Source organism: Tachyglossus aculeatus, chromosome 4 (assembly GCF_015852505.1).
Source record: "Tachyglossus aculeatus isolate mTacAcu1 chromosome 4, mTacAcu1.pri, whole genome shotgun sequence".
NCBI lineage: Eukaryota > Metazoa > Chordata > Mammalia > Monotremata > Tachyglossidae > Tachyglossus > Tachyglossus aculeatus.
This window is the reverse complement of record NC_052069.1, coordinates 53728479-53872657: the sequence shown is the minus strand read 5'-3', so window position 1 is coordinate 53872657 and position 144179 is coordinate 53728479. Positions and strand designations below refer to the sequence as shown.

At 42.3% G+C, this 144179-nt stretch overlaps 1 protein-coding gene across 2 annotated transcripts; it reads left to right on the top strand.

The window, feature by feature from the left end:
* The first annotated feature begins 23804 nt into the window (after positions 1–23804).
* On the top strand, positions 23805–137156 carry PLPPR5 (phospholipid phosphatase related 5). 2 transcript variants are annotated; one of them, XM_038745260.1, is made up of 6 exons: positions 23805–24101; positions 67140–67272; positions 75998–76248; positions 102613–102789; positions 112375–112509; positions 134797–137156. In XM_038745260.1, the coding sequence occupies exons 1-6, from the start codon at positions 23805–23807 to the stop codon at positions 134827–134829; spliced, it is 1026 nt and encodes a 341-aa protein (XP_038601188.1). In that variant the 3' UTR covers positions 134830–137156. The 2 variants fall into 2 exon arrangements, with proteins under 2 accessions (XP_038601188.1, XP_038601189.1); XM_038745261.1 differs by having other exon boundaries at positions 23871–24101; positions 112375–112494.
* Positions 137157–144179: the final 7023 nt, after the last annotated feature.

Here is a 144179-nt window from a genome sequence, read left to right as displayed (position 1 = left end):
TAAAAAAGAAGCATGGTGTAGTGGATAGAGATTGGGCCTGGGAATCAGAAGGTCACGAGTTCTAATCCCAACTCTGCCACTCGTCTTCTGTGTGACCTTGAGCAAGTCATTTCTCTGTTGCCTCAGTTACCTCATCTTTAAAATGGAGATTGAAACTGTGAGCCTGATGTGGGACAGGGACTGTGTCCATCCTGATTTACTTGTATCCACCCCAGCACTTAGTACAGTGCCTGGCACACAGTAAGTGCTTTACAAATACCACAATTATTATTATTTTTATTACAAAACTGAATACCAAAACTTTGGAATTAGGGAATCTAATGACCAAGATGGAATTGTCTTCACATATTTCCTTTTAAAATTATAACGTGCCTTGGTAGTAGTAATAATAACATTTATCAAGTCCCCACTGGGTCCAATTCACTGCACTAAGCAGGCAAGCAGTATAAGACAAGCCAATGATACATTCCCTGCCTAGAAGGAACTTAAAGTTGACAAGGGAAAACAGGCATAAGGACCTTTACAAACAGAGTAATCAAAATAAATAATTGAATGTACAATTGAGAAGTTCATATACATAAATGCTGAAAGTACATAAGTACTAGATATGGCAGGCAGGCTGATATAGCTCAGGGTGCTGAGAATTTATGGGGGAAGGTTTATTGGAGGAGGTGGGTTTTCACAAGGGCTTTGAGCAGTGATGTGTCAGATTTGGGGAGGGAAGGAGTTTCAGGCCAGGAAGCATGAGTGAGCAGATGGAGGTGGAAGAGTTCAAAAGCAGGTTCAGTTAGGTTGTCTTGGGAGGAATGTAGGAAGTGGATTGGAGAGTGACAGATATATAAGGTGGGGTGAATTGGTGGAGCCTTGAACTCAACTGTAAGGAGTTTCTGCTGGATGCTGAGACATATGGTGAGCCAATGAATGATGTTGGCTTAGCCACCTTTCAGGATGATGCTCTGTACAGCAGCAGTTGTGTAGTTTGGAGAGGGGAAAGGCTGGAGGCAGGAGAAACTAGCAAAAAATAACCTCTGGAGGGACAAAGTCACCTTTGTGTGTGGTAGGTGAGTGTGTGTGCTTGGGGGTGGTCTGTTCTTAGTGGAAAGAGCACAGGCTTGGAAGTCAGAGGTCGTGGGTTCTAATCCTAGCTCCGCCACTCATCAGCTGTGTGACTTTGGGCAAGTCACTTAACTTCTCTGTGCCTCAGTTACTTCATCTGTAAAATGGGGATTAAATCTGTGAGCCCCACGTGGGACAACCTTATTACCTTGAATCTACCCCAGAGCTTAGAACTGTGCTTGGCACATAGTAAGTGCTTAACAAATACCACCATTATTATCATTAATATTATTCAGGCATCCAAGATGAGGCAACTGAAGGTGATGTGTGAGTGACAGTGTGATTGATAGAACAAATACGTTAGTGACCAACCTCACTAGGTTGTGCGCATGTAGACTTCCCCTAGCTACATTCCTTTATTTGCTCCCCATGGTACTGATACCACCAAGTGTTAAAATCGTCCTGAAGCCTCTATTCCAAAATAATCATCCCTTTTCTGATTGCTACATGCCAGCCTAATCTATCTCCTACTCTGCTCTGCCTGTTACGTTGCTGGAGGTTTTGCTTCACTGTGAATTTTGTGACCACCTGTCCACATTTTTTCTGTTTTCTCACTGCAGCTATCCATTGAGCAGCTATAGCGCATCCTCTGTTATACAACTTATTAGACAAAAAGCATTGCTACGGTGCTACTGAGATAGGTGAGGCACCAGGGTTTTTCCGAGATCTCATTTTTTCTGGTCCTGTCTGGACATTATATATTAAATATTGCTGGTGGAACTGCTCAAAACGTTGGATTTAGGGTGTGTTCAAGCCCTTCCTGTAATGGAAGGAGGACCAAATGATAGAAGTTTGGGTACTATTGTTGATCCGTGGCCCTTATGTTTGGTCTGAATCTTGATGCCATGTTGTCAGCATATTTTATCAATCTTCCAAAGGGCATACTACCCGTTTTTAAAGAAAAAACACTTTCTATAAATCAGGCAGTGTACTAATCACTGGAGCTAATCAGGTTGGTTGGACACAGCCCCTGTCCCACATGGGGCTCCCAATCTTAATTTCCATTTTACAGATGAGATAATCTGCGCATCAGGCAGAAACTCCTCACCCTGGGCTTCAAGGCTGTCCGCCACCTCGCCCCCTCCTACCTCACCTCCCTTCTCTCCTTCTACAGCCCACCCCGCACCCTCCGCTCCTCTGCTGCTAATCTCCTCACTGTACCTCGTTCATGCCTGTCCCACCATCGACCCCCGGCCCACGTCATCCCCTGGGCCTGGAATGCCCTCCCTCTGCCCATCCGCCAAGCTAGCTCTCTTCCTCCCTTCAAGGCCCTACTTGAGAGCTCACCTCCTCCAGGAGGCCTTCCCCGACTGAGCCCCTTCCTTCCTCTCCCCCTCGTCCCCCTTTCCATCCCCCCATTTTACCTCCTTCCCTTCCCCACACCACCTGTATATATGTATATATGTTTGTACATATTTATTACTCTATTTATTTTACTTGTACATATCTATTTATTTTATTTTGTTAGTATGTTTGGTTTTGTTCTCTGTCTCCCCCTTTTAGACTGTGAGCCCACTGTTGGGTAGGGACTGTCTCTATATATTGCCAACTTGTACTTCCCAAGCACTTAGTACAGTGCTCTGCACACAGTAAGTGCTCAATAAATACGATTGATGATGATGATAATTGAGGCACAGAGAATATGAGTGACTTGCCCAAGGTTATTTAGCAGACATATGGTAGAGCTGGGATTATAATCCAGTCTTCTGACTCCCAGATTCACTCTCTCTCCACTAGATCACACTGCTTCTCTACTTCTCGTTCTTGATTTTCTTTTCTTCCATTTTATCTATCCTTCAGTCATTGAACAATGAGCTACCTAATTAGCATAATTTACTGATATCTTTCAACAGTAGCAATAGTAATAACAGTACTGCTAGATATGCAACCTGGTCCCCTAGGGGCTCACAATCTAAGAATGGGGTAGGTAGTGGGTAAGAGACACATATGGAACAATGAAACAAAAATATGAACGATTAGGATGATGATAAATATGACAGGAGTGTAGGGTTTCAGGATCTCCCTGGCACCAACCAAAGTCAGAGGAGTTTCAGCTGCAGTAATGGCAACGGCCAACCTAATGTTTTCAAAGTTGAGAGAGCCACCTGCTGCCGCCATTTGAGTCTTTCCCAGGCTGGAACAGGGATTGGTGGTAGTCCTGGTGGCTTGGCAGTGGGACAGCTTCTCTCCAGTGTGGCCACCCCAGAAACTGAGTGTAAAGTGAACACAGTTCAACACAGTGCTATTTGTTTAGCAATTGGCAACAGCGTTTTTCCGATGGAGAACCATGCTTAATAATAGTAATTATAGTACGTTTTAATCACTTACTTTGTGCTAAGTACTGGAGTAGATGTGAGTTAATCGGTCCCTGTCTCAAATGAGGTTCACAGTCTTAATCCTCATTTTACGGATGAGGTACCTGAGGCCTAGAGAAGTTAAGTAATTTACCCAAGGTCACACAGAAGACATTTGGTGGGGCGGGAATTGGAACACAGTATCCTCTGCTCCCAGGCCTGTACTCTATCCACTAGGCCACAGTACACGGTTGTGTTTAGGGATGCTAGAGGGCTGGTATATAGCCTTGCTCATCATTCAAGGTGTCACCATCCAGAGTTTTTCTCTGGGATGAGCCTGAGAAAAGCTTGAAAGTCCAGCACTATGCTCTTTGGGAAGAGAGTCCAAAGAGCACCTCTGCTAAAATTCTTCATGCATTATTTGTTTACTAACACATAGGGTTCATTTGTAAGGGAAGAGTTAACTGAGTTAGTGCAGTGAATTAATCAGTTCACTAATTCATAATAATTTTATTTCATCTGTGGGGTCTGTAGAGCACCATGTTTCCTAATAGTCTCATTCACACTACACAGGCAGTTAGTTTGCACAGTATCTCATACTTATATCAATCAACCAATCAATCTGTGGCATTTACTGAATGCTTATTTTGTGCAGAGCATTGTATTAAGTACCCGGGAAAGTACAGTACAACAGAATTAGTGGAAATGTTCCCTTCCCATAATGAAATTACCGTCTAGAGGGGGATAGAGACATTAATATAAATAAGTATTTTATAATAATAATAATAATGACATTTATTAAGCACTTACTATGTGCAAAGCACTGTTCTAAGTGCTGGGGAGGTTACAAGGTGATCAGGTTGTCCCACTGGGGGCTCACAGTCTTAATCCCCTTTCATAGATGAGGTAACTGAGGCACAGAGAAGTTAAGTGGCTTACCCAAAGTCACACAGCTGACAATTGGCAGAGTTGGAATTTGAACCCATGATCTCTGACACCAAAGCCCATGCTCTTTCCACTGAGCCAAGCTGCTTCTTAAAGTTGTATACATAAGTGTTGTGGGGTTGGTGGTGAGGAAAATATCAAATGTCCTCAGGTCACAGATCAAAGTGCATAGATGACACAGAAGGGAAAGTGAACGAGGGGAAAGAAATGATTTAATCAAGAAAGCCCTTTTAGAGGAGATGTGACCTTTAGAGGATTTGAAGGTGGAGAGAGTGCTGTTCTGGTGTATAAGGAGGGTGAGGGAGTTCCAGGCTAGGGGGAGAATGTGGGAAAGGTGTTGGCAGAGAGTTAGATGACAATGGGGCACAGTACATAAACTGGCACTAGAGGAGTAGAGTGTGTGGGCTGGGCTGTAGTACGAGATTAGTGAGGTGAGGTAGGATGGGGCAAGCTGATTGAGTGCTTTAAAACTGATGGTAAGGAGTTTCCATTTGACATAGAGGTGGGTGGTCCGCTGCTGGAGGCTCTGAGGAGTGGAGAGATAGATTGAATGTTTTCTTAGAAAAATGAAAAATAATAGAAAATAGAGTAATTTACATATTTACCAAATTTTAATCAATAAAGTTCCAGCCTGGACAACCATAGAAACTGGATAATTGATTTTTCTGAACAGCGTTAGATCTTCAGAATTCTTATTCTTCCTATATGAGGCATTATCATGTTGACTTTCGGGAAAAATAAGAAAAAATTCTACTGGTCCATCATGAGACCCTTACATCGCTTATCATCACCTCCTGCCAGTTCTTTCTTGTTGTACTCTCCCAAGTGCTTAGTACATTCTCTGTACATAGCAGATAATTGTTTGGATGTTACAGGTCTAATAGGTCACTGAGTATTCAATAGTTTTGGAGAAGGAGCATGCATATCTATTGACACTGGGCTTTACTCTGCCAAATTCCAGTTTATAGTATCACTCATAGAGAATAACTAATAATTTCTTGGGGTTGGAAACTTGACATTTCGCTTTCAAAGTTTAGAAGCTTCACCTTCTAGGGCAGATCTTTCCTCGTGTGGAAAACACAGCATCTTCATAAACCTTCAACTTGATATCTCTGCTAGAGCATAAACTCCTCGAGGGCAGGAATCATAATAAATACCGATTGACTCATAAAGCTTGATATCCCATTGTTGCTATATTTCATCTGGCCACTTCCAAATGACAGATCTTGCCTCCTGAAATTTATTTCCTGTTGCTAAACTTCATCCGACCACCTCCAAATAACCAGTCTTGCCTTCTGAAATAGATTTCCTACTTATATGTTCATCCATGAGTCTTTGAATAATAGACAGAGAGTGGATTTGGTGACAGCATAATGTCAATTGCTGAGAAAAATCTTTGTTGGTGTGAAGAGTTTCCTGGAATATAACTTCATATTTCATCACACTCATTGTCAAGCAATTTCATTCTGCTCACTCTGCATAGTGATTCATAATCATTTGCACATCTTGTATATGTGCCTCAGGAGCACCAATTCAGGATCCCACCATTCCTATATGACTAACTCAAAGACTTTCACCAAAGTTTGCAGGAAAGGTTTTCTGGTAGATTGGAAGTATATCGTTACAAAGGTTCAAGTCCCGAGATACAGCTTCCAACTTGAAAGAATAGCCTTGATTGAATAAATATGAATTGAGGTAGGGTTGTCACTGAACGGAGTGAAGCTTTGTTATACTAAAGCTCCTCCTTGGTAGGGAAAGTGTCTCTTAACTCTGTGACATTGTACATTCCCAAGCACTTATTTCAGTGCTCTGCACACAGTAAATGCTCAATAAATACCATCAATTGATTGATTATAATGTTGTAAGAATGAAGTTCACAAGGTGTAGTTCTCTGGCTTATCTGTTATGAGAGAGGACACAAAACACTAGACTGTAAGCTCCTTGTGAGCAGGGAATGCATCTACCAACTCTGTTATATTGTACTCTCACAAATGCTTAGTACAATGCTCGGCACACAGTAAGCACTCAATAAATACTATTGATTTGACTGTCAATCTTGAATTAAAAATGGGTCCCACAATGCAATTGAATGATTAGCTTTAGACTGCAATTGAACAGTATGAAACTGTAAGGTCTTAAATACAGTCTTTATAGATGTTATATGTTGGAGAGTGCTGCACCAACATTTTCTGTGATCCTGTGATGTGTAGGCATTATAATGTGTAGACTTTCCTGTTAAACAGGGATGTAGTAGAGGTGGAAAGAAGGAGGACACTGAAACTCATTTGCCCCACAAGAATGGGTGGATTAACGAGCTTTCATAAAATTCTTTTGTAGAAAATTTCTAAGACTATGATTCTGTTTCATATTCGACCTTATTATCTGTCAGTGAAAGATCTGTGGTGAACATAGAGCTTCACACAGTTCTTTATCTGAAGCAATTAGATCTTGAGCACAGAGTTGGACCATCTCAGTGCTTTACATACAGTTCCCCTTATCTCAACATTTTACATCATTTCTTGGTAAATGAAAGCACATGTAAGTCATTAAGACCTGCACAGTTTCAGTTCTAAAACCTGTTAGGTTTGTGTATTAAAATTATTCATTCATTCATTCATTCAATCGTATTTATTGAGTGCTTACTGTGTGCAGAGCACTGTACTAAGCGCTTGGGAAGTACAAGTTGGCAACATATACAGATAGTCTCTACCCAACAGCGGGCTCGCAGTCTGGAAGGGGAAGACAGAGAACACAACAAAACATATTAACAAAATAAAATAAATAGAATAGTAAAATGTACAAGTAAGATAGAGTAATAAATCTGTACAAACATATATACAGGTAATATGGGGAGGGGAAGGAGGTAGGGCGGGGAGGATGAGGAGGGGGAGAGGAATGGGGGGGGCTCAGTCTGGGAAGGCCTCCTGGAGGAGGTGAGCTCTCAGTAGGGCTTTGAAGGGAGGAAGAGAGCTAGCTTGGCGGATGTGCGGAGGGAGGGCATTCCAGGCCAGGGGGAGGTCAAGGACAGGTGAGAACGAGGCCCAGTGAGGAGGTTAGTGGCAGAGGAGTGGAGGGTGCAGGGTGGGCTGGAGAAGGAAAGAAGAGAGGTGAGGTAGGAGGGGGAGAAGTGATGGAGAGCCTTGAGGCTGAGAGTTTTTGCCTGATGCGTAGGTTGACTGGTAGCCACTGGAGATTTTTGAGGAGGGGAGTAATATGCCCAGAGCGTTTCTGCACAAAGATGATACGGGCAGCAGCGTGAAGTATAGATTGAAGTGGGGAGAGACAGGAGGGTGGGAGATCAGAGAGGAGGCTGATGTAGTAATCCAGTTGGGATGGGATGAGAGATTGAACCAGCAGGGTAGCAGTTTGGATGGAGAGGAAAGGGCAGATCTTGGCGATGTTGCGGAGGTGACACCAGCAGGTTTTGGTGACAGATTAGATGTGAGGGGTGAACGAGAGAGCGGAGTCGAGGATGACACCAAGGTTGCGGGCTTGTGAGACGGGAAGGAAGGTAGTGCCATCCACAGTGATGGGAAAGTCAGGGAGAGGACAGGGTTTGGGAGGGAAGATAAGGAGTTCAGTCTTGGACATATTGAGTTTTAGATGGTGGGCAGACATCCAGATGGAGATGTCTTGAAGGCAGGAGGAGACACGAGCCTGAAGGAAGGGAGAGAGAGCAGGGGCAGAGATGTAGATTTGGGTGTCATCAGCGTAGAGATGATAGTTGAAGCCGTGGGAGTGAATGAGTTCACCAAGGGAGTGAGTGTAGATAGAGAACAGAAGGGGACCAAGAACTGACCCTTGAGGAACCCCTACAGAAAGAGGATGTGAGGGGGAGGAGCAGCCTGCAAAAGAGACCGAGAATGAACGGCCGGAGAGATAACAGGAGAACCAGGAAAGGACAGAGTCCGTGAAGCCAAGGTTGGATAGCGTGTTGAGGAGAAGGGGGTGGTTCACAGTTTCGAAGGCGGCTGAGAGGTCGAGGAGGATTAGGATAGAGCAGGGGCCGTTGGTTTTGGCAAGCAGGAGGTCATTGGTGACCTTTGAGAGGGCAGTTTCCATGGAATGTAGGGGACGGAAGCCAGATTGGAGGGGGTCGAGGAGAGAGTTGGTGTTGAGGAATTCGAGGCAGCGTGTGTAGACGACTCGTTCAAGGATTTTGGAAAGGAATGGTAGGAGGGAGATAGGGCGATAACTAGAAGGGGTGGTGGGGTCAAGAGAGGGTTTTTTTTTAAGATGGAGGAGACGTGGGCATGTTTGAAGGCAGAGGGGAAGGAACAAGCGGAGAGTGAGAGGTTGAAGATGGAAGTTAAGGAGGGGAGGAGGGACTGGGCAAGAGATTTCATGAGATGAGAGAGAATGGGGTCAGAAGCACAGTTGGCCAGAGTAGCACTTATATTACTGAATATAATAGCCATTCTATTGCAACTTAGGCTTTAGAATTGATAACTTGTAAACAATCAATTGATTTCCACTTTGATTATCAAAGTCCCATCTGAGATTAATGGGATGTTTTTACATTTTTAGGGAAATGTAAATAAAGATGGCTCTTTTATAGTACTAAACTCGCAAGTGAAAACAGGGGCAGGAACTGTGTTTAACCTAATTAACTTGGTACCTACCCCAGGGTTTACAACTGTTCCACAAGCACTAAGCACTTAGTACTAAGCACTTAGCAAATACCATAAAACAAGCAAACAAACGAACATCACCACAGCTTCATACCTGTTGCCACGCAGTGATAACTGCTGCTGCTTCAACAGCAAAGGACAATTCATTCATTCAGTCGTATTTATTGAGTGCTTACTGTGTGCAGAGCATTGTACTAAGCACTTGGGAAGTACAATATGGCAACATATAGAGACGGTCCCTACGCAACAGTGGGCTCACAGTCTAGAAGGGGGAGACAGAGATAGAGAACAAAACAAAACATATTAACAGAATAAAATAGATAGAATAAATATGTACAAGTAAAATAAATAAATAAATAGAGTAATAAATACGTACAAACATATATACATACATACAGGTGCTGTGGGGAAGGGAAGGAGGTAAGGTGGGGGGATGGAGGGGGGAGGTGGGGACAATATGTCATACACCAAAAGTAAAATTTAATTAAAATTACCTAAAATTTAATTTTTATTATTCCCTTTCCCCCGAGTTGGGCAAAAGCTGATAACCTACCGTAGTTGGGAATCATATTATTTTGAGAAAGAAGCAGGTAGTTTTGCATATTCTTTCCTTTTCTGCTTCACTTAACAAACTTCCCTTTAGGACAGCAAGTTTTTCTGATCACATGTCAATAGCTAAAATTCACATTTTATGTCATTATAGTAAATGAAAAATGTCAAATGTAATTCGTTGGACCTGAATGGATTATTCTAGTCTGTGGTGAACAATTCACATAACATTTAAACATTGAAATGGAAAAGAAAAAGCAAGTTCAAGGAGAATGAAACATCCTTTCTATCCACATGCAAGTGAATGTGCAACTTGGACTTGTCACAGTTAAAAAGTCAGCAGCTGTTTAAGTTGTTTCTTACTAGCATTCCTCCAGTACATTTAGTAACAAATAAATGCTTATTAGCATTTGCATTCTATATCCTTGACAAGGAAACAGCAGCTGTAGCCTGTTTAGTTTTGCCCATGTACTCCCTATTTCTGCTTGGGGTGCTTCCCAGGAGCATCAACAGTATTTGGGTTTAGCCCAAGTGCTCACCATTTAGCAATTGCTTAAATCATATATAATTGTATTGAACTCATTTTAGTTTAATTTTAAAAGCCCAGTTGTGAAAGTTCTGATACAAATACCATGTGTTCAATGAGAGCTTTATTTGCCTTGTTAATGCAAAGTTGGAGTATATTTATGTAAGTTCCCCCTCTAGACTGTAAGCTTCTTGTGATCAAGGAACTTGTCTACCAACTCTGTTGCATAATACTCTCTTAAGTGCTTAGTATATTGGTCTTCACACAGTAAGTGCTCAGTAAATACCTTCGATTGATTGATTGATGTGTTTTTCTCAAAGTTAAAGTCGAACTTTTCTCTTCAAAGGCCTTTTCCTCAAGACAGAAACCATGCTTATTTATTAATAATAATCATAATGATATTTGTTTAGTGCTTACTATGTGCCAAACACTGTTCTAAGCGCTGAAGTAGATACAAGGTAATCAGGTTGTCCCATGTGGGGCTCACAGTCTTAATCCCCATTTTCCAGATGAAGGAATTGAGGCACAGAGAAGTTAAGTGACTTGCCTAAAGTCTCACAGTTGATAAGTGGCAGAGGCGGGATTAGAACCCATGACCTCTGACTCCCAAGTCCAGGCTCTTTCCACTAAGCCATGCTACTTATTTGAAAAAAGATCTTGAATTCAAACGTTATTTACAGTGGAAATATTAAATCCTTCCTTTCGATCAAACAAAAGAGGGAGTGGAAACCTGTTGGCTTGTTTGAAATTAGGGGATTGGCAGGAAGCCATGTTTGAAGTTCTAAAATGCAAGGGACTTTATCTGAGTGGACAAAATTATTAAAATCACAAATCCTTCAAGAGGCCTTCCCCTTCTAAACACTCATTTCGCCTACTTCCTCTCCTTTCTGTGTCACCCTTGCTCTAGGCTTTGTATCCTTTATTCAACCCAACCTCAGCCCTACTGCACCTATTCCCATATACGTAATTTATTTGAATGTCTGTCTCCACCTCTGGATTGCAAACTCTTTGTGGACAGGGAACTTTTCTACCAACACTGTTACAGTGTACTTTCTAGAGCACTTAGTACAGTGATCTGCACACAGAAGTGCTCAATAAATATGATTGAGTGCATCCTCCTTCAGGTCCTCCTGTTAGCTCCACAATCTCGAGTCCTGGCTGCTGTACTGCCTCTGAACTCATTCATTCAATCGTATTTATTGAACTCTTACTGTGTGCTGAGTACTGTACTAAGCACTTGGGAGAGTACAGTATAACGGTGAATGGAGACATTCCCTGCCCACAACGAGATCCCTCATTCCACTGTCTGCCTGGATTCTGGAAGACTCCCAGGGTGGCCCAATGTGAGGGAAAGCCAGAAATGTCTTGTTCAGTCAGAAAGATCCTCTAAAAACATGATTCCCAGGAGCGATTCTGAGAGGAATTAGTGTACATGGGCTTGAAACCTCTACTTTTGTCTGAGCAGTTATCTTCCTCCAAGTTCACGTTCGGTGCTGGGGATAAGATTTGCTTTGTGTGGATTCGGGTCGTAAATGGATATTAAAAATGAAAAATGTTTTTACAAAAATGTACTTGCCCTGGATACAAAAGGCTAATGATTGTTCAAACCATCTCTTGGGAAATGTTAAGAAATCTTAACAAAGTACTATATGAAGTTCACAATAATAATTAGCACAGTCTGCCTTTTAGCAATAAAATTTTTTATGAAAAGTAAACAAAACTTTCAGGAATAAGGACTTAATTTTATTACTACAGTAGTTAACTCAGTTTGCTACTGGTTAACGAATATTATGGTACATGATCCAGCAGATACCTTGTGTGAAAAGAAACCCTGGCAACGCCCCCCCGCACACATAACCCCCCCCCCATACATAACACATTTTTTGATTGATTCCACCCTACAAAGTGTGCTTTTTCATGAAATGAAAATGTAATTTAGCTCTAAGATACTACACTGTTGGCAGCACCTTTCATTATTTGCAGTGAGGCTTAGTGGAAAGAATGTGAGTCAGAGGACCTAGATTTTCATCCCAGCTCCAACCCGCTTGATGTGTGGCCTTGGGTTGTCATTTAGCCTCTCTGTGCCTCAGTTTCTACATCTTTAAAATAAGGATTAAAGACCTATTTACCCTCCCCTTTAGAGTGTGAGCTCCATGTGCAAGAGGAAATGTGTCCTACCTGATTATCTTTTATCTACTTCAGTACGTAGAACAGTGGGTGCACACAATAATAATAATAATCATTATTATTATTGTTATTATGTTATTATTATGGCATTTGTTAAGCACTTACTATGGGCCAAGCACTGTTCTAAGCGCTTGGGTAGATACAGAGTAATCAGGTTGTCCCACATGGGGCTCACAGTCTTAATCCCCATTTTACAGTTGAGGTAACAGACACAGAGAAGTTGTGGCTTGCCCCAGGTCACACAGCAGATAAGTGGCAGAGCCGGGATTAGAACTCACGTCCTCTGACTCCCAAGCCCGTGCTCTTTCCACTAAGCCATGCTGCTTCTTTATAGTATGTGCTTAACAAACACCACAATCATTATTGTTATTTTTACTAATCAATCAACCAATGGTATTTATTGAGTGCTTTATTTTAGAGCACTGTACTACACTCTTGGAAGAGTGCAGTTATTAATAAACTAATTGCTCTCCATCCTTTTCACCATTATCCTTGGAATTTTAGAGGTTCTAGGGTGTTTTTGCTGCTTCTCACTTTGAATAGTCTGTGAAGTTTGAGACCCTGTAAAATATTCATTCATTCATTCAATCGTACTTATTGAGTGCTTACTGTGTGCAGAGCACTGTACTAAGCACTTGGGAAGTACAAATAGGAAACATATAGAGACGGTCCTTACCCAAAAATGGGCTCACAGTCTAGAAGGGGGAGACAGACAACAAAACAAAATGAGTAGATAGGTGTCAATACCATCAGAATAAATAGAATTATAGCTATATACACATCATTAATAAAATAAATACAGTAAATATGTACAAATAAAATAGAGTAACAAATATGTACAAATATATACAAGTGCTGGGGGAGAGGAAAGGGGTAGGCCGGGGGGGCGATGGGGAGGGGAGGAGGAGGAGAGGAAAAAGGGTGGGATTAGTCTGGGAAGGCCTCCTGGAGGAGGTGAGCTCGCAGTAGGGCTTGGAAGGGAAGAAAAGAGATAACTTGGCAGATGTGTGGAGGGAGGGCATTCCAGGCCAGAGGAAGGACGTGGGCGAGGGGTCAACGACGGGACAGGCGAGAACGAGGCCCGGTGAGGAGGTGAGTGATAGAAGAGCGGAATGTGTGGTCTGGGATGGAGAAGAAGAGAAGGGAGGTGAGGTAGGAGGGGGCGAGGTGATGGGTGTTCCCAATATACCAGTTTTGCACTGAGAATATCCTACTCTTTTGCCTATTGTCTGTGACTTTGTCAACATATCATACGTGGTCTATTTGACCAATATTGATTACCAAACTTGATCACTCAAACCCCAAAGCCCCAGACTACTTGTTGAATGACCTAGTATGGCTGTCTAGATTGATCCAAATAATCAAGCCAACTAGCTTTTCTCCATTTCAGCTGCATGGTGTAGGCACCAAATCAATCAATCAATCAATTGTATTTATTGAGCGCTTACTGTGTGCAGAGCACTGTACTAAGCGCTTGGGAAGTACAAGTTGGCAACATATAGAGACAGTCCCTACCCAACAGTGGGCTCACAGTCTAGAAGGGGGAGACAGAGAACAAAACCAAACATACTAACAAAATAAAATAGAATAGATATGTACAAGTAAAATAAATAAATAGAGTAATAAATATGTACAAACATATATACATATATACAGGTGCTGTGGGGAAGGGAAGGAGGTAAGATGGGGGGGATGGGGAGGGGGAGAGGAAGGAAGGGGCTCAGCCTGGGAAGGCCTCCTGGAGGAGGTGAGCTCTCAGTAGGGCCTTGAAGGGAGGAAGAGAGCTATCTTGGTGGATGGGCAGAGGGAGGGCATTCCAGGCCCGGGGGAGGACATGGGCCAGGGGTCGATGGCGGGACAGGCGAGAACAAGGCACTGTGAGGAGATTAGCGGCAGAGGAGCAGAGGGTGCGTGGTGGGCTTTAGAAGGAGAGAAGAGAGGTGAGGTAGGAGGGGGGCGAGGGGATGGACAGCCTTGAAGCCCAGGGTGAGGAGTTTCTGCCTGATGCGCAGATTGAGTGGTAGCCACTGGAGATTTTTGAGGAGGGGAGTAACATACCCAGAGTTTTTCTGGACAAAGACAATCCAGGCAGCAGCATGAAGTATGGATTGAAGTTGGGAGAGACACAAGGATGGGAGATCAGAGAGAAGGCTGATCAAATGTCTCTTTAGCACAGGGACGGACAGAACGCTGTCCAGACTCAACCTTCAATTCACTGACTGATTCCTCCAGCACAGCACTGTCCAGAAAATGGAAAATGCAGTCAGTTCTCCTCTGCTATGGAGGTTGCATCTGCAGAACCCCGCACTGAGGAGAAATCTTACTGTAGAATGTACGTTAACCGATGCCAAGCACATATGTATACCATTTCTTCATATCATGTTCTATCAAGACAGGGTGGGTAAAAATACAACCGGGAGTCTATACTTGCAAAACAGAATTCTATTACATAGATTGCACCCTAACCAACAATGCACTGACCCCATACAATGTACGGCCAACTGGAGAAAGCACAGGCCTAGGAGTCAGAAGGACCTGGGTTCTAATCCCAACTCTGCCAATATCTTGCTGGGTGACCTTCGGCAGGTCACTTCACTGTGCCTCAGTTTCTCAAGTGTAAAATGGGGATACCTGTTTTTCCTCCTACTTAGGCTGTGAGCCCCAAGCAGGACAGGGAATGAGTCTGATCTAACTAAGCAGTACCTACCCCAGCCCTTATAACAGTGTTTTACACAGAGTTAGCTCTTAAATACTTAACCTCTCTGCACCTCAGTTTCCTTGTCTTTAAATTGTGGATTCAATACTTATGCTCCTTTCTACTTAGTGAGCCCCTTGTGGGACAGTGACTTATATCAGAACTGCTTAGCTTTTATCTACACCAGCACTGAATATAGTGCTTGGCATATGGTAAACACCTAACAAGTATCACTTTGATTATGATTATTACATCAGGAACATCTTCTACAAGCCTAAAAGATAGCTAAAATCAGTATAGTATCCAGTATAGTGTCCATATATAAGTATCCATGAGAAGCAGCATGGCTGAGTGGAAAGAGCAAGGGCTTTGGAGTCAGAGGTCATGGGTTCCAATCCCGGCTCCGCCAACTGTCAGCTGTGTGACTCTGGGCAAGTCACTTAACTTCTCTGTGCCTCAGTTACCTAACTGTAAAATGGGGATTAAAACTGTGAGCCCCCCCGTGGGACAACCTGATCACCCTGTAACCTCCCCAGCACTTAGAACAGTGCTTTGCACATAGTAAGCGCTTAACAAATATCATCATTATTATTATTATAGTCTAATGTGAAGATCACAGGCCTGATTTTGGAGAAGCCAATTTCTAATCTCATCTTTTCCGTTTGGCTGCTATGTTAACAATGGGCTAGTGACTTAACTCTCTGTTCCATAGTTATTTCATCTGTAAAATAGGGACAAAATATCTGATCTCTCTTCCTATTAGACTGCGATCTGTGTACCTACCCAAGTGTTTAGTATATAGTAAGCACTTAATTATTATTGTTAGTATTATTTTTATTCATTATATCATCTTTATTGAGCGCTTACTGTGTGCAGAGCACTGTACTAAGCGCTTGGGAAGTACAAGTTGGCAACATATTGAGACGGTCCCTACCCAACAGCGGGCTCACAGTCTATAATGCTTTTCAATGGTGTTTCAAGTGATAATTTATTCTCACAACATTCACATTTCCACATAGAAAATGGTGGCAAACTTTAGTTTATCTGTAATGACTGCAGATTGTATTAAGCGCTGAGTAGATACAGTGTGAGCAGATGGGACACAGGCCCTTTCCCACATGGGGCTCAGTATATTGCCACATTCTTACACCTTGTAAACAAGTTTAATAATGCTCAAACTTGATGAAATTAGCAGTATGTTCCTTAAAAACAATGATGAAACTGCACAGACTAAAACACTGCGAGCCAAGCCGTAAATACAACTGAGCAAATTATATTGGCGATATAGAGATGTGATGTCACAGATACAGGCAGCACACTCACTGTTAAAGATGCAGTGAGAGATGAGGAAGTAGAAAACCTACTCAAGAAGACCAGCACACCCTTTGGGAGTGCGGCATAGGGCTCCAGGCCATTTGAAAGTTCTGCAGAGTTGTAATGCTATCTTCTCTATGGCTGTGAGAACTGGACACTACACAGATTTCCCAATTTGCCACCTTGAGCAGTTCAATCAGCTTTGTTTATGGACTCCACCAAACATCAGATGGCAGGCAGACTCACAGATAATGAAATCCTAGAACTATACTCACTGCAACCCAACTGCATCGATTGGGACTCGCAAGGAGAATAGACAAAAACATAATATTGAAACGGCTATGGGATGGTGGTGTGTGGAAATTGGACACCAAAAGCAAGGAGGGTAGAGGACATATTCTAAGGACATATTAAAATGAAGCTTCAGATAGTGTTGTATCCCAAGCAGAAAGCTGGGAGTCAGTTGCAGCATAAAGAACAGCATAGTGAACAGTGATGAAGAAAAAAGAGGCTCTTTTTGTCCAGAACTTTCATAAGGACAGTGACACAAGGAGTCAGAAGTGAAAAGCAACCATGTGTTACAAACAGACAAATATACCAACTTATCTAGGGAGAGTCTTGTGTGTGGTAAAGACAATAGGTCCCACATTGAGCTTTTCAGCTACACACATCTGTAGATGAATTTCAACATTAATGGCACTATCTTTGTGTATGTGTATATGCTTGTGTGGATATAAATGGAAAAAGGTTAGCATGGCTTGTATAGAATGTCTCTAGTTTAAATCATAGTACTATAAACATTAATATTTCTCAAAATCTGAATTTAAAGATGAACCATTCCTCAGGTGAGAATAATATTTTGATTATAACTTAGGTTATTTTTTTACATTGGTCAGTGTGGGGCACGAATTTAAGTTCAGTTCATTATGTTTTTTTCTTTGCATATTTACCTAGGGTCATGGGGATTTTTATTCCCTGGTAAAATATTTTATATGAATTAATTTATACTTTTCTGTGGATGAGCAGGGCTACCCCTTAATTTGCAAAAATGTTAATTGAAAAACTATTCAAAATGAACCTGTCGTTTTTCTTCAATTATTCACCCATTCAACTTTCTAAACCAAAGATATTAGCCGGGAAACATTATGAAATAGCTTAATTACTCGGCTGATTAAAAATAATATTTCTTTTACTGGAGTTCAGTGAAAGGCAGGAGATGGAATAAAATAACCTCCCAGTGTGCTTTCCAGACCAATGATTGTTCTCTGAATAATGAAATACTGTTGTTTCTAGGTTTTATAATTAGGCTAAGGCTGTCCTGAATTCATCAAGGTGCTGATTACTCCAGGGGAGTGAGGCTGGCTGTATTAGTATTGGGGAAATGATTTTATAAAAGACCTCTCATCAACAGTAGAATAAAGCCGGGTTTTAGAGTAGATGCAATCTTCATTCAACCTAATCCCCACAGCCACATTTAAGGACTGATGTCAGAGCAAAATTCCAATACTTTAAGAAACTCTTTCAGTTCAACAGGCTGAGAGCATCAGGCTGAGGAAAATCACTTGAACAGACCTGTTCTGGAGGCACAAACCCACGAAATCATGCATATGGTTATGAGCCCACTTCTTAGCATCAGCAAAGAACTATGAATTGCATTTAATCTGAAGATCAGTCAAACAGTGGGATTTATTGAACGCTTATTGTGGGTACTCAGTGCTTGGGAGAGTACAATAAACACAATTGATAGACAAAATCCCTGCCTATAAGGAGCTTGCAGTGTAGATGATGCAGGCTATGCCTTGTTCCAACATTTATCAAACCCTCTGTGTAAACAGGAGGGAAGCTTGGTGCCCAAAATAAAGATGGGATGGGAGTAAGCACTCAATAAATACGATTGATTGATTGATTGAGGGCAGTTGCTGGAAAAGAGTACGAAGAGAGCCCGGGCGCAGGCATAGGGGAGGACTAGAGCCTGCAGCCCTTCCAGGCCGAAGTGGTCAGGGGCACCATCTCCCCCTCCCCAGCTGAAAAAGCTAGAGTAGTGGGAATGTGGACCTGTTTTCCCCATCCGCACCCGGGAGTGGCCCGGTGTCTACCTTGCCTCGTCCAGAGCCCTGCTGACTGGCTGAGGAGCAGGCAACTCTGAGGCGTCTACACGGCACCTGGTCCACCGTAGTTCAGACCCAAACTCCAGCCTCAGGCAAGACTAGCTATGTGTCAAGGCCAAGCCCTTTCCTCCACACATGCAACGGTGCCAGTGAGGAGCGGGCTGATTGCCCAGCTCCTGCCTCTCTGTGGATTTCCCAGGCCAGAACCACCAATTATTCTTCTGAGACCCCCAAACTGGCAGATTTTTTATATTATTATTATTAATGTGCTTTTCCAAAGACTTCCAGCTTTCAGCGTTGGCTTTAACAGGCAGATTACCACCATCGGCACAACCATCTTCAAACCTGAAGGTGACTATATACATCTAGAAGTTATGTATGTAATTGTTTGTAATTATTTTCAAAGGACTGGAAGGGAAATCTTTTAGGTTACTTAATGAAACCACCCTTGGTCGAGAGATCGCAGTAAATATCTCTAAGTGACTGTGTCCAATTCCCCAGTTACATGGGACCCATGCACATTTTAAGCACCTGTCCCAGAACTTCAAAAAAGCATCCTATATGGGGTGCAAAGTCTGGCTTTTGTTCAGGATGATGGGAGCTGTTCTAATACTGTTGTGGCAGTGGGGGTAAGAGAAGAGAGAATACCTACCTAGCCAAGTGGTCACATTTTTTTTAATGGCATTTGCTAAGTGCTTACTACATACCAGGCACTGTTCCAAGTGCTGGGGTAGATAGAAGGTATTCCAGTTGGACATAGTTCCTGCCCCACATGGGGCTCACAGTCCTAATCCCCATTTTACGATGAGGTAACTGAGGCACAGAGAAGTGACTCTCCCAAGGTCACTCAGCAGACAAATGGCAGAACCAGGTTTAGACCCCAGGTCCTTCTGATTCCCGGGGCTGTGCTTTAACCTTTTATCTTTTAGACTGTGAGCCCACTGTTGGGTAGGGACTGTCTCTATATGTTGCCAACTTGTACTTCCCAAGCGCTTAGTACAGTGCTCTGCACACAGTAAGCGCTCAATAAATACGATTGATTGATTGATTTAACCACTAGGCCACACTTGCTTGTCCACTTTCCCACTGCACCTGATAGGCACTGGCCTGGTGGCCCGGCTGCTTTTGGAGTCGGGGATTTTCTTGCCCAGGAAACCAAGATCGTCAATCAATCAATCAGTATTAAGCACTTTTTTAAAAAATGGCATTCATTAAGCACTTACTATGTGCAAATCAATGTTCTAAATGCTTACCTTGTGCAGAGCACCATATTATGTGCTTGGAAGAGCAAGAGCTGGATGACAGCCCCACAGTGCTGGAAATAACCTCTGGTAGCTGAGTATAACGACTAAAGCCCCGTTCCCATCCTGCCAGAGCTGCAGCTGGGCAGGGACCACTTAGCTAGTTTTTCTCTCTGTTGGCCCATGGTAGCCACTGAACCAAAAATAATCAGGTCAGGGCGAGTTATTCGGTATTCCTCTTTGTATCTGTGTTCCTTTCCCGCCCTCCATCTCTTCTTCATCCCCACTTTCTTGGCCCTGCTCCGTGGAAGCTGCCGCTTTTCATTGTTGACAACTTTATTCATCAATCAATAATATTTCTTGAGTGCTTACTGTGTGCAGAGCACCGCACTAAGCGCTTGGGAAAGTACACTATAACAATAAGCAGTGACAGTCCCTGCCCACAATAAGCTCACAGTCTAGAGTGGGTTTGTTGGAGTGCTTACCTTGTGCAGGGCATTGCACTAAGCGCTTGGGAGAGAATAATATTCATAATTAATTATTCATATTTATTGAGTTCTTACTATGTGCAGAGCACTGTACTAAGTGCTTGGAAAGTATAATACAGCAATAGAGACAATCTGCACACAACGGGCTTGCACTTATTAGGTGCTAGACACTGTACTAAGCGCTGGGGTGAATGCAAGCATATCAGCTTGGACCTGTTCTAAATGGGGCTCACTGTCTTCATCCTCATTTTTCAGATGAGGGGACTGAGGCCCAGAGAAGTGAAGTGACTCACCCAAGGTCACACAGCACTGGGCTCTAGCCACTACAACAGAACAAGCAGACAAGTTCCCTGCCCACGACGAGCTTACTTTCATTCTTTCATTCATTCAATCATATTTACTGAGCGCTTACTGTGTGCAGAGCACTGGACTAAGTACTTGTAAAGCGCAATGCAACGATGAAGAGAAAAAGAGAAATAATCCCGGTTCATACCAGGTTTATGGCGGCGGCGAGGAGACAGACATCAAAACAAGTAAACAGAGCCCGCTGTTGGGTAGGGATTGTCTCTGTTGCCGAATTGTACTTTCCAAGCGCTTAGTACGGTGTTCTGCACAGAGTAAATGCTCAATCAATACGACTGAACAAATGAATGAATATAAATAGAGAAGCGGCATGGCTTAGTGGAAAGAGCACAGGCTTGGGAGTCAGAAGTCATGGGTTCTAATCCCAGCTCTGCCACTTATCAGCTGTGTGACTCAAGGCAAGTCACTTCACTTCTCTGTGCTTCACTTACCTCATCTGTAAACTGGGGATGAAGATTGTGAGCCCCACGGGGGACAACCTGATCACCTTGTGTCTACCTCAGGGTTGGCACATAGTAAGCGCTTAACAAATACCATTATTATTATTATAAATAAATAGAATTATAGATCTATTCACTCATTCAGTCGTATTTATTGGGCGCTTACAGTGTGCCAAGTACTAGGCTCTTGGAAAGTACAATTCGGAAACATATAGAAGCAGCGTGGCAAGAGCCCGGGCTTGGGAGTCAGAGGTCATGGGTTCTAATCCCGGCTCTGCCGCTTGTCTGCTGTGTGACCTTGGGCAATCCACTTCACTTCTCTGTGCCTCAGTTACCTCATCTGTAAAAATGGGGATGAAGATTGTGAGCCCCACGTGGGACAACATGATTACCTTGTAATAATAATAATAATGGCATTTGTTAAACGCTTACTATGTGCAGAGCACTGTTCTAAGTACTGGGGCGGGGGGAATACAAGGTGATCAAGTTGTCCCACATGGGGCTCACAGTCTTAATCCCCATTTCATAGATGAGGTAACTGAGGCTCAGAGAAGTTAAGTGACTTGCCGAAGGTCACACAGCAGACATGTTTCGGTGTTGGGATTCATTCACTTATTCATTCATTCAGTCGTATGTATTGAACGCTTACTGTGTGCAGAGCACTGTACTAAGCGCTTGGGAAGTCCAAGTTGGCAACATCTAGAGACGGTCCCTACCCAACAGTGGGCTCACAGTCTAGAAGGGGGAGACAGACAACAAAACAAAACATATTAACGAAATAAACTAAGTAGAATAAACATGTACAAATAGAGTGATAAATGCGTACAAACGTATATACAGGTGCTGTGGGGAGGGGAAGGAGGTAAGGCGGGGGGATGGGGAGGGGGAGAGCTCTGTTCATTCATTCAATCGTATGTATTGAGCGCTTACTGTATGCAGAGCACTGTACTAAGCGCTTGGGAAGTCCAAGTTGGCAACATATAGAGACGGTCCCTACCCAACAGTGGGCTCACGGTCTAGAAGGGGGAGACAGAGAACAAAACAAAACATACTAACAAAATAAAATAAATAGAATAAACATTTACAAATAGAGTAATAAATACGTACAAACATATATACAGGTGCTGTGGGGAGGGGAAGGAGGTAAGGCGGGGGGAGAGGGAGAGCTCTGTTCCTTCATTCATTCAATCGTATTTATTGAGCGCTTCCTGTGTGCAGAGCACTGGACTAAGCGCTTGGGAAGTCCAAGTTGGCAACATCTAGAGACGGTCCCTACCCAACAGTGGGCTCACAGTCTAGAATGGGGAGACAGAAAACAAAACATACTAACAAAATAAAATAAATAGAATAAACATGTACAAATAGTCATAAATACGTACAAACACATACAGGTGCTGTGGGGAGGGGAAGGAGGTAAGGCGGGGGGAGGGGGAGAGGGAGAGCTCTGTTCATTCATTCAATCATTTATTGAGCGTTTACTGTGTGCAGAGCACTGTACTAAGCGCTTGGGAAGTCCAAGTTGGCAGCATCTAGAGACGGTCCCTACCCAACAGCGGGCTCACGGTCTAGAAGGGGGAGACAGGCAACAAAACAAGACATCTTATGAGTAGAATAAATATGTACAAGCGGTGTTGGGATTCGAACCCATGAGCCCAAGACATCTTATGAGTAGAATAAATACGTACAAGCGGTGTTGGGATTCGAACCCATGAGCCCAAGACATCTTATGAGTAGAATAAATATGTACAAGCGGTGTTGGGATTCGAACCCATGAGCTCAAGACATATGAGTAGAATAAATATGTACAAGCGGTGTTGGGATTCGAACCCATGAGCTCAAGACATATGAGTAGAATAAATATGTACAAGCGGTGTTGGGATTCGAACCCATGAGCTCAAGACATATGAGTAGAATAAATATGTACAAGCGGTGTTGGGATTCGAACCCATGAGCTCAAGACATATGAGTAAATATGTACAAGCGGTGTTGGGATTCGAACCCATGAGCTCAAGACATATGAGTAGAATAAATATGTACAAGCGGTGTTGGGATTCGAACCCATGAGCCCAAGACATATGAGTAGAATAAATATGTACAAGCGGTGTTGGGATTCGAACCCATGAGCCCAAGACATCTTATGAGTAGAATAAATATGTACAAGCGGTGTTGGGATTCGAACCCATGAGCTCAAGACATATGAGTAGAATAAATATGTACAAGCGGTGTTGGGATTCGAACCCATGAGCTCAAGACATATGAGTAGAATAAATATGTACAAGCGGTGTTGGGATTCGAACCCATGAGCTCCGACTCCAAAGGCCGTGCTCTTTCCACTGAGCCACGCCAGTCCAGTGCTCTGCACACAGTAAGCGCTCTATAAATACGAATGAATGAATGAATGAATGAATGGATGGATGACTGAATGAATGGGACCGCGCGCCCCGCTGCGTCCTCCGCGGGGTCCTCGGCGGCCGCCGCCGCTCCCGCCGGACGCCGCTGGGGGGCGCCGCTTCGGCGGCGGCGGCGGCGGCGGCGCGGAGCCCCACCCCCCTCCCGGCCGCTCCCGCCGGCCGCCGCTGGGGGGCGCCGCTTCGGCGGCGGCCTCGTCCCGCCTTAGCCGGTGCGCGGCGCGGAGTCCCGGCGGGGACCTGCACCGTCCTCCTGCACCGTGCTCCTCCTCCTCCTCCTCCCGCTCCATCCTCCTGCACCGTCCTCCTCCTCCCGCTCCATCCTCCTGCACCGTCCTCCTCCTCCCCCTCCTGCTGCTGCTGCCGCCGCCGCTCCCCCGCAGCAGCCCCCCGGCGCATGCAGCCGCCGAGCGAGGGGTCCGCCGGGGAGGGGGTCCCGCAGCGCCGGCCGGCGGCGGCGGCGGCGGCGGCGGCGGCGGCCGAGCCCCGGCAGGAGTGCATGCCCCCTTGGCGGCTGCTGCGGCGGCGGCAGCAGCGGGAGCAGCGACCTCGGCGGCCCCGGCGGCCCCGGCAGCGGCCGTTGCTGAGCAGCATGCTTTACTTCCAGATGGTGATCATGGCCGGGACGGTGATGCTGGCTTACTATTTCGAGTACACGGACACGTTCGCCGTCAACGTGCAGGGCTTCTTCTGCTACGACGGGGCTTACCGCAAGCCCTACCCGGGCCCCGAGGACCGCAGCGCCGTGCCCCCGCTGCTGCTCTACTCGCTGGCCGCCGGCGTGCCCGTGCTGGGGGTAAGACCCCGACCCACCCCGGACCCCGACCCACCCTGCCCCGGCGGCCCCGACGCGGACCCTTCCCCTCCCGACGACGACGACGACGACCCCGGACCCTTCCCCTTCTCCTCCCCCAGACCTTTCTCCTCCAGGACCCTTCCCCACGTCCTCCTCCTCCTCCCCCGGACCTTTCCCCTCCTCCTCCTCCCCCGGGCCCTTCCCCTCCTCCTCCTCCCCCGGACCCTTCCCCTCCTCCTCCTCCCCCGGGCCCTTCCCCTCCTCCTCTTCTCCAGGACCCTTCCCCTCCTCCTCCCCCCCCGGGCCCTTCACCTTCTCCTCCACCAAGACCCTTCCCCTCCGACGACCCCGAACCCCTCTCCTCCTCCTCCTCCTCCTTCCCCCGGACCTATAACCGCCTCCTCTTCCTCCTCCCCCAGACCCTTCTCCTCCCGGACCCTTCCCCCCCTCCTCCTCCCCCGGACCCTTCCCCTCCTCTTCCCCCGACCCTTCCCCTTCTCCTCCTTCCCCTCCTCCTCCTCCTCCTCCGGACCCTTCCCCTCCTCCTCCTCCTCCTCCCCCGGACCTTTTGCCCTTCTCCTCCTCCTCCTCCTCCTCCCCCGGACCCTTCTCCTCCAGGACCCTTCCCTTTCTCCTCCAGACCCTTCCCCACCTCCTCCTCCCCCCTCTTCCCCCGGACCCTTCCCCTCCTCCTCCCCCGGGCCCTTCACCTTCTCCTCCTCCAAGACCCTTCCCCTCCGACGACCCCGGACCCCTCCCCTCCTCTTCCTCCCCACCGGACCCTTCCCCTCCTCCTCCTCCTCCCCCGGACCCTTCTCCTCCAGGACCCTTCCCCCCCCCCTCCTCCAGGGCCCTTCCCCTCCTCCTCCGGACCCTTCCCCTCCTCTTCCCCCTGGCCCTTCCCCTCTTCCTCCTCCTCCCCCAGACCCTTCTCCTCCAGGACCCTTCCCCTCCTCCTCCTCCCCCAGACCCTTCTCCTCCAGGACCCTTCCCCTCCTCCTCCTCCCCCGGACCCTTCCCCTCCTCCTCCTCCTCCCCCGGACCCTTCCCCTTCCCCTCCTCTTCCCCCAGACCCTTCCCCCCCCCTCCTCCTCCTCCTCCCCAGACCTTTCCCCTCTTCCTCCTCCCCAGACCATTCCCCTTCTCCTCCTCCTCCCCCGGACCCTTCCGCTCCTCCTCCTCCCCCGGACCCTTCCCCTTCCCCTCCTCTTCCCCCAGACCCTTCCCCCCCCTCCTCCTCCTCCTCCCCAGACCTTTCCCCTCTTCCTCCTCCCCAGACCATTCCCCTTCTCCTCCTCCTCCCCCAGACCCTTCCCCTCCTCCCCCTCCTCCCCCGGACCCTTCTCCTCCAGGACCGTCCCCCTCCTCTTCCCCCGGACCCTTCCCCTCCCCCGGACCCTTCTTCCCCCGGACCTTTCCCCTCCGACGACCCCGGACTCTTCCCCTCCTCTTCCTCCAGACCCTTCTCCTCCTCCTCCTCCCCAGGACCCTTCCCCTTCTCTTTTCCATTCACTCATTCCTCCAGTCGTATTTATTGAGCAGTTACTGTGTGCAGAGCGCTGTACTAAGCGCTTGGAAGTATAAATCGGTAACAGATAGAGACGATCCCTACCCAACAACGGGTTCACAGTCTAGAACCCAGGACCTTTCCCCTTCTCTTCCCCAGACCCTTCTCCTCCTTCACCATCCTCCTCCCCCGGCTGTCCTGGACCCTTTCCCTTCTCCTCCCTGAGCTCATAGAACAGCACTTGGCACATAGTAAGCGCTTGGCACATAGTAAGCGCTTAACCAATGCCATCATTATGGTCCCTTCTCCTCCACCTCCTCTGCCTTGTCCTCCTCCTCCTCCCCGGTGTGCCCGGACCCCTCCACCGTCACCCCCAAACTTGCAGATCCCGTACCCCGCAGGGCCCTCTCCTCCCACTTGTTGGTCTCCCCCCTTGCCCCTCGCCCCGGGCAGCGATGCCCGGCCCTCGGGGGTGGGCACTGGGTGATGCCCAAGTGTGAGGGGCTGGTGGGGACTAAATCCTGCCCCTTCTTTTCGGTCCCTTGCCTCATTTAGGTTTCCTTCCTAACCCTGGTCCAGGTCAGAGCCACCTGGGCCCAGGAGCATCTCCCCCGGTACCAGAGAAGGGCAACCCTGGGCCCAGTGTTCAGCCTTCCATCGGGAAAATGGTTCATTAATAATAATATTACCAACAATGATGGTATTTGTTAAGGGCCCACTATGTGCCAAGGCTGTTCTAAGCACTAGGGTAGAAATTCGTGACGTGTTCCATATTTTTCCCAGACTGAGCCCCCCTTTTCCTCTCCTCCTCCCCATCACTCCCCCTGCCCCTGCGCTACCCCCTCCCCACCCCACACCACTTGTGTATATTTGTACATATTTATTACTCTACTTTTTTATTAATGATGTGCATATCGCTATAATTCCATTTGTTCTGACAATTTTGACACCTGTTTACATGTTTTGTTTTAGACTGTTACCCCGTTGTTGGGTAGGAACCGTCCCTATATGTTGCCGACTTGTACTCCCCAAGCGCTTAGTACAGTGCTCTGCACACAGTAAGCGCTCAAAAAATATGATTGAATGAATGAATACAAGGTGATGATGATAATAATAATAATAATGGTATCTGTTAAGTGCTTACTATATGCCAAGCACTGTTCTCACATTGTCCCACGTGGGGCTCACAGTCTTCATCCCCATTTTGCCAATGAGGTAACTGAGGCCCAGAGAAGTGAAGTGACTTGCCCAAGGCCACAAAGCAGACGAGTGGCGAAGCCGGGATTAGAACCCACGACCTCTGACTCCCGAGACTGTGCTCTTTCCACTAAGCCACGCTGCTTCCTCTTTGGAAGAGGGGAATGTGTTTCTTAAGGGGCTTGTCCTTGGCTTTGGTTTCTTGGGGGGATCGGTTTTCCAGGGGCTGGGGAGGGTGGAGATGAGCAAGGTGGAAAATCTGTCACCGATTCAGTGAGCGAAGGGATGCCAGGATCCAAGGATCACTTGCAGGAGGAGCTCAGAATCCGCGAAAGACCTTCAGGTTCAGTTGTTAGGGCTTAGTACACGGGCATGCCTCAAGTTTATGTAATAGTAATAATAATAATTAAGGTATTTGTTAAAGTGCTTACTATGTGCCAAGCACTGTTATAAGCGCTGGGGTAGATACAGGGTAATCAGGCTGTCCCACATGGGGCTCACAGTCCTAATCCCCATTTTACAGATGAGGTAACTGAGTTACAGAGAAGTGAAGTGACTTGCCCAAGGTCACAGAGCAGACAAATGGCAGACCCGGGATTAGAACCCTTGTCCCCTGACTCCCATGCCCGCGCTCTTTCCACTAAGCCACGCTGCTTCTACTTTCAGTGTAGCTTACTCTACTGGACACTTTCTGTGTTTTTATTTAGAAAGGCTCCTTTAGATTGGCTTTTCATATTGTAACAACTTAACTTTGACTCACTGTGTTCTGGTGGATCATGCGTTCGGACCTATAACCCGACAGTATTTGCTGATCTCCATACAGTGATGTGCAAGAAGCTGCAACATATAAGTGTGATGTGGGCATATGCAAGATTGTTGAATCACAAACCAGAATAGGCAGTATTCCATTTTCATGAGTACATCTGGTGGCACTTTTTTTTTTTTAATCCTTCAAAAGGTAGGTGTCTTTTCTTGTCATTTTTCTCAATATAGGAGTTTACCAAATAAGGACTGACTGACTTTCAGTGACTGAATACTCCTGTTAGAACATCAGTGCTAATGTAGCGATCCCGGAACGCACTGGTGTATGTGAAGAAGAGGGAGAAAAAGAGAAAACATTGTAACTTTGGCTTCAGGCTTCATTTTAATTTTACAAGTTTCAAAAGCATCAGTTCAGCCATTTTAAGTTCCAGGGAAGAGGAAAAAAAGTAAATCTTTTCATCTCTGAGATATATTTGTCTTTTTCAGATGCTTAAAGGCATCTCTTTTTATGCACATATTTTCCAGTGGACTGAATAGCTCAGGGCATTTGTCAGGGGAATTCAAAAGCCTGTCGCTTCCAGGTCACTGATTTGGTTATAGTCAGATCGATGGAGACCTTAATTCTTGACTCCATGTATTTTGAATAAATAATCATTTCAGCCCCACTCAGCTATCCGAATCACAAAACTCGATCTTAATGAGAGGTCACATATGACACTAAATACTATGTTGGTCCCAAAAGTGGGTGGCTGTCATCCACTTTCTGAGAGCTGGGCTATTGAAGTAGATCAGTTGATGGGTTGCAGGGTCACTGTTGCGTTATACAACATACACATGCATTTGTGTAATGTATATCTTGAGAGCAAAACCTCTTGGGGGATTAGCGAAGAGAAATTATCCCAGACGTGGGCACTTACAGTATGCACAGCACTGTACTAAGGTTTTGGGAGAGTACAATACACTAGAGTTGGTAGACACAATCCCTGCTCACAAGGAATTTATAGTCTACAAGGGGGAGACCTGTGGAAATAAATTACAGATGAATATGCAAGTATCTAAGTACCTGAAGGGGTTCAGACCTAAGTACATAGGCAGTGCAGAAGGGAGAGGGAGTAGAGGACATAAGAACTTAATTGGGGAAGGCCTGTTGGAATATATGTGATTTTAGTAGGTCTTTGGAAGTGCAGAGACTGGTAGTTTGTCATATAAGATGGGGAGGGAATCCCAGGCGAGAAGGAGGATGTGGGCAGGGGTCAGGAGGGAGGTCGAAGAGGTCAAGGTACAGTAAGTAGGTTGGTATTAGAGGAGCAAAGCTTGTAGTAGGGAATCAGTGAGATAAGATAGGGGTGGGCAGTAGGGACTGAGGGTGGGGGGACAAGCTGATTGAGTGCCTTAGGAAACTGTTGGAGGCTTTTGAAAAGTCGGGAGACATGAACTGGACATGTTTTGAGAAAAATGAAACATACAGCAGAGTGGAATAAATACAGAAGGTAGGGAGGTGAGCAAAGAGTGAGAAGCCGTATGGCCTAGTGGATTGCGCATAGGCCCGGAAGTCAGAAGGACCCGGAATCTAATCCCGGCTCTGCAACTTGTCTGCTCTGTGACCTTGGGCAAGTCGCTTCACTTCTCTGTGCTTCAGTTACCTCATTGGTAAGATTCATTCATTCAATCGTATTTATTGAGCGCTTACTGTGTGCAGAGCACTGTACTAAGCGCTTGGGAAGTACAAGTTGGCAACATATAGAGACGGTCCCTACCCAACAGCGGGCTCACAGTCTAGAAGGGGGAGACAGACAACAAAACAAAACATATTAACAAAATAAAATAAATAGAATAGTAAATATGTCCAAGTAAAATAGAGTAATAAATCTGTACAAACATATATACATACAGGTGCTGTGGGGAGGGGAAGGAGGTAGGGCGGGGGGTTGGGGAGGGGGAAAGGAATGTGGAGGCTCAGCCTGGGATTGGGGGTTAAGATAATAATGATGGTATTTGTTAAGCGCTTACTATGTGCATAGCACTGTTCTAAGCGCTGGGGAGGTTACAAGGTGATCAGGTTGTCCCACGGGGGGCTCACAGTCTTAATCCCCATTTTACAGAAGAGGGAACTGAGGCCCAGAGAAGTGAAGTGACTTGCCCAAAGTAACACATCTGACAGTTGGCAGAGCCAGGATTTGAACCCATGACCTCTGACTCCAAAGCCCGGGCTCTTTCCACTGAGCCACGCTGCTTCTCCTGCACGCTGCTTAAAGATGGGGATTAAGACTGTGAGCCCCATGTGGGACAGGGACTGTGTCCAATCTGATTAGCTTGTATCTATCCTATCACTTAGTACAGTGCATGGCACATAGTAAGCACTTAACAAATGCCACTAAAAAAGGAAGATGCAACAATTAAGATAGGATACGATAAGTGTTGGGATCAACGTGTTAGCAGTTTGGATGGAGAGGAAAGGGTGGATTTCAGCAATATAGTGAAGGCAGAACCCACAGGATTTGATGAAAGATGAAATATGTGGATTGAATGGGAGTCATGGGTTCAAATCCCGGCTCTGCCAATTGTCAGCTGTGTGACTTTGGGCAAGTCACTTCACTTCTCTGTGCCTCAGTTACCTCATCTGTAAAATGGGGTTTAAGACTGTGAGCCCCCCGTGGGACAGCCTGATCACTTTGTAACCTCCCCAGCGCTTAGAACAGTGCTTTGCACATAGTAAGTGCTTAATAAATGCTATCATTATTATTATTATTATGCTTAACCGTTGCATAAAATTTGCTTTGTAAGCAATTTAATGCTAATGCTAGGAAGTGTGCTAACACAATCTCTTCTTTTATTTCAAAGAATCGGAAGTCATATTTTTGTCCTATAAGAGTACAAACTTGATGTCTCTTGATTGGTTCCCTCTGATTGATGTATTGGTTGGCAGAGGGCTGATGTATTTTAACTACTTTTCCTGCTGGCTTCTAGGACTCTAGAGGGTAGACTCTTGGACTCTGGAAGCCCCTCAGGGGTTTATTTACAAGGACTGAAGAAGGACAAAAAGTCCAAAGTGCCATGGCATTCAGGGAGATAAGCCGATTCCAGAATCCAGCTTTAGACACACAAAAAATAATTTTCTAATATAAAATTCCTTCAAATGTATTTCCTAGAATTTTTTGGCATTTTGTAGATACAGACAGTAATTGTCAATTGCCATCAACAGCAAGGAAAGATAAATGGAAGGAAACACAATTTAAAAAAAGTAATCTCATTTCTGCCACCACCAAACATTGTTCAATTTCCAAAACAAAAAATTTTAAGGAATCTTGTCCCTTACTTGTCCCTTCCCCAGCCTGAAAGTCAGGCTAGGCTCTAGAAGGTCTAAGAGTTCTGGGATCATTTTGTAGAAACGAAGCTGTTGTTAGCAGCAGTGGTCTAGAGGAAACTCCTCTGTGGGAAACCTATTACAACAATTAGTTCCCTCTGTCTGTTAAAGACAGCCCTCAGATTGTGAGGGTTTGAATTACCATGAATGTCATTTAAATTGTTTCTAAATTTACACCCTCTTTCAGCTTTACAATTTTTCAATTTTGACTCTATAACACTAGTCTGGTTTATAGCACTAGTTATGATGACACAAGTGAGTGGCTGCACGGGCAGGAAATGGGGAAATATTTTAATAGCTGCTGATGGGAAGGGGAAAAGGGGGCAAAGTTTAAAGAGGATGAAGGAGAGGGGTTAGGTGGGGTTTGGTCACCAGAGCAAAACCTTCAGGGAAAGTCACTGTTACATTTTATTTACTGTGAAGTAAAATTTGGCCACCCAGTGGAAACTCTGACTCAATATGAATGAGCCTGTTATATTATTACCCATTCATAATTGATTGGGTAGAGGAGCCAATCCCCAGTTTCTAACAGTGTCCTATGAGAAAACTGGCTCCAAATTATCTTTCAACTTGAAGCAGTTTTCAGAAACTTATTGTGTCATAAATCCAAGGCCTGTCTGCAATTAGTAGTACATTCTGATTTTGTATCAGGAAAGAAGATAAATTTAGACAGTGAAATTTAGCTCAATCAATTCATTGCATTTATTGAGCACTTACTGCATGCAGGGCAATTACTAAGAGCTTAGGAGAGTACAATATAGCAGTGTAACAGAGTTGGTAGACCTGTTCTCTGCCCACAATAATCTGCTCCTTTCCTTCCACCCATTCTTCCTCATCTTTGAAGAATTAAAGTTATTTCCTTGCATGGTTTGTGCTCAGGGTTTGAGGTAGGAAAAGGCATTAAAATCTCATTCAGGTCTCTCACCCTTTCAGTTTCAATCCAGTGAAGCATAGGTTTAGTGTGTATTGAAGGAAATGGCTTTGAAATCTGATAAATTGCAAATGTAGAGGCAGAAGGATGATGAAGGGATTTGAAGAAATTTGTGAACCTCAAGCAGTGCTTTATGACTTTACTGTAGCCTCCCCGGGTGGCAGCCACCGCAGCCTAGACTGTTCCTTCCTGAATTAGTGAAGAAACATGCCCTAGTGGAAAGAGCAGGGGATTGAGAGTCAGGAGACCAGCGTTCTAAATATGGCTCCGCTATTTTCCTCCCAAGTGACATTGGGCAAGCCCCTCAACTTCTCTGTGCCTCAGTTTCCTGATCTTTAGAATGGAAATAAGGAATGGAGATGGGAAGCAGCTTGGTATAGTGGATAGAGCACGGGCTTGGGTTCTAATCCCATCTCCGCTGCTTGTCTGCTGCGGGCCTCAGTAAGTCACTTCACTTCTCTATGCCTCAGTTACTTCATCTGTAAAATGGGGATTGAGTCAGTGAGCCCCATGTAGGACAGGGACCGTATCCAACCTGATTTGCTTGTATCCAGCCCATCACTTAGTACAATGCCTGGCACATAGTAAGTGCTTAACAAACACAAAAATTATTATTATTATTATGTGTTCTGCACCCGTTTTAGACAATTGTCCTATGGGACAAGGATTGTGTCTGATTCGATTATGCTTGTATGTACCCCACAACTTAGCACAGTGCTCAGCACTTAGTAAGTGCTTAATAAATATCATCATCGTTATCCAAGAGCCTCCCAATATTAGGAAAAGTTCACTCCCTTGTCCTTGAGTGAGACAAGTTGCTCAAGGAGTTTGGAAAGGAATGGTAGGAGGGAGATGGGGTGATACCTAGAGGGAGCATAGGGATTTTTTAGGACAGGGGATAGATGGGTGTGCTTGAAAGTGCTGTGGGGAAGGAGCCATGGAAAGTGAAGGGTTGAAGATGGCAGTCAAAGATGGAAGAGGAAAGTGGGCAATTGCTTTAATCAAGTGAGAAGTGATAGTCAGGAACACAGGTGGAGGAGGAGAACCTGCTGAGAAGAATGGCAGAGTTGAAGAGGAGATTGGAGGAGGGGAAGACTGTAGAGGAGCATTTTAGGGAGACTGTGCCTAATGGTTCCAATTTTATCGATGAGATATGTGGCCAGGTCATTAGGGTCAGGAGATGCGGGGGAGGCAGAGTTGGCTGCAACTCTACTCTTCTGCTGAGAAAGTATGTCTTACTCGATTACCATCAATTTTCTTTGTAACTCAAGAAAAATCCCCTCTGATTTGGACTAAATTTATGGGTAGACCATTTGGAATTAGTGAAGTCTGGATTATACATTTTTTTCTTAAAGTTCCTTTTTTAACTGTTCCTCCCTTATACTGAACTTCGTGGGTCATTCAAAGCAAAACAAAGGAACCTAGTAGATTTCCTGATTAGGTAATAACCATTGATCAGTTGCGGAAGGAAAGAAAAACTGAGAAAATATTAGTAATTGGGTCTCTTTGTGATCTCTGGCCTGTCAGTTGTAATCCATTCCAAGCAGCTACTGCACTTATAATTTTACCAATCATCCTGGGAAGAAAAAAAGGAAGTCATATATGTGATTGAACAAAGTTTTCCACACTTAAACAAAAGTCATTCCTGGTGTAGACTACAGGGGAATTTAATTCAATCAGTCATATTTATTGAACACTTACCATGTGCAGGGCACTATACTGAGTGTTTGGGAGAGTACAACACAACAATATAACAGACATATTTCCTATCCACAATGAACTTATAGTCTAGAGGGGGAGATAGACACTAATATACATAAATAAATTACAGATATGGACACAAGTGCTGAAGGGCTGAGAGTGGGGATGGTGAATAAAGGGAGCAAGTCAAAGCAACGCAGAAGGGAGTGAGAAATTAGGGCTTATTCAGGGAAGGCTTTAAAGGGTGGGGAGTGTAATTGTCTGTTGGATATGAAAAGGGAGGGCATTCCAGGCCAGAGGCAAGACGTGGGCAAGAGGTCAGTGGCGAGATAGACAAGATCGGGGTACAGTGTGCAGGTTGGCATGAGAAAAGTGAATTGTGCAGGCTGGATTATAGGAGGAGAGTAGCTAGGTGAGGTAGGAGGGGACAAGTGCTTTAAAGCCTATGGTAAGGAGTTTGATGCGGAAGTGGATGGGGAGCTTCTAGAGATTCTTAAGGAGTAGGGAAACATGGACTTCAATTTTTATAAAAAAAGTGATCTGGGCAGCAGAGGAAGTGGAGTGGAGAGGGGAGTGACAGGAGGCAGGGTGATCAGCAGGGAGGCTGACACAGAAGTCAAGGCACGGTAGAATAAGTGCATAGACATGTTAAGTTTGAGGTGTTGGTAGGCCATCCAAGAAGAAATGTTTTGAAGGTAGGAGAAAATGTGACACTGTAGAGAGGATAAGAATTCAGGACTGAAAATGTAGATTTGGTCATCAACTCCATAGAGGTGGTAGTTGAAGCCATGGGAGCAAATGAGTTCTCCAAGGGAAAAGGTGTAAATGGAGAATAGGATACCCAGAGGGAGGCAGAGGAGGAGTCTGCGAAAGAGAATAAGAATGTGCGACAAGAGAGATAGGAGGAGAATCAGGAGAGGACAATGTCAGTAAATAATCAACTTATGCTATTTATTAATTGCTTACTATGTGCAGAGCACTTTTCTAAGTGTTTGGGAGAGTAAAATGCAGCCTAATTAGCGGATACAGTCACTTCCCAAATGAGCTTGCCGTCTAGAGGAGCTGAGAGCACGGGCTTGGGAGTCAGAAGGTCATGGGTTCTAGTTCCAGCTCCACCACTGGTCTTCTATGTGACCTAGGGCAAGTCACTCAACTTCTCCGGGTCTCAGTTACTTCATCTCTAAAATGGAGATAAAGAATGGAAGTCCCATGTGGGACAGGGACTGTGTCCAATCCGATTTAGTTGTATCCACCCCAGTGCTTAGTACAGTGTCTGGCACATAGTAAGTGCTTATCAAATACCGTAATAATGATATTTGCAGGAAAAGGAGTTGGTTGACAGTGTTGAAGACAGCTAAGAGGTTGAGGAGGATTAGGTTGGAGTAGAGGCTGTTAGATATAAAATGAATTCTATTGAATTACTTCTAACTGAATTAAGAAGGCCATCACATCCTTTGGGAGTTCATCAGTGATAATGTGCTATTAGGCTCCAGATTTTGTAAAGTTCTTCAGAGCGGTAACTTTGTCTAAGCTTCTTTTTGACTGTTGAGATCTGGACTCCACACAAACACTGTAGTTTACTCCTTTAGCAGTTCCATCAGCAACATTTAGAGGTCATATTCAATATCAAATCACAAATCCAGATCACTGACAATAAAGCTCTGGGGCAAAGTCAGTCTGCTAATATTGAAGCTAACCTTCCCTCAGTGTGGGTTGTGTGAGGAGAATCAATGGCAGCAGGATACCAAAACAACTGCCTTAGGGTGAGCTGAAATTGGGAAATAAGGAGGGCAGAGAAAACATTTTAAATCAGTCAGTGGTATTCTTTGAACATTTACTGTATGCCCAGAATTGTAGTAACTTAGAGTGTGTAGACACCTCCAGAGACCCAGCTTTATTTTACTGACAATCCTGCATCCCAGCTGAAAACTGAGAGTCAGTAGCTGAAGATAGACCAACATGGTGTACTTCATCAAGGATGGAGAGGCTGTTCTTAAGCAGAAGTTTTGTGAGGACAGAGGGTTGGAGGCAAAAGCAAAAATAGCACTAGGTGCTACAAGCATCAGACGTGACAATACAAGAAGTGCATAGCATGTCAGGGACTGTAGATCCCATGTTTTGGCTTTTCAGTTATAACCGCACCCAGAGGGGATTTTCACTGACAGTGGTGTCTTTTCCAGATATGAAGGACAACTATATTATTACTGTGAGTCTTCAAAATGGCACAATTTAATATAAAAAATTAGAATGAAATTTTAATTGGCTCTCAAGGAATAAAAACGTTTTGTACTTATAGCTTTGTGCTTTAAATTCTTCCCACAGTGGAACCTGTTACAGTCGGAAATGGAGAGCAAAAAATATTAGAGATTTCAAGACATAAGTAAATGGATCAATCAATAGTGTTTATTGAGCTGTTACTTTGTGCAGAGCACTGTCCTTTGCATTTGGGAAAGTACAGTAAACTATAACAGATTTAGTAGTTATGGTCCCTGTCCATAAGTGCCTTATAATCAATGATCAAGATCATTCATAACAGCTTATTGATTGCCTAATGTGTGCCTAGCTCTGGACTGAGCACTTGGGAGATTGTAATGGACAGAATAAGAACCTGAAGTTCTGTTCTTGTAGCCAGAGTGCCCCACAGATATTTGTTTTTGTCTTTATACTGCCTCAGTGTTTTGTTTAATCTCTCCCTATATCTGTCACCAGGCCCCTCTTTCCCTTTTTATTTTTAACAATGGGTGGTAGTGGTTTTTATTAAGCACTTACCATTTGCAGAGCACTGCAGTAAATGCTTGAAGATAAAACACAGTTAGGAATTAGACACAGTCCCTGTCATTTTGGGTGGTCACAATCTAAAAGTGGGGAGAAGGGATTGGAGACAGATTTACCACGATGAATGATTAATTGAAACACAACATAAAGAAATACATCATCATCATCATCAATCGTATTTATTGAGCGCTTACTATGTGCAGAGCACTGTACTAAGCGCTTGGGAAGTACAAATTGGCAACACATAGAGACAGTCCCTACCCAACAGTGGGCTCACAGTCTAAAAGGGGGAGACAGAGAACAAAACCAAACATACCAACAAAATAAATAAATAGAATAGATATGTACAAGTAAAATAAATAAATAAATAAATAGAGTAATAAATATGTAATGTATGTGTATATATGTATGTAAATGTGTGTATGTATGTAAATATGTATGCAGAGTAATAAATAAATACATAAAATAAGCTCAAATTCTTCATGGGTTGGATAAGTCCAAGACCACATGGGAGCAGCTTTTCTTCCTGGCCCAGTGGGCACAGAACATGCTGGGGAAAGCAACCCGCAGTGGTGGGAGAGAAGATGGTAGTTACCATGGGGGATTTTCGCGATGGGGATGGAGGGGTTGTGAACCCCCTCAGGGCCAGGGACCATATCTAATCCCTCCCCGTGTACTCTTTCCCAGCATCTAGGACAGTGCTATACACACAGTAAGCACTCAATAAATACTGTTACTACTAGGAGTGAATCCTGGTCCATTAGGATGGTGATGTGGCCTGGACCACTGTTATTATTATACAAGGCTCTTGGGAGAGTACAGTGCAATAGAGTTTGTAGATAAGATCAGTGCCCTCAAGGAGTTTACAGTCTAGCATCAAGTGCAGAAGAAGCATGGCGTAGTGGATAAAGCATGTAACTGGGAGTCAGAAGGTCCTGGGTTCAAATCCTGACTCCACCGCTTGTCTGCTGTGTGATTTTGGGCAAGTCAATTCACTTCTTTGGGCCTCAGTTACCTAATTGTAAAATGGGGATTGAGACTGTGATCCCCACGTGGGACAGGGACAGGGACAGGGACTGTGCCTTGCACAATCTAGTCTTCTAGACTGTGAGCCCGCTGTTGTGTAGGGACCATCTCTATATGTTGCCAACTTGGACTTCCCAAGCGCTTAGTACAGTGCTCTGCGCACAGTAAGCGCTCAATGAATACGATTGAATTGAATGAATAGTAAGCACAGTGCTTGGCACGTTAGTAATCACTTAACAAATACCATTATTATCATTATTGTTATTATTCTTGGAAAACTCCTGGACCTGGTTGTTTAACCAAGCACAGCAAAATTGTGTTTGTTACCCACTGGTGGTGGTACATAAGGAGGGTTTAACTGTGATTCTAAATAGTCGATCAATTAGTGGTATTTATCCAGTGCTTAGAACAGTGCTTGGCACATAGTAAGCACTTAACAAATACCATCATTATTATTGAGTGCTTACTATGTGCCAAGCACTGTTCTAAGCACTTGAGAGAGGACAGGCTCTCTCACTAAATTCAGTCACAAAACCAGTGTGTGGATGCAAAACAGCAACTGAATGTGTTCCAGTGCCCCTTCTTCACAAATGCACTTTCAAAATTTGTGTGCTATTTAAATGACTTGCAATTGGAAGGAGGCAGGGATATTTTGCTAGCTAGCCCAGAAGCATCATCAGTGATAGTGGAGTAATAAAAGTTCTGATGATGGCTAGTAGGGTAATCACCACAAACCTGTAAACATTTTTGTGTCTGTCATGACAACACCATCATCGTCATCATCCACATTTTTTACCAAGCATCTACAGAACTCAATGCACCATGAGAAGATAAACATGACAGTCACTGCCCTTGAGGAGTTTATAGCCTATACAGGAAGATGTGCAAATATAAATTGATGCATTTACAACCAGATGTGAATTAATCAGTAATGGGTTGCTTCAACCCGTTAATGGCATTTCTTGTGTTATAATGTTGCTGATGAGACTCATTGTCTAGAAGTGCATCAAAGCTCTTGAATAAGCAAAATCATGCTGTACTTAGCATTCGTTGATAAACTATCTTCATTTCAAGACCTTGGATATGATGTCTGCAGTAGTTTCAAGTCTGACAATTATGTAGGAGATTGGATAGAACCCAGCACTTAGAGCAGTGCTTTGCACATAGTAAGTGCTTAACAAATGCCATCATTATTATTATTATTATTACATAGAACTGCACTGCATAGAACTTTAGTTTGGCCTGAAGTTCAAATAATAATAATAATTTTGGTATTTGTTTAGCGCTTACTATGTGCCAAGCACTGTTCTAAACGCTGGGGAGGATACAAGGTGATCAGGTTGTCCCATATCGGGCTCACAATCTTAATCCCCATTTTACAGATGAGGTAACTAAGGCACAGAGAAGTTAAGTGACTTGTCCAAAGTCACACAGCTGACAAGCGGCGGGGGTGGGATTTGAACCCATTACCTCTGACTCCCAAACCCATGCTCCTTCCACTGAGCCATGCTGTTTCTCACAATATGACTTTGCATATTGCCTGAAATCTCCCAAAGGCATCGGCCTTCATTTAGTTTCCAGTTTCTTTGCCAATAAAAGTGTTTGATGGGCCGACAGGGTAACCGGTTTCAGTGAAGGCTTTTAGTCAGCTTCGCCCGTCAAAATCCTATTTGTGTGTAGGATTTTTCTGACGCAGGCTGGTACATAGCCTTCAGGTTTGTCATCTGACAAAATTCTCTGCTGACCTTGTGGAATGTTTTTACCATTATTGTATGTCTCAGGTTTGCTCCAGAGCAGTTATCATTATGTGGTGACCCTAGAATTGCTGTCCCCAGGACTTTCAGTGATGCTCATAGCCTGTTGAGTTGGAATAGTTTCCTGGAGAATGGGAAATGTATTTTTATCCCAGTTTGTAGGCCCTGGGATGCATCCTCAATCATGGATGAATATAATAGACAAGCAGTACTTGTAACTATTGAACAGACCTGCTTCATTCGGTTATAATGGGGAATGGGTCTGGGCAGAGACTTTCACTCCTGATAGTCATTCATTCAATAGTATTTATTGAGTGCTTACTGTGTGCAGAGCTCTGTACTAAGCACTTGATATGACAGCCATGTGATCATGGAGTTCCCTTAGGCTATCAATTTGCTTCCTGCCTAATGTCTGTCACAGCTCGGGTCTGCCGATTGGGTAGGAATTTTTGTAATGTCTATAAGGAGAATATAGAGGTCTTGATATTCCCTCCACTTCTCAAGCATTCAGAGTGCAGGGAGATCATGAGTATTGGGCTTCATTGTGGCTATAAGCTCCCTCTAGACTAAGCTCTGGTTGGCAGGGAACATTGTACTTTCCCAAGTGCTCTGCACACTGTAAGAACTTAATAAATGTCATTGATTGATTGATTCCAGGGATAAGTGATGGATTATGTTCTCCTTTAGCACTTGCCAAGAGACAGCGGATAGGGTCTTGCTAAGAGTGGAGAGCCGTCCTGATTTTCAGAGTCAACATTTCCAATTTTCACCTTAAAGATTGGATGTGGTTACAACTTTGAAACCCAGGAGTAATTTCTCAGTTTTTCATAATAAATGATTACATTAGCATAATGCCTTGTACAGTGGCGCTATAAATCAGAACAGTCAATGGAACCCTTTTCACATTTGGCCTTCTGTATCCTGCAGTCAATTTTTCTTGGGAGTTCAAGGTGTCAGCACTGGTGAGGATTTTTTGTTCTTCTGAATGCCAGAGCCGTAATCTTTCCTTGTGTAAAAAGGAAGAAAATTATACTTTGAAAAATGAAAAGAAACATACTTTTGATTGATGGAATTTAAACATATGTGAATTGAAATTTTCTGTTCAGTGCTATTTAAGCTCTTTCCAAAAATGCCAGGTTTCACTCAGCAGGCTGGATGCTTTTTTTGGTCTTGTTATGACAGCTGCAGTTTGAGAAAGTTAGTCTAATCCTTAAATCTTTAGGATGAATAATTTGAATATTTTTTCAATATAATTTCTCAGGTGGCTGAATCCAAAAAGCAATATCCTCTTTAGCATGGCTCATTAAAAGTATTTGGTATCTTTTAAAAACATTGAAATTCTCTTGGCCTGGCGTCCTAAACTTGAATTTATTTAGTCTATATAATGTAACTGTGAATTCGCAAAAACAGTCTTGTAAAGCAAATTACCATCTTACATTAGTGATGTGTTTAGTATCATTTCATAAATCTTCCTATGGTTTAATACTTTTACTTTCAATTATCAAGTTTATAGTTTTAAACCATTTACGTTGCAATTATCATTTTTGTCAGACTCATAACATATTTTACAGAGAATCAACCAGAAACTTAAAACATTTATTTTCATATTGACTGTCAAAATTGTTGAACTCAATATGTATTCTTTGCGGACACATCTCCGTGCAGGAATAGAATTTAAAGAACTTAATTTCAGTCGTTAGACATCAATCAGTGGTATTTAAATGCTCATTTGTGTGAAGAACGCTGTATTAAGTGCTTAGGGGATAGTAATTGATAATAATAAAAATGATAATTACAGTATTTGTTAAGCTATTACTATTTGCCAGGCACTTTACTAAACACTGGGATGGATACAAGCAAATGGGGTTTTTGCACAGTCCCTGCCTCACATAGGGCTCACAGTCTTAATCCCATTTTTACAGATGAGGTAACTGAGGCACAGAGAAGTGAAGTGACTTGCCCAAGGCCACACAGCAAACAACAGATCAGGGATTAGAACCCATGACCTTCTGATTCCCAGGCCTGTGCTCTATCCATTACACCATGCTACTTCTAGAGTAAGTAGATATGACCCCTGCTCTCAAGGAAGTTTCAACCTCTTCAGCAGTACAAGAACCATTCCATGACTGCAGTGCACCATATATAGAGAACATAATAATAATAATAATGGCATTCAGTAAGCGCGTATTATGTGCAAAGCACTGTTCTAAGTGCTGGGGAGGTTACAAGATGATCAGGTTGTCCCACAGGGGGCTCACAGTCTTCATCCCCATTTTACAGATGAGGTAACTGAGGCACAGAGAAGTTAAGTGACTTGCCCAAAGTCACACAGCTGACAATTGTCAGAGCCAGGATTTGAACCCATGACCTCTGACTCCAAAGCCCATGCTCTTTCCACTGAGCCACGCTGCTTCTCGATCATCTTTTGTAGTTGGCTCTTCCCTGCGTAATGTGGAGGATTGAGATAACTGGATGCATCAATTCAAGTTAAGAAAATAAAAAACTTTGCCTATATTATCCTCGTAAATCTATTTCTCAGTATTAGAAGGAAGAGTTATTTTGATTAAGGGAACAATGATGTAAACCATTTTCTACAGGATGCAGTCTTTCCAAATATAGAGGTAAATATCCTTAAATCAAAAGCTGAGAAGCAGGGTGGCGTAGTGGATAGAGCATGGGCCTGGGATTCAAAAGGACCGGGGTTCAAATCCCAGGTCCACCATTTGCCTGCTGTGTGACTTAGGGCAAGTCACTTCACTTCCCTGTGCCTCAGTTATCTATCTGTAAAATGGGAATTAAGACTGTTAGCCCCACATGAGACAGGGACTGTGACCAAACTTATTACCTTGTGTCTACCCAGGAGCTTATAAAAGTGCCTGGCCCATAGTAAGTGCTTAACAAATGTCATAAAAAACAGAAAAAATTAGCATGATGATAATAATAATAATTATTATGATATTTGCAAAGTGCTTACTATGTGCCAAACACTTTACTAAGTGCTGGAGTAGATACAGGGTAATCAGCTTGGACACAGTCCATGATCCACATGAGGCTCACACTCTTATTCCCCATTTTACAGTTGAGGTAACTGAGGTACAGAGAAGTTAAATGACTTGCCCTAGGTCACACAGCAGACAAGTGGCAGAGCCGGGATAGAACCCATGAGCTCTGACTCCCAAGGCCTTGCTCTTGCCACTAGACCATGCTGCTTCCCGTTGATGAATTGTTCAAATTAAAGGAAAGGAGGTCAAGCTTATAACGACAGTGGCCCAACTTCCCAGGATGCGACATGTGAGGAGAATGGCTAACAGTAGGATTCCCAGCCTGCTGCTCTTTGATCAACTGAAATGGGGCAGACCCAAGCCCGCCCAATCCTCGAAAGTTGTTTAAAAGATGGCAAAACAGTCTATGGTTGGGAGACAACTGCTGTAGACACAGGCGCCTAGCAGTCACAAGAGGCCTTTGAACAGAGTTTGGGAAGAATGGAAGACTACGAAGCAGTATTGTGTAGTATAAAGAGCATGGTCTGGGAAATCAGTGGACCTGGGCTCTGCCATTTCCCTGGTATTTGGTCATGGGCAAGTGACTTAGCTTCTCAGTCTCAGTTCCATGTCTGTAAAATGGGGATTCCTTACCTGTTCTCCCTCCTGCTTAGACTGTGAGCCCCATGTGGGATATGAACTGTTTCCGACCTCATTAACCTGTATCTATCCCAGTGCTTAATACAGTGCTTTGACACATAGCAAGCTCTTAACAAATACTTCTGTTGATATACAAAAACAGCTTCATGTTAAAAGAGACAACCATATCAGCCCAACAGTGGAGGGTCTTTATGGGCACACAGTATGCAATCGATATTTGACACTGCATACTCTTCAGTTACATCACAGGTACAGATGAAGTCTTACCATTGGTAGATCCTCGATACGGTTTATATTATTGTCTGTCTCCATTATCCCCACAGTAAATTGTAAGCTCCTTTTAGTAGGAAGCAATTTTATTAACTCTATTATACTCTCCCAAGTGTGTAGTACAGTTCTCTGTACACAGTAAGTGCTCAATTAATACCATATTTTTTTTTTCTGAAAAACAGCACTCATTTTCTTATGGGCTTTCTCTCCTTCATTCTCTCTTTATTGGTCTACCTGTCTCTCGGGTCGCTGGTCTCTGGGCCTGTCTCTGGGGCTGTCTGTCCTTTGAGTCTGTCTGTCTCTGGGTCCTGCGCATCTTTCCATCTGTTTCTGGCTCTGGCCATCTGTCTCTGGGTCTGCCTGCCTGTCTGTGTCTCTGTGGCTGTCTCTGGGTCTGCCCATGTGTCTGCTTCTCTGCCACTGACGGTCTGTGTCGTTGTCCATCAGTCTTCCTGTCCTTGGCTGTTGCTGTCATTGGTTGTCTCTCTATTTCTCTTTTTTCCTCTTGATATAGAACAACTGTGTGTGTGTGTGTGTGTGTGTGTGTGCTTGTATATATATTTGTATATTTATACTTATATATGCATTTTGCAAATAGAGTGTATACTTTGCTTTAAATTTCTTGCGCCTATTTCTACTGATAAAGTTCCGTGAAATGACCACAGTCAGGGATTCTAATGTGATTTTCATTCCTTTCAGTGGACTAACTACACTCCAAGGGGAGTTGTCGTAAAAAAAAAACAAACTCGGAAGGGCTTTCTTTGTCATCATACTCATTGATGTAGTAACCATCCACATGTGCTGTGCACTGAACGAAACTCTGAAGAAGTTGTATAGAAGATGTAAAACACAGTTCCTTTCCTCTAAAGGTTATAACCTGGGGGGATAAGCCTCACTCCACTCCAGCAATGAATGGGATTTCTAGCCATGGCGGAGTGGGTGCAATGGAATGATGTTGGTTATGGGCTCTTAGAGGTGTTGAGTGTCCAGGAGCAAAGAGGACACTGCCACTGACTTCTGTCCTCAATTGAGAAGCAGCATGGCGTAGCAGATGGAGCACAGACCTAGGAGACAAAAGGTCATGGGTTCTAACCCCAGCTTGGCCACTTGTCTGCTCTGTGACCCTGGGCAAGTCACTTCACTTCTCTGGGCCTCAGTTACCTCATCTGTAAAATGAGGATTGAGACTGTGAGACCCATGTGGGACAGGGACTGTGTTGAAACCTATTTGCTTGTATCCACCCCAGTGCTTAGTACAGTGCCTGGCACACAGTAAATGCTTAACAAATGCCACAATTATTATTATAATTATTATTCTAATCCTGGTTCCACCACTTCTCTGCTGTGTGATCTCGGGCAAGTAAATTCACTTACCTCCTCTGTAAAATGGGGTTTGAGACTTTGAGCCCCACATGGAACAAGGACTGTGTCCAACTCGATTTGCTTGTATCCACTCCAGTGCTTAGTACAGTGCCTGGCACATAGAAAGCATTTAACAAATACCATCATTGTTATTGTTGTTACTATTCAGTCCTTGATGCGGTGGAGCAGGATGTTTCTATAGTGGTAATGCAGAACGGAAGGGAACCCCTCATCCTAGGACAGTCATCCTTTCCCTTCCCACCTCATTTCTGTCATTTTTTTCTCACTGAAATTTGGAATTGCTTGAATTTTAAACCCTTTGAAACACCCGATCTCCACTCTCAAGGGGGAGACAGAGCAGGATAAGTTACCAGTGGAAAGAAAAAGAAAATAGAAAGATAGGAAAACTTCACAGCTCTCTCCATCTTCAAAGCCATTTTGAAATCATATCTCCTTCAGGAGGCTTGCCCTGATTAATTTTTTATTTTCTCACCTTGTATTCCGCCAACTGCCTTTCAAGAACCTATGTTGCAAAGTCCCCCATAGCATTTATGTGCACATCTTTCTACTACATTGCTTTCTCGTATTTCTAATTTATCTCAGTGTCTGTCTCCGTTGCATGACTGTAAACTCCTTGAAGGCAGGGCTCATGTCTGGTAATTATATTTTACTCCTCCAAGCGCTTAATAGAGTTCTCTGCACCTAAGTACTAATGAATGGAGATAAAAATGCATAATTTGTTACGATGATACAGAAGGGAGTAGGAGATGAGGAAAAGTAGGCCTTAGTCTGGGAAGGCCTCTTGGAGGAGTTGTGCCCTCAGTAAGGCTTTGAAGGTAGGAAGAGTGATTGTCTGGCGGATTTGAGGAGGGAGGGTGTTCCAGGCCAGAGGCAGGATGTGGGCCAGGAGTTCGAAGTGAGACAGGTGAGATCGAGGCACAAGAAGGTTAGCACCAGAGAAGTGAGGTGTGCGGGCTAGGTTGTAAAAGGAGAGAAGCAAGATGAGGTAAGAGGGGCATGATGATGGAGTTCTTTAAAACCAATGATGAGGAGTTTTTGTTTTATACAGGGGTGGATAGGCAACCACTAGAGATTTTTGAGGAGGGGTGTGACATGTCTTGAATGTTTCTATAGGAAGATAATCCAGGCAGTGGAGTGAAGTATGGACTGGAGTGGGGGAGGTTGGGAGGTCAGCAAGGAGGCTGATGCAGTAATGTAGATGGGATGCCACATTATCTCTGCCTTGACATTTATGGGGAAGGAGTTTTATGCAACTGGAAAATACAGGTCTTGAGTTTTTGGAAGACCTATATTGAATATCATCAGTCAGGAGTTTGGACCAGCCTGGATTTAAATCTTTGCAGACTCCTTTAAAGAAGAGATTATAGATGAAGAATCCACAATGATTATGAGTTAGGAACTGCATTAGATACTAATGGACAGGATTGGCCACCTCATGGGGCTTTACCTCTCATATTCAAAGTGGTCTTTGGAAAGTCAAATGACTCAACTTAGATTAGCATATTTTGGACACAAAATCAGGAGGACTAATTTTCTGGAGAAGATACTAATGCTAGGAAAAGTCCAGGGGAAACGTGGAAAGGCAGATCGGCAGTTAGACGGATAGAGACCATTCATTCATTCAATCGTATTTATTGAGTTGTTACTATATGCAGAGCACTGTACTAACTAACAACGATAACAGAAGAACTATTAGAAGGGTTGTGGATTATGGCAGAGGACAGGATGTTCTGTAGGAAGTATGTCCATGGAGTCGCTGTGAATCAGAAACAACTCGACGGCACTTAATGATAATAAATTTTATTCCTCAACATTTACATATGTATGTATATTTATCAGTTTATTCAGTTATTTCCTAAGCTCCTTCATCCTGACATTTGTTTACTGCTACTCTCCCGCTTCCCACTATTTGTAAATAATTTGTGTGTTTTTCCTACGAGGTTGTAAGATGTTTAAGGGCAGGAATTGTGTGCCTTGCTTTTGTGCTATAGTCATGAGAGCTTGTCACAACTCTTTGCCCTCAGGAGGTGCGTAGTACCATTGATTGATGTATGGTATGGGCCAGGATAGGTCTTTCACATTTTGTTGTCCAGAATCCAGTCATTCCTCAGAGTCAGTTCAGTAGAGGGCCATGAGACATAAGTACTTTCTTGTTCAGTCCATCTTGCTTGATGAGGAGGATGAGGCTATATCTGATCCAGTTGAATTTACCACAGTGGTTGACACAAAACAAGTGATTTACAAATGCTGTTATTATTATTATTATTATTATTGCTATTATTATTATTATCATCATCACTATTGTTATTATGTAGGTAAATAAACTTGGTCATGAGAGTTCCTTGAATCTGTTATTTTTAACAATGACAACTTTAAACGTTGGCTTTGCAAAATGTGATTTTCACTTTAAACCCTCAATTCTGAGAAAATGAATCACTCAGCACTAAATCATCCTTTATTCATTCTCTTGATTGGAATAAGAATAAATACATCATAACAAAATTTTGTGGAATGATAGTTTATTTTCCAGTGTCTTTCTTTCAGTTTTTCTCCCATGTTGTCATGATTTATACAGGGAGAAACCACTCACCTCCAGTTAAGTGTTTCCTTATTTCTGTATTTACATTCAGAGAATAGCATCCCCTGAGCCTACTAGTCTTGATACAAAATGCCCGTGGTGCTTAAGCATGCTAAGGTTGAGGTTAGGAGAAGGGACCAAATATTTGGTATGTAGATTTCAAATATTTCCATTGTAATTAGAATTCCCGAAATGAAAACAATTTTCAGCCGCTTATAATGTTTGCATATTGATGGTGATGGATGATCTCTCATCTGGTGTCTCATCAGGAATGACCAATGAGTCCTGCCAAATATTAACCTGCTTCCCAGGTTAAACTCCTAAGAAAAGACATGTTAATTCTTTTAAATCACCAGTGTTCCTTTCTGTTCTGCCAGGAAATGAAAGATCAGGGTGTCATCCCATGCACATTCTACCTATGATTTAGAGCACAGTATGTCAGTGCAACGGAGGCGGGTAAGGGGAAAATGGAGTGAACTGAAGGATTGGAAAGTAAGAGAAAGATGTTGATTCCCCTATCTGCATCTCCAGCCCTGATATCTCTTCTTCCCTGCAATCTTGCTTTTCCTCCTGCTTTTACAACATATCTACTTGAATTTCCCGCTGACACCTCGAATTGAACATATCACAAACTGAACTCCTTATTTTCTCACTCAAACCCCATCCTCCCCTTGTCTTTCCTATCACTGTAGAAAACACCACTATCCTCCCGACCTCACAAGCCCATAACCTTGGTATTGTCTTTGACTCATCTCTGTCACCCCACGCACATATTCAGTCTGTTACCAAATCCTGTCAGTTCTACCTTCACAGCATTGGTAGAATCTTCCCTTTCTTCTCTGTCTGAACTGCCAACACGCTAAATCCAAGCACTTACCCTATCCCACCTTAACTACTGCATCTGCCTCTTCATTGACCTCCCAGCCTTCTATCTCTCCCCACTTCAACCTTCAGTTCATACTTTGCTGCACAAATCATTTATCAGCAAAAATGTTCAGTTCATGTCTGCCCAAAGGCTGCCCATCCACTTCCGCCTCAAACAGAAACTCCTTACCATTGGCTTCAAAGCACTCAATTAGCTTTCCTCATCCTACCTCACCTCACCTCACTAATCTCCTTCTACACCCCAGCCCACACATTCCACTTCTCTAGTGCCAGTTTACTCTCTGAGCCCTGATCTCATCTCTTTTGACGATGATACCTTTCCCATATCCACCTCCTAGCCTGGAATTCCCTCTCCCTCCACGTGCATCAGATCACCACTCTCTGCACCTTCAAATCATTACTAATGCACATCTCCTCCAAGAGGCCTTCCCTGGTTAAACCTTCTTTCCCTTTCTCCCAGCTCAGTCTCCCTTCTGCGACATCTATGGACTTCAGTCTGTGACCTTTGGAAATTCGATATTCATCCTACCCCCAACCCCTCAGCACTTAATCATTTATCTTTAAATTATATATTATAAATTACTTATTTATTCATATTAATGTCTGTCTCCCCCTGTTGGTTGTAAGCTCGTTGTGGGTAGGAAATCTGTCTGCTAATTGTGTTATATTGTATACTCTCAAGCTCTTAGTGCAGTGCTGTGCACATAGTAAGTGCTCAGTAAATATGATTGAAGGGCAGTGTAAGTAGAGAGGGAGAAAGTAAGATGCAGAAATCTAGTACTGTGTTCATGACATGATGTGAAGGTGTGAGAGTCTTCCAGTTAATTGTATCTATGAAGACAGGTCAATTAGATATTTCAAGTGACACAATCTATTTGGAACCCTGAATTACCAATAATATTTTGACTATAATTCGATAGATAATTGTCAAGTGCCCATTTCTCTAGGGCAGGATAGATCCAGAAACGGGGCAGGAGAGCAAGGTACTGGAAGATGAAGTTAAAATATTCCAGACTCATTATCTGGCTTTTCTAAAATGCTCTGTGATTTCCTTTTGAACCAGTGGTTGTGGGCAAGTTATTGTACATATGAATAGGATTTTGATTTCTAGTCTGCAAACTCATTGTGGGCAGGGAATGTGTCTACACACTCTGTAATAGTGTACTCTCCCAAGTGCTTAGCATTGTACTCTGCACACAGTAAGCACTCAATAAATACCATTGATTGATTAATATAGGATTCTTGAGGGCAGGGTCTCTGTTCTTTCCCAAGTGCGTACAATAGTGTTCTGCATTTAGTGATTGCTCAGAAAATACTGTTGAATGAGTTAAATTTTGTAAGCTCGTCCTTTAAACTGTCAGCTTGTAGAGGGCAGGGAAAATGTCTACCAACTATGTTGTACTCTCCCAAGTATACAGTCCTTTACACATAGTAAGCATTCAATAAATACCACTGATTGATATGCAAATAAGATTTTGATGTATTTGACTATCACTTAAATGTGATTTATATGTGTGCATATATATGTATGTATGTGTATGTATGTCTGTATGTCTGTGTGTGTGCATGTGTATGCCACGAAAATTTTGCTGTAAATTTGGAGTACAGTAATTTGGAATAGGATTTGGAATAGGATTCCAAATTACTTTGCCCAAACCCATCATTTGTTATCTTCTTTTCAGTCTCTGCCAATTAATTTGAAATTCATTTGTAAATTTAATTTTATACAAATTAAGGAATGCATTTCTAATTGCAATCAGCTCATTCATATGTGAAAGAAACTAGGCATCACAATAATTTTTGCTTCTTAAATTTGCAAAATTATCATATTTTGATTGGAAATTTTCAATTTGATTTTTGTTTCCCGTTTAATTGTCCCCATCAGAGAATAGTGCAACTTTAAATCAAATCTCTATTTAATGCATATTTATCTCCTAAGATATTTTATCTTCAGCCACTGCACTTTTTGTTTGAATATTTCTAATGTTTTTATTTGATTGAGCCCAAGGATGATGAATAAGACTATTTTCTTTTTTTCTAATTGGGAAGGTTTACAGACAGATGGGCTTCAAGAATGAAAAACATTCTATTGTTACATTTACAAATTTTAGCAAGCAGTTTTGTAGATCCAGATAGCTGTGCAGTTTTAAATGGGTTGAGTCATGGCTTTTCACCAAGCATGGTTCCTCTCTGAAAAGAATGCTATACATTTTTATTAAAATTTTAAAATCAGAGGTGAACACATTTGATTCAATCAATCCCATCTATTGCTTTCTTTGAGCAGTTTCTTGATGTAGGGTAAGGATGATTATGGTGCTTGCTAAGCGCTTACTATGTACCATGCACTGTTCTAAGCGCTGGGATAGATACAAGTTAATCAGGTTGTCCCTTGTGGGGCTCACAGTCTTAAGCCCCATTTCACAGATGAGGTAACTGAGGCCCAGATAAGTGACTTGCCCAAGGTCACGTAGCAGACAAGTGGAGGAGTCAGGATTAGAGCCCCATGACCTTCTGGCTCCCAGGTTCATGCTGTATCCACTAAGCCATGCTGCTTCTGATTGCATTCCATTGTTAGAGGACTCTAATCAGTGCAGGTGGGGCAGGAAAGCAATTTGTAACTTAAATCAACATCAAAAATAGTTTTGTCCATGCAGAGAATAAGGGATTAGGCATTTAATTGAAATTTCCGATTTCCAAATCTTTAAACCACAAACCACTTACAACTTTGCTGGATGGATGCAAATGGAAAGAACAATAGTTCATATAAACGTTGAAAACCCGAACTAGAGGATCTTTTTCTGTCCTGGACTGGTTGGGATAAAGTCCTGCCCCTGGGGCTGGGTATGGTTGGCGGGGTCCCAAGGAACCAATCTGGGCTTTAACGAAGCTGAACTCAGGATTCAGGAAGGCCAGAGCACCAATCTTTTCTTCCCAGCTCCCATCGTTGTTTGTCTCTATACAGAAATAATGATGAGTAATAATAATAATAATTTTGGTATTTGTTAAGTGCTTACTTTGTGCCAGGCACTGTACTAAGTGCTGGGGTGAGTAGTAGTAAATCAGGTTGGACAGAACAGAGTCCCAATCCCACACAGGGCTCACAGTCTTAATCCCCATTTTACAGGTGACAGAGAAGTGGAGCAACTTACTTGAGGTCACACACAGCAGCCACGTGGCAGAGCAAGGATTTGAATCATAATAATAATAATTATTATGGTATTTGTTAGGCGCTTACTATGTGCCAGGCACTGTTCTAAACTCTGGGATAGATACAAGGTATTTGGGTTGGTTGCAGTCCCTGTATCACACAGGGCTCACAGTCTTAATCCCCATTTTACAGATGAGGGAACTGAGGCACAGAGAATTTAAGTAATTTGCACAAGGTCACACAGCAGACAAGTGAAAGATAACGGGATTAGAACCTCAGTCCTTCTGACTCCCAGGCCCTTAATCTATCCACTAGGTTATTATGCTTCTCTAACTTGTTCATGGAATATTTAGGGTCAAGAAAAATACCTACAAAACTAATTGTCTTGATACACTACTCAAGCAGATCATAGTTTATAGGAAGTAAGGCATGGACAAGGGAACTCTACACAGCAAGTGAGGCAATTAAGTGAAGGAGAGAAGAGAGGGTAAGAGGGAGATAAGGGCCTAGTTTTATATTGAAAGTACATGAGTAAGATATAGATTATGGTGGTTTAAAAAACCCTATTTCTTCCCTGATTTTCTTGTTTTAAATTCAGGATAAATCCCCCAAACCCAGATTGTATGAGTGCTTAGGTCATGGATGAAGAGGATTTGCAGAGGACAAAGAGCAATGGTGACTTGTCCTAGTGGCAGTTGTTTTTTTTTAATTATATTTTGTAAAGTACTTTCTATGTGCTAGGTACTCTACTAAGCACTGTGGGAAATACAAGATAATCATGTTAGACACAGTCCATGCCCCACATATGGCTCACAGTTCTAATCCCCATTTTACAGTTGACATAACAGAAGTACAGAGAAGTCAAGTGATTTGCCTAAGGTCACACAGCAGACTAGTGGCAGAGCCGGGATTAAACCGCAGGTCCTCCGACTCCTAGGCCTGGGCTCTTTCCACTAGGCCACACTACTTCTTTATGTTGTGCTGGAGGTGTTGGAAAACTCTGAATAATCCTCAAGATCCAGGATCTAGCACCTTGCCCTAGGTACCCACTCCATGGGTGATGCCCTCCACAATTCTTTGAGCTAGATTTCCACACATGGTCTTCCCTGCTCTTGGAAAACATCTTCATTCATTTAGTCATAGTTATTGAGTGCTTACTGTTGCAGAGCACTGTACTAAGCACTTGGGAGAGTACAATGTAACAGTAAACAGATACATTCTCTACCCACAATGAGCGAGAGTTTTCAATCCATGGTTGATTTTGGGCTGATTCACTCTGTGAAGCCTTTTCCCTCCCACTCTTCATCCCCACTAAAATTCCTGTCCTCTCTTGGCCCCCAAGCTCAAAATTAGAAATTGACACATGTGCTCTGCCACTTTTTCCAGTCCCACTAAATAGTGTCATTTCTCTACATTTTACAATCAGTCATTAACTATAATGTGAATGTTCATTTTGTTTATAAATGCAATAGAATAAATAATCTATAAATAATCTAATAGAAATTATTCTATTAGATTATTTATAGATTATTTATTTTATTGCATTCTATTGCATTCTATGCATTCTATTGCATTTATTCTATTGCATATCACAGTCAAATGCAATTGTGACATCTGTACTCATCAAGATGCCTATTAAAATATATAATAATAATAATGGCATTTGTTAAGCATTTACTATGTGCCAAGCACTGTTCTAAGCACTGGGGGGATACAAGGTAATCAGGTTGTCCCACGTGGGGCTCACAGTCTTAATCATCATTTAGACTGATGAGGTAACTGAGGCACAGAGAAGTTAAGTGACTTGCCCAAAGTCACACAGCTGACTAATGGTGGAGCTGGGATTAGAATCCATGACCTCTGACTCCCAATCCCGGGCTCTTTCCACTGAGCCACATTATGACTATATATTTGTTCATATATGAATATAGATCTGTAATTACAAATGTTTATATAATACTTACCTAAATTTATGTACATATAGAGTTATACCTAATTAAATACCATATCATAAAAAATAAAAATAGAGCATCTGAGTTACCACCCATTTCTCTTACGACCCCTGTGTTTACATCTCAGCAATCAAAGTAGCTTGTCAGCCACATTCTAGAGGATAATTTGGACTGTTCAAACAAGAGAATTTAGAGCAAACTCTTCTCCTGAAGTGGTGTACTCAACAGTCCAAATGTATGGCTACTTAGGCTTTATCTGAGTTTCCTCTGTGGCTTCCAGATGCCCAGGTATTTCCTGATCTATTTTACCCCTAAAATATTTACTACTGTAAAATAACTATTTACTTAGATGTTTAGTTTGTAATCAAATTATATTCTTGCAACACTTTTTTCCATTTTTTTAAATCATTATTTGCAATATTGACAGGCTTAAAGGATTTCATTCATGACTTCAGAACTTGATTATATGCAATTAGAGGGAAGTTTGTTACCGTTGGAATGCATAATTAAAAATAAAGAAGCAAAGATTTTTTTGATCCTTGTTGCAATGTTTTGCCGATGTAATTAGATGATATTGAAGTTTTGCATTTTCTAAATTATCTATGTTATAACCTGTCAGATAAATTTCTTTAATCAAACCTCCAAAAACCTTCTATAAATATGATAGAAGCTATTTATATGCTTCTCTAGAACTTTTATGATTTTTGAAACTACTAAATACCATCTCAATGTAATGATATATTTATTAATTATAGTGTTGAGCAGGAAGATCCCACATTTTCCCAATTGGATTTTCCATAAGGATTAAATATATATTTTTTTCTTTTTGAAATGCACCATCTCTCTTAATTTGCCATTCAATTTATATTTACATTCATGGAATAAGTCTTTGAATATGATATCAAACAAATCTTTATGCAAAGAGGTTTTGATTAGATCAATTGGATTTGTATAAATTTCATGCTAGTAATATATTTTTATTTATACCCTTACATATGGATCTCAAGGGAATTGAAAAGATTATTGAAAATTATTTTTAAAAAATAGGTTACTGACATGGAGAAGCAGCGTGGCTCAGTGGAAAGAGTACGGGCTGGAGAGCCAGAGGTTGTGGGTTCTAATCCCGGCTCCGCCACTTGTCAGCTGTGTGACTTTGGGCAAGTCACTTAACTTCTCTGGGCCTCAGTTCCCTCATCTGTAAAATGGGGATGAAGACTGTGAGCAGTCTTGTATCTACCCCAGCACTTAGAGCAGTGCTTGGCACATAGTAAGCACTTATCAAATACCAACATTATTATTATTATGGCATTGAAAGTATAAATATGAGAATTGTTGGAGTAGTAATAGTATTTATGAAGTGCTTACTGTGTGCATATTACTGTACTAATTGCTGGGAGAGAGTGTACATGTAGGATTTAGACATGGTCCCTGGCCCTTGTGGGCTCACAATATAAGAGTGTAAGTGGGAAGAAGGGATTGGAGAAAGAAACATCAGGGATTATGGACATTAAAATTCAAGACTGATATATGCACAAAATAAAAGCAAAATAATAATCGTGTTGGTATTTGTTAAGCACTTACTGTGTGTCATGCACTGTTCTAAGCGCTGGGGGGAGGATACAGGATAATTATATGTGTGAGTCCCACAAGGGGCTCACAGTCTTAATCCCTATTTTACAGATGAGGGAACTGAGCACAGAGAAGTTAAGTGGCTTGCCCAAAATCACACAGCTGACAAGTGGCAGAGGTGGGATTAGAACCCATGACCTCTGACTCCCAAGCCCGGGCACTTCCCACTGAGCCATGCTGCTTCTCTAGGGAGCTATGTCTAGAGGAGCAGAATTTCAGATTACCTGGGGTTCAGAGTTCAGGGCACATCCACTAGCATCCATTTACCTGGGATTCTGTCGAAGCCTCATGCCATGGGTAGGTGCAGTGGGCACCAAGCATGTTGTAAGCAGGGGCCCTGGGAGGGAGAGAAGACAATGGTGGACCCATGGTGCTAATCTCGGGGATTGTGTCAGGGTTTGAGAGCCCGTGGAAGCAGCCTTTTAGGAATGTGGACTTAGAAGGGAATTGTAAGAGAAAATGTTGTGAAATCAAACAACTTTTCCCTTTTCTCATTGTTAGAAAGCCCGTTGTTGGGTAGGGACCGTCTCTATATGTTGCAGACTTGTACTTCCCAAGTGCTTAGTACAGTGCTCTGCTCACAGTAAGTACTCAGTAAGTACCACTGAGTGATTGATTGAATGATCACACCAAAAAGAAAAAAAAATAATAGTCCCACAGGAGTAAAAACCAAGCAGGTTTTCAGCTATTCACTAAACCTATAAGAGAGGGGAGAGACTGACCACAAAAGCCCATTGTGTGCAGGAAATGTGTCTGTTTATTGTTGTATTGCACTCTCCCCAGCACTTACTATAGTGCTGTGCACACAGTAAGCACTCGATAAATATGGTTGAATGAAAACAAGGTAGTAGTAATTCCATTTTTTGAACACCTACTTGGTGCAGTCAATTATACTAGGTAGTTGGAAAATGCAGAACAATGAAGCGATACATTTCCTGCAGTCAAGGAGCTCACATTCTAACTGGGGAGACAGTCTCACTTAATAAGTTAATCAGTCCATGATATTTAACATTTACAGTATGCAGAGCACTTTACTAAGCTCTTGGAAGAGTGCAATACGACAGAGTTGGTAGAAACATTCCCCGCACACAGTGAGCTTAACCAACAAGAGCTTTTCTTGTTCCCATGAGAGGTAATGATAATTTAGTAACCTGCCACCTTACCAAACACATTGTAAAATTCTGTTCCCCAAAAATTTTCTCTGATGATGAGCATATTAAATGCATAAATGTTGTGGAGCGAGGGAAGCACATTTTGCTGCTGAACTCAGTGAGATCTGACCGAAGAATCCCAGCTGGGCCTACTGGCGCCAGCATCATCAGTAACTCACTTGAATTTCATTTGGTTCCATTCTCAGGCTCGGTGATTGATGCGAATTGGAGTGTACATTCCTGATGTAGAAAATGGACAGGGGTGGTGTGTCTGCTGGGATTGGTTGTGGAAATGTTTAGGTTCCACTCTCCCGTTTTGGGGCTGAGGACCAGGAAACTTCTCTGCTGGGGCTCACTGGGAATTTGTGCAAAAAAAGCCAAAAACATGGAAATATATTGGGTGAGGAAGAGGAGTCAGACTGTGAGCCTGTTGTTGGGTAGGGACCATCTCTATATGTTGCCAATTTGTACTTTCCAAGTGCTTAGTAGTGCCCTGCACACAGTAAGCACTCAAAAAATTTGATTGAGTGAAAGTCAGGGGAGTGTGTGCAGAGCACTGAACCAAGCACTGTGGAGAGTACACTACAACAGACTTGGTGGACACAATTCCTGCCCATAATGAGAAGTTAAACTGGCTAAGAAAATCCCAAAATAGCCTTTGAAGATCAGCAGGGATAGCAGGGAAGTAGTAGAGAGAGAATCACTTTGATGCACACCCCAGCCCTAATAATAATAATAATAATAATAATGATAATGGCATTTATTAAGCGCTTACTATGTGCAAAGCACTGTTCTGGTGCTGGGGAGGTTACAAGGTGATCCGGTTGTCCCATGGGCGGCTCACAGTCTTAATCCCCATTTTACAGATGAGGTAACTGAGGCACAGAGAAGTTAAGTGACCTGCCCAAAGTCACACAGCTGACAATTGGTGGAGCCTGGATTTGAACCCATGACCACTGACTCCAAAGCCCATGTTCTTTCCACTGAGCCAAGCTGCTTCTCTACTGCACTTATACACATATCCTTATACTCTGCTTGCTTCACCTAGTTGTAATTTATTTTAATGTCTGTCTCCCCACTGTGTTGTAAGATCCTTGAGGGCTGGGGTCATATATAGCAATCTTTTGCATCATACTCCCAATAATTATAATAATAATAGTGATAATAATAATTGTGATATTTCTTCAGGGTGTATCATGTGCCAAGCATTATATTAATCGCTGGGGTAGATACAAGTTAATCAGGTTGGATGCAGTCCCTGTCCCACCTGGGGATCACAGTCTGGAGGAGAGGAAGAGCAGATGAGGAAATTGAGGCACAGATAAGTTAAGTGAATTACCCAAGGTCACACAGCAGACTAGTGGTAGATTAGGGATTGGGTCCTCTGACTCATGGGCCTGAGCTCTTTCTACTAAGCCAGTCTGCTTCCCAAATGCTTAATACAGTACTCTGAATAGAGTAAGTGGTTAATAAATACCATTAATTGATAGGTTCATTTGAGAGTTTAAAATAATGAAAACATATGGAAATCAAATCGGAAATAGGAATGGAAATAATGGACTGTGAAATCTTATTCAAAAAGAAAATAAGTAAAAAAATGAGGGATATTGTGCTCCTAGAAAAAAAAAGAAACAACAAGGGAGGAAAAAACTCCAGAGAAAAATGAAATGAATTGTTAAGTGAAATTGGAGGCAAAGCGATGGTGCAGTATGAAACAGCACTTTATTGAAAAAGATACTCAAAAATGTAAGGAAAGAGGATGGGATCCAGCAGTAATCAAATAACAGTGAAATGGAAATGGCAGGCCAAGGAAATAGAAGGAATCAGTAGAACATTACAGTGGAAAATCTGTATCAGTTGTGTCTTCATAGCTACCTCTTCACCACTGCCATAACCAGAGTGAGGCTCTCACGGATGGGAGAGTATGTCACTGTGCAAAACACAATCACCATAACAAATCTTGTTCATTTTTTCTTAACAACTTCAGAATTTGTGTCATCATTTCTGCCACCATACTGCCAGGAGTGGCAACCAAGCTGCCACCCTGAGCCAAACACTTTTATCCTATCATAACTACTACCTGAGTAATCAACCGCCTCACTGATCTCCCCACACACTTCACTCTACCTCCCAGATCAACTTTCAAACATCTCCCTATTCATTAGTAATCTCCAATGGCTATCTATTCCTCTCTGCATCAAGCTGAATCTCCTGATCATCCATTTTCTTCCCTCTACTTAAACTTGCTTCTCTCTCACTACACCTTCACATTTCACTTATTTCATTCCAACTTCCTCACTGTACCTCAATGTAGTCCCTCACCGCTAGCTTGTCACTCACATTCTCCTTTCTGCTAGAACTCCTTTCCCCATCATAGAACTCTTCCCCCATCATATCTGGCAGACAGTGCTCTCTCCATCTTCAACACCTTTTGGCAATAGCAGCCCCTCCAGGAGACCATATCTGATTAATCTTTCATTTTCCGACCTCATTTCCCCTTCTACTGGCCCTTCAGCTCTTCCAAATCACCTGAAAACTTGGGCCCGCCTTTTTCCCCCAGTATCCTCCCACCACATACACAAACACCAGCACTTACATGCACAGGCTTAAACTCTGTTGCATCCCACTACCTGTCTCCCCAGTTAGATTGTAAACTCCTTGTGGGCAGGGATTGTGTCCACTACCTCGTATTCTTCCATGAGCTTACTACAGTGCTTTCACAGAGTAAATGTTCAATAAATTCCACTGATTGATGGCATAGATTCATGGACCCAAATTATTTGTGAAAGGACTGGGGCTCATCTGTTGTTTCCGAGTGTAGGCTCCACATACCTATCCACATCTACCTATGTGATTGCAATGATCAAATTTTTAAAGTATGGCTGACTAGAGAAAATGCAGCTGAAGTTGTCTGAAGCATTGTGATAAATGCATCCATCTGAAAGATTCAGCAGAATACAATTTCGTATAAAACAATAATAATAATGATGGTGTTTATTAAGCACTTACTATGTGCCAAGCACTGTTCTAAGTGCTTGGGTAGATACAAGGTAATCAGGTTCTCCCACGTGGGGCTCACAGTCTTAATCCCTATTTTACAGATGAGGGAACCGAGGCACAGAAAAGCTAAGTGACTTCCCCAAAGTCACACAGCTGGTAAGTGGCAGAACCGGGGTTAGAACCCATGACCTCTGACTTCCAAGCCCGGGCTCTTTCCACTAAGCCAAGCTTCATAGGAATCAGTGTTAGGTTTATTATTTATTGCATCTGTTCAGGACCCTATGCTAAATTCCTGCCAAAATAATGGTTTTTATTGAGCTTCTACTGTGTGCAAAGCACTGTACTAAGCCCTGGGAAAAAGAACTCAAATGAGGATATCATGTACTAATCTAAGCAGTGAGGAAAGGCGCAAGGATACTGAATTATACTCACAGAGAGCCCGCCACCTGAAAATGTGGCGAGGAAAGATATACTGGGAAAGAAACAGCAGATAATTTTCAATGAGAAATAACACTAAATAAGAATAGCAAGAAGAAAAGTGCAGTTCAGCCCTGCTGGAAGAAAAATGGTCCTCAGGCATCTCTGTCACTCCAGTTGGGGCCTCTCTTCATCTAAACTCTCACATCCTGTCCACGTGTTCCAGTAATCAGTCAATCATATTTATTGAGTGCCTACTGTTTGCAGAGCACTGCATTGAGGGCTTGGGAGAGTACAATAGAACAGAGTTGTTAGACATGTTTCCTGCCCACAAGAAGCTTACACTCTAGAGGGGAAATAGGCATTAATATAAATTTAAAAAATTACAGATATGTATGAAAGTGCTCTGGAGCTGAGGGTGGGGTGAATAAAGGGTACAAATCCAAGTTCAAGGGAGATGTGGAGGGGAGAGAGAGTAGGGAAATTAAGGTTTTTGCCAGGGAAGGCTGCTTGGAGGAAATATGATTTTAGTAAGGCTTTGAATGTGAGGAGAGTGGTGGTCATCTGTCGGATACAAAGTCCAGGTCAGAGGCAAGAGATTGGAGAGCATAGGGTTTGTGGTGAGAGTCAATCGTAGTTATTGAATGCTTACTGTTTGCAGAGCACTGTACTAAGCGCTTGGGAAGTACAAGTTGGCAACCTATAGAGACAGTCCCTACCCAACAGCGGGCTCACAGTCTAGAAGGGGAAGATAGATGGGATTGAGGTACAGTGAGTACATTGGCCTTAGAGGAGCGAAGTAAGTGTGTTAGGTTGTGGTAGGAAATCAGGGAGGTAAGGTAGGAGGGGGTAAAGTGATTGAGTGCTTTAAAGCCAGTGCTAAGGAGTTTAATGCAGAGGCGGATGGACAACCACTGGAGGTTCTTGAGGAGTGGGGAAAGACCTTGGCATTGACTTTAATTTCAAAGAGATCAAAACCGACAACGAGCTCATAACACCCTTACAAAGAATTTAGACATATTTTACAAAAGTTTTGACAATTTCCCAAAACTCCATGGACCAGCAACATAAAGAGGGATCGGAGATCGTGCATACTTTGGACATTTAAAAAAAATCCTCTAAATGCATCTTTCAGTGTAATAGATCTGTTGTCACAAATGGTTAAAGACATTTAACTGCTAGTGTCAGCTGATAATCTAGAGGGGCACAAAAGAAATAATCGGCGTTTCTTTGAACCAGAATTATCCTGGTTTGCTAGAATGCTTTTTGGGCCTGTAAATTAGTTCCAAAAAATTGACAGTAACATGCAGACTATAGCAAGCAAATATAATCCGCATATTACTTTACTCCTTTTTGGAGAGACTTTCTAAAAAAGACACTTCACAACAGGAGTTGTCAGACTTGTTTTTCTTAGCAAGAGCATCGCTTTTATATTATGAATTCTTTGTGATAGCTCCATTTAAACAAAAAGACACGACTCATATCTTTGCAATATATTGCAGGTGGCTTGAAAAGAGCTAATTAAATCCCACGTTTTTCGTGTTGGCTACAGCGTACCTACAAGTTTTAAAAAAGGGGAAGCAAAATGGACACCCCCAATTAAAAGATTGCGTTCCTAAATACTCAACACAATTTTCACAATTTTCCCATTCACGCCGAGGATGCCAAGAGTAACATCCTCCCAGGGAAGATAACCCGTTCCGTGCCCACTTAACAGATGGTCTCCTGTAGCTGCTGGCAGTGCCCACGAGGCTGCTGGCAGCACAGCCTTTTTCCATTGCTCCTGGTCTCCTGAAAAGAAGCCAATCTGAAGGCAACCCGGTGTTGAAACAGCATGAAGAGCAAAATCTCTGATCAAGTGCTTAGATCGAGAAGCAGTGCGATCTAGTGGATAGTGATAGTAATGAGAGTAATAATAATTGTGATATTTATCAAGAATTTCCTAGAACTAACAGAGCTCACATTTAGTAGGAATTGAGAAGTAGGTATCTCATCCCCATTTTACAGATGAGGAAACTGTGGCTCAGAGATTTGCCCAAGGTTACCTTACCAACACGTCAGTGGCAGAGCTGGGATTAGACCTTGGGTCAGCCTGTGCTCATTCAATTGGATGGTGGCAGAAAGGGAAAAAAATACAAGGTAGTAAGTAAGAACAGATTAGCAATTTGTGGAAGTTTGATCTTTCTCATTGATAAAGAATTTGGCCTCACCGCATTTTAACTGAACATAGGAATGTAATGAGAGAAATGTTGTCTAATACCATCAGTCTATGGAGAAATTGCATTTGCAACTTGTCTTTACCTTTAGATTTGCTGAAAATGTTCATTGTTTAGAATTCCAAATCTCAACTTCTTTTTATATATATCATAAATTCAGAAAACTTTGAACCAGAATAAGCATGTGAAATTTGATAGTCATATTTGCTATTCTCTAATTGACCATGGTATATACTAACCCTACTGTTTCCATGTGATTGAGACTTAATGTAGTTTTGAATTCCCACCCCATCAGAATAATAACAATAGCATTTGTAAGCACTTCCTGAGTTCCGTAATACTGCTACACATTGGGTCAGATTACACACCTCCCTTCTCTCCTTCTCCAGCCCAGCCCGCACCCTCCGCTCCTCCGCCGCTAATCTCCTCACCGTACCTCGCTCTCGCCTGTCCTGCCATCGACCCCCGGCCCACGTCATCCCCCGGGCCTGGAATGCCCTCCCTCTGCCCATCCGCCAAGCTAGCTCTCTTCCTCCCTTCAAGGCCCTGCTGAGACCTCACCTCCTCCAGGAGGCCTACCCAGACTGAGCCCCTTCCTTCCTCTCCCCCTCATCCCCCTCTCCATCCCCCCATCTCTCTCTCTCTCTCTATATATATATGTACATATTTATTACTCTATTTATTTATTTATTTTATTTGTACATATCTATTCTATTTATTTTATTTTGCTAGTATGTTTGGTTTTGTTCTCTGTCTCCCCCTTTTAGACTGTGAGCCCACTGTTGGGTAGGGACAGTCTCTATATGTTGCCAATTTGTACTTCCCAAGCGCTTAGTACAGTGCTTTGCACATAGTAAGTGCTCAATAAATACGATTGATGATGATGATGATGATCTGATACAATTCCCATCCCATATGGGGATCACAGTCTAAGAGGAAGGGAAAACAGTTATTTTATCCCCATTTCAGTATGTAAGAGAGCATTGAGGCAGTAGTCAAATGAAAAATGCAGTGCTCAACATATGCCTCGTATAAGTTTACCAGAAGTTCCATTTGGACAAGAGAGTCATATGTTTGGAAGTTCTGTCCTGTCACCTGACTGGTTTAAGAGGGGACACATTAAGCATCCTGCTGTAGGCTAACATGCATTGCTTGGCACATATTAAGTACTTAATAAATACCATAATTATTATTATTATGCTGGGACAGAAATCCTCAGCCCATCCCTCTAGTCTTGCTTGTCAGCATGGGTGTGAGCAACAGTCACTACCACCACCATAGGTCAACTGGTCCTTCAGGCCTTGAATAGGAGCTTCTGGTGCTGCAGGACGAGGCAAATCCCCATCATCGTGAACATCCTATTCTTAGGCTAGTTTAGTTTAGTCATGGCTGCATTGCCATGATTGCCACTGCTACCTGCTGCCCAACTCAGGGTGGCAAAGCCCATGACAGGTGTGGCTGGGAGCCAAGATGCTGGGCCTATGAAATGGCCAGTGGCAGAGCCTGACAGCAGTAGAAGAGAGCAATAGTGGGGAGGAGTTATCTCCTGCTCCATCCCATCCCTAACTCTTCTATTTCCCTTGCAATTTCTGTTCTTTCCCTTATCCCATCATCCCCATTCCTCTTCCTCTTCACTTTTCTTCTTATTTCTCTTTCTTTTCCTTGGTCTCTTCTTAATTTTCCTACACTTTTAATTTTCCAATTTTCCATCTCTGTCTCCCTTCTCCTTTTTTTAACCTCTCCTTTCCCCTTTTTATCAATCCAACAATCAGTAGCCCAAAACAAAACTACTCATCTTCCCACCAAATCTCTGTACTCTTGATGACTTTCCCATCACTATAGGCAGCACCACATTCCTCCCTGTCTCATAAGCCCATAACCTTGGTGTTATTTACGTCTCATCTCTCTTATTCAACCCACATAACCAAACTGTCACCAAGCTCCTGTTGGTTCTACCTTCACAAGATCACTAAAATCTGCCCTTTCCTCTCCATCCAAACTACTACCACATTGATCCAAGCACTTATTCTATCCTGTTTTGACTTCTGCATCAGCTGACCTCCATGCCTGCTCTCTCTCCCCACTCCAGTCCATATTTCACTCTGCTGCCCAGATCAGTTTCCTAAAAAAAAATCAGTTCATGTTTCTCCACTCTTCAGGAATCTCCTTGCCCATCTACCTCCACATCAATCACTTTGGTCCCTCCAGCGTTATGTTGCTGATTTACTTCTGCAATCCATCCCAGTCAGTTTGCTCCATCTACTCACTGTACCTCGATCTCTCCACCTACCTCTCACCTGTGTCCTACCTCTGGCCTGAAATGCCCTTCCTCTTCCAATCTGGCAGACCATCACTCTCTCCTCCTTCAAAACCTTATTAAAATCACATCTCCAAGAGTCCTTCCCTGACTAAGCCTGCATTTCCCCTACTCTCTCTTCCTACTGCATCACTCTCGCACTTGGTTTTGTACCCTTTGTTCATTCCCACCCTCAGTCCCACAGAACTAGGTGGTGAGCTCCCTCTAGACTGTAAGCTCCTTGTGGGCAGGGAATGTATCTACCAATTCTGTTATATCGTACTTCTGTATATTGGGAAATGGCATGGCCTAGTGGACAGAGCGTGGGTTGGGGAATCAGAAGTGCCTGGATTGTAATCCCGGGGCCACCACTTGTCTGCTGTGTGACCTTGGGCAAACCAACTTCTCTGTGCTTCAGCTACCTCATCTGGAAAATGGGGATTAAATCTGTGAGCCCTATGTGGGACAGGGACTGTGTCCAATCCAATTACCTTGTATCTATCCCAGCGCTTAGTACAGTGCCTGGCACATCTTAAGTACTTGACAAACACCACAGTTATTACTCTCCAAAATCCTTAATACAGAGCTCAATAACTATGATTAATCTGTGAGCCCACTGTTGGGTAGGGACTGTCTCTATGTGTTGCCAACTTGTACTTCCCAAGTGCTTAGTACAGTGCTCTGCACACAGTAAGTGCTCAATAAATACGATTGATTGATTGATTCTGTTCTAGTGTTTTTCTCCCCCTCTGAACTGTAACTTCCTTGTAGGCATGGAACATGTCTACCAAATCTGTTATATAGTACTCTCCCGGGCACCTAGTACAGTGCTCTACACCCAGTAACCACCCAATAAATGTGATTGATTGATATATTTATTGACTTCTTCCTCCATGGATAGCACTTCTGTCCCTCCCCTTTCCCAGTCTCCCCTTCATTCACTCCACCTCCCCTCTCTCTGCCCCCTTTGACTTGGCCCGTTTTAGGCTGTATGAGCCTTGTCCCCAAATGGGGAAATTTTCCAGGGCAACTACTACCATGCAGTGGGCACCATGTTCCCCCAACTTGAGACTTTGCAACCATTTCAGCTGCACAGTCCTGACCCTGTGTTATCCTCTACATGTCCCCCCAACTCCTCCTCATAATTTCCAGTTCCCACTAGTTCCAGAAATTGCCTGTCAACTCCACTTTCCATTTGTGTAGGAGGTCTGAGGGTCAGTTTTCTAGCAATCCCCTTGGCCTATCTGGTTTAGAAAGGTATAACAAGATCTAGATTTTAACTCTAGAAGTTCAGTTCTCTGGAAATTTCCCTGAGAAATTCATTTAGACAGTTTTGCCTTGATAAAAATAAATAGGGAAAATATGGAAGTATTTTTTAAAAAACTTAATGTAATTTCACTTTAAATCTATAGGAAATCTTAATAAATAGCAGCTTTAGTGGGACTACTCGACATGACAGACTCAACTAGTAAAGCACGAAATGGGGTTCAATTTGCTGAATACAGTATACAGTACAGTTTTAAGTATATTGAGCTTAGGGAGGAGGTAGGAAATCCATATGGATATGCCTTGGAGGCAAGAAGAAATGAAAGATTGCAGAAGAGTTAAGAGAGATTTTGGGATCATCCATGTCGAGTTGGAAGCTGAAGTCATGGGGCGTAGTAGCTACTGAATAAATGAGTTTACTGAGTCTCAATCTCAACTTTCCTGCAGCTGATCTCTTTCTCGAGTTCAGACTTCTGTCTCGAATTCTCCCCAGTCTCTCATCAGATCACTACTCTCCCCACCTTCAAAGGCCTTCTAAAACCACGTTTCTTTCAGGAGACTTTCCCAGATTGATTTCTAATCTCCTATCTTGTATCTCCTGCCGACATTTCATTCATTCATTCAATCATATTTATTGAGTGCCTACTGTGTGCAGAGCACTGTACTAAGTGGTTGGAAAGAACAATTCAGCAACAGAGACAGTCCCTGCCCACAATGGGCTCACAGTCTAGTAGTGGGGAGACAGGCAATAAAACAAGTAAACAGGCATCAATAGCATCAATATAAATAAATAGAATTATAGATATATACCCATTGTTAATATAAATAAATAGAATTATAAATATGTATGTATATACACAAGTGCTGTGGGGACGTTAGCAAAGGGAACGAGTCGGGGTGATGGGGAGGGGAGGGGGAACAGAGGAAAAGGGGGGCTTAATCTGGGAAGGCCTCCTGGATGAGGTGAGCCTTCAGTAGGGCTTTGAAAGGGGGAAGTGTGAATGTTTCAGCACTTCTGCATCATGTAAACGCAAAATATTCACAAGGTTCCCTTGATATCTTACATCCCCCTTTATGTTTATTTTAATGTCAGTCTCCATTCCTGGACTGTAAGATCTTTGACTGTAGGAATCATGTCTACTATGGCCTAGTGGATAGAGCATGGGCCTCAATCAGAAGGTCATGGGTTCTAATCCTGACTCTGCCACTTGTCTGCTGTGTGACCCTGGGCAAGTCACTTCTCCGTGCCTCAGTTACCACATCTGTAAAATGGGGATTGAGACGGTGGGCCCCACATGGCACAGGGACAATATCCAACTCGATTTGCTTGTCTCCACCCCAGCGCTTAATAAAGTGCCTGGCACATAGTAAGCACTTAACAAATACTATCATTATTATTATACTGTACTCCTTGAGGCATTTAATAGAGTACTATTATGTGAACAGTAGATATTCAATCAATATTGTTGATTGAGAGGAGGATGGGAAACCAGAACAAAACCTCAAGGACACCCTCAGTTAGGGGATGAGAGATGAATAAAGAGGTGGAAAGAGAGACCAAAAATGAGGGGCCAGAGAGATAAGGGGGGAATGTTGAGGGAACTGACTTTGTTAAAGCAAAGTTAGGGAACATTTCCAGAAGTAAGGAAAGGTCCGTGTGGCCAAAGGCAACTGAGAGGTCCAGAAATACTAGGAGAGTGTGGAATACATTGGAGCTGGCAATGAGGGGATGTCACTGGTGACATTGGAGAGTATAATATCAGTAGCCTGTGTGATCTCAGATGGTAGAGGGTCAAGGACAAAGACAGAGGAAAGGAAGTAGAATCAGCAGGTGCATTTAACCCATTTGAGGAGTTTGCACAAGAATGAGAACAGAGAGATGGGTGAAAATAGATAATAAACACTTTTTTACAGCTTACTTCCTTACTGTTTGAAAGTCAAACTTAATCTCATATTCTATTATTGTTAGTTTATGAATTGAATAAATAAATGTATTAAGTTAACTTTTTCCCCAAAAGTTATGTTATGTCAGTTTGTTCCCTGACTAGGCAAATTGGTAAAACAAGGAATATGACAGAATTATTATTGAATCTGGCTCATTGTTTTAATGGAATAGTTATTTCTACATCATTAACATGTATGCTTTATGTATTCTAATATGCTTTTTGTATCTTTATATTTTTCCCCAAGATAATAGTTGGAGAAACTGCTGTGTTTTGTCTACAACTAGCCACAAGGGATTTTGAAAACCAAGAAAAAACTATTTTAACAGGAGACTGTTGTTATATAAATCCACTGGTGCGCAGAACTATCCGATTTCTTGGTATGTGTTCTTTTGTTGTGTTTTTGAAAGAATGATTTTTTTAGAAACTTAAATTAATGGGTAAATGATTAAGATCATAAGTGCCTTGTTTTGTCCCTGAAATTCTTATTATAGCTTAAAGCAAACTTTTTGCACTACATACCAAATTTAGAGATAACCCCTTCTCAGAATCCAGACTCTATCTGTATCTATCTATAAGAATAATGTACTATCTATAGATTCTTAATAAATCTGAAGAAATGAAATTTGATGACAACATGGTAGCCTACAGATAATAAGAATTACAGAGTTATGGAAACATATTTATATATTTAGTTTTATATATTTAGTTTTTCTGTGTTTTGTCTGAAAACACAGAAAAACTTTATTTCGCTCTAGACTGTAAGCTCATTGTAGGCAGGGAGAGTGTCTGCCAATCCTGTTGTATTGTACTCTTCCAAGTACTCCCAAGTACAGTGCTCTGCACATAGTAAGTGCTCAATAAATGTGATTGATTGATTCAAAGAAGACACCACCAAAGGTTGCATTCATCTATAGGTATGTGAAGCAGTGAAAGGACCTATATGAGACCCAAAGTCCTGATCAAAAAATGACTTCTCACATCCAGTGCCTGAAAATACCATTTCAATCTCATTTGAATTGGTAAATACATATTTATTAATTCTCCCCATCTAGACTGTAAGCTCCTTTTGGGAAGGGAACATATCTGCCAGCTCTGTTGTATTCACCAAGTGCTTAGTACAGTGCTTTGCATACAGTACGTGCTCAGTAAATTCCATTGATGGATTGATTCTGCAATTCTCCATTAATTGTGTAATAATAGTGATAGTAAGCACTTACTGTGCTAAATTCTGGTGGAGAAACTAGCTGATCAGACCAGATACAGTCCTTGTCCCACATGAGGGGCACAGTCAAAGAATACATATTTTAATCCCCATTTTACAGGTGAAGAAACCAAGGTCTAGAGAGGCTGAGTTGCCCAAGATCACACAGCAGGCAAGTAGCAGAACTGGGATTAGAACTGAGTTATCCTGAACCCCCGTGCTCTTTCCCTTAGACCACCCTCCCTCCCATTATAATGCACTTTTTAAAGCATTTTTTTGCAATAGCATTGTTGAATTTTAATGATGGTTTTATTTACAGAGAAATAGTACTTGGAAATAGTACTGCAAAATTTACCCTGCCTTTTTGTAGAATAGGATGTGAAATATCCTATTTGAAAATTGAATTCAAAATATATTGGTATGTAATATCTTGCTGTTCAGTCATGTACCTATATTGTATTTTTATCACTTTCTAAATATTTTATAGTTTAGGTAAGTGTTTTTGGATCTTGGCAATCATTCAATCAATCAATCAATCGTATTTATTGAGTGCTTACTGTATGCAGAGCACTGTACTAAGTGCTTGGGATGTACAAGTCGGCAACATCTAGAGACGGCAATGTGTTAATGCACTTTAATTTTTACTATGGGAACCAATTAAGAATACTAAATTGGGGTACGGCAATATGTTTGTTAAAAGGAAGGAACCTTACCTCTGTATGAGAATGATGAGGCTCAGATTTCATAGGTTGTATTTAATTTTCCAGTCTACAGCTGATTTCAGTATTTATCATTGTCAAATTCTTGTATCTTATAGAGATGATCTGTAGCTAATTAGTCACCCCAAAATAAGTTATCACTTTTGTGATGCTGTAAAATAAGAAAACTTCTCCCTTTCTAGAGTTTTCCATGTATGAAATGCTTAGACTCTCTCCCCACGAAGTAATGTTACCTACTATTGAGAGCCAAGGGGTACCTCACCCTTTTACCCTCTAGACTGTAAGCTCATTGTGGACAGGGAATGTGTCTACCAACTCTGAGAAGCAGCATGTTATAGTGGATAGAGCACAGGCCTGGGAGTGAGAAATTCACAGATTCTTGTCCCAACTCCGCCACTTGTCTGCTGGGTGACCCTGGGCAAGTCACTTAATTTCTGTGTGCCATAGTTCCCTCATCTGCGAAATTGGGATTGAGACTTTGAGCCCCACCTGGGACAGGGACTGTGTCCAACCTGATTTGCTTGTATCCACCCCAGCACTTAGTACAGTGCCTGGTACATAGAAAATGCTTAACGAATAATAATAATAATAATAATGATGATGGCATTTGTTAAGCACTTACTATATGCAAAGCACTTCTCTAAGTGCTGGGGGCAGATACAAGGTGATCAGGTGTCCCACGTGGGGGCTCACAGTCTTAATCCCCATTTTACAGATGAGGTAACTGAGGCTCAGAGAAGTTGAGCAACTTGCCCAAGGTAACACAGCAGACATGTGGCAGAGCTGGGATTCGAACCCATGACCTCTGACTCCAAAGCCCGTGCTCTTACCACTGAGCCATGAATACCATAATCATAATTATTATTATCCATTATTAACTCTGTTGTACTCTCCCAAGTGCTTACTACAGTGCTCTGTGCACAGTAAGTGCTCAATAGATGAGTATCATTGATCTATCAATTGAATGACTGTGAGTGTTGGCCTAGGAAGTCTGTTCTTTCAGTCATTCATTCATTCAATCGTATTTATTGAGTGCTTACTGTGTGCAGAGCACTGTACTAAGCACTTGGAAAGTACAAGTTGGCAACATATAGAGACAGTCCCTACACAACAGTGGGCTCACAGTCTAGAAGGGGGAGACAGAGAACAAAACAAAACATATTAACAAAATAAAATAAATAGAATAAATATGTACAAATAAAATAAATAAATAAATAAATAAATAGAATGATAAATATGTACAAACATATATACATATATACAGGTGCTGTGGGGAGGGGAAGGAGGTAAGGGGGGGATGGGGAGGGGGGGGGAGGGGGAGAGGAAGGAGGGGGCTCAGTCTGGGAAGGCCTCCTGGAGGAGATGAGCTCTCAGTAGGGCCTTGAAGGGAGGAAGAGAGCTAGCTTGGAGGATGTGTGGAGGGAGGGCATTCCAGGCCAGGGGGATGACGTGGGCCGGGGGTCGACAGCGGGACAGGTGAGAACGAGGCACGGTGAGGAGGTTAGCGGCAGAGGAGCGGAGGGTGCGGGCTGGGCTGTAGAAGGAGAGAAGGGAGGTGAGGTAGGAGGAGGTGACGTGATGGACAGCCTTGAAGCCGAGGGTGAGGAGATTCTGCCTGATGCGTAGGTTGATTGGTAGCCATTGGAGATTTTTGAGGAGGGGAGTAACATGCCCAGAGCGTTTCTGCACAAAGATGATCCGGGCAGTGGCGTGAAGTATGGATTGAAGTGGGGAGAGACAGGAGGATGAGAGATCAGAGAGGAGGCTGATGCAGTAATCCAGACGGGCTAGGATAAGAGCTTGAACGAGCAGGGTAGCGGTTTGGATGGAGAGGAAAGGGTGGATCTTGGCGATGTTGCGGAGGTGAGAACGGCAGCTTTCGGTGACGGCTTGGATGTGAGGGGTGAATGAGAGAGCGGAGTCGAGGATGACACCAAGTTTGCGGGCTTGTGAGACGGGAAGGATGGTAGTGCCATCAACAGTGATGGGAAAGTCAGGGAGAGGGCAGGGTTTGGGAGGGAAGACAAGGAGTTCAGTCTTGGACATGTTGAGTTTTAGGTGGCGGGCAGACATCCAGATGGAAATGTCCTGAAGGCAGGAGGAGATGTGAGCCTGGAGGGAGGGAGAGAGAGCAGGGGCAGAGATGTAGATTTGGGTGTCATCAGCGTAGAGATGATAGTTGAAGCCATGGGAGCGAATGAGGTCACCAAGGGAGTGAGTGTAGATCGAGAACAGAAGGGGACCAAGAACTGAACCTTGAGGAACCCCTACAGTAAGGGGATGGGAGGGGGAGGAGGAGCCTGCAAAAGAGACTGAGAATGAACGACTGGAGAGATAAGAGGAGAACCAGGAAAGGACGGAGTCTGTGAAGCCAAGGTTGGATAGTGTCCTGAGGAGAAGGGGGTGATCCACAATGTCGAAGGCAGCTGAGAGGTCGAGGAGGATTAGGATAGAGTATGAGCCGTTGGATTTGGCAAGCAGGAGGTCATCGGTAACCTTTGAGAGGGCAGTTTCCGTGGAATGTAGGGGACAGAAGCCAGAGTGGAGGGGGTCGAGGAGAGAGTTGGTGTTGAGGAATTCGAGGCAGCACGTGTAGACGACTCGTTCAAGGAGTTTGGAAAGGAATGGTAGAGGGAGACGGGGCGATAACTAGAAGGTGAGGTGGGGTCAAGAGAGGGTTTTTTTTAGGATGGGAGAGACATGAGCATGTTTGAAGCAGAGGGGAAGGAACCAGTGGAGAGTGAGCGGTTGAAGATGGAAGTTAAGGTGGGGAGAAGGGACGGAGCGAGAGATTTCATGAAATGAGAGGGAATGGGGTCAGAAGCACAGGTGGCCGGAGTAGCACTTGAGAGGAGGGAGGAGAGCTCCTCTGAGGATACTTCTGGGAAGGATGGGCGAGTAGCGGAGAGCGTTGAGAGCTGGGGGGTTGGAGAAGTTGGGGGAGTGACTTTGGGGAGGTCAGACCTGATGGATTTAATTTTATTAATGAATTAGGAGGCCAGATCGTTGGGGGTGAGGGAAGGAGGAGGGGGGAAGAACCGGGGGCCTGAGAAGGGAGTTGAATGTACGGAAGAGCTGACGGGGATGATGGGCATGGGTGTCAATAAGGGAGGAGAAATAGTTTTGTCTGGCAGAGGAGAGGGCTGAGTTAAGGCAGGAAAGGATAAACTTGAAGTGAACAAGGTTGGCTTGGTTTAGTTTAGACTTTCGCCAGGAGCATTCAGCAGCTCGAGCATAAGAGCGAAGGAGTCGGACAGTGGCAGTGATTCAGGGATGTGGGTTAGTGGTACGAGAGTGGCGAAGGGAAAGGGGAGCGAGCTAGTCTAGCTGAGTAGAAAGGGTAGAGTTGAGAGCAGTAATCTGATCATCAAGATTGGGTAGAGAGGAAAGGGAGGCGAGGTGGGGTGTGAGGAGCTCAGAAAGATGGATGGGGTCAAGAGAGCGGAGATCTCTGTGAGGGAGTAATATGGATTTACAGGGGAAAGGAGTGTGAGTGAGGAGGCAGGTGAGAAGATTATGATCAGAGAGAGGGATTTCAGAGTTGGTGAGGGTGGAGACAGTGCAGCGGTAGGAGATGATGAGGTCGAGGGTGTGACCAAGTTTTTGAGTGGGCGAGGTGGGGTAGAGCAAAAGGTTGGCAGCGTCAAGGAGAGATAGAAGGCGGGTGGCAGAGGAGTCACCAGGGATATCCATGTGGATGTTGAAGTCTCCGAGGATCAGTGTGGGCATGGAAAAGGAGAGAAGGAAGGTGAGGAAGGGGTCAAAATCGTTAAAGAAGTTGGAGGTGGGGCTGGGAGGGTGGTAGATGACGGCTACAAGAATCTGGAGGGGATGGTAGAGGCGAATAATGTGGGCTTCAAAGGAAGGGAAGGAAAGGGAAGGGGGAAGAGGGATATTGCAAAAGCGATGTTGGGGGCAAGGAGGAAACCGACACTTCCTCCTTTTCCGGTGAGTCTGGGGGAGTGGGAGAAGAAGAGGCCTCCACTGGAGAGAGAGCAGCAGAAGAGACCGTGTCGTCCGGAGACAGCCATGTTTCAGTTAGGGCGAGGAGGAGTAGAGAGCTGGAAAGGAATAGGTCCAGGATGAAAGGGAGCTTACTTATAACGGAGTGGGGGTTCCAGAGGCGACACTTGGCAGCAGCTGTCAAGGGAGGGGAGGGAGGGGGAAGGGTGCGAAGGGTGGATAGGGTTTGGATTGGGATGAGTTGGCGGGGGCCTAGGCAGGGAGAGTGGGAAGAGGGGTGGCGATGGGAAAGAAGAGCTGGGATGTGGTGGGGGAGAGCTGGGATGGGGTGGGGGAAGTGAGATTTTGCTGGGGGGAGGGGAGGCAAGGCTCATATTGGTTTTCTAATCCACCCTGGGGCCCTCTCAGGCTAGCCGAGGAAACACTTCAGTCTCTCAGTGGTTCCCCTAGCCTAGACCCAATTTCCCTCGAGTGTCTGGGGTCATTTGAACAATAATAATAATAATGGTATTTGTAATTGCTTACTATGTGTCAAGTGCTGTTCTAAGCATTGAAGTCAGAGCATGCCATCTGGGCCTGCTGAGTGGAACACAACCAACAAAATCCTCATCCTACAGGAATAGTAAGAGAAAGGAGGTATTCCTAAATAGCAAAAATAGCAAATGCCCCAGTGTCATTGAGATAATAGACTTCCAGAAAATAAATCACAGCAACATTTGGCCCAATAACTGTATACACACCTCTGTATCGTTGTGTCTGTATAAAGGAATGCTAAATAGTCTATCTTAATCATTGCCATGTTTAGTCAGAGATTTCTTAAGCCAGGCATACTTTCAAATCTAACACCTCCTTACTTAGGCATGAATTTGTTTACACATCCAAATAGGCTGCATTTGTTGTGTGTTTGCAATAATTCGTCATATGAAATTTTGTCAATAAAGCTAAGGTCTCCTGACTTCAATCTTTAAAACAATAGTTAATAAAATATTTAAAAGACATTTGTTTTACACACTTCAGCCTCCCCAAAATTTGGATCACTTAATAAGGTGCATGTTATATATTAATCATTAGCTTTTCCAATAATCTATAACCTGTGTTTCCTACGTATAACTTTTTTCTATTAAAATAGGAAAGCATTATGTGGGGTCTATTTTGCAGCCATTTCTGCTCACCGATTTCTCTGGAGAAACCATACCACATAATAGACCCTGAAGTTTTTCAGCACTAAATCACAAAAACTTCATCAAAGGACAGTGTTTAAAAATTCAAAGATAAGAAGCTTGAGTTTATTCTTGGAACTCTCACTCAGTGTGTGAATATCATGGGTGATAGTGGTGAGAAGAGGGATGTGAGAAGAACAGGGAAGTTAGTTGGATTAAGGAAAAAGTGTATAGATGGCATTTTAAATGCAGAGCAACTGGGTTTTGGGAATAATCTTGTAATGGGGATTTCAGTAATACCCAAATAAAGGAAAACCTTTCTATCACCAGCTCTATTGTTGACTTCTTATGACCTTGGGAAGTTGTTTAACACTGCTTCAATTCATTTATTCAAAGAGAAAAAGAGGATTTTCTCTGGATTGAAGCTTCAATAAATGAATGGCTTTAAAATGTTTGGGAGAGTATTTGAGTATTTTAGATTAGCATTATCATAATGGACTTTAACTTATGTTTTTAAATCAATTAACTTCCTAAATTACTTTTTTTCCCTCTTTGAGTAGTGATATTTACATATGTATTGATCATTGTCAGTTTGGCTGGTACAATAGTTCATTAAAGTGATTTTTAAAAATTTATTTGAGCTACTGAGATACTACTTATTAAGGTAAAATATGCCTTTTCAGAGTGGGTCAGTGAAATACCTGCATAAGCTCATTTGTACCTCACATAAGTATCGACATTTTTAATATGGCCTAGTAATAGTGTGGGCCCAACTCTACCTTATCAATTAATCAATCAGTGGCATTTACTGAGCACTTTCTGTGTGCAGAGAACTGTGCTAAGTGCTTGGGAGAGTACAATATAGTAGAGGTGCTGGCAAGATCCTTGCCTTCAAGGAACTTACAGTCTACTATCTTTCCTTGCTGATCATTTCTTATCAGCTAACCCAGGCAAAAACAAACAGTTGAAAAATAAAGCAGATAAATATCCTTAAATATTCTGAATATGGATTAGTAGCACTATCTTGACATGTTACATCTGTTGCTCTCTGTAGGCATATCTATCTGTGAGGACTGATGGGAATAAAATCCCAATTGACCAAGTTATATAGTATTTATTAGATATGGGTAACAGTAAATGAAAAGTACATTTTGGGTAATGTTGATTTACCATTTTCAAGGGCAAGAATGTTGTCATTTGCATCGCTATCCTTTTATTTGTAGGATACCTTTGTAGGGGTTCTGTGATCATGACTTAGTGGGAGTTTCATATATAAAGGACAGAGGAATCTTGAGATCTGTTTTTTCGCTTGTTTGGGTTTTTTAAAAATGGCCAGAGCACATCTAATTCCACAGTATGTACAAATTATTTTATGTTTCCATTATCTTTCCCAGATTTTCCCATATCTCGATCAGTGTACATGCATGAAGTAGTTGTCAATTTAAAATGGTTGTTTTAAATCAAATTTATAACTCTTTCATATCTAAAATTAGTTTTTCAAGCAATGCAGATCTTTCTCTGAACATTTCTGGCTCATTTACATTTTGCTAGATATTGAAATGAAAACTGATGGCTTTGGGCTTTAGTGCTAATTTGCAACTCCAGAAAAAGAATTACCTACCTGGATGGGGCTTTAGAGATGTTCATCAAAAGCCAACACATCTGTTCTGCCTTTGAGAAATTGTGACAGCATTTCCAAACCAAACAAAAATAAATAAAGGTTCCTACAATATATTTAGGTGTGGTGGTAAGTATAGACCTTAGGAAAATGTTGCCTTAGATAAACTCTTCAAACAATGCAGTTTAGGTTGTTCAGAGTACATTTTTGTGCTTTACACTCTGTCTTTTAAACCTGCTATGCATAAAAATGTAGCCAGTGGCAAGCAGTTGAAAAAAACCATTGTTATAGTAAATAATTCAACCCTCTCTCCAATGCAAACAGAGAGGGTTGGAGGAAAGATTCATCTGTTCAGAATGCTTATGTTGCTCAAGTGTTGCCATTTTGCTTTGTTTAGTTGAGTCCCCCAAATAAAGAATTCATTGCTTTGCTTTTCCCCAGGCATTTACACATTTGGACTGTTTGCTACTGATATCTTTGTAAATGCCGGACAAGTGGTAACAGGGAATCTGGCTCCACATTTCCTTGAACTCTGTAAGCCCAACTACACAGCGCTTGGATGCCAGCAGTTTACTCAGTTCGTCAGTGGTTCACAGGCCTGCACTGGCAACCCCGATCTCATCATGCGAGCCAGGAAAACATTTCCATCCAAAGAAGCAGCACTAAGTGTTTATGCAGCTATGTACCTGGCAGTAAGTAAATGCAATTGCTATAAAATGTCATTATAATGTGTGTTATCACTTCGGATTTGGTATCAGTCATCTAAATGTCATTCATATTGTTAGTCCAATCAATGCAGTATCTACCTCAGGTGAAAGGAATAGACTGTTGGCTTGGTTTGGTAGAGGGTTTGACATTTCTATTTTAGAATATGATTGTCCCATTGGATAAGATGTAATGGAAATAGGGATCTTTGAGCATTACTAATGAGCTTAATTGAACCAGAAAGACACATCATGTCCAGCTATGGGTCTTATTCTCTCTTGATAATCCTAGCGTTGAAACCAATCCTTTATATTTGTTTCCAGGGTCATTCCAATACTGCTTTTACACAAATTTACCTTCATACTTCAAGTTGCTAGGCAATTCTTTTAAACTCACAGATTTCAATTTCAATTTTTGTTTGGCTCTGTCATAGACCAAACTTTCTCTGAGTTAGGATTAAAAATATTCACACATTACTCATATTGGTATGTGTTCGCACAGTCTGCCCTAAAAGTGAAGCAGAAATGAGACATCTGTAAAAATGCAAATTGAATTCTGGTTTTCGTAAAATTGCTTCTTTCAATATTTGGTGTTGACCTGTATGCTCCTTGTGGTCAAGGGAATAAGTCTACCAACTCTGCTATGTGGTACTCCCCTAAGCACGTATTATAGTGTTCTGCATACACAGTAAGTGCTCAATAAATATGATTAATTGAGATGAAAATCAAGATCCAGCTTAGTGGGGAAATTTGAATAATTAAATTCACTACAAGATTAAAAAGGTCTGCACTGTGTAATATAGTGGTTGATTGACAACCAAGGTTAATGGAAGGTTTTTTCTTCACCAGTGGACTAAAATAGCAGTTTGGTGCCAATGGAGCTATAAAAAATTTCCTCCAGAAGGCCTTACTGTGTAACTTAGGGAAAATACTACATCCAACTACCATCCAAGTGATCAAGGCAGGGGGCTGGGGAACAATTTCATGCTACGAAGCCATAAGCCTGCACAATCAGTGGGGTAGCTTAGTAAAGCTGAGACTACCCTCTATTTCTGGAAGTTATGCCAATGCAAGCATGTTTTTAGGTTGTTTCCCATGTATTCCAGGCAAGTCTCACGCCAGGCAACTACCTTGTGAAATGAGCTGTTCGGACAAAGGCTTTGTTTTTGGAGCCAATGGCACTGGTCTCGTCTCCAAGGCAACCCCAGGAACCCAATATTATCTTGTCCCCTGACTGACAGGGAATAGTTCAGCATCCTCCATGTAGCAGCAGCTATCAGACAGGCATGAACAAGCAATATTAAAGTCATCTTGCCTTCTTTTCTCAAGCATAGCCTCGCATTTTCCAGAGCCGTGGAACTGAATTATGACAAAGCCTTCTTTTCTTCACTGGCTAGTGGTTCACACCAATGCTTTTAAGGAACTGGTGGAATCTGTGAACTTGTTTTTAACTTCATAACAGAGTAGCGTTGATGCACATTATGAGTGAAAAGTGTTTTTGAATGCAGTATTTACTCATATAATTGACTCCATTGCATACTTTCCCCTCCCCAATTTTGAAGATAGGAATATAGGATTATTTAATGTATCACTTATTTTTATTTGTAAGCACTGGTAGTAGTGTTATCAGGGGGAAGAAAAGGATGAGAACTGTGAGCCCGTTGTTGGGCAGGGACCGTCTCTTTATGTTGTCGATTTGTACTTCCCAAGCACTTAGTACAGTGCTCTGCACACGGTAAGCGCTCAATAAATGCGATTCAATGGATGAATGAATCAGAACCGGATAACTGGGCAGAGCCGGTTTGACCAGGAGAGAGTGTTTCTCCACTGAAACCTGAGAATTCCAGGGTAGGAAGAGAAGAAGGGGGATGGAGAAGGGGCAACTCATCAAGTGCCTATTAAATGCAGTGCTTGGGTGAGTGCAATACGAGTAAGAGATGGAGTCTCAAATGCTCTCTTGCTTTCCTCTTCCTTCTCCCCTCCTTTCCTCCTCCTTTTTCCTTCTCCTCTCATTTGTCCTGTTCCCCTTGTTGCTATACGTAATTCTTACATGACCCCACATACTAGCCCTACCCTGTTTTTGTGTTGCAAAAATGATGCAGAAAGTAAGGCAATTTTGCAAGTAATTATGGTCATTCATTTAGGAGACAAATCTGTAGAGAGATTCCTGAATTTCTCAATGTTGGTGAACAAAAATTAATTCTACTCAGCATTCATTATTATCTGTCCTCATTTTTTATAATTTTATGACTTCCTAGGTTGTGTGGCTATTTCAATTTTAAGTAAGTTTATGTATTTGAAATACATTTAATATCAAGGAGATAATAGCTAAACCCTATTCTCAGTAGTCAGGCAGGTTACAAAGGAGGCCTTCTGCAGAACTCTCTAAGAACCAAAACTTTTTTTTACTTCGTAGGAAAATTAAAGACACTTTTTAATTTCTATGTACGTAGGAATTGGGATTTGACTGAGTCCAACCTGGCTATAAAAAATAATTTCCCTGGAATAGAACTAGTTCCTGGAGTCCCTGATCTGATTTTCAGCATCTTGGCATTTGTGTTGCCCTCAAAGATGCTCAGTAGGCTGAGGCATTCATAATGAAGTCCGGGCCTGGGAGTGGTAAAAGCCTCCAAGGACCGTTCTCTGTTAATCAACCAATATGGTTTGCTGAGCCCCTACTCTGTGCACAATAATAAATAAGCCCTAGGGAAAGTACAATAGAATTAATAGGCATGATCCTTGCCCTCAGGGTGCTAACAGCATAGCATTGGGGACAGACACCAAAAAAAAAAAAAAATTACTGCTGGAACTCTCCGTAATGTTCTTAATTTCTATAGTCTGTCTTTGTTGGCTGCTATTGCTTACAGTCTTTCCTCTCTCTACGAGCTTATTCTCTCCACCTTGGATTGTGAGTCCCTTGAGGGAAACAGGGACTGGGCCTGAACTATTTAATTAATTTCATGAACACCATCACTATGGCATTCGGGTGGTGAGGGCTAAGCTGCTAATGATGGCATTATTGCTAGTTTTGGCATTATTGCTAGTTTCAGAGTCTCTCTCAAGCTGAGAGGATGAGCATTGAGTATCTAGTAATTAGATACGGGTTTTGGGGGGACAAGTAGTGAGTTTGGGAACAGCAGAGACTCCTGAACCCGGTTTTCTAAGGTGGACTGAAAGGAAGAACTCTTGTGCCTTTTGGAGAGATAGTCCTGAAACCCCTGAAGTCCTGGGTATCTCAGGACAGCCTGATTAACTTAGCCGTTAGAATTTATGTCAATATAATATCAAATTCAATAGCTAACTAGAATCAAAGTCACATTTTGGCAAAAAATATCTCCAGCGAACCACCATCCTCCAATCTTTTCCAAAACTTAAATTTCTATTATCCATTTTAGGCAGCTAGATATACACATACATATGACTTCTAAACTTGTATTTCTATATATGTGAGCTTTTAAAATTGTGTATTTATGTATGTATTTATAAATTGTGTATATGCATATGTGTGTGTATATATATATATATATAATTACAGTGGCACTTGTTAGGTGCTTACTGTGTGCCAGGCACTTTCTAGGTGCTGGGGTAGACACAAGCTAATCGGGTTGGATGCAGTCCCTATCCCACGTCGGGCTCACAGTCTCAATCCCCATTTTACAGATGAGGGAACTGAGACCCAGAGAATTGAAGTGACTTGACCAAGGTCACAGAGCAGATAAGTGGTGGAATCTGGATTAGAACTCATGACCTTTTGACTCCCAGGGCTGTGCTCTATCCACTACGCCATCCTGCTTCTCTCTATATAGATAGATACATATTCACAGTTTTTAAAGTTCTGTGGAGTATGCCTCGTCCCTTAGCAATCTTTTTCATGAGTGAAGCAGCGTGGCATAGTTGATACAGCACAGGCCAGGGAGTTAGAGGACCTGCCACTTGTTCTTATGTGACCTTGGGCAAGTCACTTAACTTCTCTGTGCCACACTTACCTCATCTATAAAATGGGGATTAAATCGTACTACTTCCTACTTAGATTGTATGCCTCATGTGGGACAGGGACTGTGTCTAACCTGATAAACTTGGATCTACCCCAGCACTTAGAATGGTGCTTAACACATAGTACGCACTTAATGAATACCGTAAAACTAATTAGTTGTTCAATGAGATGCAGTGCATTGGCACTTGTCCCAGCTACTGAGGAAGTTGTCCGGCTTCTAGAGCCATGAAAAATGAAGATGCAATTCATTGTTTCTATTATTATAAACATTACAAACATTTAGAACAGTGCTCTGCACACAGTAAGTGCCTACTAAATATGATTGAAAGAACCCAGTGGTAAACCTTCGAAGGTCTTCCAGCATGGACTGGAAACTCTGTTAAGTTCATTAAACAGGGTTTAAACACCATAGCTTCCATAACATTTCCTCAACATGTGGAACAGTGAGGCAGTTTCACCATCATCAGCCTCTTCAAAAAGATCAGGTTTCAGTTAGAGCCATCTCATTCCTCTCTATTGCATCCAGCAAGATCTTAACCAGAGAAGTCCTGTTCCATCTTCTAATGACTATCACTTGCCAGAATTTCCCCAAATCTCAATGTGGCTTCAGATCACAATGTAGCACAGTGGACATGATATTTTCTGCTTGTCACATAATTATAAGCACTTACTATGTGCCAAGCACTGGGGTAGATACAAGTAAGTCAGGTTGTACATATCCACTGTTCCACGTGTTGCTGCCAGTCTAACTAGGAATGAGAACAGGTATTGAATCCCTGTGAGCCCACTCTTCTAGACTGTGAGCCCACTGTTGGGTAGGGCCCGTCTCTATGTGATGCCAATTTGTACTTCCCAAGCGCTTAGTACAGTGCTTGCACACAGTAAGCGCTCAATAAATACAATTGAATGAATGAATGAATTTCACAGATGAGGAACCCGAGGCCCAGAGAAATTCAGGGACTTTCCCTAAGTCACACAGTAAGCGATTGACAGAACTGGATTAGAACCTAGGTCTTCTGATTCCCAGACCCAGACTCTTTTCACTAGGCCACATAGTTTCCCAAATGCAGACGTGCAGGGAAGTCTACCAGGATCTCTAGGCTGTTCTCAGTGACTTGACCCAAGCATTTAATTCTCTCAGCAGGTCTGGATCCTGAGAATGATTTAGCCAATTTGGCTGCCCTGAAGTTCATTAATACTCTGAGACTAAATCAGGTCAGCATGGAAGGCCGATCAGACCCTATAATACCCTGTCCGATTGATTCCCTGTCACCGATGGAATGAAGTAGGAATACACTGAGTTTATTCTATGCTGTCATGTTGGAAGGTGCAACAAGAGACTTGGAAACAGGTGTTACAATACACATTTATACCTCCAAGAAATTCTTCCAATTTAACAGATTGTTAGTTACCAGGTTACACCCTATCTACAGATGTGGGAAGCCTTCCCAAAGCCAGTGAACCCAGGAGAGTGGTCCTTCTTCTCACTCACTAAAGTGACATCTCTCAGGAATATGCACAGATAACAGCTGATATTCAGGGATCATGGTGCAGGTGTAAGAGTCGTATTGCAGGCCTTCTCAATAGTGAAGCAGCATGGCTAGCAGAAAGAGCATGGACTTGGGAGTCAGAGGACATGGGTTCTAATTCTGCTCCACCACTTGTCTAATGTGTGACCTTGAACAAGCCACATAACTTCTCTGTGCCTCAGTTACCTCATCTGTAAAATAGGGATTAAGACTGTGAGCCCCACGTGGGATAACCTGATTAGCTTGTATCTACCCTAGTACTTAGAACAGTGCTTGGCACATAGTAAGCGCTTAGTTATTATTATTATTATTATTATTATTATTATTATTATTATCATCTTTGTATTGACACAGCCAAAACTGAGTTTTAAGGCCTGGATCTAAGATTTATGCCAAATGGATTCATGGCTCGCCTAGAACTTTCTAATGAAAAATTCAACTAAGAAAGATGGAGCCCTGTTCTAGGTGGGGTGTGCCTCACAGAAACAAGTAATTTGGCACTCTAGAACAAGGCACAGAGCCATTTGTGGTAGCATGTTTATAAGGGAGCTGCATCTATGTAAGGCACAAACTACTTGAAGAGAATCTGCTGCCAAATTTAAAAATTGTTTATGGTATTTGTTAAACGCTGTGTGTCAAACACTGTTATAAGTACTGTGGTAGGTACAAGTTAATTAGGGCAGCTAAATTCCCTGTCCCATATGGGGCTCACAGTCTAAGTAAGAGGGAGAAATGATTCATACATTACACCTGGCTCTTAACGACATTCTCATGGTATGCCTTTGTTAGGTACTGATAGGGGCTTGGCTGCTTAATTAACAGCCCCATAGTTTGGCAGATACAGACATGTGAAGAAACTCTCTTTCATTGAGGTACTTGTATTATTAGGGTTCCTGAGGTAGTTGGATCAAGAACCAGGTTTGGTTGCTTCCAAAATAGTGATTTCTGTGTTCTGCTCACTCACTACTAATGCTAGGGAAGAAATTGTGAGTGCAAGCTCAATTTGCTTAGAGGTTGCGAGAAAACAGATTTTCTGACAAAATGGTTTTGTATGAATAGTTAAGTGATTTTGCTATTTATCCCCACATGACTCTTGTATCAGCATGCTGCAAACGTAACGTGTGCTGGACTGTGTTTTGATCTGAAACTACAATGTAATTCAGGTAGTGTCTGGTTAGAAGTATCTTTAGAACCAAAGTGAATGGTTAAAGCCCTTACTGGCACTGGAGAACTGAGAAAACAAAGAAGATTCATACCAAGTCAGCTCTCTAAACTTTCTTCTTGAAGATAGAGAATATGGTGATGGGGAAAGGGCCATTAAAGTCCTATGATAGTTATCAAGTGTCCTACAGGAGGAGGAATAGCCAGTGTAAAGGTTTAAGCATTAAATCCCTTCTTTGCCTGCACTTCAGGAACACCCTCAGATCCAGGAACTTGGCCACTTTACATGGATTTTAATGATAGGTGATTTTTGTAAAGCACAATCAACATCAGAATTCAGGAGTGGCCACCTGGGAGGCTCTTCCAATCTTGCTGCTTCTCTGAGCCTTGAGAAGCAGCCTGGCTTAGTGGAAAGAGCACAGGCCTGGGGGTCAGGAGCTCTGGATTCTATTTCCTGCTCCACCACTTGCCTGCTGCCTGACTTTGGGCTAGTCACTTCATTTCTCTGAACCGCAGATTCCACAACTGTAAAATGGGAATAAAATTCTTGCCCTCCCTCCCCCTTATACTGTGGGATGAACACTATGCGGAAAAGGAACTGTGTTTGAGCTGATTATATTTTGTCTACCTGAGGACCAAGCATATTACTTGGCACATAGTAATCCTTAAATACCATTATTAGTATTCTGATTATTGTTATTATTACTGTTATCATTATTGCTTTGCAGCTTTCAGTTTATTAGTCAATTGTATATTTTGAGCACTTGCTGTGTGCAAAGCACTGTACCAAGTGCTTCAGAGAGTACAATGTAGCAATAAACGGACACATTTCCTGCCCACAATGAGCTTGCAGTCTAGTAGGGTGGCAGACATTAATATAATAGAGTTCACTGCCATGGCAAAAGGATCCAGTGTGCCACTGCTCCTGCCCCTTTGGCAAATAGTCCACCCCAGTCCCACCCTTGGCCTCTGCCCCACCTGTCTCTCTAAATCGCCACCCCTACCACATAGACCACCCCTCCAGCCCTTTTTGGTGTTTTTGTTTGTTTATTAGAGAAGCAGCGTGGCTCAGTGGAAAGAGCATGGGCTTTGGAGTGAGAGGTCATGAGTTCAAATCCCTGCTCTGCCAATTGCCAGCTGTGAGACTTTGGGCAAGTCACTTAACTTATCTGGGCCTCAGTTACCTCATCTGTAAAATGGGGATTAAGACTGTGAGCCCCCCATGGGACAACCTGATCACCTTGTAACCTCCCCAGCGCTTAGAATAGTGCTTTGCACATAGTAAGCACTTAATAAATGCTATCATTATTATTATATTTATCAAGTGCTTACTCTGTGTCAGGCACTGTACTAAGTGCTGGAGTAGATACAAGGTTCGAATTGTCCCTGTCCCACATGGGACTCACCATCGATCCTCATTTTACAAATGAGGTAACTGAGGCATGAAGAAGTTTAGTGACTTGCCCAAGGTCACATAGGAGATAAGTGGCAGAGCTGGAATTAGTAATAATAATAATTATTATTATTATGGTATTTGTTAAGTGCTTACTATGTGCCAAGCAGTGTTCTAAGTGCTGGGGTAGAAGCAAGGTAATGAGGTTGTCCCACGTGGGGGTCAAAGTCTTAATCTCCATTTTACAGATGAGGTAACTGAGGCACAGAGAAGTTAAGTGGCTTGCCCAAAGTCACACAGCAGACTCCCAGGGCCATGCTCTATCCACTAGGTCCCACTACTTCACTAGTCCCTTCCCCGAGAACGTCTACTCTCCACTGTTCACTGCCACTTCCCTCCTCCCTCCATCCAGAGCACCTGCTCTGTGTTCCAATTAAAGGAAGTTTTATCGTTCTGCAACTCTGAACCACACCGGGGTTTTGGTTTGCAACTCTTCAGTTGGCGGCTTGGCTTCCCCTGTCATAGGTTTTATGCTTGGGATTATAGCAGTCCTACATAAGAGCATAGATCGGTGTTTCTGTAATGAGGAGGGTGTATTCCCGCAGAACCTTACGCTCACCAAAATGTATAGTATGAACACCTTGACCCACACCATAAACATGCACAAAGCTGTTTCTCTGACACTATATAGTGCTATATCCAGACAGATCCATGTTAGGGAAGACTGTTCCCTGACATTCATTCATTCATTCAATCGTATTTATTGAGCGCTTGCTGTGTGCAGAGCACTGTACTAAGCGCTTGGGAAGTACAAGTTTGCAACATATAGAGATGGTCCCTACCCAACAGCGGGCTCACAGTCTAGAAGGGGGAGAGAGACAACAAAACAAAACATATAAACCAAATAAAATAAACAGAATAAATATGTACAAGTAAAATAAATAGAGTAATAAATATGTACAAACATATATACATATATACAGGTGCTACGGGGAGGGGAAGGAGGTAAGGCAGGGGGAATGGGGGGGGGGGGAGGGGGAATGGAAGGAGGGGGCTCAGTCTGGGAAGGCCTCCTAATGCATACTGTAAATACTTCAGCAACTAGTTTACACATCTACTCTCCACCTTCTCCACTACCTAAGACTTTTCTTTTATCTGCTATCCAGACAGTAAGCTACCTGTGGGCAGTTGTGCCAACTCTGTGGTATTGTATTCTCCCAAGCACTTATTACAGTGCTCTGGACATAGTAAGCGCTCAGTTAATATCATTGTTTGATTATCTAAATATTGGTCTGACTGAGGCAGAAATCATTTCAGCTCAAAGTTGCCCGGCCAAAGCAATCATCTGAGTGTGTTTATCTGAAAATGGTGAGTCTGAAAGTAGTTATCATATCTTTATTGCTAGACCACCTTGAAAAAATTTATTTCAGTTGCTACTGTGCCAGATCTTCACTTCATTGTTGATTTGATTTTCAAAGGCCACTTCTCATCCTCTTTCTTCCTTTCCTCCTTCTGGTTCTTCCGGCTTTGTGACCTCTTGGTTTCACAAATGATTTTTATCCCATTGGCACTTTTTTCGCATGATATGTTTTCTCTTCACTAGTCAGCTTCATGTTGCATTCTTTCTGAGTTAGCCTCCTGCCTGATCGGTTGTCTGATGACTCCCTTTCATTCCCTTCATGGCTCTGTTCAGTTCACCAGCTTACTATATGACATGCATATCCTCTGCTAGAATGTGATAATTCTAGTCTTAAAAATTTAGGGCTGAGTGCATCAGTAATCACAAAACTGATGAACTGAATACCCTAAAATTCAAACGTTTCATGTGCTTATTGGTCTATTTCTATGTGTATAATGCATTCATTCAGTCAGTCGTATTTATTGAGCGCTTACTGTGTGCAGAGCACTGTACTAAGCGCTTGGGAAGTACAAGTTGGCAACATATAGAGACGGTCCCTACCCAACAGTGGGCTCACAGTCTAGAAGGGGGAGACAGAGAACAAAACAAAACATATTAACATAATAAAATAAATAGAATAAATATGTACAAGTAAAATAAATAAATAGAGTAATAAATACATACAAACATATATACATATATACAGGTGCTGTGGGGAAGGGAAGGAGGTAAGGCGGAGGGGATGGAGAGGGCTCAATATATACATAACCAGTATAGTATATATATATATATACTGGCATATATGTAGTACATTCTTGCTTTTAGAGATATATATATATAAAATATTTGCATGTTGGTGACATAATAAAAGGTATTACAATGTATATAATCAATACATCAAAGCATGTTACACTGAATTACACCAAGGGACAGCTCTAAGTCCCTATATCAATAAAGGCAGAGCTAATCTATGGTAGGATGTGAAGCCAATTATCCCACTCTGTTTCATAATTTAAACTGGGAAACTATTCTTTTTCCAAAATAATAGATTGAACGTATTTTTATATTGTGTTTTTCCAAATAATTGCAAAGCTAAGTATTTCCTGGCATTTTTGAGCCAGCACTATTCATGTTATGGACATTTATCACCAGGTCCCAATTCATCTAAGAGAAGCAGAATGGCTCAGTGGAAAGAGCACGGGCTTGGGAGTCAGAGGTCATGGGTTCAAATCCTGACTCCGCCACTTGTCAGCTGTGTGACTTTGGGCAAGTCTTCTCTGTGCCTCAGTTACCTCATCTGTAAAATGGGGATTAAGACTTCCCCACATGGGAAAACCTGATCACCTTGTGTCCTCCCCAGCGCTTAGAACAGTGCTTTGCACATAATAAGCGCTTAACAAATGTTATCATTATTATTATTATTTCCTCTGGCCTTAGCGGGAGTTACATGTGAAAGTTAAAGACCAGGGCACAAAGTCCAGGAGGTTTATAAAGAAAAAGATTGGCTGGAAATGTCCTTTAGTATGACGTCCTTAAACTTTTAGTATTGTTTCAGAACTGAAATCAGACTGTCTGAATATAATTGCCATTGATGGACACTACCATTTTGTTAACAGTAGATTTTTTTATGTCTATCTCTTTTGCTTTCTCCATCTTGCTCACATTTTTTTAGTGTGGGTGGGCTGCTATGGCAACTTTGAATTTTATTCCTGATTTCCTGATGCAAGCTTAGTTTTTGCAGGCATTCTTGCTTTTAGATTTAAGCCCAAATACAAATATATGTTTCTTGCAGCTTTTCTAGATACACCTTGGGAAATCTTTATTACATAATACTGCAATGTTTCAGAATCCCTCCTAGCATTTTGATTTGTAGATAAATAAGAATCTGTACTCAGCCGAAGTAGGTTTATAGCCTTATTTAAATGGAGATATATTTTTAAATAAGAGTGTAGGAGTTATGAAAGCATGTAAGTACATAAATAAAAAAATAAGTAGCTCAGAAACATATGAAGTAAGATTTGATGAGTTTTTTATGCTACTCATAATTTAATAAGCAAAGTCACAGATTCTCTTAGTCACTGATTTTACTTTCGTTAAAGATTCCAAAGTGATGGAGAGGAATTAAATCACAGTCAGTCTCTATGGAAGTCTGATGGATAAAAATATGCTCTATCCGTTAGAAAACTCAGCCTTTGTTTTCTCCAGATTTAACCTCTGGTGAATTGTTTTTGACTCTCAATTGTGTGATTTAGAGATAAATATATTGAAACTTCATCAAGCGTTTTCTAATTGAAAGTTGTAGTCTTTGAAATACGTGGGGAGTCAGGAAACAAGAGATTTGTGTTTGTGATATTGAGAGCCACAAGCAGATGGGAGAGGCTTTAAGTAAGACATGAAGGATGCCACTCAGCCCCTTTTCTTCCCTAAAAGTCACACCCCACTTTCCCTAGTTTTTCTTTCCCTTTCTCTTTTTTCTCCTCCACTTTTACTTTCTTCTTTCACTGCACACATTCACAATTCAAACTCCAAGTCAGTCTTCTCTTGCATCAATTGGCATCAACTTCCACCCACCTCTTGCTGCTGCCGTGATGTAGAGCTGCTCAAATGACCCATTTTCTCCTCTCAGTATTCATAGTGTAGGTCATTTCTTCCACTTTCTGAACTCTAAACATGGAAAAATCGGGGATTATCAGTCTGACATTTTAGAAAATGACAGGAATTGGAGAGCGTGGTCACAGGTCCAGAGTGCCGGGGGAGAGGGAAGAGAAAAGCCCTGACTGAGGGTTAAGGACGTCTGCTTGGTAGAATGTTTGAAAACCCTCTTGGGTAAAAAGTTTCTTCAGAGTTGCTAGACTTTGAGTTTCTTGATATGTCGAGGTTCACCATAACAGAAAAAAAAAAGCAAAGAACAAACTTAAAAATGTACTTTGAAGTAGAATTGAGAAGCAGGATTAAACTGAGAGTCAGAGGATCATAGTTCCAGCCCTGGTCCTGCCCCATGCCTGCAGTGTGACTTTGGGCAAATATGTGCCCCAGTTCACTCATCAGTAAAATAGGGATAAAATACCTGTGTTCACTCCAACTTAGGCCATGAGCCCCATGTGGGAAAGGGATTGTGTCCCACCTGATTATCTGATATCTAGCTCAGTGCTTAGTGGCGTATTTGGCATACAGTTTAAGAATTTAGCAAGCGCCACAATTATTGACCTTGTCATTATTAATAATTGTGGTGTTTGTTAAGCATGTGCCAGGCACTGTACTAAGTGCTGGGGTTGATACAAGCAAATTGGTGTGGACACAGTCCCTTTTCCACAAAGGGCTCGCAGACTTAATCCCCATTTTACAGGTGAAGGAACTGAGGCACAGAGAAGTGAAATGATTTGCCCATAGTCACACAGCAGACAAGTGGCAGAGCCGAAATTAGAACCCAGGTCCTTCTGACTCTCAGACCCATGCTTTATCCACTAGGTCATGCTGCTTCTCTGATAATAGTAATAATTACTACTCTAATTATTAATAAATTCCATGAACTTCCAAATAGAGGAAGCTTGAAACTAGGGCTTAGATGTATTCGCCTATTAGATGGATGAGGGGCTAACTGCTCAAATTTTTGAAGGTTTGCTTGTTCACCTTTAGCTCCATAAAGAACTAAAAAAGTACATCTCCCTGTCTTGTTTCATCGTGAGCAGTAAGGTGTGAAACACCCAAAGGACTGAACTTGGTTTACCAGGACCAAATTGACTTTGATTTAATTTTAAATCTTATGGCTCTCTGTGCCCTGCAGAAAACTTGTAATGTTAATTAATTTTAATTTCGTTTTAAATAACTTTGTCACCTTTGCAGTCCTCGCTATATGCAGTAGCAAGCCATGAGATTGAATCATATCGCTGATTGAAGCTAATGTCATATATTACAAGGGTGGAATGGAAAATTGGTTCATGAAGTAATCTCAAAAATAGAATGGAAGAAAATGGCATCTTTAGAGCTCATAGAGAAACAGCATGGCTTAGAGGATTGGGCATGGGCATGGGAGTCAGAAGGACCTGAGTTCTAATCCTGGCCCCATCATTTGTCTGCTAGGTGTCCTTGGGCAAGTCGCTTAACTTCTCTGTGCCTGTTACCTCATCTGTAAAATAGGAATTAAGACTGTGATCCCCATGTTGGACATGGACTGTGTCCAATCTGCTTAGTTTGTATCTACCCCAGCTCTTAATACAGTGCCTAGCACTTAGTAAGCACTTAACAAATACCATTAAAAAAAGGAGCATTGTGTATGTAAGGTATTTGTCCTCAGGGTTTCTCTACCTGGCTTATGTTTGTTATCAAGCAAGTGGTTCCTAAATCTTCACTTCATTTTTAAAAAGGAAGGCTCATTTTAAGGAAAAATGGGAAAACAAAATGATTGTACACTAAATAGCCCTGTTGATCCTTGTTGCTGTTGAAGTGTAAGGTACCTGTCTGTTTATTGTTATATTGTACTCTCCCAGGTGCTAAGTATAGTGCTCAGCACACAGTAAGTGCTCCGTTAATACGATCAGCTGCCTGAATGACTGACTGAAAGGTGATAGACAGGAAACACACACAAATGAAAGTTGGTGGATTATGGTATTTAATAAGTGCTTACCCTATGCTGTGACCATGGCCAAGCCCTGGAAAGATACAATAAGTAGCTCAGACGCAGTCCCTGGCCCATATGAGGTTCAGAGTGAAAGTAGGGGAGGACAGACATGTTGGGAAACAGAGAAAATTGTAAAGGATGCAGTGTCGATCAGTCAATCATATTTATTGAGTGCCTATTGTGTGCACAGCACTGTACTAAGCACTTGGGAGAGTACACTATAGCAATAAACAGACACATTCCCTGCCCACAATTAGCTTACGTTTATTCATTCATTCATTCAATCATCTTTATTGAGCGCTTACTGTGTGCAGAGCACTGTACTAAGCGCTTGGGAAGTGCAAATCGGCAACATATAGAGACGGTCCCTAACCAACAATGGGCTCACAGTCTAGAAGAGGGAGACAGACAACAAAACAAGTAGACAGGTGAGTTACAGTTTAGAGGGTTGTGGAACTTAAGAATATTACATGGGAAAAGAGTTCCTAAAGAGGGAATCCTCAGGTGTCTGGGTCACAGCTCTTATTGTTATTTGTTATTATTGTTATTATATTATTTATAATAGTTAATTGCATTGTTTTTTAAGCCCTTACTCTGTGCCAAGAAAATCAGGTCACACACAGTCTCTGTCCTACCATGGACCTCACACTCTAAGTAGGAGGGAATACAGGCATAGATCACCATTTTACAGATGAGGAAACTGTGGCACGGAACAGTTAAGCATCTTGCCTAACTTGCAACTTGCAACTCCCCCACATGGGAAAATGGCACAGGGAGATTTGAACTTAGGTCCTCTGTTGCCCAGGCCTGTGTCTTTTCCAAAAGGTTATGCTATGAAAGTCTCTGTAGAAGTAGTAGTAGGAAGAACGGTATTCATTGAACAGTTAAGAGGATTTCTCTGACTAAGCCCTCATTTCCTCTTCTCCCACGCCCCTCTGCATCACCCTGATTTACTCCCTTTATTCACCCTGCCCCTCAGCACTTTTGTATATATCTGTAATCCAGTCCAATTGTAGTCTCCAATCTGGCTTCCATCCCCCACACTCCCATGAAACTTCCCTCTCAAAGGTCACCAGTGACATCCTTCTTGCCAAATCCAATGGCTCCTACTCTATTCTAATCCTCCTCGACCTCTCAGCTGCCTTTGACACTGTGGATCACCCCCTTCTCCTCAACACACTATCGAGCCTTTGCTTCACAGATTCTGTCCTCTCCTGGTTCTCCTCTTATCTCTCCAGTCGTTCATTCTCAGTCTCTTTTGCAGGCTCCTCCTCCCCCTCCCATCCCCTTACTGTAGGGGTTCCTCAAGGTTCAGTTCTTGGTCCCCTTCTGTTCTTGATCTACACTCACTCCCTTGGTGACCTCATTCGCTCCCACGGCTTCAACTATCATCTCTACGCTGATGACACCCAAATCTACATCTCTGCCCCTGCTCTCTCCCCCTCCCTCCAGGCTCGCATCTCCTCCTGCCTTCAGGACATCTCCATCTGGATGTCTGCCTGCCACCTAAAACTCAACATGTCCAAGACTGAACTCCTTGTCTTCCCTCCCAAACCCTGCCCTCTCCCTGACTTTCCCATCACTGTTGACGGCACTACCATCCTTCCCGTCTCACAAGCCCACAACCTTGGTGTCATCCTTGACTCCGCTCTCTCGTTCACCCCTCACATCCAAGCCATCACCAAAACCTGCCGGTTTCACCTCCGCAACATTGCCAAGATCCGCCCTTTCCTCTCCATCCAAACCGCTACCCTGCTCGTTCAAGCTCTCATCGTATCCCGTCTGGATTACTGTATCAGCCTCCTCTCCGATCTCCCATCCTCCTGTCTCTCCCCACTTCAATCCATACTTCACGCCACTGCCCGGATCATCTTTGTGCAGAAACGCTCTGGGCATGTTACTTCCCTCCTCAAAAATCTCCAGTGGCTACCAATCAATCTGCGCATCAGGCAGAAACTCCTCACCCTCGGCTTCAAGGCTGTCCATCACCTCGCCCCCTCCTACCTCCCCTCCCTTCTCTCCTTCTACATCCCAGCCCGCACCCTCCGCTCCTCTGCCGCTAATCTCCTCACCGTGCCTCGTTCTCGCCTGTCCCGCTGTCGACCCCTGGCTTACGTCATCCCTCTGGCCTGGAATGCCCTCCCTCCCCACATCCGCCAAGCTAGCTCTCTTCCTCCCTTCAAGGCCCAACTGAGAGCTCACCTCCTCCAGGAGGCCTTCCCAGACTGAGCCCCCTCCTTCCTCTCCCCCTCCTCCCCGTCTCCATCCCCCCGCCTTACCTCCTTCCCTTCCCCACAGCACCTGTACATACGTATATATGTTTGTACGTATTTATTACTCTATTTATTAATTTTACTTGTACATATTCTATTTATTTTATTTTGTTAATAAGTTTTGTTTTGTTCTCTGTCTCCCCCTTTTAGACTGTGAGCCCACTGTTGGGTAGGGACCGTCTCTGTATGTTGCCAACTTGTACTTCCCAAGCACTTAGTACAGTGCTCTGCACACAGTAAGCAGTCAATAAATACGATTGAATGAATGAATGAACCTTGGTGTCATCCTCGACTCCGCTCTCTCGTTCACCCCACACATCCAATCCGTCACCGAAACCTGCCAGTCTCACCTCCGCAATATCGCCAAGATCCACCCTTTCCTCTCCATCCAAACCGCTACCTTGCTAGTTCAATCTCTCATCCTATTCCGACTGGATTACTACATCAGCTTCCTCTCTGATCCCCCCATCCTCCTGTCTCTCCCCACTTCAGTCTGTACTTCACTCTGCTGCCCGGATTATCTTTGTGCAGAAACGCTCTGGGCACGTTACTCCCCTCCTCAAAAATCTCCAGTGGCTGCCTGTCAACCTACGAATCAGGCAAAAACTCCTCAGTCTTGGCTTCAGTGCTCTCCGTCACCTCACCCACTCCTACCTCAGCTCCCTCCTCTCTTTCTGCAGCCCAGCCCGCACCCTCCGTTCCTCTGCCGCTAACCTCCTTACTGTACCTCATTCTTTCCTGTCCCGCCGTCGACCCCCAGCGCATGTCCTTCCCCTGGCCTGGAATGCCCTCCCTCCACATACCCGCCAAACAAGCTCTCTTCCTCCCTTCAAAGCCCTACTGAGAGCTTACCTCCTCCAGGAGGCCTTCCCAGACTGAGCCCCCCTTTTCCTCTCCTCCTCCCCATCCCCCCCCGCCCTACCTCCTTCCCCTCCCCACAGCACTCGTATATATTTGTACAGATTTAGTACTCTATTCTGCTTGTACATATTTACTATTCTATTTATTTTGTTAATGATGTGCATATAGCTTTAATTCTATTTGTTCTGACAATTTTGACAACTGTCTACATGTTTTGTTTTGTTGTCTGTCTCCCATTGTTGTCTGTGAGCCCATTGTTGGGTAGGGACTGTCTCTATATGCTGCCGACTTGTACTTCCCACGCGCTTAGTACAGTGCTCTGCACACAGTAAGCACTCAGTTAATACGATTGAATGAATGAATGAATGTAATTTATTTAAGTTAATGTCTGTCTCCCCCCTCTAGACAGAAAGCTCATTGTGGGCAGGGAATATATATTCCAACTCTGTTTTATTGTACTCTCCCAAGTGCTTAGTAGAGTGTTCTGCACACAGTAAGTGCTCAATAAATGTGACTGATTGATGGGTCACTAACTGTGTGATGCACTGTTCTAAGTATTTTCTGTTTATTCAGTATACTCAGTATTCTGTCCATAGAACCTTACTGAAATTGAAGAGAAAAATCTAGGAAATATAGAGTAAATATAGATCTACATGTGCTGAGTCTAGGCTCAAACTTCTCACTATTTTTGTTCATTTTCCTTCCTTTATATCTTTACTAAAAACCTAAATTTAGACTTCCTGTTTTCACAGAAAGCAGAGTGGTTGGCTGGGACGAAAGGAAAGATCATATTTTCTCCTGAGCGTGGCTCTTCTTACACTCATTTTTCTTTATCCATTAGTCCTTTTTCCACCCTCTTCAGTCTTTCTCTTTCTGCTTTTTTATCTGTCTTCCTTTTAATAAGATAACATGTATTCAGGTGGTCTGTATAAACATACATATGATACTATTTGAAAAGTGATTTTGCACATACCAATACTATCTATGTGTTGACAACTTACTGTCCAGGAAATGGAAATGGGGAAATTGAAATTATTTAATTTCCCTTGTATCAGCAGACTGAAATTAATGATAAATTTGATGACTAAACATGTGTTTGGCTTCAGTTATCTGAATATTAAAATCCAAAAATGTCTTTAACCGTTAATCAAATATATAATTAAATCCAAAGTATTTTTGGATATAGATTATCCTGATACAATCACTTCTATAATAATAGATTAACTGTGTTTATGAAGAACTTCATGTTTTTTTTGTGGTATTTCTTAAGCACTTACTATATGTCAAGTTCTAAACACTGGGGTAGATACAAATTAAATCAGAATGGACCAAGTCTGAGTAGGAGAAAGAACAGTTATTGAATCCTCATATTTCAGATGAGGAAGCTGAGGCATAGAGAAGTGAAGTGACTTGCCCAAGGTCAGAAAACAGAGCTGGGATTAGCACTCAGGTCCACTGACTCCAGGCCCATGCTCTTTCCGTTAGATCACACTGCGTCCCAAATCTTTGGGAATTCATAGTTTGGGGTGGATGGCTCGCAGACACCACCTGGTCTGACGTTTCAGAAAAAAATTCCTGTGTTATTGTTTTGTGTACCATGAGCAGAATGCAAAGTGCAAAATACTGCAAATATTGTTAAGTTGCAAAAATAAACATGGAATACTTTATGGTCAATCAATTGAGCATATTCATTGAGCACTTCCTGTGTGCATGGCACTGTGCTAAGCGTGTGGAAGAGTAGAACATAACAATAAAACAAACATTCACTGCTTGTTCAATAAAACTGAGTCATATTTGGGGAAGTAGAAACAGCTCAAGATTTTAAAACTTTCTCTGGGTTTCACATTTTAACAAGATTAATGAAAAATATTAGCTGGGAAATTAAGGTGTATTCGTTTTCCATATTCATTCAGTTGTATTTATTGAGCGCTTACTGTGTGCAGTACTGTGTGTACTAAGCACTTGGGAAGGTACAATGCAGCAATAAAGAGAGACAATCCTTGCCCATAGCATGCTTGCAGTGTAGAGGGGGCGAGACAGACATCAATACAAGTAAAAAGGCATCATGACATCAATACAAGTGAAAGCTATCGATATAAATAAATAAAATTACAGATATATACATAATTACCCTGGGGTGGGGAGAGGGGAGAAGAGCAAAGGGAGAGAGTCAGAGTGAAGCAGAAGGGAGTGCGAGTTGAGGAAAAGTGGGGCTTAGTCTGGGAAGGCCTCTTGGAGGAGATGTGCCTTCGGCATGGCTTTGAAGGAGGGTAGAGTGATTGTCTGGCGGATTTGAGGAGGGAGGGCATTCCAGGCCAGAGATAGGATGTGGGCCAGGGGTTGGCATTGAGACAGGTGAGATTAAGGCACATTGAGAAGGTTATCACCAGAGGAGCGAAGTGTGTGAGCTGGATTGTAGAAGGAGAGTAGGAAGGCGAGGTAGGAGGGGCAAGGTGATGGAGAGCTATAAAGCCAATAGTGAGTCAGTTTTGTTTGATACGGAGGTGGATAGGCAACCACTGGAGATTTTTGAAAAGCGGGGTGGCTTGTCATGAGCATTTCTGCAGAAAGGTAATCCGAGGAGTGAAGTGAAGTATGGACTGGAATGGGGAGAGGCAGGAGGTTGAGAAGTCAGAAAGGAGGTGGTTGTAGTAATCTAAGCGGGATAGGATGAGTGAGTGTACTAATGTGGTACCAGTTTGGATGGAGAGGACTGGGCAGATCTTAGTGATGCTGTGAAGCTGAGACTGACAGGATTTGGTGATGGATCAGATATGTGAGTTGAATGGAAGAGCGGAATCAAGGATGACACCAAGGTTATGGGCTTGTGAGATGGGAAGGATGGTTGTACCATCCCCAGTGACGGGAAAGATTGGAAGAGTACAGGTCTTGGGAGGGAAGATAAGGAGTTCTGTTTTGGACTATTGAAAGATAGTGTAACTATTGGGAAAGTTTACCTGTGAGTGTGAATGTGGCTGAAAGGGGTGTTGTGTAATTGATAAGAAATTAATCAATGTTATTTATTGAATGTCTGTTGCATAAATAGCACAGTGCTAAAATTTTAGGAAAGTACAATACAGTTAGTAGATGCTATCCTTGCCCTCAAGGAGCTTATACTCTAGTAGGGAAGATGGAAATTGAAATGTCACAAATAGGAAAATGTAGACTTGTATATATGTATACATATATATATGTACATGCACACACATATATATGTGCTCAAGGAGATTGGGCGTGAACAAATGTAGAGTTCTAGAATGGTATTTGGGGAAATGATAGCCTGGGGGAAGAGAAATTAATTCCAGAGGCTTCTGGGCCTTGAAGATAGGGAGAGTAGTGGACTGAAGGATTCAAATGAAGATGGTGCTCCAGGCTGGGTGATGAGCATAATCAAAAAATCAATTGCAGGAATGATGAGAACCAGGCAGAGCGAGTAGCTGAGGTTGAGAGAAACAAAGAGGGCAAAGAGTGGGAGAAGATTAGATGATAGGAGGAAGTAAGCTGTTGAGTGCCTTTAAAACCAATGTTGAGGAGTTTCTGAGAAGAGGGTAGAAAGCCAGTGAAGGTGTTTTAGGAGGGGGAGGCATGTTCATGGTGACATTTTAATAAGATGGTAGCAAAGAAGAGTATGGACTGAAACAGGGTGAGACTGGAGGCAGGGAGATCAGCAAGAAGGCTGATGAAGTAGACAAGCAAGGATATGACAAGTGCTGAGTTCTGGTGTGGTAATTGGGGGACAGGAGGGAAAGAGTGGATTTTGGGAATGTGGAAGAAGAATCAACAGGGTTTGGTGACAAAACCAAATATGAGGTTGAAAGAGGAGGAGACATGGATAATGACAAAGTTAAGGGACTCATAAACAGAGAGAATGCTGGTGTTGTCTATTGCAATGGGAAAATTAAGTAGGGAAAAGGATTTGTGAGGAGAGATTGAGGAATTTAGCTTTGGACATGATGAGCTTGAGGTGCTAGTGGGATTTAGGATAGAATTTATAGGCTGCACACATACACAGATCACTCTTTGCCACCCTCTTTAGTTAGATAGTAACAGCTAGCCAGTATTTACTTTGTTAAAGGTTTCGACAGCAATAGCATCTGCAATGTTCCTAGCTACTACAAAGAATCGATATAGAATCTGCGTAGAGATAATAATAATAATAATAATGACATTTATTAAGCACTTACTGTGTGTAAAGCACTGTTATAAGCTCTGGGGAGGTTAAAAGGTGATCAGGTTGTCCCACATAGGGCTCACAGTCTTCATCCCCATTTCACAGATGAGGAACTGAGGGACAGAGAAGTGAAGTGACTTGCCCAAAGTCATATAGCTGACTAGTGGTGGAGCCGGGATTTGAACCCATGACCTCTGACTCCAAAGCCCATAAATTGCCAAGAAGGCTGCAGTACGTTGGTACAAAGGGGACCTTAAAAAAGATCTAAGGATATCAGCTTATCTCTGGACTGGTACTTGCTCCTAATTTATACTGTAAGCTCACTGTGGTCAGGGAATACATTCACCGACTGTCCTCTCCCAAGAGTTTAGTATAGTGCTCTGCACAAAGTAAGTGCTCAGTAAATATCAAGGTGATGATGATGATGGTTACTATCCCCAAAACATTTTCTTTCCTTAGTATCTCTTCAATGGGCCTGCCTTACATGAGTTCTTCCTTGGATACTGATCTCTTCTGAGCTATAGCTTCCCTGGTAAACTCCAGCTTCCGTCAACCATTCCCTTTGAATGCCTCCCTTGTGACTTTGAGTTCCCCCCTACCTTTTAAGCTCCTTTACATAGATCCCATTTCCACCCTACATCAGCTTCAGGTGTTGTCATCAAGTGAGTGATTGATATCCTGTCCAAAGGAGCTTCGTCTCCAGCGTAACTTAGTGGACAGAACACAGGCCTGGGAGTTAGAAGCATCTGGGTTCTAATCCCGGGTCTGCCACTTGTCTGCTGCGTGATATTAGACAAGACTTTGAGCCCCGTATGGGACATGGACTGCCTCTAACCTGATTATCTTGTATCTACTCCCATTGCTTAGTACAGTGCCTGGCACATAGTAAACACTTAACAAATACTATGAAAAGGGTGGTCTTGAGGAGTATGAACAGTTTCACTATCCTAGAAACCTCTATCCTTTTCCTCTTTTCTCTTTGAGTAGTTGGAGCGGAAGGAAGAGTCATATGAATAGGAAAAAATTAAAGTAGCTTGAATTTAGCCACAACTTGGTGTGGTACATTGTACTAGATGCTTGGGAAGTACAGAATAACCAAGTGATATACACCCTAGCCATGCGCATGGCCTTGTGGAAGAAGCCCAGGTGTAAGATCTGGGTTTAATCCTGGCTCTGCCACTTGTCTCTACAGTGTGACCTTGACCAAGTCATGTAAATTCTCCATTTCTCAGTTTTCTCACCTGTAAAACTAAGTACCCTAGTTAAAACTGGAAAACTGTAAAATTAAGTACCCTAGCCTGTGACATGGGACAAGAGACTATGTTGACTTGGTTATTTTTTATCTACCCCCATGCTTAAAGTAGTGCTTGGCATGTAACAATTGATAACCATTCACTGTCCCATTAGAGTGTAAACATGGTGAAACCATCATACACAACACATAAAGACCACCCCTTCTTGTGCTCAAATGCTTGTTGTTTGCAGTTTCTAGTGCTTTTTTCATTTTTGCCACAATCCCATAATCCTCTTGAAACTCTATTTTCTTGTTTGCCACAATTTCAGTTGTCTGTGTGTTAGGAATCTAACATACTGGCTTTTTCGTCTTTCTTTTTTCTATTAGCTCATTAATGCCAATCTCTGTTTGCGTTTAACCCCCTTCCTCCCTTTCTGTCTCCCTACCTTCCCTCCTTCTCCTCCTCCTCCTTCCTGAGAACACTGTAGTTGTCACTATTCTTTCCTATCTTGTATTTTCACCCACTTTCAAACTCTTTCCCACTCTGCCTCCCAGATTGCTTCCCTGGCCATGTTTTGAAGCTGCTGTTCCCAGATAGCCTTCTCCACCCCAACTCCCTTTTTCCACTGTGTATCCAGCAGCTCAAAGAGGAATCTTTTAGCTGTTAGTAGATTAGATGCATGTTCTTTTAAAGTGATCCTCCCCTGTGGTTGATAAAATGTATAAATATCTCAAACCCTAAATACTAGCTATTAGAATTGAAATTAATGTTATAATAATAATGATAACTGTGTATTTGTTAAGCACTTACTATGTGCCAAGTACTGTTCTAAGCCATGGAGTAGATTCTAGGTAATCAGATTGGACACATTCCCTCTCCCACATGGGGCTCACAATCTTAATTCCAATTTTACAGATGAGGTAATTGAGGCACAGAGAAGGGAAGTGACTTGCCTGAGGTCATACAGCAGACATGTGGCAGAGCAAGGTTTAGAACCCAGGTCCTCCAACTGCCAGGCCTGTGGTCTTTCCACTAAGCTACATTTTAACTTTTGAACCAGCATGATGTGGTCTCTTACTCATTCCGATTCAGCCTGATTAGTAGCTTTTGGTGAATCAATCTATCAGTCTTATTTATGGAGTGCTTACCTCTGTGCAGGGCACTATATTAAGCAATTGAGAGGGCACAATAAAACAGAGTTGGTAGACACATTCCCTGGAAGACTCAGTCCGGTAATTGAGTCAGGTCTTGACTTTGAGGGAAAGCAGTCTGAATAGATGTCAGAAGATATCTTATGAATCTGCTCTCAACAGTCCTTGTTCTTACATTCTTGTCTCTTTTGCACGGTTGTTTGACTATTTTGCATGGTGGTTTGATGAACAAGCTTTGAATTATTTTGTCTCCTTTTTTTTAAGGATAAAGGGATGTATTCAAGTTGTAGTCATTCATTCTTCGTCTCAATATGTTGTATCCTAAATCTTCACAGCACTTAATCAATGAGTCCCTACATTCATTCATGGATCTTTTTTGTTCTTTAGTGAATTTCAAACTGGGTGGTTATTTGATTAACAGAGTACCCAAAGGGATCACCGCTTGGTCATACTGGTCTATGTAGAAGCATTCTGTTCACTTTATATCAGACTCATGAGAGCTTTTGAATTGAGCTTTATTCTCTGATCCTTTACACATTTTGGCTAAGTAATAGAGTAGCTTTGATCCAATCTTTAGGAAATGTTTAATACATAAAGTGCAGCATTTCCTACACTGGTGCCATTGGTGAAGAAAATAGCAAAAGTCTTTCTGTTCTTCTAGAGAGGTGGAGCAAAGCCCAAACCAAGTGTCCTATATACTTATTTTGGTTCCATCTCATTAAAATCAATTATGCCTGAGCTTAAATGATAAAGTAGAAACATATGGCAGAGTAGAAAACAATAACCATTGTTCACTTTGAAGACATGCCTGTATGTATAGATATGGTGTATTTCATATTTGTGACTCTGGTCTCACCTTCTAAACTGTAAGCTCATTGTGGTCAGGGAATGTGTCTGTTTATTGTAATATAGTACTCTCCCAAGTGCTTAGTACAGTGCTTTGAACGCAGCAAGCACTCAATAAATACAATTGAATGAATGAATAAATGAATGAATAAATGGACTATCTCTCACGCTAGGTAGATTATTTTTTTTAAATCACCACAAATGGGGGCCTGATTATATGGTTGAACAAATCATTGTCAAAGCATTTCTAAGGGCATCATCTGTGCTAGAATCATTTTACAGTCACTTTGTTAATACAGCCAATTATTCCCCAACATGTGTTTTCACAACCTATTTGGCCTAGTGTGCTATTAGGGAACAAGAGATTAATTCCCCTTTTCCCCTACTCTCTCACCCTTCTGTGTTGCTGATCCACTTGGAGTGTACCCTTTAAGCACTTGATATTCATCACATCCTCAGTCCCTTAGCATTTATGTACATATCTGTAATCCGTTTTAATATCTGTCTCCCCCTCTAGACTATAAATTCCTTTTGGGGAGAAAACGTCTCCATCATCTCTGTTGTATTGTACTCTCCCAAGTGCGTAGTACAATGCTGTGCACATAGTAGGTGCTAAATAAATACAGTTGATAGGAAACATTCGTCTGACAACGTCATACTGTTATTTATTTCGTTACCTTATTACATTATACGGTAATAATGTTACCGCACACTACATTGAAATGGGACTACAGTACAAGTTTTCCTTAACCTTAGGTTTTACCAGATTGCTACAGGAGAACTGAGTGTATTTTCATACCATTAGTTTCCTAAAGAGACTGTGAAAATTCCCTTTTCATTTGGTGGGCCAAATTTACATTCATATTCAAAGAATAACTAGCAAGTCCCATCTGTGGGACTCTCTCTCTCTTTCTCCCGCCTTTCTCTCCCACTCTCCCTCCCTCTCTCTCTTTCTCTCACTCGCTCACTCATTTCCTGCCAATTGGTTTGGATTGTGAGTTATTTAACAATAGAACAGATTGGGTTTGGGGAAGGGACCATGTTATTGTTGAAGAGCTATGACTTGGAGACTTTTTAAGCAGTGAGGTTAAATGCCACTAATTAGTCTTGATTAGGATGTGTGAATATGCCAGAGCTACAGGTATCTATCCATTATTTCTGATGCTGTCAAATTTTCCCTATTGTAATTAAGTATTTTGTTGTAATTAAGGTTTGTTTCATATGATTAAAAAAAGTAAAGAACATCTATTAATAGCATGGAGACAGCATTTTGTTTTGGAACAAAATCTGATTTCAAACTAGCATGAACTCATTTTCTAAGTCTACTTTTCCAAATATTTTATGTTTCCTTGCTAATTTTGGTAGCAAATAGTTTGTGTGTTTTCTGAACAGATGACTAGAAAATATCTAAAACTGTAAAAACTAGAGCCAAATCTGGCAAAACTAGAAGGAATGCATTACCATATTGGTATATCAAACCCTACCTGACACTTCCGGTACCATTCAGAGAAGGCTTATTGTTGATTATTTTAAAATATTAAGAGAAGGCAACTTCAAGTAAGTATAATTTAACAACCCTCACTATGACTTGTTAGAAGGTTTATAACTCTCTCTGTTCAAAATTCCACTAATCAGAATTGTCTGGTTTGAAATAAATTGTAAACATTTTAATTAGAATGGACCCTGCATGACTGCTTATCTTTTTCCTTTTGCTATTTCAGATGTACATTACCAACACAATAAAAGCCAAAGGAACAAGACTCGCTAAACCAGTTCTATGTTTGGGCTTAATGTGTTTGGCCTTCCTTACTGGAGTCAACAGAGTAGCAGAATATCGGAATCACTGGTCAGATGTGATAGCAGGGTTTCTTGTTGGAATATCTATAGCTGTGTTTTTGGTAAGTACAATGAATTGAGTTAGACACAAAGGGTTGGTTCAGCCATTGATATTGCAGATATTAATTAGAAAAGTTTGTCTCTAAAATCAATAGGTCAATCACTGTTGGGCTCCCTGTAGGTACAGTGCCTAGATGCTCCACATTTCCCTGCCAGGATCCACTGGGGCGACCAAAAAGTGCCTCCCTGGGACACATCCAGTGGCCAAGATTAATAATAATAATAATAATAATAATAATAATAACGATGATTATATTTGCTAAGTGCTTACTATGTGCCAGGCACTGTACTAAGCACTGGGGTGGGTACAAGCAAATTCATTTGGGCACAGTCCCTGTCCCATGTGGGGCTCACAGTCTCAGTCCCCATTTCCAGGTGAGGTAGCTGAGTCACAGAGAAACGAAGTGACTAGTCCAAGGTCACAATGCAGACATGTGGTGGAACCAGGTTTAGAACCCATGACCTTACATTCAAACTCTAACCCATGAGTGGATTAGACCCAGGGTCTACTCGCAAGGGAGAAAAATTGGACAAAGGGATGAGATGCATATCCATCCCCCTGCACTGTAGCCTAATAATAATACTGATGATAATCATAATACTAATTGTGTTATTTGTTTAGCACTTACAATGTGCCAAGCAATGTGCTAAGCACTGGGACAGATATAAGATTTCCATGTAAGATAAAGTCTCTGTCCCATGTGGGGCTTACAGTGTAAACAGGAGGGAGAACAGATGTCTAGTCCCCATTTTCCAGATGAAGAAACTGAGGCACAGAAGAGTTAATTGATTTACCCAAGGTCTTAAAACAAGCAAGCAGCAGATCTGGAATTAGAGCTCAGGTCCTCGTACTCCCAAGCCTAGCAATGGTGGAGATGGGATAAAAGGTCAGAAAAGATGGGCTAGGCACTCCTGCTTCTTCTGGCTTTTATGAATGGTACCCACCATAATTATTCATTCATGAGCACCTTTTGTATATTCAAAGCCAGAGCAACAAGCAGTCCAAGCACCAATTTTCTGTTCATAAAATTCCAGTCTGCATACCGTAATGAGCTCATTATGGGGAGGGAACGTGTCTGCTCATTCTGTTGTACTGTACTCTCCCTAGTGTTTAGCTTTTAGAACAGTGGTCTGTATGTAGTTCAAGTGCACAGTACAATACCCTGCACAAAGTGTTCAGTAAATATGATGGATTGAGAGGAAGTAGTCAAAAAACGCCATTCATTGATTGATTGTTTATGAGGACGCATGCTCATTTGGCAGGGGTTTGCCCAGTTGGAAGGGGCACCCAGTCAGCAGGACTCATGCCAACCAGAAAGTGCTGAGTTCTGCCCCAACAACGAGTGGCAACTGAGATTAGAGATGTCCTCTCTTCACTCAGCAGTTGGGTGCTATTGGCAACCAGAATTCAAGCCTTGCAGACCAGAGAGAGATGGAACCAGGCAAGACTGGCAAGAGAGCAGTGACCAGGGGAGGATTGGGAAGAGCAAAGCGGATCCCTTGAATACTGGGGAAGGGTTACGGTGTTTGCAGGAGGGGCAATATGGACCCATGTCCCTGCAGCATTTGGGCCTCTGATTTGTATCCTAGGAGTTGATCCTTCCCCGTCACTGTCACTACTGACTCTCCAACGTGCCATCTTGGGGGCTCTGCCCGAGCTGCAGGCTCTTTGCTATCCCACCTGCCATTGAACTGAAGAGGGGGGCCACAGCCATGGCTGTTGTCACCTGTGGAGGGTAGGACTCAGTGCTTCCCGCCTGCCCCATTTTTCCTGGAGGAAGAAAACCAGCATTGCTGATCCCGATTCATGCTGGCAGCTTGGCTCGACCCTTAGTGGTTTGGAAGTGTGGGAGGCATAGGGCAGGTGAAAACTGCAGTGAAGACTGAATTTCTGCTAGTTTCTATAAGAGATCTAGAAGGAGGGAGGGAGGGAACAAAGAGGAGAGGAAGAGAGGGAGGAGACAGAAGGGACTTTTGAGAAAAAAAAAAGTGTGGGTAGAGACAGTTTTCCCTTTATTCATTTGGACTAAAATGATGGAGTATATAACTGTGGTTATTTCCAAAATCTCAGTTCCCTTATAAAACAAAACTGATACACACAGTAAGAGGCTTAAGAATAGAACCAAATCATATAAACCTGAACCATGATTCTAACCCCTGATTTTCAGACTGAAACAAAATGTGGGCTGAGATGGTAAATTCTGTAACTTCTTAAGATTAGTTTGCCTTATTGAGCATGCGTGTGGTATTCAGCCTCCAGAATAAAATGTGGCAGGATCATTGATTGCTACATCCCTCCTTCAAAAATGTTTGGTTGGGGTGCTTCCTGATGGAGATTAGTTAGGCTAAGTAAACAGATGACTAAAGTGGCAGATCTTTAGTGTGATTTATGTCAGATTTCCTTCCCTGTGAAAATGAAGGGGGGTGGGGTGCACAGGGAAGCCATCCTAGGACAGAACATCAGCAGGGGGAACTTGGAAGAGGTCAAGGAGGAGAAGGAGGGAAGAGGAAAGTGGGAAGAATAGGGAGAAAGGGGAAGAAGGGCAAAATGTGGGGGAAGAGGGAGGAGAAGGAGAATAAAGGAAAAGGAATAAGAAAGGAAGACAGAAAGGAGGAGGCAGGTGAAGGTGAGTGGAGTTGAGACTGTGGCTCTTCTAGAAGCTGTACTCTTTTATACAGTATTGTACACTACTGTATAGTTCTGTTGTATCGAAGCAGCATGATTTAGTGGATAGAGCACAGGCCTGAGGATTAGGAGGACGTGGGTTCTAATTCCAACTCTGCCACTTGTCTGATGTGTGACCTTGGGCAAGTCACTTAACTTCTATGTGCCTCAATTACCTCATCTGTAAAATGGGGATTAAGACTGCGAGCACCTTTTGAGTCAGGGACTGTCCCCAAATGCTTTGAACAGTGCTTGGCACATAATAAGTGCTTAACAAATACCATTATTATTATCATTACTCTCCCAAGTGTCAGTTACAATGCTTTATACCCCTTATGCACTCAATGTGAATCAATACCCCCTTACTACCCCACAACCTTGTTGATGCATTTCTTCCTCCTCCAGTGCCACCACCTAGTTTGTCATCACCAGACTCTGGGCCTGGGCCTGAGGGGACTGATATTATTAATAATAATAAAGATGATAATTGTGGTATTTATTAAGCATTTACTATATGCCAGGCTTTGTTGTATGTGCTGGGGTGAATATAAGCAAATAGTTTTGAACATGGTCACGGTCCCTGTCCCATAATCTTAATCCCTATTTTACAGATGAAGTAACTGAGGCACAGAGAAGTGAAGTGATTTGCCCAAGGTCACACAACAGACAGGTGGCAGAGACAGGATTGGAGGCCATTCATTCAATCATATTTATTGAGTGCTTACTGTGTGCAGAGCACTGTACTAAGCACTTGGGAAGTACAAATCGGCAACATATAGAGGCGGTCCCTACCCAACAACGGGCTCACAGTCTAGAAGGGGGAGACAGACAAAAAAAAAACCCACCCAATTAGGTGTCAATACCAACAGAATAAATAGAATTATAGCTATATACACATCATTAATAAAATGAATAGAGTAATAAATATGTACAAATATACACAAGTACTGTGGGGAGGGGAATCGATCAATCAATCAATCGTATTTATTGAGCACTTACTGTGTGCAGAGCACTGTACTAAGCGCTTGGGAAGTACAAGTTGGCAACATATAGAGACAGTCCCTACCCAACAGTAGGCTCACAGTCTAAAAGGGGGAGACAGAGAACAAAACCAAACATACTAACAAAATAAAATAAATAGAATAGATATGTACAGGTAAAATAAATAGAGTAATAAATATGTACAAACATATATACATATATACAGGTGCTGTGGGGAAGGGAAGGAGGTAAGATGGGGGATGGAGAGGGGGACGAGGGGGAGAGGAAGGAAGGGGCTCAGTCTAGGAAGGCCTCCTGGAGGAGGTGAGCTCTCAGTAGGGCCTTGAAGAGAGCTAGCTTGGCGGATGGGCAGAGGGAGGGCATTCCAGGCCCGGGGGATGACGTTGGCCAGGGGTCGATTGTGGGACAGGCGAGAGCGAGGTACGGTGAGGAGATTAGCAGCGGAGGGTGCAGGGTGGGCTGTAGAAGGAGAGAAGGGAGGTGAGGTAGGAGGGGGCGAGGTGATGGACAGCCTTGAAGCCCAGGGTGAGGAGTTTCTGCCTGATGCTCAGATTGATTGCTAGCCTCCGGAGATTTTTGAGGAGGAGAGGAAAAAGGCAGTGCTAAGTCTGGGAAGGCCTCCTGGAGGAGGCCAGACCTTCTGACTCCCAGGCTCTTTCTTTATCCACTCGGCCACACTGCTTCTCAACTTCCCCAGGCCCCAGCAACCAGGGGGACCAGGCATCTGGAACTGTTGGGCTCCTTCCCTGCCCGGCTCTGCTGGCCACCCCTCTTCATCACCAGTGAGACCAGCGACCTTATGAATGAGCCAGCTGAGACAGGGCTTACCTTTAGCTGGGGGCAATGGTCTCTCTGGCACAATGCTCCTTCCCTGAGATCACTTCAGCTGGCAGGTTGTCCATGCTCGCACTGGACAGCTTGTCTTCATAGCTCTGGGGCCAGGGGCCAGGATGACATGAACCCCAAATGGGACTGTGTCACCTATTTCATCATGTTTCATTACTACGATTATCTGTTAGGTCCTTATTCTTCATCCTATTTCCATTATTTTTTTCACCGTATTTGTTAATCACTTACTATATGCCAAGCACCGTATTCAGGGCTGGGTTAAATATTTGCAATTATTGGAAATTATTTGTAATCAATTTACCTATCTGTCTTCCTCACTGTATTATAATCCCTTTGAAGGCAGGGAATTTATCCTACTTCTGTATTATTTTCCTAAGCAGTTATAAAGTCTTTCCTTTCAGTAGGCATGCAATACATACCATTAATTCATTAATTCATTGTGATTAGTTGTGGAACTTTGCTATCGGTGGTTTTCAAACATAAAGAAGCACTGTGTGACCTAGTGGGAAGAGCCCACTAGGCTCTTGTACTCTTGCCAATTTGTACTTCCCAAGCGTTTAGTACAGTGCTCTGCACATAGTAAGCGCTCAATAAATACGATTGATGATGAAGAGCCCAGACCTGGATTCTAAATCCGGCTCGGCCACTGGCCTGCTGTGTGATCTTGGGAAAATCACTTAACTTCTTTGTGCCTCTGTTTCCTCATCTGTAAAATGGGGCTTCAGTGCCTGTTCTCCCTCCTATTTAAACTGGGAGCACCTGGTGGGACAGGGACTGTGTCTGAACTGATTATCCTCTCTCTAACCCAGCACTTAGTGTAGTGTTTGGCATATAGTAAGTGATTAGCAAGTACCACAGTTAAGCAGCATGGCTCAGTGAAAAGAGCCTGGGCTTGGGAGTCAGAGGTCATGGGTTCTAATCCCGGCTTTTCCACTTGTCTGCTGTGTGACCTTGGGCAAGCCACTTAACTTCTCTGAGCCTCTGTTACCTCATTTGTAAAATGAGGATTAAGACTGTGAGCCCCATGTGGGACAACCTGATTACCTTGTATCCCCCCGCCTGCGCTTAGAACAGTGCTTGGCACATAGTAAGCACTTAACAAAAGACATCAATATTATTATTATTATTATCACTATCATTATTGCATGTACTATTGAATATAACCAGTTTTTTGTTGCCAGGACTACAGTTTGATTATGCTATGTATCTATCCTTCCCTCAACACAATTATCTTCTATCTATTCCAGTGCTTAGTGCAGTGCCTGGCATATAATAAGCGCTAAACAAATCCCACAGTTTATACTCTCCTTATTGACTTTTCAAATATTGATTTTTGGGTGATCACCCAAGTGCTTACTGCGGTGTTTGCCCGTTATTAAAAGTAGTTTCTTTTGTAATTGCATTCTAAACGTTAGCATTTAAACAGTGAATGATCAAGTTCCTAATGGTGGTTGTAAAACAAGACAGTATCTCTTGTTTATAAACAAGAGAGTATCTCTCACCTACATGGATTCCTTTAGTTATGGCCCTGTCCAAGGAGCAGGTGATGGGCTAGTTCAGAGGTTGCCAAACTATGGCTCTCAAGATGTTCTCATAAGGTAGACACCCTTTCTGGGGGATGACCCGGCGTCATGAGGGAGACGCCCTTAAATCTTCCTCACAACTTTCTAGGCAGCAGGTATTCATTCACTCACTCATTCAATTATATTTATCGAGCAATTATATGTGCAGAGCACTGTACTAAGTGGTTGGGAGAGTACAATATAACAATAAACAGACAATAAACATTCCCTGCCCACAACAAGTCTAGAGGGAGGGACAGATATTAATATAAATAAATAAGTTACAGCTATGTACATTAGTGCTGTGGGACTGGGAGTGGTGGGGAGAGGAATGAATGGAGCAAGTCAGGGTAATGAAGAAGGAAGAGGGAGAAGAGGAAAGGAGGGCTTAGTCAGGGAAGGCCTCTTGAAGGATATTCATTCAATTGTACTTGTGAGCGCTTACTGTGTACTGAGCACTGTTCTAAGTGCTTGGGAAAGGATATGTGCTTGCTTTCTCTCCTGCCCCTTGCAGCTGGAAAGAGGCCAATGGAGGTGTCAAGATGGCAGTTCCACTCCTTGACCTCTACCAGTGGACATGACCTTGGCCCAGAAAACAGGTCCCACTGTTTTTACCACACAGTAGGACAAGTTGGTGCTGCTGTCCTCCGACCAGCATTCCCCTTCTGTGCCCTTGGAGCAGTAACAGTGCCGAGGCCAGACAAACTTTCCACAGGGGCAGGCTGCTGTGTGCATAGATGATGGTGGGGTGGTGGTCAGCTGCATACTGGGATGGAAGGTCCAGGGGCAGAGGTCAAGAATAGTCTCAGCACTGGGTTCTGCATGTCCCATGTGCTCTGGTGTGACTTTGGGGAGCTGCATTTTGGGCCGAGGCAAGAGGAGTCTGTTCCCTGGATTCCAAGTGACCATACACCCTGGCATGGCTGGGATCTGCTACACCCTGGGTGGTTATGAGGGGAAGCCCAAAGCAGACTAGAGGAAAGATTCAACCCCCCCCCCCCCCCGCCCCATCTGAGCCAGGTGAGAGCAGGAGCAGTAGACCAGGAGGAGGTCCCCCTCTAAACTGTAAGCTTGTTGGGGGCAGGGAATGTGTCTACCTACTCCCAAGTGCTTAGTACAGTGCTCTGCACACAGTAAGCCCTCAATAAATATGATTGATTTAGTGACTGATTGAGGGGCAGGGTGATGAATGAGAGAGACTGAAGCTGACTGAGTACTTTGCCCCTCTGACCCGTTCCTTCCCCCTTCTTAGGTAAACCAGGAATAGGTTTATTCCTTCTCCCTCTCCTTTACCCCTACATATTACTCTCTCCCTCATCTCTCTGTTCTTCCTTATTTCTATCTTTCTTTATCTCTCTTTCCCATGTTGCTCTCTCTCCCCCACCCCCCCGTTAATTCCTCTTCCCTCTCCCCCATCTTTTATTTAAATTTTGTTTATTGGCTCTTTGTACGCCAATTTTTCAAAGATTTCATTTAATGTGACTCTTCTGCACAAGAAGAATCAAGACCCCTGGATAGGTAAACTCTCATGGTCCCTTAGCTCCAAGATCCTATGCAAAACAAATAACCTGAACAGAGCATAGTGACTTTGGATAGGCCATTCTTCACAGACAGTGATAACCACGGCACATAATAAATGATGGTGGATACCAATGATAATTCTCTTGATGAAGGGATCTCTTTCCCACCAGCACAGTTGTCCTTTACTTTAGTCATTCAGTCTTTTTTTGGAATGGCAGTGGCAGTCCGTGCTCACTGTTTTAAGTGTCCTATAAGTGCACCAAAAAGGAATGTTCTTTATCTGGCATAAATATCTCAGATCATGGTTTTATTATTGTTCACGGTACTTTTGCATGCAAAATTGGAGAGAAATCAGAATCCAATTGGCTATTGGGGAAAATTCAGTGGTAAAAGCCTTGCTAAATCAAACGCTTGGCAAAAGGAATTTTTGAACATCATAGAATTTATAACTATACACTGCACATTTATAAAAAATTATAATATCCAGTTGTAACTGGGTGTAATCTTCATAATTTTGTTTTGCCATAAACTAAATTAAAGCAACTGTTATAAAGTGATCAGTGTTCAGAAAAATAGTAAGCAATAAATTGAACATCAGTTGCTGCATGCAAACAATAAATACTTATGGTATTTAATAACTATGGTATTTGTTAAGCACTTACTGTGTGCCAGGTACTGTACTAAGTGCTGGGGTGGATACAAGCAAATCAGGTTGGACATAGTCCCTGATGCATATTGGGCTCACACTCTCAATCCTCATTTTACAGATGAAGTAACTGAGGCACTGAGAAGTGAAGTGACTTGTCCAAGGTCACACAGCGGACAAGTGGCAGAGCTGGGATTAGAACCCATGACCTTCTGAACCCAGGTCCATGCTCTACCCACTGTGCCATGCTGCTGCTTATAAGCATTACGAGTTTATGCATTACATTAAAAGCTTAGCATTACAAGCATTACAAGAACCTATTTTATATTAATCAACCAAGTAGCAAGTATTGAGTGCCTATTCTGAGTAGAGTACTAAGCTCTTGGGAGGTACTGTAGAATTTGTAGATATGCTCCTTCCCCACAAAAGGCTTACGTTCTAATGGGAGAGAGGGACACATAAATCAAGATAGGAGGAAGAACTCATTCAGTTGTATTTACTGAATGCTGCGTGGAGAACACTGTACTAAGCACTTGGGAGAGTACAATATAACAATAAACAGACACATTCTCTGCCCGCAACGAGCTAATGGTCTAGAAGGTGAACTAGAACCACATAAATAGTAATGTAAATCACTAAATACAAAAATGAACTATCTACAGGAAAAATGGTTACATTCATTTTAGTATATACCTTTGCATAGCCATGTGGTACCAAGGTTAATTTTCTCTTCTCTTTAGAATTCTCTAGCAACTCAAGTGGGCTGTTATTTAAATGTCAAGTGCATGAAACAAATCTTAAAACTTAATAAATAAAGATTAATGGAAGGAAAAGTACTGATTTGGAGAAGGTCAGTTGTTGATGAGGTATTAAATAAGGTATTAAGTGCAAACTCTGTTTCAAAGCATTGTACTAAGTATTGTGATAGAGGCAAGGTCATTACATCAGAGGTACGGTGTGAATACAGTTATCTTGGAGTAACCCAAAATTATTCGCATTTAAGAAATAGTGAAAGTATGCATTTTGGTTTGTTGGGGGTTTTTTTTACAAGGTTTAGATTTTAATCAATAAGGGGGGACTACAGTACTTTAAAAATTCCTGACTCAATAAGTCTGTTTTTGTAAAGAGAAAGAGTAAACTTCTTAAATGATTCAAGTAATTGTTTTATTATAATTATGGTACCCAACATGTTCAAGTTGGTTACCTCAAAATTTAGATAGCTCATTTTATAACTTTTAAATAATAAGGAAAATAATATTTTGTAAATTGACTAGAATTGTACTAGTCAAAACCAGAAGCATGATGTTTTGGACTACCTACAATAATTTTCTACATCTTTTAGGTTGTGTGTGTCGTAAATAATTTTAGAGGAAGACAACCAGAAAATGAACACATTCACATGGACCCTCTAGCCCAGGTGCCGATGATCAGCATTCCTCGAGTAGAAAGTCCTTTAGAAAAGGTAACATCCATCCAGGTGATTCATCATTTAATTTCTAAAATTTCCTTCTTGTTATCTAGAATGAGTAAGTGATTATTCATGTAGAGTGGTTCAGCATGCACTGCTGATTTAATGAAAGAATCCTGGGTGAAACAGAGTTTGTGCCACTGAAGAGATTATTCATTTCACTTCGAGGAGCTGCTTCTATGAGCCACTGGACTGATCACCTTTACATAGAAGGAATAGGTCAGAACTTTACTTGCTAAATGCAAAGTATATGCTAGGCTGCCTGGCGCATAGATGAAATTTGTCAGAAAAATTATCCTGGGACCATAAACTGCGATTCTGAGACACACTCCTCCGTATTAGCTTAGATATGAGTGTGTCCTGAGAAAAATATAAAAATATAGGTATAAGATGAATACATGCTATGTTCACATAAACCTGCCTTTCAGGGTTAAGCGCAGACACTATTGGAGGTGAATAATTACTGAATGAGTGTGTCTAACACAGTAATGCAGTATCAGTGCCCAAAGAATGTGCCTTGTTGTATTGTAATTTTTGCCAGTGCCACGTGTCAAGTTTGTTTTTGCTTCTTGGTAATGAAATCTTCTAGAAACCTTTTCTCCAAGTTAATCATTTAGGTTGTAGTTGCCTAGATATCTTTATGGCTAATGAACTAACCATTCACTGCAACCATCTGTTTGTGTGTACTTAAAGAGATCAGTCATTCTTTTGAGAAGCAGTGAGGTCTCATGGATAGTCAAAAGGATGTGGCTTCTAGTCCTGGCTCCACTACTTGTCTGCTGTGAGGCTTTGGTCAGGTCACTTAACTTCTCTGTGCCTCAGTTACCTCATCTGTAAAATGAAGATTAAAACAGTGAGTCCCATGTGGGACATGGACTGTGTCCAACCTGATTAGCTGGTATCCACTCCAGTGCTTAGTTCATTGCCTGTAAGAATTTAACAAATACCATTTAAAAAGTCAATCAATGGTATTTATTGAGCATTTCCAAGCACTGTGCTTGAGAAATAACAAAACAAGAGATTCCCTCCTCAGAAAAATGTAATCACTTTGTGCAAGATGTCACTGTGATTGTCTCTACACTCGAACTGTTTGGTCTATCCAGTTTTACCCTTCTAGTCTAATTCAAGTTTCTTCTGTTCACCTTTTTTATGACTACTGGATGTCACCTGTTTGGGTATGACTGTCACTCCTTCTTTTCCTGTGTCCCTCCTAGTAAAATATAGTATGACAAGCATTGCTTCAGTGATGGCAGCCTGACTCATTGTTAGTCATCCTGCTTTACCACAATGTTTAATATTGTGTTTAGGTGATGCAGAGGTAACAGCTGTAGAGGTAGAGTGTGAATGTCTTTATTATGTCCATCTTCACACCTAAGATTGGACTTTATAGTTTAGTACAAATCTTGATGCCATGGTGGCACTGCATTCTGTTCCCCAAATGCCATTTGCACCTTATCAATCCTTATGTATTCCATGCATCACTAGACTATGTGCTACCTACAGAGGAGAATTTATGACCACATTCAGCTCCACATTGCTAATGAAGATCCTTGATTATATGGGGTTTACAAGTGAGGGGCTAGCCCATACCCTCAGTCTTCTTCAGACCAGTGAGGAGTTGAGCATTTTGCTGATTCTGAGAAGCAGCTCATTCTCATTTGCATGGCTGCTTGGATATGACTTCTTGAAGCACCTGTTTGAGAGAGTCAAGGACATTCAATGATGCTCTGTACCTATGAGTTGAAAATGATTTCCTCGAGGAGCGGAACTGTATTTTGATGCCAGTTTCTAGATTCCTCATGGGTTCCTCAAGCATTGCTGGGTAGGCTGGCTTGAAAAAAGCTGGGCATATTAGCTTTATTGAGAAACGGTGTGGCCTAGGGGAGAGAGCACAGGCCCAGGGGTCAGAGGGACCTGGATTCTAATCCCGGTTCTGCCACGTCTGCTGTGTGACTCACTCAACTTCTCTGTGTCTTGGTTCCCTCATCTGTAAAATGGAAATGAAAACTGTGAGCTCCATGTGGGATATGGACTGCGTCCAACCTAATTAGCTTGGATCTGCCCCAGTGTTTAGTACAGTGCCTGGCACATGGTAAACGTTTGGCTAATCTGAAAGAGGACTGTGCATCAGACTCACAGATGGCATCATGTCCACTGTGCTTTACTCTGGGATGAAATAGAGATCTCCATGCCCGATCTGGGCTGTGAGTACTTGAACCAAAGATGCAGATTTGGTCAGGTTATTAGTCTTTCTAGGCAGGTTCAGGTCCAATGAGGATAAAGAGCAGGCAGCGATTACTTGCTAAATCACAGTCAATATCAAATCTTTATCCTCTCTGACCAAATAATAGCAAAGAGGAATGCTGATTTATAACTCCAGGATAGAAACTTTAACAACCGAGAGACTGAACCTATTCATGCTGATGTTTGGGAATCTGATTGTCCTCACAGGTGGGGGTTAAGTCGGGGAAGCAATCTTTTTTAAAGTACTGGTCGGGCAAGAAGGAGGAGCCTGGTGATGCAGGTTAAATGTGGATGTGAAATAGAATATCCAGGCCCAGATCACTAAGCTCTCTAGACTAAAAAGTCTTACTGCAATCTTGAGAGCATTGATTTGGTTAAAATTGTTCTTTGGTGGTTGGTCCGAACATGCTCAGCAGTGGAAGCAGTAAGATTGCCAACTTGTACTTCCCAAGCACTTAGTACAGTACTCGGCACACAGTAGGCACTCAATAAATATGATTGAATGAATTTACAAGCAGTTTCAAAAGTCAGCTCTATTCAATCCCATTTGGAAATAATCTTGGTATTTGTTAAGCACTTACTAGGTGCCTAAGACTGTATTAAGTGCTGAAGTAAGTATAAGCTAATCAGGTTGGACATGGTCCCTGTCATCTTTAAAATCCAGTAGCCATTCCTCAAGGTTCTGTCTGTTGAGCAAGAAATTGTACAGGTGACTCAGGATCACATTATCTCCTATCTGTCTTACCCTGTCTGCCAGCAGATTTAGGAGCTGGTGGCCATTATTCTTCATAGCTCTCACTGCAGGGGACTTCACTGAGAGTTGGAGAGAAAGACAGATCTTCACATATTGCCAGACAAACTAATTTTCATAAAGTGTTGTCTCCAGCGAAGGCATGTGTGGTGAGGGGAATCCTGGAAGGGTTTTTTTCTATTTTCAGTCCATGGTATTTACCTAATTCTCCCTCCCCCTTAGACTACGAGCTCACTAATAATAATAATAATACTTGATAAATGCTTACTATGTGCCAGGCACTGTTCTAAGCACTGGAGTAGATACAAGTTAATTGGGTTGGACACAGTCCCTGTCCCCATATTGGACACAGTACTTGTCCCACATGGGGCTCACACTCAATCCCCATTTAACAGATGAGGGAACTGAGGCCCAGAGAAATGAAATTACTTTCTCAAGATCTCGCAGCAGACAAATGGCAGAGCCAGGATTTGAACCCAGGTCCTTCTGATTCCTGGGCCCATGCTGTATTAACTAAGCCATGCTACTACTTCATAATCTAATCCCATCTCCGTCACTTGTCAGCTGTGTGATCTTGGGCAAGTCACTTATCTTCTCTGTGCCTCAGTTACCTCATCTGTAAAATAGGGATTAAGACTGTGAACCCCATGTGGGACAACCTGATCACCTTGTATCCCCCCAGCGCTTACAACAATTAGCGCTTAACGAATGCCATCATTATTATTAGTATTATTATTTTAAGGAACAGGAACTGTGTCTGACATGATGATTATCTTTGTATTTATCCCCAGTGCATAGTACAGAGCTTGACACATAATAAGCACTTAATAAATATCACAATTATCATTATTATTTTGGGAGCGCCTACTCTGTTCTGAGAGAGAGGTATTACCTATCCTTTAAAATTTTCTTTTTGGTCCTTTAGGGAGAAGCTGTCTCTGCTAGTTATTAGAAGTGTGCTAGTGTATGAACCCAGATATACTCTTTAGAGATGTAAAGAAGCCCTTTGGTTTCTGTCTGAGGAGCCTTGTATCTCTCTAGCCTTGTTGTCCCACTGATTGTCACACACGTGTTTATTAGCCTGCCTGTATTCCTCAACAAAGGCTTTGTGAAGATATGCTGTTTTCTAGATGCCTTGCTTGTTTCACTGCCACTAGTACTTTAATCTCAGAGTCATTCTCATCAAATCATGCGTGGGGTCTCTTCTGATATCACAATCACTCTTAAAGGCTGAGTGGGAGAGAGCATCCCAGAGAGCTTCCCAATTCTTAGTTCCACTACTAGAGAAAGATAAGATTTCTTTCTTTATGGTATCTGTTAAGTGCTTACTACGTGCCAGCTACTGTACTAAGCGCTGGGGTAGAAACAAGCTAATCAGGTCAGACACAGTCCTTATCCCACATAGAGCTTACATTCTTAATCCCCACTTCACAGACAGGGTAGCCGAGGCAATTTAAGTGACGTGCCCAAGGTCACATAGAAGCAGCGTGGCTCAGTGGAAAGAGCCTGGGCTTGGGAGTCAGAGGTCATGGCTTCTAATCCTGACTCCGCCACTTGTCAGCTGTGTGGCTTTGGGCAAGTCACTTAACTTTTCCGTGCCTCAGTTCCCTCATCTGTAAAATAGGGATTAAGACTGTGAGCCCCACATGGGACAATCTTATTACCTTGTATTCCCCCCCAGCACTTAGAACAGTGCTTGGCACATAGTAAGTGCTTAACAAATACCATCATTATTGTTATTATGTGGCAGAGCCGGAATTAGAACCCAGATCCTTCCAACTCCCAGGCCTGTGCTATATCCACTATACAAGCTTCTTCTTTTTCTTCTTTCTTGTTCCTCCGGGCCTGCTTCACTGCCTGGGTGTGTTGGATGTCACTTTTGTCCAACACTGGCTGGCTTATTAAGTGAAAGTGTTCAGTTACACAGTGATCAGTTCAGCACTCAGTATTGAACAAAGTAGTAAAGGTACATCTTTCAGAACCATTGTCAGACAATAGGATAATCAATTACTAGGCCACTGCTTAGACACTGGGCACATCGCCTCATTCAGTAAGTGAACACCTGCACTGGTTATTAAAAACAGATAGATTTACACTCCTTCAAGCAGGATTTGGCTTTTGCTATTTATCTCACTCCTTTCATTAATAATAATAATAATGGCATTTATTAAGCACTTACTATGTGCAAAGCACTGTTCTAAGCACTGGCGAGGTTACAAGATGATCAGGGTGTCCCACGGGGGGCTCACAGCCTTAATCCCCGTTTTACAGATGAGTTAACTGAGGCCCAGAGAAGTTAAATGACTTGCCCACAGTCACACAGCTGACAAGTGATGGAGCCGGGATTTGAACCTATGACCTTTGTCTCCAAAGCCCAGGCTCTTTCCACTGAGCCACGCTGCTTCTCTTTCATGTTGTCCTTTGAATTTTCTCCAAGTTTCTATATAACTCCTCACATGGACATAGAAATCTCACATAATAATAATAATAATAATATTGGTATTTGTTAAACACCTACTATGTACCAGACACTGTACTAAGTACCGTGGAGGGAACACAAGCAAATCGAGTTGGATAGAGTCCCGGTACCACATCAGGCCCACATTAGTCCCCGTTTTACAGATGAGGAAACAGGCATGGAGGGATTAAGTGACTTGCCCAAGGTCACACAGTAGACAGGTAGTGGAGGCAGGATTAGAACCCGTGACCTTCTGACTCCCAGTCCTGTGCTCTATCCACTAGGCCATGCTGCCGTGAGAATTGATTGATTGACTAATTAACTATTCATACTGAAGCAAGGAACCTATTTTGAATCTCTCATGCACTTGGATTTGCTCCCTTTATTCACCCATCCCTTAACACCACAGCACTTACGTACATATCCATATTTTATTTTTTCATATAAATGTCTGTCTCCCCCTCTAGACTGTAAACTTGTGATCAGGAAACGTTTCTACAACTCTGTTATATTGTACTCTTCCAAGCGCTTAGTAATAATAATAATAATAATTTTGGTATTTTTTAAGCGCTTACTATGTGCCAGGCACTGTTCTAAGCGCTGGGGGAGATACAAGGAGATCAGGTTGTCCCACATGAGGCTCACAGTCTTAATCCCCGTTTTCCAGATGAGGTAACTGAGGCACAGAGAAGTTAAGTGACTTGCCCAAAGTCACACAGTTGATAAGCGACAGAGCCGGGATTAGAACCCATGACCTCTGACTCCCAAGCCCGTACTCCTTCCACTGAGCCATGCTGCTTCTCTAGTGGTGCTCTGCACACAGTAAGCACTCAAAAAATATGATTGATTGATTGATTATGAAAACATATCTTTTCAGTCATTGTAGGGAGGTGGGGAGGAGCATAAGTATTGAAAAGAATATTCCTTGAAAAATGTTTAACTGATGTCACCTGGGAACAGGAAAACAGAAAGTCTTATGCAAAACGCACATTATCTTGATCTCAAATTAGTTGATCTGGAGAAAATGAATTTGTAAAGTATAATGACAAAGATAACATCAGAGGTGGGGCTTGACAGGAAAAAAGAATTTCCAAGCAAAGAGTTTAAGAAAAGGCTAATGCCCATATCCAGGACCCTTCCAGTAGTATACACTAGGCAGTAAAAATTCATCCTATGGACAGCCTGAGGACCTGCACAACCCTACATGCAAAAGTTGTGTGGCTTCTCAGAGAATAGAAGTCTGCTTTGTGGATTTGATTGCTATAGTTCTCTGCCCTAAAATCATTCAGTCAATGGTATTTATTTTATTTTATTTTTATGGTATTTATTAAGAGTTTACTGTGTGTCAAAAACTGTTCTAAGGACTAGGGTAGGCTCAAGTTATGTCAAACACAGTCCCTGTCCTGCATGGGGCTCACAATCAAAGTAAGAGGGAGAACAGGTAGTCGCATTTTACAATTGAGAAAACTGAGGTACAGAAAAGATAAGTAGAAATTATGGTATTTGTTAAGCGCTTACTCTATGCCAAACACTGTTCTGAGCACTCGGGTAGATACAAGGTAATCAGGTTCTCCCATGTGGGGTTTAATAATAATAATAATAATGGCATTTGTTAAGCGCTTACTATGTGCAAAGCACTGTTCTAAGTGCTGGGGGGGATACAAGGTGATCAGTTTGTCCCACGTGGGGCTCACATTCTTAATCCCCATGTTACAGATGAGGTAACTGAGGCTCAGAGAAGTTAAGTGACTTGCCCAAGGTCACACAGCAGACGTGGAGAAGCCTGAATTCGAACCCATGACCTCTGACTCCAAAGCCCGGGCTCTTTCCATTGAGCCACGCTGCTTCTCTGAGCAGTCTTACAGTCTTAATCTCCATTTTACAGATGTGGTAACTAAGGCACAGAGAATTTAAGTGGCTTGCCCAAGGTCACACAGCAGACAGGTGGCGGAGCTGGAATTAGAACCTATGTCCTCTGACTCCCAAGCCTGTGCTCTTTCCAAGGTCACACAGCAAGCAACTGGCAGAGGCAGGATTAGAACTCAAGTCCTTCCGAATCCCAGGCCCATGTTCTCTCCACTAGGCCATGCTGCTTCTACTTAGTTCTTGCTGGGATCAGAACACTGCTAAGCTTTTGGGAAAGTACAGTCCAGTAGAGTTGGTAGATATGTTCCCTGCCCATGACGAGCCTGCAGTCTAGAGGGGGAGACGGACTTTAATTAAATAAATAATTTTCAGTTATGTATGTAAGTGCTGTGGGGCTGAGGCTGAGGTGACTACCAAATGCCTAAAAGAATCAGATTCAAGTGCATAGATGACGCAGAAGAGCTGGGGAAAAGGATTAATTGGGAAAGCTCTTAAACTCTCCGAGGTTTAGGATTTGTTGTGTTGGTAAAATAGGTTGAGGGTCCAGAGATAAATTACCATCGATTACTGGGAAATAGGGTGGTCGACTCTTACATCCTATTTATGATTTCCCTGCTTGGGCCATCTGAGGTTTAAAGGACACAGTTAACAGATGCTGAGAAAAGACCCGAATGTGCACTGACATCCGGAAGGTAGTGGCTCTTTGGGAGCAACATCTTCCTGTGGAAAAATGACAAGGAGGCAAAAGAGAAAACAGTGCCAGGCGCAATAAACTGTAAATACAACAATTTAACATGGGTCAGGTTTTTACATGTCCAGTGTGATCAGATCAGGACTGTGGATCTTGCTTTGGCCTTTACAGGCACACAGGTCATGGGTTCTCATCCCGGCTCTGCCACTTGTCAGCTGTGTGACTTTGGGCAAGCCACTTCATTTCTCTGAGCCTCAGTTCCCTCATCTGTAAAATGGAGATGAAGATTGTGAGCCCCACATGGGACAACCTGATCACCTTGTATCCTCCCCAGCGCTTAGAACAGTGCTTTGCACATAGTAAGCACTTAACAAATGCCATCATTATTATTATTATTATTACAGGTGAACTTCCTGTAGACTATAAACTACTTGTGGGTAGAGCTTGCGTATCCCAACTGTGTTTTGTTATACTCTCCCAAGCGCTTAGTACAGTGCTTGGCACACAGTAAGTGCTCAATAAATACTACTGATTGAACTTCACCATCAGTAGTGTTTTTGAGTACAAAAGACAACTATGATACCCTCATTTGTTTATGCCAACATTGTACTAAGCGCTGGGGTAAATACAAACAAATCGAGTTGGACACAGTCCATGTCCCACCTGGAGCTCCCAGTCTTAATCCCTATTTTATAGATGAGGTAACTGAGGCACAGAGAAGTTAAGTGACTTGACCAAGGTCACACAATGGATTAGTGGTGGAGCCAGGATTAGACCCCAGTTCCTTTTGATTACCAGGCCCACGTTGTTTCCACTTGACCACGCAGGTTCTCATGATATTTCATTCATTCATTCATTCATTCAATCATATGTTTCTTAGTGGCATTTATTAAGCGCTTACTATGTGCAAAGCACTGTTCTAAGCGCTGATGAGCACTTACTGTGTGCAGAGCACTGTACTAAGCGCTTGGCAAGGACACGTTGGCAACATATAGAGACGGTCCCTACCCAACAGTGGGCTCACAGTCTAGAAGGGGGAGACAGAACAAAAAAAACCATATTTACAAAATTAAATAAATAGAATCTTATATTGTCACCATATTTGGAGTTACCGTTCCCTTGTCACATTCATATGTTATGAGTGGCTCAGTGGAAAGTGCATGGGCTTTGGAGTCAGAGGTCAGGGGTTCAAATCCCGGCTCCACCAATTGTCAGCTGTGTGACTTTGGGCAAGTCACTTAACTTCTCTGGGCCTCAGTTCCCTCATCTGTAAAATGGGGATTAAGACTGTGAGCCCCCTGCGGGACAACCTGATCTCCTTGTAACCTCCCCAGCGCTTAGAACAATGCTTTGCACATAGTAAGCTCTTAATAAATGCCACCATTATTGTATTATTATTATGAGATGGCTACTTCCAAAGTTTCGAGTTGTGCTTTTCCTTCCATTATAGATAGTAGTAGTAGTAGTAGTAATGCTAGCATTTATTGAATGCCCACTTGGTGAAGTGTACTGTACTAGGTGCCTGGGAAGTCCAGAATAATGAAGTGACACATTTCCTGCCCATGAGGAACTTAAATTCTAATGGGGAAAATCAACATAAGAATATTTACAACATTGTCAACATAAACTGAGCAGGCACATATAATAATATAATAGTATACCAACTCAGTTATACTGTACTCTCCCAAGTTCTTAGTACAAGTGTTCTGCACACAGTAAGCCCTCAAATAAGATTGATTAATAACTGTGGTATTTTTTAAGTGCCTATTATGTGCCAAGCATTGTCCTAAATTAATCAGGTTCCACATGGGGCTCACAGTGTAAATAGGAGGTAGAACAGAAATCGAATCCCCATTTTGCCGATGAGGGAATTGAGGCATAAAGAAGTTAAGTGACTTGTTAAAGGTCACATAATAGGAAAGTAATGGAGCTGGGATTAGAACCCAGCTGGACTCCCAGCCCTATGCTCTTTCCACTAGGCTAAACTGTTTTACTAAATAAAGTTTGTTAATGCAAGGGATAGCTGAAAGGCTGATACAGGAAGTGGAATTTAAGGAGGGATTTGAGTATGGAGAAGACTGTAGTCTGATGTGGGGAGTAAGGGATTTCCAAGCAGGGAAAATGGCATGAGCAAGGAAATGGGGGCCGGCAAAAATGACCAAAATACAGCTTAGTAGGATAGCTTGAGAGGATTGAAGACAGCAAGTTGGAGAATAGCAAATGATGAAAGCAGGTAGATAAGGTGGAGACCAGATGCTGGGGAGCTTTGAAACCAATTGTGTTGAGTTTTTATTTGATTTAAAGAGACACTGGAAGACTGGGTTGTCTTGAGAAGAGGAGAACTGTGGACTAAGAAATGCTTTAGGAAGATAATCCATGTAGCAGCATGTAGGATAGATTGGGTGGGGGTGAGTCTGGAGCTGGGAGACCAAGAGAAGGGTAATCAGTCAATTGGTGGTATTTACTGAGTGCTTCCTATGGGCAGAGCACTGAATTAAGTGCTTGGGAGACTACAGTGCGACAGAATTAGCAGACAGGTTCCTGACCCTAAGGAGTTTACCATCTGCCCAGGCAAGCCATTGTTTGTAAGAGTGTGGAAAGGGGTGGTGGGAAAAGTTGTAATTGCTCTACTTTATTAAATGCAATTCCAGAATTAAAAATCAATACATACAGTTTATCATAGAGTTTATCTGACTGAAACTTTCCAGTATAAAATGATCAATCAATCGTATTTATTGAGCGCTTACTGTGTGCCGAGCACTGTACTAAGTGCTTGGGAAGTACCAAGTTGGCAACACATGATGCATACATTAGTGTCATAGCAACAGCAAAAAAGGTGGCTTTATGCCAAAACAAATAAGCCTCCTGTAAATAGAATCTTTTGAGATTTTAGCGTGCTGTGAATGAATAGCCATTGTAATCTAGTTAGTATTCAGATGCTTTTTCACAATGCCGACTGCTCTGCAGTTATGTAAATTGGAGCTGGGACCTTGTCAAAACAATTTCCTTAAAGATCGGCTGTTCGAATAGATGAATGTAAATAAGGAGACCAATATGTTACCCATTTTTACCTAAATTTTTGGTACTGACAAATTATTTTGAGGTAACTAGCATCATATGCCTTTTTCTTTATTTTTTTAAATTTTGCATAATGAATTTCGTAATCACCTTAAAATATTTGTGGATGAAATCCGTGTCTTATTAATATTCACACACCATAGTAATACTTTGCAAATGTATTCCATTGGTCCCCTTGGGCTTTTCTTATTTTATATCACTTTTCCAATTGAAATTGCATAAACTTACCTTTAAAAATAATGTATTATTTGGATGTATCTAATTTTGACAATTGCTAACCTAATCTCCTCCTCATCCCAGTAAATGTAGGTGTACTCCACTGTCATCATGTCTGATATAGATTTCAGCACATTTGCTCCAACAAGTAGTCCTCTTCAAATTATAGAATTCATTATATGATGATTGTGTCTCCCGTCAGTACCGATGGACGAACCCTCCATCCTAAGGATTCAGGACAGAGAACCTGCATGAAATAATTTATTATAATCCTCATCAGTCATTTAAATCGATGGTATTTCTTGAGCGCTTACTGTGTGCAGAGCACTGTACTAAGCGCTTGGGAGAATAGAACAGAGTTGGTAGAGTCATTCCCTGCCCATGACCAACTTACAGTTTCGTGGGATAATAGTAACTGCTTGCGGATTGCCACTCATGCTCTCCCGTCCCTGCCATGGCCTGCAGTGATAGAGTACACAGTCAGGAGTGTAACACCCTGCCATGGGCACGTGACCTCAGCGGAGCATCAGTGCCGTACCATGATCCAGCAGGTGATTTCTTGGTAGACTCTCTGGACTTTTCTGCCCTTGTTAGCTATTTTTCAGGATTTCTGTTGGGCCTGTCCACTTCGTACAATGCCCTAGGCAACTCTTCAGCCACACGTTCATTCAGTCAAATTTATTGAGCACTTACTGTGTGCAGAGCACTGTACTAAGTGCTTGGGAAGTACAATTTAGCAACACGTCTTTACCACTGATGGCAGAGCTCCAGAAGGCAGACTGGGAATAGAACCTACATTTCCTTCGACAACAGAAAAGCTAATTAAATTAGTGACCAGCAGGATAAAGCTGGTCTATAAAACGTTGACATTTTAAACGGTAGGTCAAATCGAAGCTTTCAGTTGTCCCTGTTAACCTTAACCATCCTCTACAGCAGGGCTTCTGAAGAGATGACTATAAATATATATTTTATGATATACATTATGTACAATATAGAGAATAATAATAATGTTGGTATTTGTAAAGTGCTTTCTCTGTATCAGGCGCTGTACTAAATGATTGGTAGTTAATCAGGCTGAAGACAGATTGGGTTTACAATCCAAGCAGGCAAGACAGATATTGAATTCCCAATTATATAGGTGAGGAAACTGAAGCACAGAGAAGTTAAGTGACTTTTCCCAAGGTCAAACAACTGGCAAGTGGTAGAGCCAGAATTAGTACCCAGGTTAACTGACGCCCAGCCCCACACTCTTTGTAATAGGTTATGCTGCTTCCTGACAAGCCAGATGTCATTCTCCTCCCCACCACCCCCTCTTCCAGGAAGGACTGCTCTTGAACAACTCGGAGAAGACACACCTGTCTAATCCCATTCCTTAGAATTTCCACTGAAAATTCCATATCCCCTCTTGGTACCATAGGATTTGAGAAACAGAGATAGTGGGAGTGTTTGCCAAAGACAAAACAAGTATTTGTTAGGAAAATAACAGAAACAGTGGGATTTTTAATGTTCCAAAGGCCACTAATGATAGTGAGACATGTCATTAACTCTTTGTTGTAAATTAGCATTAAAGCATGTCTTCTAGGAATTATTGTTTTTCCCCCTAAGAAGCCACCTCAGGTATAGCTCTTGACTTCCCGCTGCTATCCCAGGGTGCTGACTCTTGTACTCGCTTCAGATAAATGATGTCCATTACAGCCCAAGGTGTCCATTACAGCCCAAGGAACTGGGGAAGCCTTTGGGGCTCTTAGTATAAGTCTGACTTTTGATCTAGGAGGGAAAACAGAAGCAATCACTGTAGTATCATCTGAACTGCTCCAGAATGATTTTGCTTTATTTCTCCCAAAATGAATAATTTGGGGTCAGGCCCTCCCCCGTCTTCCCCTCCTTCCTCAACCAGTTTGCCTGGGATTCTGGAGACCCTTCATTGGTCAGTTAGGCAGATCAAGATTGAAGCAGATTGAATGTGAGTCTGGAAAACCTGAAAGCATCTGGATAAATGCTGAGGCAGGAATGAGGTCATAGATAAAAACCGTTTACTTTCCTCGGTAAGGGTATCACATGCAGGTTTTGGAATATAGTCCAGCCTCTAGGGCATAACACAGTGCATTGCACCAAATGAGTGCTCAATAAATGCCATTACTACTAGTGATACTGCTAATTGTGCTCTGCACACAGTAAGCACTCAATAAATACGATTGAATGAATTGTGGTATTTGTTAAGTGCTTACTATGTGGCAGGCACTGTACTGTATCCACTGGGGTGGATACAGGCAAATTGGACTACTGCTGCAACTGCTATGACTAAGTGACTATTGAATAGATATCAAGTACTGACTAATTTATTTCATAATATATATTAGCCACTTGAGATGTTCTGTAATATGTTTGTAACTTTGGTGAACAATTGATCTGTAGTCAAGAAACAAGGTAGTGTCTGGCTGCCCATTTGCCTAGCCTTGCCAGGATTTGGGATTTCATGACAGACTTTGCTAACCAGAGGGATTCTTTGAAAATACATTAATAACTCTGGTCATTTTTTTTTCATTTCATCCCCATTCATTCTGCAGCTATTCTATTAGTGGGATAAATGAATTTCGTGCACACTCATCATCTCCTCACAGATGTTTAAAACAAATGGTATAGCACAATCACTTTGTATTGATGTATACTGATTCTAAGGGAAAACTAAGCTATTTTTGTTTATTCTGACGATTTTGTTCAAAGAAGGGGCACAATAATAATAATAATAATAATGGCATTTATTAAGAGCTTACTTTGTGCAAAACACTGTTCTAAGTGCTGGGGAGGTTACAAGAGGTGATCAGGTTGTCCAACAGGGGGCTCACAGTCTTAATCTCCATTTTACAGGTGAGATAACTGAGGCACAGAGAAGTAAAGTGACTTGCCCAAAGTCACACAGCTGACAATTGGCAGAGCTTGGACTTGAACCATATGAAGCATATGGATATACAAGCATACAAATTCATGGTGCTTTTATTCACACCAAGGGAGAGACTATTCTTGCAAGCTGAGCTGGCCTCATGATGATGATTATTATTATTTAGACAGAATCCACCTCAGAAACTGCTTATCAGTTGGTTCTGGACATTGATTTGTTGCCAACTTATACTTCCCAAGCGCTTAGTACAGTGCTTTGCATACAGTAAGCGCTCAATAAATACAATTGAATAAATACGATTGATTGAATGAATGAATGGAGGATAGGATAGAGTTCCCACCCCCCAGTGGGGACTTTTAGGGGCACTATTGGGCAGAGATGTATTCCAATTAGGCTTCCTTTTCCATCAATCGATGATATTTCTTGTGCTTACCGTGTGCAGAGCACTGAACTAAGCACTTGGGAGAGAGTACAATACAACAGAGTTAGTAGACATCCCTGTCCACAACAAGCTTACAGTCCAAAAGTGGGGGGTCGGGGGGGAGTGGCAGAGGTTAAAATATTTATTTCACTAGCTGCCGGTTTGTACTGCTTCACCTTCTCGGCCAATCTTAAACAAAGGAAATACTGGTGAAAATCAAGAGAGGCCAAGAAAAATATTCCATGACTTTTTTCTTGTCCCAAACTCCAAATAAGAGGAGTAGAGGTGGATGGCTAAAGCTTTTTCAATAGTAGGCAAACGTCTAGTGGGCCACAAGGCTATATCCAAGGAGTGGCTTCATTGCAGGTGTAAATCAATCAGTTATTAAATAATTTTCATTGAGCACTTACTGTGTGCAGGGCACTGTACTAAGTACTTGGAAGAGTACAAAAATAACAATGCAACCAACACATTCCCTGCCCAGAACAAGTTTACAGTTTAGAGGAGGAGACAGACATTAATATAAATAAATACAGATATGTATGTAAGTGCTGTGGGGCTGGGGTTGGGTGGTTTGGGGGGATGAATAAAGGTGGCAAGTCAGTGCGACGCAGAAGGGAGTGTAAGAAAAGGAATAGAAGACTAGTCAGCAAAGGCCTCTTGGAGGAAATGTGCCTCCAATAAGGCCCCAAAGCGGGGGAGAGCACTTGAGGCAGAACATGGGCGAGAGGTTGGTGGTGAGCCCTCTTATGGGAAATCTGCCCCAGACTGACTGCTCCTAATCAAAATACAATTAAAACTGTTTGGAAGGGGTCCCAGTCAACATTTACAGGACAGACCATTTGATGAAGGTGGGATACCAAATAGAAAAGGTAATGGTGAAATATGTCTACCCTAATACGTGTTTATAGGTGCTACCCAACCACGGTGTTGACAGTGGTCAAGAAGAAACAATACAGGACAGGTCCTTTAAAGACTGCCTCGCTAGGTTCTTCACCTGGATAAGTGGAATCAATCGCTTTGAGCACCTTCAGATTACAAGGCAATAAACGTATGTGCGCAAGAGCGCACTGGTTGTGTGTGGGTTTGGTTTCCAAATAAACCAGATTCAGGCCAGACGTTCCTTTTGTGCAGGCTCAATTGACAGGGCATAAGTAGTATTGATGATTTTTAATCCATTTTTCAAAATATCCCATGGGTGTAAATATTGAGAAGGAAGGGAAGGGGGGAAATGGAGTGCAGGAGTTCTGTTACAATTTGCTGCTTTTGAAAACCAGATGAATTTTAGAATTCACAATTAACAATTAGGAATTTACGAGCTTGCACAAAGGAAGTGCTATTTTTCCCTAGGGAAGCCTGCACTCAAGGTTTGGCATGTAGCGGTTTGGCTTTCCTATTTGCTGTGGATTTAAATGAATTCTTTCAGAAGCCTTCATTTCAAACATTTCACTGTTCTTTTCACTCGATTCATACTGTGTCCTTGCAGTTAAAACCACTGAATGTAGTAGTGCCTCAGTGTACTGGTGAGTTGTATTCCCAATTTAAGGAGTGGTATGACTATTTCTCATCTCTTTAGTTGGAACTTTTTGCCTGCATTTTTGAATTGTTTAAACCTTGTGTTGGTACTGTTGTCTATTAGTATTGTCTATTATTACCCTTGCATGCCCTGATTCTCAGGCCACAGTGATGCCTTTGTTAAACAGTTCAACTAGTTTTTCAGTTAGGGAAGCTGTTTTTCAGAAAAGGGGTTCTGTAGAAGAGAAATGCAGTTCTGGCTTTTGCTTTCCATTAGAACAGCTGATGTAAAATAAATAATTTTAAATAATAATAAATAGTTTTGGCATTTGTTAAGCGTTTACTATGTGCAAAGCACTGTTCTATGCGCTGGGGAGGATACAAGGTGATCAGGTTGTCCCATGTGGGGCTCACAATCTTAATCCCCATTTTACAGATGAGGTAACTGAGGCACAGAGAAGTTAAGTGACTTGCCCAAAGTCACACAGCTGACAAGCAGCAGAGGCAGGATTTGAACCCCTGACTTCTGACTCCCAAGTCCGTGCTCTTTCCACTGAGCCACGCTTCCTTTGATTATTATTATTATTATTATTATTAATGATGCTGTTGTATATAATTCAACTTAGTACTGTCATTAGGTGATATCTAATTTTTTGATCTCTTTTTTAATGGGATTTAAGCACTTACAATGTTACAGGCACTCTTCTAGATGATGGGGTACATACAAGCAAATCAGGTTGGGCACAGACCCTGTCCCACATGGGACTCACAGTCTTAATCCCCAGTTTACAGATGAGGTAATTGAGGTACAGAGAAGTGACTTGCCCAAGGTCACTGAACCAGCAAGTGGCAGAGCAGGGATTAGAATCCAAGTCCTTCTGACCCCCAGGCTAAAACCAGTAGATAACACTGCTTCTCTTTCTTATTCTTGCATGGACTCATTAGCTTAATGGTCATCCTGTTCATACCTCTCTCCACCTGTTCAGAGCTGTAGAGAAGTAGAGACTCAAATTCCCTCAGACAGCTATTCTCAGGGTTCAAGAAATGCACCCAGTAAAACCAAACTGTGCTATAGAAATCTTGGATTCAATAAGAATCAGTAGATTAAGAGGAAGATGTTGCCAAAACACAACCATGACAAACATTTTTTTGGTCCTAAGCTCTTTCAAAAAGCCCAAAGCCCTAGCATGTTTATGTAGTATGTGTACTTTTATATGAACATGAAGAATTAGTTGGCTGTATTAAATTTGGTCCATTAAAGAAAAAAAACTACTAAAACACAGAATTTGTTGCAGTTCTGAGAGTTTAATGTAATACCATCAGCAGAGAAGCAGCATGGCTTAGTGGAAAGAGCACAGGCCTAGGAGAGGACATGGGTTCTAATCCCTCCTCTGGGACGTCTGCTATGTGATCTTGGGCAAGTTACTTAACTTCTCTTTGCCTCAGTAACCTCATCTGTAAAATGGGAATTGAGACAGGGACTGTCTCCAAGCTGATCCACCCCAGTGCTTAGAACAGTGCATGGCAAATAGTAAGCACTTAAATACTGAAATTACCCTCAAGACTCTGAGCTCACTGTGGGCAGGGAATGTGTCTGTTTATAGTTATATTGTACTCTCCCAAGAGCTTAGTATTGTGCTTTGCACACAGTAAGTGTTCAGTAAATGCAATTGAAAGATTGAATGAATATTACTGATGTTTATGGCTGAAGGAGAAGCTGGAAAAGACCCCAGGTGCTCAACTCTTTCCCCTTATTGTTCTCTCCAAAGGAGGTATTCTGTGCAAATAATAATCATGGTATTTATTAAGAACTTACTATGATTCAAACACTGTACGAAGTGCTGAAGTAGATAAGATAATCAGGTTGGACACAGTTCATGTCCCCTGTGTAAGTAGGATGGATTAGGATTTTTATTCCCATGTAACCAATGGGGGAACTGAACAACTTGCCCAAGGTCACCCAGCAGGTACATGGCCTTAGAACCCAGGTCATCTAACCTCAGGCCTGTGCCCTTTCCACTAGAACACTCTTCTTCTTGATCTTAATTGTCAGTCATCTGGAAATCTAATCGGTTGTGTACCTGAAGGCCTGCTATAGGCTTCTTATAAGGGGTGGGGAAAAGCAAAAGTGGTAAAGAAAAGGGAAAAAAGTTACTAACTCATGGGTAAATAGCATTGTGTTCTGGTTTACTTTGGGGGTAGCAAAATTATGTATGGGGGGTGTTAGAGGACAAGACCACCCTGTTCCTCCTGCCAGAAAAGCCTCAGTACATGTCCTACTTCCCCTATTAAAGGTAGGGAGGTTTGTTCCCATTTGCACAGTCTCCATCCCTTTTATACCCATTTACAAATGATCACTGATGTTTTAATTGGGTGATGCTCCAGATTCCCCTCTTTCCCCAAACCTGTGTGGTTTGGTGTCCCCTTTCCTTTCAGCTGTACCTCTCAGCTGCTATAGACACCAGGCCCAAATTCCAGTTATAGTGGTGTTAAAACAATGTTTTTAAGAAATCAGTAGAATGTATTTGAATGTCCACTGGCTGTCCCGCCTCTGCCACTTGTCTGCTGAATGACCTTGGGCAACTTCTCTGTGCCTCCGTTACCTCCTCTGTAAAATGGGGACTAAAAAAGTGAGAGCCCCACGTGGGACAACCTGATTACCCTGTATCTACCCCAGTGCTTAGAACAGTGTTTGGGACCTAGTAACCACTTAACAAATGCTATGATTATTATTATTATAGGAAACCTTGGGAGCTACAAGCAAAACAGTTCCAATCCACAAGGAGCTCACACTGTAAACGGAGAGACAGACCTACAAGTCTTTACACACAGAATTAAATAATTGAATGTACAGTTTGTACTTATGATGAGGATACATAAAGACAGATGTGGCAGAGAAAGCTGGTGTGGACTTATTTGATGTGGGATACTGGGAATTAATCGAGGAAGGCGTGTTGTAGGAGGGGGGCGTGCAGTAGGATTTTAAAAACTGGAGAGGGTTGTAGTCTGGCAGACTCTATGAGGGTGGGAGTTTCAAGCTGGGGAAACAGTGTGAGTGAGAGGGATGGTGACGAGAAGATCGAGAGGAACAGCTAGAAGGTGTGGTTGGAGGGGATAAAGATTAAGTTGAGAAGAAATCACTGAAGAGAGCATATATGTCAAAATGGGAGGAGGGTTGGACAAGAGGAGGCCTTCCAAGAGGCCTTCCCAGACTGAGCCCCCTCCTTCCTTTCCCCCTATTCCCCCTCCCCATCCCCCTCGCCTTACCTCCTTCCCCTCCCCACAGCACCTGTATATATGTATATATGTTTGTACATATTTATTACTCTATTTTACTTGTACATATTTATTCTATTTATTTTATTTGGTTTATACGTTTTGTTTTGTTGTCTGTCTCACCCTTCTAGACTGTGAGCCCGCTGTTGGGTAGGGACCGTCTCTATATGTTGCAAACTTCTACTTCCCAAGCGCTTAGTGCAGTGCTGTGCACACAGTAAGCGCTCAATAAATACGATTGAATGAATGAATGAATGAATGAATGAATGAACAAGAGCCTAAAAGTGATTTTTGAGGAGTTTTTTCTTGTTACAGAGAATATAGGGAGCCAGTGGACAGAATGATATTTTGGGAAGATGATCTATCCAGCAACTTATAGTACAAAAGTAGTGTGGCTTAGTGGAAAGTGTATGGGCCTGGGTTCAGAGGACTGGGTTCAAATCCTGCCTCCACCACCTGTCCGCATGTGACTTTGAACAAATCAGTTCACTTCTGTGCCTTAGTTGCCTCATTTGTAAAATGAGGATTAAGAGGGTGAGCCCCATGTGGGACAGGAACTGTGTCCAAGCGGATTAACTTGTATCTACTCTTGGGCTTAGAAAAGTGCTTGGCACAAAGTAAGTGCTTAACAAGTACTGTTGTTATTATTATTATTCTAATTAGATTGGTGAGGCTTGAGGCAGGGAGACTAGCAAAGGTGATGGAGTGCTATGCTAGTAGTGCTTTGGCTAGAGTTTGTTTTGAGGGAGAGGCAGGGGTAGATGTAGGAGATCGTTTTTTTGATGAACCAGAAAGATTTGGCTGTAGATGCAGTGTGAGAATTGAAAGACAGCAAAGCATCTTTAAAATATAAACAGGAACTGCTCTGCAAGTGCTCCCCAACTAGTCAGCTGTGTGACCTTGGACAAGTCACTTAACTTTCTGTGCCTCAGTTACCTCATCTGTAAAATGGGGTTTAAGATTGTGAGCCCGCTGTGGGACATAGACTGTGTCCAACCTGATTAGCTTGTCTCGATCCCAGTGCTAAATACAGTACCTGGCACATAGTACGTGCTTCAGGGATACCATTAAAAGAAAAAGGCTCTAACTTCTTTAGGGGACATCACTGGGGAGTCTTGGGTGAGAGAAGAAATGGAACTAAAATAAATATAAAAACAAGAGACAGTACAATCAGGCAGCTATTAGTGGTATGTTCTAGGTCAAAAGTTCCCAAAAAAGTTTGCTGAAGCTGCTTTTGCAATGACTATAATTATTCTGTCATCACACCAATTTCTACCAATTCTGTTATCACATATTTTCCAAGTTCTTAGTACAGTGCTGTGCATACACCGTTAACTCTGAATAAATGCTACTGAGAATCTATTTTATGTGAAGCAGTGTGCAGTACATCACTGTCCATTTTTAGAAGATCCTGCAGATCATGATGTACACGGATATTTCAAATTGGGCAAATATTTTGAGACATTTATCGTTTTATTGCTATTCTTGCCTAACCAGTCTGACCCCCTAACTTGGAAACTAGGATAGTTTGATAAGGCTTGTTCTTAATCAAGCCAAAATGATAAGTACCCAGTTAAGCCTTTTGTTGTCTTAAGTGCTTAGTACAGTGCTCTGCACAGAGTAAGCGCTAAATGAACATCAATGATTGATTGTTTACCTTTCCTTCTAGGGATCAAAGATGCCACATAGTAAATTCTCCCAAACTCTTTATCAGACCATTTGGAAGCAGGTGATATTATTGTTTGATTGATGTTTCCTTGTAAGGAACCAGAATAGAGAGCCATGTCTATTCTGCACTCTATGAAGCGTTGATTCTTCTCTTCAACCTCAAGGAAATTTAGAGTGGCAAAGGAAGTAACTAGTGTGTTACTTTTTAATTCACTGTGTTTGCTCTATGGCACTCCAAAAACTGTTATAGTAGATTATTATAACTATTGATCCTTATGCTTATCACAGCTATTGTCTTAAACTCAGATTCTTCTCTTCAGGTTTTTCAGTAACTCACACATGGGAGAAATTGTTTTCCCTGTTTGATAAAGGTTATTTGCTTCTCCCAATTAGAATTTATAAAAGCATAAAATATAAAGCCATTTTGTTTTGCAAAGCCAGGGTTCCAGTATGATGGCATACATCACTTTTAAAATTAATCTGTAAGGTATGCTTTCTTTGGAAAAGAAGAACTTGAAAGCATCACCTCTGTCAGTCTAATAATTTAGGGTCTTCATTACAACACTTTTAAAAACCATGAAAGCAGACAACATGAATTGTAACCTAAACATTCCATTAAAGTTTGTGCTTTGAAACTGAGAAAGGACACACATAGATCCTTATTAAGCTGACTTCACATGCACTGTTTTACTTCAAAAGCTTAACTATTGCACTGGTGAAGAAAGCAGAATAACAGCATATACAAATAAATTGAAATGATATGTTCAGAAATGACTTTTGCCAACTAGTAAATGTCATTTGAGCCAGAGCCTTTCACCACTTCATTCTCATATGTCTCAGGGGGAGCAATTAATTTTAAAATCCAACAAGCAGCGTTAAAATTCTGTTACTGTTGAAATTGAATATTAGCAGCTGCCTTGTCATTTCCATTTCTCCCACGTTTTCTTTTCAATTATATGTCTGGTTCATTGTTCTGATTCATTTAAAAATAAGTACCAGAGACAGCTAAAATTGTACAATTCCATAAATATATGGGTTGAATACTGTAAAGGGTGTTGGCTAGAGAAGAAACAAACAAGACTACTGTAACCTTTTGTTGTTGTTGTTAGACTCTGCTTTGTCAGAGCATTCAGAATATTTCAAAGGATGCTAAACTCATGCAGTACTTTGTCTCACCAATCTGATTGGATGTTTTTCCCCCTCTCACTTACAGAACCACATCACTGCCTTCGCCGAAGTCACATGATGCTGAAGCGGATGTTTTTTCACTTCATTGGACATCATCCCTTTTCACCGTTCACACATAATGTCCAGAAGGCGTTGAGAGCAAGAACAAAGTTGAAAAAAGAGTCTGGTCCATTCTCATTTTTACAGTTTTAAAATCCATGTCAACTTTTAAAGGAGTCTTCTTATATAGTTAATAGGTTCACTTTATTTTACCCCAAAATAATTGCACCAGCTCAGTGAAAGGAAACCTGAATATAGGCAGTTTCCTACACGAGAACTCTGAGGTTAGTTTAGGTTGTTTTTAATTATTCATGTTTCAATTCAACAGTATGTCATATTTGGTTTGAATTGGCTTTTATGTGTGTTTTGTTTTGGGTTTTTTTCCGCATGTTGTTTCCTTTCAGGCAGGTTTCGGTGTGTAAAACTTCTAAAAATTTAGGTTCTATTTTTAAACACTGCACATGGTATTATGCTGTATTTCACGTATATATCATTCATCCTGTACATCCTAAGACTGGTGCTTCTGCTATTGACGGGAAAATGCCAATTTTTACTGTAATAAGAAATGTATTATAATTAAAAATATTTATTTGGACTTTTTCCTGACAATTGTGGTTGAATTCTTCATAGTTTTTGAATATACATTGTATTTAAGATAGCTATAACATGAGGAATACAGCAGTGAGGTCTAATTTTTGCCCACCCAGGTAGAAATGTTTTCCCAACTAGGTTAAGGCCTCTGGGCCTTGTCCTTGTAAAGCTAAGATCCGTAAATGAGAGGAAAAGTGTCTGACGCATTAGATTAGCCTTTTGCATGGTGTGAAAAATCACAAGACTGTGTTTGGCAGCATCTCTGGCTCTGCCCTGGAATTCTGGGAGGGAGTTAGCTGAAGGGAAGAGGGATGTGTTCACCAAATCCCCCAAATGAGAGCTGTGCTTCTACAACACTGATTTTGGAATCTTGAAAGAACAGAGCAGTAAAGTTAAAAATGTTTTTAAGGTAGCCGGGTCTGTGTTAGTAGATTAGTGGTCTTGGGCAGACACAGCCCTGCTTGGTTGGGACTGTCTTTGGAGCAGAACTATCTGTCACTCCACTCACTCTGCTCCTTAATCCACTCTCTACCTGTATTGGACCTCAGAGGCATGAGTTTGGGGTTGCATATCATGCTTTAAATCCTGGAGTGAACCTCATTAACTGCCCTTTAATTCCTTGCCTTACAAGCCCCAACATTTTTTTTTGTTTGTTTTCTTGGTCTGGGGTGCTGCCAACTTCTCTCACCCCACCTGGATTAGGAATGGCTAGAAATGGGAAACTCTAGCTCCTGTCCACTTGAGTCAAGTACACTTGTATTAATGCATTGATTTCCCCTTTCTCCCAGTACCAGCAGTGATTAATTCCAGTGTACTATTAAACTGAAAATTCAACTCTCCTCCAGTCTCAGAATTCTTTATAATTCAATCCATTTCGCTGGAATAAACGTGGATTTCCCTTTCAATCACAAGTAGCAGTTGAAGAAGTCCAGAACAGATAGCTCACCTTTCAAGACCCATTGAGGAACGGAAAAGAGGGAATAACAGTTTCTCAGGCAACGGAAAAAGGGTGACCAGGGCTAGGCCAAGGCTAATCAAATCCATTTTACAAATTCATGAAGTTTCTGTCTGCTCCTTAACATTGGCAGTTTGCTTTATTTACAGTAAATATACCATAAATTCAACTTTACACAATTGTCCTCATTTTGACCAGCAGAAAGGTCTGTAATAAAAAATGCTGTAGTTAAAAACACAGCCAGGTAAAATCTGCCCATTGCTCCTAATGAGGCCACAGGCTGTATAAAAACCTATAAGGCAGCTTAGATCCACTATTCTTGAATAGCTAAAAATCCCAAAGGGAAGGGAAACCCTGTTTGGAAACTGACACAGAATGCTTAGCCTGGATGATTTTCTTCAGGTGAAAGAAAAACCGTGCTTAAAATATCACTATCATGTAACAGTGGTATGGATAAAGACACAGATCCAAGGGTACCTGAAGATGTGTATCAGTCGGATGTAGTAAATGTTGGGCTCCACAAATTTGGCCATCCTGAAAATGGAAATGATTTTTTTTTTTTTTTGCATGACAAACTATGGACATTGTAACTGATTTTTAAGATGATTAAAAAGGCTCTTTTATGTTAAAAGAGGTGAGCCTTCTTTATGAGACTGTTTCTATTCAGCATCCAACTTGGCCTCCCTCTCTCTTCTCAGGATCTACCCCAGCCAATAGTTCAGTTCAATTTACCATGTGTTTCCTCTGTGAAGCAGCGGTGATAAAGGATACTCTGCTGTGTACTGTATTTTTCAAATAAAGTCTAGAAAAAAATAAATGAAATAAAAGTGTTTTTTTTTTCCTCTGCATACAGATGACCCCTTATCTGAATCAAGAAAGCTTGGTTTCTAAATAAGATTTGTCATTGAATGACTGGAAATTTGTTATAGGCCATTTAACACAGAGGGAGAAAAAATTGAGTTTTTTTGTATAAATAAATGAGATGGGTAGTACTAGAAAATCACACTACCTAGTTTTTCCTCAACCATTGAACCCCCTCAAGAAATAACAAGGACTACATGGAGGGTATACATTTTGGGAGTGAATAGAAACAACACTTCACTTTGGGATCAATCATATTGATTGAGCACTTGTGGTGTGCACAGCACTGTACTAAGCATTTGGGAGAATACAATACCATAGAGTTTGAGTTGGTAGACACATTTCCTGACTAGAGTGGGGGAAACAAACATTAAAATAAATCACATATAAATCCATAAGTACTGTGGGGCTGAGGGTTGAGTGAATAGTAAGTGCTTAAAGTGTTCAAATCCAAGTGTATAGGCAATGCAGAGGGGAGCAGGAGTAATAAGGGATTAGTTGGAGCTAACACGATATATTCTTAAATATAGAGAAGCATCATCTCCTAGTGAAAAGAGCATGGGCCTGGACCCCAAGGACCTGGGTTCTAATTCCAGCTCTGCCACTTATCTGCTGTGTAACCTTGGGCAAGTCATTTAACTTTTCTGTACCTCAGTTACCTCATTTGTAAAATGGAGATTAAGACTTTGAGTCCCACATGGGACATGTACTGTGTCCAACCTGATTAGCTTGTATCTGCCCCAGTACCATGCCTGCCGTATTGTGAGAGGTTAACAAATACCATAATTTTTTTTTAAAAAAAGCCCACTTCACTCATGGCACAGGGTAGGAATACTATATTTCCTACTCTGAGAGTCATTAGTTAGCCCTAGTGGAAATTGGATTGATGATGTTTATTTTTTATTCTTTTAATGGCATTTGTTATGCTCGTACTATGCTTCAAGCACTGTGCTAAGCTCTGGGGTAGATACAAGCTAAATAGGCTGCATACAGTCTTTGTCCCATATGGGTCTCACAGGCTAAGTAGGAGGGAGGAAAGGTATTGAATCCCCATTTTGCAGTTGAGGAGACTGAGGCACAGAAAAGATAAGTGACTCTCCCAAGGTCACACAGCAGGTAAGTGGCAGAGCTGGGATTAGGTTCTCTTTCTCCCAGCCCCATGCATTATCTACTAAAGCATTTCCTCAAGAAAAATGCAAGCAGTGAGAATATGCTGGAAGACTGAACACTTGTTGCCTTGGACTGGTACTACTGAACTTTTAAGGTACTTAGTGAGATTGAATCACTTGGGGTTTAATATGTAGAAATACCAAAATGTGAAATGGAAGATCTGATGTCTGTACATGTTAAATTCCTAAGGGGGACAACATCTGGCTTAAATCTGTATGCTCACAGGCATCTGTCTAGTTGCTTTGGGTTTTTATGAATTTTGAAATGCACAGACCATATGGATACACCAGCTTGGCACTTCTGGATTGAGACTTTAAGACTATTTTAACATCAATTTTCACCGTTTTTTTGTGGGGGCGGGGTGTTAATTGGGGGTGGGGAGTTACCATTTTGCAAAACTCTAGTTTCCAGGAATATGGCAAGATTAATGAGAGCAAAATTCAATGCTCTTTCTTGTCCTGTCAGTTTTGAATTTGGCACTACAGCTCAAGTCCCTTAAGAAAAGCTTGTGGATATGTAAACTTTATCATGACAACCTGGCATAGTCAGTAAAAAGAATTTCAAACATTTATCCTTTCCAACCATCTATTTCCCTTGCCTTCCTGTTTCCTAGGAGAATTTTTCCAAGAACCAGTGGGTAAGCGCTTAACAAATACTATTATTATTATTACCCAGGGAAAGAGATAGACCTACACTATAAAGTGCACAATGCCTTATTTGGCTTCTGGGAAGTTCATAGGTTACATATTTGAATAAAAAAAAACCAATATCTAACATAAGCAGTCTTTTCCGCATTGTTTTATGCCATAAGTCATTCTTTTGATTTTTAAGCACAAATGGTCTATTTCACTTATTTCTCAAGTACTAAAATGTCTGATGAAGATTTAAGTATTTCACATTACATGCAGACTCGTGTACAATTTGCATAACTGCTTGAAATGGTCTTAATGAATTTTGTTTTGGATGTTGATTTTATAAAATAGGATGGAGTGGATGGCCCTTTGAGAAGATGAATTACATCTTGATCCCTCAGGAGTAAATTCATGGAACACTTAAAGAAATGTTACTTGGCCGTTTTGTCCTGAATACAAATCTAGCTTCAAGTGATTCCTGTTAGACTTCCCCTACCTTCAAAGCCATCCTAAAATCACATCTCCTCCAAGAGACCTTCCCTGAAATCCCTCATTGCCCCTAACTGCCACTCACTGTGCATCACTTATGCATTGGGATTCGTACCCTTTTAAGCACTGGATATTTTTTAATAGTGTTTGTTTAGCACTTAATATGTGCCAAGCACCGTACTAAGCACTGGGGTAGATCGGTAATTTATTTATATATCTGTAATTTATTTACATTAATGTCTGTCTCCCCCTCTAGACTATAAGCTCATTGTGGGCAGGGACTATGTCTGTTTATTGTTATATTGTACTCCCCCAATTGCTTAATACAGTGCTTTGCACACAGAAAGCACTCAATAAATATGAATGAAGGTAGATATAACAATCAGGTTGGGCAGTCTATGTCCCATTTGGGGCTCACTGTCTTAATTCCCATTTTGTATATAAGGAAACAGAGACACAGAAAAGTTAAGGACTTTGCCTAAGGTCACACAGCAGACAATCAACAGAGTGTAGCAGATAGAGCACAGTACTGGGAGTCAAAAGGTCATGGGTTCTATTCCTGGCTCTGCCTCATGTCTGCTGTATGAATTTAGGCAAGTCACTTCATGTCTCTGTGCCTCAGTTCCCTCATCTGTAGAATGGGAATTAAAACTGTGAGCCCTACGAGGGACAGGGACTATGTCCAACCTGATTTGTTTGTATCCACTCCAGCGCTTGGTACATAGTAAGCAATATTTATTCTTACAGATTTGACACCTGTCTGCATGTTTTGTTTTGTTGTCTGTCTCCCCCTTCTAGACTGTGAGCCCACTGTTGGGTAGGGACTGTCTCTATATGTTGCCAACTTGTACTTCCCAAGCACTTAGTACAGTGCTCTGCACACAGTAAGCGCTCAATAAATACGATTGATTGATTTATTAGTTGATTGTCTGTCTCCCCCTTCTAGACTGTGAGCCGTTGTGGGGTAGAGACCGTCTCTGTATGTTGCCAACTTGTACTTCCCAAGCTCTTAATACAGTGCTCCGCACACAGTAAGCACTCAATAAATACGACTGAATGAATGAATAGTAAGCACTTAAATACCACAATTATTATTATTATTAAATGATGGAGCTGGGATTAGAACCCATATTCCTTGACTCCCCGGACCATACTCTTTCCACTAGACCATGCTGCTTCTCCACCCTCAGTACCACAGCCTTTATATACATATCTGTAATTTATTTTACTATGTCTCCCCTTCTAAACTGAAATCTCCTGGTGGGCAGGGAATGTGTCTACTGACTCTGTTGGGTTGGGCTTTCCCAACCACATAGTATAGTTATCAGCGCTCAGTAAGCACTCAATTAATATCAGTGATGGACTTATTGATACCAAATGGAGCCTAATGTAGGAAACAGAATGGCCGCCACAAATTAAAGTTTTCGTCAGTCTACCTTCTCCTAGAAGAACAGCTTGAGCAATGGGCACAAGACTGGAGATGAGATCATTGTTCGTTAATTGCTCCTGACTCTGGTTTGACAGGTAAGATGGACACTAACCTCTTTAGCACATTGAATTACTCATAACAATAATAATAATAATAATAATGGTATTTGTTAAGTGCTTACTATGTGCAAAGCACTGTTCTAAGCGCTGGGGAGGTTACAAGGTGATCAGGTTGTCCCATGGGGGCTCACAGTTTTAATCACCATTTTACAGATGAGGTAACTGAGGCACAGAGAAGTTAAGGGACTTGCCCAAAGTCACACAGCTGACAGTTGGCAGAGCTGGGATTTGAACCCATGACCTCTGACTCCAAAGCCTGTGCTCTTTCCACTGAGCCACGCTGCTTCTCAAAGAGACAACAATGAGACAGCAGACAACTGGCCCCAGTTGGGCACTTGGATGAAGGAGAACTGCACTGCATGTAGCCTCTCTTCCCAAACAGAACTCTCCAGAAGCATAACCTAAGAGAAAGAGCCTGGGCCTGGAAATCAAAGGACCTCGGTTCTAATCCTCACTCTGTCACTTGCCTACTGTATGACTATACACAAGTCACTTTAATTTTCTGTGCCCTGGTTTCCTCATCTTTTTATTTTTTAATGATATTTCTTAAGTGCTTACTATGTACCAGGTACTGTACTAAGAGCTAGGGTAGATACAGCATAATCTGAATGGACATAGTCTCTGTCCCACAGTCTAAATCCTCATTTTACAGATACACTATTCTAGCTCAAAAGATGTCTATTGCAGTGCTATGAATATGGACTCAAGTGCTCAGATCCATTTGAAAGTGAAAACAAAAGCAACCTTCTACAGGCCTATTTTTCACAGATCCCGACCAGTGCATTTGGCGGCTAACTTGAATAATGAATATAAGTAATGGATCTCCAAATGAGAGGATATAGCTTACCGGGTAAATTATATATTTCAAATACTTTAAATCATAATACTGTCCAAGGGAATGGAAATTAAGTCCAATGAACACTATGATAGAGGAGTAATAAAATACAGGACTATTCATCAGTCTTTGCCAATCTGGACCTCTGGCTTATCTAGATATATTTTGGTTCCAGGCAGATCTTAAACCTTGAACACCAGACTCAGTTTTGTTTCATGTTCCCTTCACTCCCCTCCACCCCCTCTTTCTCTTCCCTCCCTACCCCCCAACCAGAACTCCGTGCTCCAAACCTCCATTTTTGGAACTAAGGAAAAATAGCAGGGAGCATGCCCACGTTCTGTTGGATTACAAACTCCTTTACAATTTCTAGAATCTAGTAAATATAGGTAACGAATTCTGGGAAATATAGTTACAGACAAGTTTTGTATTCTCCCTTCAGTCCCTAGACTTCACCTCTCAGAGAAAACTGAAACATTATTCCAACACTCTTGTGAACCATCACTTGTCCCACAACTCTCCTTTCTTCAAAAACCTCCTCTAGATGACCTTATCTCTCTTCATATTAATCCAAAATTTGTCACAGTCTACTTCAAGACTTTTCCCCAACTCAACCCACCATACCTTAATCAGTCATATTTATTGAGTGCTTACTGTGTGCAGAGCACTATACTATTAGCTCTGGAATACAATAGAACATTATAACAGACATTCCCTGCCCACAGTGAGTTTACAGTCTAGAGGGGGAGACAGACATTAATATAAATAAATAAATTACAGATATGTATATAGGTCCTTTGGTTTCGGGCAGGGATTACAGGGAGCAAATGAGGGCAATGCAGAAGTGACTGGAAAAAGGAGAATGAGCGCTTTGTCAGGGAAGGCTTTATTGAAGGCATATCTCCTCCTTATGGAGGAGGAGATATGCCTTCAATAAAGCCTTGAAGTTGGGGAGTATAATTGTTTGTCGGATATGAGGAGGGAGGACTTTCCAGGCCAGAGGTAGTACGTGGGCAAGAGGTCAGTGGTGAGATAGATGAGATCGAGGTACAGTAAGTAGTACATCACTAGTAACAGTGAGGATCGAAGTGTGCGGGTTATGTTGTCGTAGGAGAGCAGTGAGAAGAGATAGGAGGGGGCAAGGTGATTGGGTGCGTTAAGGCTGATGATAAAAAATGTCCGTTTGATATGGAAGTGGATGGGCAACCACCGAAGGTTCTTGAGAAGCAGGGAAACATGGACTGAATGTTTTTGTAGAAAAATGATCCAGGCAGCAGAGTGAAGTATGAACTGGAGTCGGGAGAGACAGGAGGCCGTGAGGTCTGCAAGGAGGCTGATACGGTAATCAAGGCAGGATAGAATAAATGCTTGATTCAGTGTGATAGCAGTTTGGATGGTGAGGAAAGGGAGGAATTTAGTTATCAGTTGTCTTTGCTAATCTCCAACTCGCTCTTTTTGCTACTTTTCCTCTCTCAACTCTCCTGCCTCCATCCCCTCACTCACCCTGTTTTTCCAGTTTGGAGCACCTTCCTTCCTTCCTGAATTCTCTCTCCACAGAGTCCTCCTAAATCCCACCCCCTCCAACTGGCCTTTTCCGAATAATTATACACACCCCAAGTCATAATGAACCTATCAGCCAATGGTAGCACTTATTAATTTCTCTCTAACCATCTTCAGTATTCTTGTATACATGTCTGTTCAACTGAACATTTGGACTATTCCTATAAATATTTGCATCTCTCCCTCTAGAATGTAAACTCCTAAAGGGCAGGGAATGTGGTACATCTTGGTTCTGTTCTTCCTAAGAGCCTAGTACAGTGCACTGCACCGAGTGGGAGCTCGGTCGATACTACGATCCTCCTGATTTCCCAGAATGGAGCAAAAGGCAATACCCTGTGAATTCCCTAAGGTTCCCTGGAGTCAAAAACTGAGGAAGAGGCTACATAGCATGTGAAACTGGGACCAGAGACCAGGAGACAGACAGGAATTTGGGGTTGGACTAGGGACTGGCTTGGAATCAAACAATCAATAATATTTATTAAGTGCTTACTATATGCAGAAGCAGTGTAGCTTAGTGGAAAAGCACGGGCTTGGGAGTCAGAGGTTGTGGGTTCTAATCCAGGCTCTACCACTTATCAGCTGTGTGACCTTGGGCAAGCCACAACTTCTCTGTGCCTCAATTACCTCATCTGTAAAATGAGGATGAAGACTGTGAGCCCTACGTGGGACAACCTGATTACCTGTATCTACCCTAGCTCTTAGAACAGTGCTTGGCATATTAGTAAGAGCTC

Bases quoted from the DNA above. Each gene is read 5' to 3' on its own strand.
- PLPPR5 (XM_038745260.1), top strand. From the start codon at position 23,805: ATGCCCCCTTGGCGGCTGCTGCGGCGGCGGCAGCAGCGGGAGCAGCGA. The intron at 76,249-102,612 runs GTAAGTAAATGC...TTGCTATTTCAG, and splicing joins ATGCAGCTATGTACCTGGCA to ATGTACATTACCAACACAAT. The intron at 102,790-112,374 runs GTAAGTACAATG...TACATCTTTTAG, and splicing joins TATCTATAGCTGTGTTTTTG to GTTGTGTGTGTCGTAAATAA.